Source organism: Enhydra lutris, unplaced genomic scaffold, assembly GCF_002288905.1.
Source record: "Enhydra lutris kenyoni isolate GAN:26980312 unplaced genomic scaffold, ASM228890v2 scaffoldscaffold90, whole genome shotgun sequence".
In the NCBI taxonomy this organism is placed as follows: domain Eukaryota; kingdom Metazoa; phylum Chordata; class Mammalia; order Carnivora; family Mustelidae; genus Enhydra; species Enhydra lutris.
In genome coordinates, this window is record NW_019154174.1 from 377,529 (window position 1) to 521,707 (window position 144,179).

Below are 144,179 nucleotides of genomic sequence, written 5' to 3' on the forward strand. Positions count from 1 at the left end.
TGGGTGGGGGGGGGAGAGTCAGAAATGCAGAACCTCAGTGAGAGGTGATCAGAAATGATAAGAATTTAACCTTACCCAACCGGGACCACCTGGGTGGGGGCGGGGTACTAAAAGTCCACAAAGAGGGTGGAGGGAGGGGCGCCTGGGTGGCTCAGTCCTTAAGTGTCTGCCTTCAGCTCCGGTCATGATCCTAGAGTCCTGGGATCAAGGACCATGCTGGTCTCCCTTCTCGGCAGGAAGCTGGGCTCCCCTTCTCCCTCCCCCACTCCCCATTTGTGCTCCCTCTCTCACTGTCTCTCTCTGTCAATAAATAAAATCTTAAAAAAAAAAAAAAAACAGGAGGGTGTAGGGAGATCTGAGAGAAGGTGCTCACTTGAAGCACAAACACAGGTGCATGAGTCAGAGCTTGTCGGGAAGCCTGGAAGCCGGTCCTGCAGGTCCAGGAGTGAGACCCCTGAGGGGCTGGTGCAGAAGCCGGTGAAAGGCTGTAGGCGCATTGGGGCTGCTACCTCTGTGAGTTCACACTGAAGCATCCCATGGTGAATCAGGTCCCTGTGGGTCAACGGCCGGAGTTCAGGAAGAAGGACGAGACGTGGCATGGGAAGTGCAGAGCTGGGGTGAGCTGGAACCTGGTAACACCCCTGCGTCTGTCTCTCACTTTCTGGAATCTTCGATGGCACCGCTTCACGGATACCTCCCACACCCTCCATAGCTTCGCTGTGGCAGTTCTCACCTGGAGCCATCCAGGGAAGGCAATTCTGGGAAGCCTGGCCCCCAATCTAAGCAGCTAACGGTGGAACAAGCAAGCAAAGTGGAAAATGTTTGTGCCCACCAGCTGTGGCTCATGGGGTCGTGTCCTCCAGCCACAAGACATAGGGTCCCTGTGTGTTCTAGATGTACGACACCCAGAAGGGCCCCTTTCTCAGAGCTGGCATGGGGAAGGAGGTCTCCGGCTGTGATGTGGGAAACCAAGGCAGAAGAAAAATTACTGTTTCCTTATGACTTGCAGCCCGTTGACAAGTCCTTGAGGTGGACAGAGTGACGTTTCTCTATGGACTCAAGTGCCTGTATGTTGACACTTTCCGAGGGGCAAAAGGCAATCTTCGCCAGACCCCCAGTATCCTGTAAGTCTACTTTAACATAGAAAATTTTTTTTGGAAACTTCCTTTATCTCTATCCACCTCCATACATATGGGCAATCATCCCCCAAGTATATGACCCAGTGATACACATCTGAAGGGTCTCACCGAGTGAGGGGTGGGGGTGTTAAGTAGGGAGGGATTGGTAGAGGGCTACAGGACCAGGCTCACAGAAATCCCAGAAATGCTGAGGTGTAAGGAAATCAGAGAGAAGGGAACAAACCAGACCACCCTGCCCCGGGTGTCAGAGGTGGGTCTTTTTATGGCCATCACATTGTGACCCACGAAGAATAACCAGATCTCAAAGAAGCAGTAAGCCATTAAAGACGTTATCACTAGTCCTTACTCAAACCAAGACATCACAAGAGTGATAAGGCCACAAGCTCTCGGGTCAGTTCTAAGTAAGAGACTGTTGGTGGAGGCCCACATTGGCAACCCCGCTAGGACCCTTCTCACTCCTGAGAGCTTTTTTTCTGTATCCTTGCTTCATAAAACTCTGTCTGGGTCAGATTCTCAGATGGTGGCCAAGGTCACTATGCTCTAGCATCGTGTTCACTGGGGGTCGGGGGTGGGGGCATGGGCAGGGAAGGGGGTACGGGGGTGTGGTTCTCAACCTTGGCTGCAAAACAGAATCATCTGAGGGCTGATGCCCGCCCCCACCCCCAAGCTGAGATCTTGATATGAAGCCTGGGCATCATCGGGGATTTTTAAAAAATCTCCCTAGATGATTTGAATGGGCAGCCAAGGTTGTGGGGCAGGACCTGCTGCTTGGCAGGCTGGCTCGTCTCCCAGGGGCTTTCTGCCTTCCCATGCAGCAGAAAGGTGAAGTGGAATGGAGGCTGACCTCCTTGGGGTAGGTCCCCTGTGTACTTACTGCTCTTTTTCCTTCTGCACTCATTGCTTCTGGCTCACAGATCAGCGGGCGGTAAGATCTGGAACGCAGGGCAGCCAGCAACTCTGAAGCCACAAGGCCAAATGGCCTCCTTCCTTCCAGTTGACAGAGATTCCGGCAGGTGCCCAAACTCTCCCCTCTTCTCCCCACGATTGCGGGGTGGGGGGTGGTCTGCAGGGTTAGAGAGATGCTCTCTGAGCATAGGTCCATTCATCGGGGGCAGAATTCTCAAGCTAAACTCCCCTGCTGTGATCTGTACCACAGTGGCCACCGTTAACAAGAGCGTTTGTATATTTGAAAGTTGCTAAGGGAGCAGATCTGAAAAGTGCTCATCACACAAACACACAGAAATGGTGACTACGCGAGGTGTGGATGTGTTAGTTAACCCTTTTGTGGAGATCATTTTGCAACATATACATAATAGTAAATCATTACATTGTATGCCTTAAACTTACACAATGTTAATGTCAATGATAGCTCAATAAAGTTGAGGGGGAGAGAAAAGGGAAAAAAATCCTTGGACTCTTAAATTATCCCCCTTCTCTGAGCCCCACCCAAAGTCAAGCAAATCAGACTCTCAGGGACCAGGGTCCTGGCATAAGCGATTTCGTATTTTATATAATTATGCTAATTTTATAAATACTTGTATGGTGTCATATTGTAGTAGAAGACACAAATTTTAAGTGTACAGCTCAATGGATTTTTACAGAAATATATACCCATGTACCACCATCCTGATAAAGCTATAGAACTTTCTGGGGGCACCTGGGTTGTTCAGTCAGTTAAGCGTCTGCCTTCAGCTCAGGTCATGATCCTGAAGAGGGAGAGCTAGGTTCTTGTCTCACAGAGTGAAAGAATGAATATCGCAGACAAAGGAGAGTGAGTAAAGCAATAGAGTTTTATGAAAAAACTCTATTGGTACAGGGTACAGGGAAAAAAAAAAGAAAACTCTTCAGGAGTGAGAGGGGTCCTGACAGTGTTGCCACTGAGGGCTTTTAGGGTTGGTCTTTTATGGAAAGCTAACCAGCAAACTTAAATCTTTTTGACTTCTCTACTGGTGACACCACTGATTAAGGACCAATGATAACATCATTAATGGCTTGTTTCTTTTTAGGGTCTGGTTATTTTCTGTTGACCATAGGACACTGTCACAAATAAGACTTAAACACCTTGGACACCTAGGGCAGGGTGGTCTGGAGTGTTCCCTTACCTCTGGTTTCCTTATACCTCCACATTTTTGGGATTTCTGTGAGCCTGACTACAGAGTACCCCATCTATCTCTCCCTACCTAGCGCCCCCCCCCCGCCCCGCAATCCCAGCGTCCTGGGATTGAGCCTGGGCATCCATCGTGGGCTCCCTGCTCAGTGGGGAGTGTGCTTCTCCCTCTTCCTCTGCCTTTCCCCCTGGTTGTACTCTCCTTATGTCAAACAAACAAACAAATAAATAAAATTAAATCTTAAAAGAAAAAAAAAAAGCTATAGAACGTTCTAGCATCAACTCCCTAAGCTCCTGTATGTCTCTCTCAGGCAGTAACTCCCCACCCCTCCAACCGCAGGGAACCACTATTCTTACTTCAACACCTATGTCTACACTTGAACTTCATTTAATGTCTGTGAGATTCATCTGTGGTGTCTGGGGTAGCTGTAATCCACTCCATCGACTGAGCAAGTCCGAATACATCAATCCATTCTATTTATGATAGAAATTTGATTGTTTTCCACTTTTGGCTACTGTAATAAAAGCTCCTGTGGTCATTTTTATGACATATGTTTGGTGTAACTCATTTTTTGGGCGTGTTTGTTTTTCCTGGGCATATGGTTGGAAGCAGCATTGCCAGAATGTAGGGCAAGTATATGTTTCATATTTACAGACAGGAAATAGGCGTGTCATTTCCTTTTTCTTTTTTTTAAGACTTTATTTCTTTGACAGAGAGAGACATAATGAGAGAGGGAGCACAAGTTGGGGGAGTAGGAGAGGGAGAGACAGGCTTCCCGCGGAACAGGGAGCACGATGTGGGGCTCGATCCCGGGACCCCAGGATCATGACCTGAGCTGAAGGCAGATGCTTAATGACTGAGCTACCAAGACACCCCTTGTTTTCCTTCTTGAAACTCCTAAGGTGGTTCTGATGTGTAGCCCAGGTTGAGAATAACATATCTGGAGGGTAAATAGAGGCATTTTCAGTTAATGTGGGGTTGCACTGTAGTAAAACCCAAGTCAAAAGGGTTGCTGTATCTTTTTTAAGATTTTAGTTATTGGAGTGCATGAGAGAGAGTGAGCGCAGGGGTGAAGGGAGAGGGAGAAGCAGACACCCTTGCCAAGCAGGGAGCCCCCGATGTGGGACTCAATCCTGGGACTCCAGGATCATGACGCGAGCCGAAGGCAGACACTTAACCGACCAAACCACCCAGGCGCCCAGGTTGCTGTTTCTTTAGCATAATAAGGCCAAATTTATTACTTCTCAAGTGTTAAACAAAATTCAACCAAGTAGATCTGAAGATTTAATTGGCTTTATCAAGTGATTCATGACTCAGCCAGCGTTCCGTCCAGCAAGTAGAGTGAGCTCTGAGGAGTCCTACAAGATGAAAAATTTGATAGAGAGAAAGGAGGAATAGGAGGTTATTAGCAAAAGAAAAGAAAGGATTGTTCAGGCAAGGTCACCTTTCCTTAGAGGGAAGGGAAGGGGGGCTCGTTAGGAGGATTACCTCATTTTATGATGCAGGAAGGGGAGCCCAGGTGAGAGATTATTACCTCATTGGTACTGATCAGAAAAATCCTAGGTTGATTGGCTTAAAATTCTGGAGAGAGGGTGAACCTGCAATTAAGTTTTGGTTTGCTGTCGGCAGGGCGGTGCGGTGGGGCGGGGGGTGGGGAAGCAAGTGACTCCGCCTCGGGCCTGTGGCTTTCTTTTTCACACTCTCAAACCTGTCCTTGCTTCCTCCCACTCTGAAGCCTGCCTACGTCCCCAAATGTCCTTTCCTTAAAATCTGCTCTCCCTGTCCAGCAAATAATCAAGTCCCAGCCACCGGAGCTGCCCCAGGCTTGCAGACTCTGGTGGCCGCTGTCCTCTGCTTTCCAGCTGGTGGGGAGGGGTGAGCTCTGATGTCTCTTTCTCCTGGTTTCTCGACATGGAGAGAAGGAAGGATCCTGGTCCCTTAGATGAGAGGTGCGAGGACAAAGGGGAATGCTCTTCCAATTCAGCTGGAGCTTGCTCTCTCCTAAGGGAGCTGAAATCAGACACTTGCTCCTTGCTTCCCTGAGGATTGATTTACTAATCAAAGCACCCCCTTGCTCCCCCCAGCTTTGGTAGACCTCCAAAGGCTACACAGGGAAAATCTCTCAAATAGGGTAGAGGTGTGGGCTCAAGCCAGTTCTGAGTTATTTTGGAGAAACGTTAAGATTTATTACTCTACTGACTCCGGCCCAATGTTGTGAAATATTTAAAGTCTAATACAGTCAAAGCTAACATAATTATTGAGGAATATGAAAGTGTTAATGTTTCAGAGAACTGATGCTACCCGGGCCCGATATTAATCAGTAGGAAGCTTACTATTCAAACAGAATTGGAATGAACTGGGCTGCTTTAACTGTCTTCCTTTGTGTTCAGAGAGGACATTATCTTCTCCAGGGTGGAATGGCTGCCATTTGCATAATGTCATTCCTTTTGTTCCTTCTGTTGTCCCAACTGATTGCTTTAGAATGTTCGACCTCTGCCACTCCTCCTATCTTTCTTGCCAATAATGATTGTTCTCTTCCCTCTTGATATGTAAAGTGTAGGTAAACTGAGCCACTTCAAAGCACGAGGCTTCCTGTGAATCTCCCCTCCGCTGGGTTGGTGATAATTATCACGTTGACCGTGGGGTGCCAGACTGGATCAGGGTAGGGAGAAAACTCAGATCTGAGTTTCAGAAATTCTCCTTTATGAGACAGACTTGGAGCGGGGAGTGCTTGTTTCCTTGTGGTTAATAAACTCCGCTAAGTTTCTGCAACCCAGCTGTTCTGAGTTCTCTAAATTGCCCTGAGACCTTAAGGAGCAAGGATACTGGCAATAGGTTTTCATTTCTCAAGCGTTGGCTATGAGCTGGTCGTGTGTTAAGTGCCACACAAGCATCACCTGTAGTCCTCATCTCGCCCAGTGAGGTGGGTTCTACTGTTATCCCCATTTTGAAGTATAGGGAAGGAAAACCTTTTCCTTCTATCCTCTTATATTCTGTACCTGAGTCATGTAAATTAAACTGACAAACAATAAGTTAACAGGAGACGATGCTCATAATTCTTTTCCATGCGCACTAAGAACTCACATAAAAGGAACAAAAACTAAAAGTGGTTAGGCCCAGAAGCTTATATACCATTCTCAGAAATGGTGATAAATTTATGGAGAAGTGGCACAAAAAGGAAAGAGATTCGGGCTTCAAAGGGCAGTAGATAGGGAGAAATTAAATATAAGGGGAAAACTAAAGGTAAGGGTTATTCCAGTGAGATTTGTCTATAAGGGTTCAAGTTGGTGCCACTTCCAGTGTTAAGACTCATTTCCTTTTCCTGGTGTGGGAATGGGGAGTTGGGGGACAGCTTCACAAAGGGAAATTTAGGCCCTGCCTTTAGGCAGAAAGGGGGAGGGTAGAGAGATTTTTCTTAAATCTACTCTTACTTTTTTTTTTAAATTTATTTTCAGTGTAACAGTATTCATTGTTTTTGCACTACACACAGTGCTCCATGCAATCCGTGCCCTCTTCAATACCCACCACCAGGTTCCCGCAAACTCCCACCCCCCGCCCCTTCAAAACCCTCAGATTGTTTTTCAGAGTCCATAGTCTCTCATGGTTCACCTCCCCTTCCAATTTCCCTCAACTCCCTTCTTTTCTCTAACTCCCCTTGTCCTCCATGCTATTTGTTATGCTCCACAAATAAGTGAAACCATATGATAATTGACTCTCTCTGCTTGATTTATTTCACTCAGCATAATCTCTTCCAGTCCCGTCCATGTTGCTACAGAAGTTGGGTATTCATCCTTTCTGATGGAGGCATAATACTCCATTGTATATATGGACCACATCTTCCTTATCCATTCATCCGTTGAAGGGCATCTTGGTTCTTTCCACAGTTTGGTGACTGTGGCCATTGCTGCTATAAACATTGGGGTACAGATGGCCCTTCTTTTCACTACATCTGTATCTTTGGGGTAAATACCCAGTAGCGCAATTGCAGGGTCATAGGGAAGCTATTTTTAATTTCTTGAGGAATCTCCACACTGTTCTCCAAAGTGGCTGCACCCCTCAGAATAATCCTTCTGTATGCTAGGAGGGTGGGGCATATTTTGAGTTGACGTGTCCTGATCCCCTCTAGTGGCTGAGTAGACTAAAAAGAGCAACTTGCCTAAAGTCAAAGAGCAGGGACTTAAACTTGGTCTTTTTTAAAGACAGGAAAGTGGGGTTGGAGCAGCAGGGCCAGTAGGCCAAGGTCATGTATCTCAAAATGTCTGTTCTTCCAAGCTCTGTTAGCCCTTGGGGACACTCAACACTGAGGAAGTGGCCAGACTTCGAAGAGATGAGCAGTAGCAAGAGAGAGAAAAAGAACGGGTAGGGAAGAGGACCTGTGAGGCAGGCCAGGAAACTTCATCAAGGAGGTTGGGAGTCAGAATAAAAAGGTTAGAAACCAGAGATGATTCAACCCCAGAAATGAGGAATAAAACCCAAGATTTATGTTTTTTTTAAACAAGACAATAGGGAGAGGGGAAGAGGCATGGAGGGAAAAGGATATTAAGGGTTAAAGCCATAAAGAGATTTATTTCGAGGAATTGGCAGATGTGAGTATGGGACTGGCTGGACGAATCTGAAATCTGGAGGGTGGGCCATCGTGAGGGGTAGGCTAGAAACTCTTGGGCAGGGGCTGATGCTGCCTTGCACAGGCAGAATTTCTTCTTTAGTGAAACCTCAGTTCTGGGGCACCTGGGTGGCTTAGTGGGTTAAGTGGCTGGCTCTTGATTTCAGCTCAGGTCATGATCTCGCCGTTCTGGGATCGAGCCCTGCATCGGGCTTCTTACTCAGTGTGGAGTTGGCTTGAGATTCTCTCCCTCACCCCTCCTCCTCCTCAAATAAATAAATAAATAAATTCTTAAAAAAAACAATAATTAAAAAAAGCCTCAGTTGGGAATCTTAAGGCCCTTCAACTGATTGTATCATGCCCACCCAGATTCTCACTAATAAGCCATTTAAAGTCGAGTGATTATACACATTAATCACATTGCAAAACTGCTTCACACAACACTTGCATTGGTGTGGGATGGGATAACCGGGTTGTTCACATTAAAACTGACCATTGCAGTGCTCAATAAACTCTCATTGAATCAAAAAGTAACAAAAAGTTAGTATGTACAGAGCAGTTAGTCAATACCAGGAACTGTCCTAAGAACTTTGTACGTATTAACTATTTTCCCTTCCCAACACGTTTATAAAGTCTGTATTACTATGACTTGTGTCCAACATTAGTGCTACTTTGCAATCTGCATTTGCTCTTCTATCTCAAGGCACGTCGTAGGTTTTCATTTGGTTGTCCGTCTTCAAATCCGGGAGAGCCACGTAACTCATTTAGTCCAACAGATGAGGAGCCGGAATGCTGTGTTTCGTGTCCAGGCAGGCACATTTAAGAGCCAGCGAATCACTTTTCTTTCTTTTCATTGTATCACTTTGACCAGCAACGTCCCGATGGTGGAGCCCCTGGCATCTGAGTCTCCCATAGTGGCCAATGTGAGCAGAGCCCTGGCTGACCACAGTGGACATAGAACCCGAGTTTTACGCTACTGATAACTTAGGGTTGCTTGTGTCTACCACATAAACCAATCTATCCCAAGTATCTTGTTTTGTAGAAGAGGAAACTGAGGCACAGGGCAGTTGAAGTAACTCCATCCAAAGTCCCACAACTAGGAGTCGGGATTCAAACTCCATCGTCTGTGAGTCCTTACTGTCTACAACCCTAGAATGACTCAGATTGCCATTTTTTTCCCCCTAAAACTTGATTCTTCAGCTTTCCCTTTGGGAGAGACTTTTACTTCCCCTTCCCCCACCCCAGACATTTGGCAACGTCTGGAGACATTTTTGGCTGTCACCGCTTGGGGGGCGGGGGAGGGGGATTTGTGCTCCTGACATCTGGTGGGGTAGAAGCCAGGCCTGCTGTTAAACAGCATTTGCACACAACAGTTGTCCCCCCACCCCGCCCCACCCCAAGCAAAGAGCTATCCAGCCCCAGATGTCAACAGCACAGCTGGATCCAAGCCCTGGTTTTCCTCTCGAAATTCGTCTGTTGCGGAAGTTAGCCACAGTTGGCTTCTTTCACTTGCAGCCAGAGACTTGGTTGGGTTGTCATGAGTTAGTTAATTAATTGATGGAAAACAGTGGGGTGTCAGTGTGGGGCTGGTCTTACATGACATTTGCCTAACTGATCCGGAGGAGTGAGGGGTGTGAGCCCCACACGCCGCGGTGACGCTTCGCGGTACCAGGTAGTGAAATGCCAGGCCACGGGTGACAAGTTGCAGGAAGATCGTGCCAGGCTGTGTGAGTGGGCCGAGAAATTGCCAAGGATGAGCTTTAGTGTGGGCAAGTGCAAGGTGCCGCGTTTGGCAAAAAATAATCCGAGCTATACTTAGAGGTTGGAAAGGGATGGAACGGGAGAGAAGAAAACAGATGCAAATGGAAGAGACTTCGGGAAGTGATTCCCAAGCCTGACTCTCAGACTCACCTGAGCTACTGACAGGAATACCGATGCTTAGGCCCTTGGCGCAGGACGTACTTGATCCGGGGTCTGGCCCGTACCACTCGGGCCTGCTTTCTGTCTTCCATGGGCATACAGACCCAGCTTCCCCAGATTTTCTGGTTTCCAAAAGAAGCCAAAGATGCTGGCTTTTTGGTGTAAGTTCCTACTTCCCCCCATCAAGCCTATAGGAAAAAAATGCCAAGAATGGCATCAAGGGCTTCTATAACCTATACCCAGATTCACCAGTTGCTACCGTTTATCCCATCTGCTTTATCATTGTAAGTGCCCAGTTTTTGTTGTTGTTGTTGTTGTTGTTTTTTCAAAACATCCTGTGGATCAAGCTACACAAGAATGTGAATGGACTTTAGTCCTGAAACAATCAGTGTAAGGATCTGTAGGTCAAGCTCACTACATACCCATCCAGTAAGAATCTCTGCTTTTTTTTTTTTTTTTTTTTAAAAAGGACATCTGTATTTTTAAAAAATTTCCTCCAGGTGAAGCTGATGAGCAACTAGGGCTGAGAACCACTGGTCCTGGTCTCTCTGGGTGAGTCCATCATCCCCCCTTATCGATGACGGGCTTAGGCAGACATGTGACCCCATCTGTGTGAGCTGCTGATTGAACTAACCTTGGGGCCCCTTTATCTGGGGATTTCTTTTTATAGGGGATACATGGTTCTTAGGTTGTATGGTAGAGAGGACTAATCACCTGCCAAAGATTCATGCATACCTTATAATATATGAAGTTATTACTTGGAAGGATGGAGGCCACGGTGCAGGTGGGCCCAAGATGGGCCACTTTGGAATGAAGACTATTTTGAATTAAAAAGCAATCCAAAGGGGCACCTGGGTGTCTTGGTGGGTTAAAGCCTCTGCCTTCAGCTCAGGTCATGATCTCAGGGTCCTGGGATCGAGCCCCACATCGGGCTCTCTGCTCAGCAGGGAGCCTGCTTCCTCCTCTCTCTCTCTCTGCCTGCCTCTCTGTCTACATGTGATCTCTGTCTGTCAAATAAATAAAATAAAATCTTAAAAAAAAAAAAAAGCAATCCGAACCCAGAAGATTCAGGAAAAGCTCTGTACCTCCCCCACAACTGCCTAAAAAGAATTTCGGCGGAGAAACTGCTCCAGGAAGAGAGCTATCACCCTAGATAAGCACATAATGATGGAAACTAGGTATGGGGGACAGGGAGGGACCTAGCGAGATCTCTTCAATCAATGTCCTCTGTGTCCCACTGTTCCTGAGTGATCTGGAAACATTTGTTTATTAAACACGTACTCTTCTTCATAACCCTTGCCCCCTTCTCCTTACTTCAGAATGATATGTATATCTTATTTTGCCTGTCTTTGGAATTTCCATGTCTGTGTGGATTCCCCACACATACTCTATTAAATTTGATTTTCTCCTGTTAATCTGTCCTATGTCAGTTTGATTCCTTAGTCTGGGTGGAAGGACCTCAAAGGGGACAGGACATTTCTGAACGCCAACAGAAGAAACTCTCCAACCATGGATGAGATTTTTAGCTGCCCCTTCCCTGGAATCCAGATGGAAGCATGTGAGTCGTTCTCACTAATGGAATGTGACAGGAAGTGGGGCACTTCTGAATCAGGGTGATTGAGTTTCAATGAATGATCCTTCATGTCCTTACCCCACCCCTGACTCCATCTGCTCAGGTGGATAACATCAGGACAGCCCTGGAGCCACAGGGTGGCTTAACCATAAGACAGAAGCAATTTGGTTTCCACAGTTTTTTTTTTTGTTTTTTGTTTTTTTTAAAATATTTTATTTATTTATTTGACAGAGAGAGATCACAAGTAGACAGAGAGACAGGCAGAGAGACAGAGAGAGGGAAGCAGGCTCCCCGCTGAGCAGAGAGCCTGACGCAGGACTCGATCCCAGGACCCCGAGATCATGACCCGAGCCGAAGGCAGAGGCCCAACCCACTGAGCCACCCAGGCGCCCCAGCCAAACTGGTTCTGAGGTTCTGATTTCCCTTGTATAAACATCCTGACTAAATGCCATTCTGCTCCAGCTGTCCTGTTGTCCTAAGAAGGACTCTCAGCCATCTCCAGATGGCTGGCTGTTCTCCAGTTCTGGAAGCTTCCAGAGGCACAGGTTCTAGTCTGTTCTCGTTTGGTTACTAGGAACAGACACGCACTTGGGCTTGCTCAAGGAAAAGGGGAGATTGTTGAAGCAATGCAGAAAAAAGTGTCCCAGAGGAAATGGGACAGGAAGTTCTCAGAAACCAAAGAATCCATGTTCTCCTTGTGATATGATGGCTTTTCTTTAAACATTAAAAAAGAAAGGATTTTATTTATTTATTTGACACAAAGAGAGATAGCAAGAGAGGGAACACAAGCAGGGTAAGTGGGAGGGGGAAAAGCAGGCTTCCCACGAAGCATGGAGCCCGATGTGGGGCTCAGTCCCAGATCTCTGGGACCATGACCTGAGCTGAGGCAGATTCTTAACAACTGAACCATCCAGGCACCGCTCTTTTAAACAGTTCTCAATGCATTCACATCCTTTGCTTGCTTCCTTCACATGGTGGAACGTTCACCAGATGAATAAGCTCCACACTTGACAAGGAGGACAACAGTGAAGAACGAGACAGTTAGGTATGCGCCTCTCGTGAAACTTACCTTCTAGTCAGCAAACAAATATACACCAAATATTACAGACTTTTGAACTATCAAGGGAATAAGTATGGACTATTCCAAAGAAAAATAGCTAATCTCCTGTTGAGAACTGGTGAAGGAAGAGGTGACTTGTCAGCTTAGACCTGAGAGGTGAGAAAGGGCCAGCCATTTAAAAAGCTAGAAGAGATTTCAAGCAATGAGAACAGCAGGTGCAAAGGCCCTGAGGCAGAAATATGTTTGGCTGGATCTAGGAACTGAAAAGAGAGGACACATGACTGTAGGGTAGGCAGCAAGGTGAAAAGTGAAGAATAAAGTTGGACAGATTAGCATGGTCTCAATAATGCAAGACCCTGGAGACCATGGCAAAAGTTTGGATTTTATTTACATACAGTGGGAAGCCTTTACAGGGTTGTCTTCTTTTTACTAGCATTTAGCCCATTGTTTGTTGCTGCCCTGGTCCCAAGGCTTCCTTATACCTTTTCTGTTCTGCTCCCTCTGGTCTACTAGCAGCTGCTTTCTGTGTCTCTCAGAATTCCCAGCAGGGACCACCTGATTGGCTCAGTTTATCTTTTAAAGTCAAGTTGCAAAGCCCAGGCCACTGGGCACCCTATGAATAGATTGGCTAGCTGCATGGAGCACCTGGGTGACTCAGTGGGTTAAGCACCCAACTCTTAGTTTCTGCTCAGGTCATGATTGCAGGGTCGTGAGATTGAGCCCCTGCATTGGGCTCCACACTCAGTGGGGTGTCTGCTTGAGATTCTCTCTCCTCTGCCCCTCCCCTCCTCTAAAGTAAATAAATACATCTTTAAGGAAAAAAAAAAAAGATTGGCTAACCACAAATCAGGTGTAGTCTGTGAACTGGCCAGCTGTGCTCCAGGGTAAGTTCACGTCCAATTCATGGTCACGTCCACATATTAGAGAGTGTGGACAAACCAGGCAATGATGTAAGCTCTTAGAGAAGTATTTCTAAAGGTAAGATTTAGGAAGCTGGTATTTCACTGGACGCCCAACATTAGCCTTCTGAAAGTACATATTAGATTGTATCTTGTGTACTTAGGGTTCAAGTTCAAAATCCCTAACATGCTTGCAATCTACAACCTCTAGGTCCAGCTTTCCCTTAAGATTCACCTGGTATTACTTTCCCTCTCACTCTGAGCTCCAGATTTGCTGGCTTTTGCTGGGGCGGGGGGGCGGGGGTGGTCTCTGCAGCCTCAGGGCCTTTGCATATGCTACTCTTGTCCTCTGCACGTGGCCCTCTTTTTACTTGGCTAACTCTAACTCTTCCTTTAGGTCTGATTATAAATGCTACTGCCTCTTTCTTGAGCCTCCATCAGAATTAGAGTCCCCCGTTTATATTCCTTGGTAAACAGAGCTGTACCTGGGGAAGAAGATGGGGATCTCAGTAATGGGGGCAAGACATTTGAGAAGTGTGACCAGCACAACTTAGGGAGTGGCTCTTTCGTATGCTTTGGAGCAGGGTAGACGGGGAGTACTCAGTACCGGCTTTGCTGTCTCTTGGCAAGTTTCAACATCTATCCAGGGGGTTTAACGATAAACCCTCAAAGGTGAGGATTAAATGAGACAAAATAAGTGAAGTTCACAGCATGCAGGGTGGGGGCCCAGTGACCAAGCGTACTCTTTACAGGGATTTGAATGACAAGGGTTGGCTGGGATCCTGGCTGCAAACTGTGAGTGGTAATAATATTTATTTGGTGCCAGCCAGCTAGGTCCAGCAGAGCAGTCTTCAAGCAAAAGCTCTCTGAGGCTGCACGTGCCCAAGCATTGCAGGGAGCAGACCTAGATGGTGCGGGACATGGGAGGGGTAGGCAGCAGTCAGGTGCCTACTTCTGTCCTCCTGCTATCTGGCCTTTTGTACTGTACACAGAGCAGACGTCTGCCTACTGAAGTCCCTGGGACCTTTCTCTCCATCCCCATCAGCTTCCCCAGATGCCCCGGTTTTTTCTGTTTGTTTATTTGTTTTTGTTTTTGTTTTAAGATTTTATTTACTTATTTGACAGAGAGAGAGAGCGTGCAAGCACAAGCAGGGGGAGCATCAGGCAGAGGGAGAGGGAAAGGCAGGCTCCCCACTGAGCAGGGAGCCCAAGGTGGGGCTCAATCCCAGGACCCCGGGATCAGGACCTGAGCCAAAGGCAGACACTTAACCAACTGAGCCACCCAGGCGCCCCCAGATGCCCTGTTTTTGACAAAGTCCTGGTTCCCAGGTCTGTAGGTTGCCATTTGTTCCATTTCACAGGATTCGTCCCCTACGTGCTCCATCTCTCAGATCCTTTCCTCTCCAAGGGAGCCCCAGAGCCTCCGAGCCCAAAGGGAGGGGATGAGACAATGGGACCTGATCCCACAGTGAGAAAGCCACCGCCTTTCCCAGTGCTCCTTGGAGGCTTCTGATTAGCCGAGGGAAGCGTTTTCTCTGGTATGAGAATATCTTGAAGATCTTCCTAACACTCTGGTTATATCCTTTTTGGAAAGATGAGGCAGTGGCTAGAAGACGGCGTGATTGTTTTGTTTGTATTGTATTTATTTTCCCGGTTACCACTTGCTTACGGCACGCGACTCCCCCTTTCCTTTTCAGGGAGTGACAGAATGTTCAGGACCAGATACATTTATTGAAGTAAAAGGCGAGTTAGTTTAAAGAAAAACGAGGAACTTCTCAGGGGTCGGCGTAGTACCCCGATGACAGGTCTGGAAAATGCTGGAAGATGAAGATGTCACTCAAGTTCGGGAGCCAAGGGGGGCATCCATTACAGTTCTGCTCATTAGCACCTAAGACACTTTCTTTGCTCGCTTTTCCTCGCTTGCCAAAATGCGGAGAGTAATTCCTACTACACACAGGGCTGTTTTAAGGATTCAAGGAGATCATTAGAGGTATGTGAGTGTGAGTTGCATGCAAGGACTCTTAAGTGTTAAAAGAAAAGAGTCGGTGGGAGTCTATGCTGGGCAAAGTGACCTCGTGGGTGCAGGCAGGTGCCTTGCTCCCTGGGGCTCCCGGCCCCTAGTGTGGGTGAAGTCTGGGCAGGTCATGTAACCTCTCTTCCTTGGCAACTGGACTGGGGACTGTCACTGGGAGGGTGTGTACCATGCTAGAACTCAGCCCCACACCTGGTAGCACGCGGTAAGCCTGAGCTTTGGGAACCCTGCCCGTGCCCTCTGGGGGAACCGGAGCCCTAGGTGGGACAGCTAGGTGGGGCGTGGGCCAAAAACGCACTCCAGGAAGTCAGTGTTGGCAGCAGAAGCTCCCCTCCCACCCCCACCTCCCCATATAGAACTGTTCCCATTTGGCTTCTGTCTTCTTGCAATAATTGCTTGCTGTGGACTGTGTATTCTACCCCCTGAATTCATACGTGGAAGCCCTGACCCTCATTGTGATGGTATTTGCAGATGGGGCCTTTGGGAGGTAATGAGGGGTCCATGAGGCCATGAAGGTGGGGCCCCCGTGCTGAGATGAGTGGCTTCCTAAGAAGGAGAGACAGAGACAGAGACAGAGACAGATCAAGAGCGCCACGCTCTGCTGGCCGTGTGAGAAGGCGGCCCTCTGCAAACCAGGATGGAGAGGTTGCTTTTAAGCAAGTGGCTCGAGCCATGGAAAGTCGAACCAGGGAAAAGAGCCCACCACGACCAGCCCGCTGAACGCAAACAGGCTCATTAAGCCACAGGCCCTCACCGACCAACGGACGACTTACAATCAACCTAAGCTTTCCAAGGAAGAGAAAGCTCCATCTGCTCCCATACTCCTTCCCTCTGCCCTATAACTATGGCCCCTCCCCACCACCACGTGGCAGGCAGTCTCTCTGCTGCCCTGCCTGCGGCTCCCTTGCAGTGTATTTGATAACCTTTTTTCTCTTTTGTTCCACCTCGGGGAGAATTCTTCCCTGGACAGAGCCCCCAGACCCCAGCCAGTCTGGACCCTCACCCACACTCACCAAGAACCAAATCTGTGGACGCCCTCCCCGAGCTTGGACTTCCCAGCCTCCAGGACGGTGCGAAGGAAGCGTCTGTGGCATCCGCCCCCCTGTCTGTGGTGTTTTTGGTTACAGCAGCCCAATAATGCTCAGGCTGCTGAGAACGCATCCAAACACTAAAACTGCATATATCAATTCTTTATCATGTGCTACTCATTTCACACGGGGCACTCGATGGGAGCCTCACAGCTGTGTGGAGGAGGGAGCTATACCGTGTTCCATTTTACAGGTGAGAGGACCGAGGCCTGAAGGCGAGGTGGACACGTCCCAGCTCCTGGGAGCCAGGGCCAGATTTTTTTGGAACACACGCTTGCCGCCAGCTGGCCTGCAGGGATTCAGGTGAGGGACAGGCCCACTGTGCACTGGCGGGGGCACCTTGCTGGTCTCAAGGAGGGGGATAGGGTGGCGGGGAATCTTCCCAGCGGTTAGATGAGCAAAGCTCCGCTTCCAACACAGAGGTGGGCCAGTCCCATGGGTAGGCAGCCAGTCTGCGCAGGAAGGGGCCGGAAGAAACAGAACACCCCCAGCTTGGTTGGTTACAACAAGGCAAAACCTTTAATAACATGGGTGCTTATTACATTAGCTGCTTTGGGGGCTCTGACATCTTGATTTCTGGTCATGTTTTTCTAACACGTAAAGGTGAATGCCTCCCTCGGGGCCACCTGAGCAGTTGGTGTCCCAAGGATTTGTGTGAGTGGGCAGTGGGGACAGTTGCACGCGCCTGGGGACTTGGGGATCCACCCCCAACTCCCCCAGCCACCACCAGTGACTTTGAGTAAAGTCCTCTTCCAAGGAGGGAAGAATGTGCAGGTCCTTCCAGTAAAGAAGGAAGAGAGGAAAACATCTGGCACAGATACACAGAGAGAGAAATGACATCATGGGATGGGCTTGAAAAGTTGGGGAAGATGGGGGGGGCGCTGGGAAGGTTGGGGAGGTGGGTTAGAACCTGGAGGGTCAGGGGCCGAGTGTGGGAGAGGGCTGAGTCCATTTGGTTTCATTCTTTGCAAAAAGTAATACCATCACGAGGACCATGCCATGCAACCTCAAAGCTGCCTCTGTACGTTGCCCCCAGGCTGTGCTGGGGCTGGAGGCCAGAGGGCAGAGGTCAAGTTCAGACGGGCGTGGTGCGCCTGTTGGCCGGATTGTTATGCAGCGACTCTTTGAACTCTTTGGGCGTGGAGTTGTGGAACTGTAGAAAAGCGTGGTCCCGGTCGGAATTGAGGAGGGTCCCCATGGTGATCTTTGAGGGGTCCCGGGAGAGCGTGAACATGGAGATGTCAGTGGAAGGGATGGTGTGGAAGCCTTTGCTGATGGGGGACAGGTCTCGGGATCTGGGTTCCGTGGAGCGGGAACTTGACCGCCTCCGGAATCTATACCTGTAGGGTGGAAGGCGGGCAAAGGTAGATTTCTTCAGGAGCTCCGAGTGGGATTTGGCACGTAACTGCTGATGTTTTTCGATATAGATGTGCACAGCCACGACTCCCACAATTTCTGCGATGATGAAAGAAAAGGCCCCGAAATAAAAGGACCAGCCATAGGAGTAGCTCTTTTTGGAGTCACGCTGCCCGGGGTCTCCAGCATTGGCTGATATATAAACTATGATGCCGATGATGTTGCTTAACCCTAAGAGAGGGGGAAGAGAAAAAGACATCTTTTGTACACGGCGGAGGTAACTGTCGTTTGAGCCTTGAAGGATTTGTAGAAAATGTGGAGGGAACAGGGAGACACGGAGAATGGGTTTATGGCTGGGAAATGCAAACCCTGGGCCTTTCTTGCACAGTGTGTCCCTTGGGAAATGAGGATGCTGCTGCCCGGTCCCAGGTGGTGTGCGTTTAGCTACAGAATACACCCTATTCGGATAGCAAGTGTGGGCGGGCTCAGGATGCTGGTGTTTTCCCTTACAAGCCATTCATTCCATCAAAACCTAATCTTGGGGCGCCTGAGTGTCTCAGTGGGTTAAAGCCTCTGCCTTCGGCTCAGGTCATGATCCCAGGGTCCTGGGATTGAGCCCCACATGGGGCTCTCTGCTCAGTGGGAAGCCTGCTTCTTCCTCTCCCACTCCCCAGGCTTATGTTCCCTCTCTCACTGTCTCTCTGTCAAATAAATAAGTAAAATCTTAAAAAACAACAACAACAAAACCCCCCCCAAAACAAAAAAACCTTCTTTGGCACTAAATCATGAGGACGCTAAAAGGAGGGAGATACAGGTCCCTGCTCCTGAGTTCCTCCATGTTAGTAGGAGAGACGGACACATAAAGGCAATTAGAGCAAAATACAGGAAGGGCTCGGCCAGAGACACGTATAAAACAGTTCAGAAGCAAAGGGAGGCGGACCAGGTAAGCCCCTGGGGTTTGAAGACAAGGGGACCTTGCATAGGGTTGCACAGGGTGAGAGAAGGAGATGGAGAATGGCCCACTAGGGTTTTCACCGGGCTGACAAGGAGGTTGGTGGCATCTTGAGCTAAAATAAGAGGCAGCAGAGAGAACAGGTTTTGAGAAGAGGGGACATGTGAACATGTTGGTCGGACGTGCTTAAGGAGGGTCCAAATGCAGCTGTCTGGTGGACATAGATGGGTCTGCCCCTGCAGTGTGGGGAGCTAGTGAACCCAAGGAGCAGGGAGAATAGCTTCCTAAGTCTTTTCATCTGCACAGGATAAGATAGTGCTTTAGATTAGCTGTCGTTTGAGCATCGGGAATTGGGGACCATGCAGCTGCTGTCCCCAGCAGGCAAGGTGTGCAGACAGCGTCCCCCAGGTGCCAATGGAGAGGCGCTGGATATGGTCACCTGAAGGTAAACTGATTTTCTAGGGAGTGGTAAGAAACAATAGAACCTGAGGGCCCAGGGGTGGGATCATCTCTGACCACCTTTCTCACGTTATTTTTTTTTTTAAAGATTTTATTTATTTATTTATTTAGAGAGCGCCAATGAGGGGGTGGGGAGCAGATGGAGAGAGAGAATCTCAAGCAGAGTCCTCTCTGAGCACCGAGTCTGACGTGGGGCTCAATCCCACGTCCCTGCGATCATGACCTGAGCCCCAAAACCAAGAGTTGGACACCCCACCTTTCTCACATTATTGTTCCAAAGGTGGAATGTCTCTTTTTGTCTCTTTGCTTCAAGGGCCTCATCTAGGCCTTGATGCCAACAATGACTCAGGGAGGTTGGTGTATCAGCTGGTACCTCCTTGTCTCCAAATTTAGGTGATGCTAAATGGGGACCGGCCCTCGTTACAGTTCCTAGCACCAGCTGGTAAATAACCATATCCAGTGGCCGTCTGTGCTCCATCTCTGGTCCTCATGGCCCCAGACTCTTCCTGGGGGGTCCTCACGATCTCCCTACAGTCCAGCAACTAAAGAGTTAAAGCTGGGCCATTCTGACTCATTGGGGCACAAGTATTAAGGGGGAGTTAGTATTTGACTATGATCTCTGGCCTGCTCCATCTAGGACTTGCTTCTAGAAGGTGGTGGGGGCAGGGTGGGGTGGTCTGCTTCTGCCCTGTGTCCTCTTGGCATTACCCTATGCAGGCATCCAGCAGGCCGGCTGTGAGTTCTAATCACTGAGCTATTTCTAAATATGGGGGTTGACACAGATAGCCGTATGTCAGGCTGCAGGAAACCACAGGATGAAAAACTGCTCCTCTGTCTGGAGTGTCAACTCGGCTTGAAGATTAGTAGGGAAGACACATTCTTTTATATTAAAATGAACACGGATATAATAAGGAGGAGAGAGCAGAATTCACATGAATTTTTAAGTGTAAATGGGAGACAGACTTCAAAGACATTTCAGCTCACTGAAGGCTGCTTCTAGCGATGCCCTGCTACCCTACTCTCCACTCCCCAGAGCCATTTTTTTTTCTTCTCTGCTAGCAGGGAAATTTTGGTGGCAAAGTTTGGGAAGCCCCCAAAGGAAGTCTTGATGGGGTGAGAGGAGGGGGAGCAATTTAAAGAGAGACTTAGATGTGAGACCAGGTTAAAGGAGGCGGGGGCGAAGGGGTTGCCATTTACTTATAGGGGACTTCCCATGCGTGAGGCACTGGGCAAAGTCTTAATATGCACCATCTCAAGTATTGCAACAGACCTGCTGTAAAAAAAAAATTAACCCTCTTTTAAAGTTTATTTATTTGTTAGTGATCTCTGCACCCAACGTGGGACTCGAACTCACGACCCCGACATCAAGAGTCGCACGCTCTTCCATCTGAGCTAGCCAGGCACCCCTGACCCCCTTTCCTAGATGGGGAAATTGAGCCTAGAGAAGGTACATCACTTCCCACATTGACGGTGCTAGGAAATGGTAGAGGTGGGATTTGAACCCAGCACTGTCTCTTGGCCGTGGTGGATTTAGATTTCAGGAACAAATTTTAGGACAGACGAGAGGTGTGTGGGCAATCCCCCTGACACTCAGCTCTTTGAGGGCAGATCCACCTTGGTCTCCTTCATTGTGATGGCCTCATGTCCTTGCTGAGAGTCTGACTGGAGCGAGTGTGCAGTGCGGATGTACAAAACGAGAAAGTGAATGGTGTTGGCGTGAGAATTCAACAGCGCAACGTCTCGTGCCTCAGCTACTACGTAGTAAGCAGTGAGCTTGTGTTAGGTGCTGTTCTAGGCAGTTTACGGATACCAGCTCATGTCAGTCTCTTAACAGCTTCAAGAGGTCGGGCATTATTACCGCCACTTTTCAGATAGGGAAACGGAGTCATAGAGACGTTAAGAGACTTGTGCAAGGTTATGCAGCTTGGAGGTAGCAGAGCCAAGATTGGCAGCACACAGCCTGGCTTCAGAGCCCTCACTCTTCAGCATTATGCATGGTGCCTGCCCCGGTACTAGGTGTTCAGTAAAAGTTCTTGATTGCTTGCCCCTAGCCACAAATCCTTAGAAAAGCCGAGCAAGAAAGAGCCTTAGAGAGTGTGGGCTCTTCTGAAACTTCCATTTTATAGGTAGAAAAGCTGAGGCTTTTCAGGTTCCTTGGGGAGATGGGGGCTATCCAGGAATAGATCCCAAGCTTCTTGCCTCCCCTCAGGGCTTTCACCACTGCCCTGCGTGTTTCGCGGTTCCCAAGTGTCCCATCCACCTGCCATCTCTCACAGTACCCATCGTGAGAAAAAATGTTGCTGGTGACACACTCTTTCCTGACAATCCCCTTGGGGGACAAAATAATGATCTTCTGTACGGGAAACCCAAATGTCAGCACAATCCATTTCCCGGGGCGACTGGGTGGCTCAGCGGGTTAAAGCCTCTGCCTTCAGCTCAGGTCATGATCTCAGGGTCCTGGGATCGAGCCCCGCATCAGGCTCTCTGCTCTGCGGGGAGTCTGCTTCCTCCTCTCTCTGCCTGCCTCTCTGCCTACTTGTGATTTCTATCTGTCAAATAAATAAATAAAATTAAAAAAAAAAAAGAGACAATCCATTTCCCTCCAGGTGGGTCAGAGCCCAGGGGGTCTGGATGGGCCACCAGTGACTAGAAAGTGTCTCAAAACCACACAAAGCCCTGGGTTTGCCCGTTGTTACCATCAGTCTGCACACAGCGTGGTCAGGGGCCACGGCCACCTTTGGGCTGACCACACCCCCATGGCAAGATGGCGGCTCCCTCCCTGGTCTGTTGCTGGAGTTGGTGTCCAGAGACTCGGAGCTGGATGCAGTCCAGCTTCCTCATTTCCCAGAAGGGGACACAGTGGGGGAAGAAATGGGAGCAAGGTCTTAGAGGGGAGCAGGACGCTGGGCCTCAGACTTTGGAACTATATTCTTGCTGCTTTTCCAGGACTAGAAAATGATATTGAGGTGCCCCACCTGGCTCAGTTGAAAGACCACACAACTCTTGATCTTGGGGTTGTGAGTTTGAGTCCCATGCTGGTTGTGGAGATTACTAAAAAAATAAATAAGTAAACTAAAACTAAAACTAAAAATATTGTGCTTCTTATGCTCAGCCTCCTTCCAACAACACCATGAAGTAGATACTATTATTAGTTAGGGAGAGGAGGTAAATCTAGGGGGAAGAGAACACGGGGTGGGTGGAAGAGGGAGGAGAGAGAAGGCAGTGCAGGGGGCCCCTTCCTGAACTGACTGTCTCTCATCCCTCTTGCCACCTTCTGGTCAGGCGAGATACTGATTGTGAAGTTTTCCTGGAGAGTATTTTGGGCTGCTGGCTTTCTACCTTGCTCCCAGAGACGTCTTGAACAATATGAGAATCTGAGCCCTTGGAATGTTGACATGTCTCAAACAGCCAGAGCCATATATGAGTATGTCCCAGCGAACAGAAAGGTGGACCCTGTTAAAATAAGCTGAGCCAAGCTGAGCCAGTCACATTACATACACATGCCCTCTATGTGTGAACATAGACGGTTGACTCTTGAACAATACGGAGTTAGGGGTGCTGATCCCCCCCCATCAGAAATCTGTGTTTAACTTTTGACTTTTCAAAAACTTAACTGCTAATTGCCTACTGTTGACTGGAAGCCTTACCAGACACAGTCCATTAACACATACTTTGTATGTCCTGTGTCTTCTATACTGTATTCTTACAAGAAAGTAAACTAGAGAAATGAAAATGTCATTAAGGAAATCCTAAGGAAGGGAAAATACATTTATACTAATGTACGGATCTGTCAAAAAATCTGGGTATCAGTGGACCCCTGTGGTTCAAACCTGAGTCTTTCCAGGGTCACACATGCTCTCTTACTAAGCAGCCTCTCTCTCCCTCTGCTGACCCTTCTCCCCTACCTCCTCTTGCCTTTCCATCATGCCCCTGCTAGCGTGTCAGCACCTTTGGTTCTCATGAAAGTCTCTGGCTCCTCACGCTTAACACAAGTCGAATATTTTCTCTCCCTTTCCTTGCACGGAACCCCGAATAGCACTGCTTTGTCCTCATGGGCCCGGCTTGGGTTGGGTGTCTGGGAGGATGTCCGGGCTGGGGCCAGCTGCTCACCTGCAGAGACGAAAAAGATGCCCGCGCTGAGGATGACATTGTGTCTGCTTCGGTGGAACTCGCTGGCTGCCACGCAGAGCCCGCCAAAGAACAGCAGTGTGACGCTGAGGATGGGGAAGACACTGGAGGCCCTCACAGCCCCTGTGGAGAGAAGGCGGGATGGTTCCAGCTGCGTCCCTGCCGGCCCCAGGCTCCACCCAACCTGGGGCACACAGTGCCCAGGGGGAAAATAGCACATGAGCAGGACAGGACATGCTTCCAACATGGGCGTCAGACTAGCACGGTTGCTCAGGGCCCTGTGCTTGCTGGTAAGGCTCTGCAGTCACCGTCCTGAAGTTCTTCATCATTTTATCTTTGAATGGAGTGTGTGTGATTGAGTAGGCTTCACACTCAGCATGGAGCCCAACACAGGGCTTGAACTCACGACCCTGAGATTAAGACCTGAGCTGAGATCAGGAGTTGGACGGTCAACCACACAGGTGCCCCTCGCGTTATGTTTTAGAAGTGAAGTCTGATGTGGAAATGGGGCGTGCGGTGGGGGGCTTGGAGCCTTGACTCACAGGGGATCCCACCACCCGTCAGGTCTATACCTCCCCATTCCCCTGAGACGGGACCTTAGCTGCCCATTCTCCTGCCCCAGCCAGGGATCACTGATAGCTTTCATTCCTGGTGGGGGCTGGGCATGGGCAAAGGAAGAACCAGGGTTAGGTGTAAACCCCAGGCATGCAAAGCTACGCATTCCCCCCATTGAGTGTCTCTGTGCCCCCCACCCTGGGGGTAGTTTGACATGAAATAGCAAATAAAAGACACCATGACCGATCAAGAGAGAGAGAACAGAAGAAAAGAAAAAGCATTTTTGCCTGTGTTTTGAATGAGGAACCTGGGGTTTTCATTTGCACTGGACCCTGCCAATTATGGTGCCAGCCCCATATCCAAAGATTCCCAACAGATCACATGCTGTTCACCAAAATGCAGAACCTTTCCCCGCACGCACCTACATCTGCATAGCACTGGCTCTGGCAATCCTCCCTTAATACCCACTCAGTCACTGAAGGAACAAATGAGTTCATTTATTCATTCGACGATGTCACTGTGCACCTATTAAATGCACTTGTGCTGTGCTGGGTCCTGGGGTGCCTAAGGTTCTGAGGGAGGGATTCTATGGGAGGGGGGCCTCAGAATGCCCCCAACCAGTATAAAGGTGGGTGTCCCAGTATTCACCCAACTGGTATAAGGTTATTTCCTGCTATGTCCCGACCGGAATATACCAGTTGAACAAATTCCGTGTTCATTCGTGTACAAAAGAACAGGGGTTCCTAGCCTCGTGGGATCCCAAGTCAGTTGAGTTGATGGGTAGGAACAACTGCCTAATTTGCAGGACCCAGTGCAAAATGAAAAGGCAAGGCCTTTCTCCAAAATCATGAAAAATGTCAAGATAGTAAAAGGAGAGCGCCGAACACTGTGGGGCTCTTGGAAGGGTGAGCTCTTGGGGCCACAAGGGCTGTGGAAGCCAGACGTGAGCTGGCTGGGGCCAGGGTGGTAGGCTGGAGGTGGTGAGGAGCTGTGGGACTGAAGATATATTTCTAAGGTAGAGCCACCAGTGGCAGTGGGCAGTGGGAGACAGAACAGCTGAGGACCATGCTTGTGTCTGGTGCTCGGCCGCTGAGCGCCTGGTGCCACCCAGAATGCCACGGGGCACGAGCAGGTGCAGCAGGGGGGATGGTGCAGCAGGAAGGGTCACGAGGTCATTTTTGACCTTGGGGATTTCAAAGATGAAAGTTGAAGGCTTTCAAGCCCCGTATTTGTGGCAACCCACCTCCCGCTGTTTCTGTTCCCCACTGTACAGAGGGGCTTAAGTGCCAACCGCCAGGCAGTTTTTACAACGTGATGACTGGTGTTTTATTCGGTCTCATGGAAAAAGTTTTCTGGAAGTTTGCTAGCTGAGTTAGCCAAGAGGGTGGCCTGGGAGGAGTGATGGAGAAATGGCAGGAGAGTCTGAGGGCACACAGGGTTGATGTTCTCTTAAGGACAAGAAAATGGAAAGTTCTTGCTTTTGTTTAAAGACAGCCACCCCAAATCACCCAGTGTTGGGATCTGGGCAGACCCGGGGCCTGATAGCAGCATCCTTCCCATTCTTCTGCTTCCATGGTCAAGTTTTGGGAAAGGCTGGACCCCCTGCTTCCTTTAGTACCCAGGTCAGGGGATAACCCCGGGGAGGGGGCTCTGGGGTCCTAAGTGGGCACACGAGCCCGACTGTGGGCATAGCTTCTTTATAACTTCTCAGTATTTATGCATATGACCTATGGGTTTCCATTTGGACCCTCAGCCCAGGGCCCTACAAATAGGGGTTGATCTGCCTCAGTGGTTTCAAACAAACTTGAATGTGAACAAACCTTTAAAGTGTTCATTTGCATTGTGTATTGACAGGAATTGCTTGAATATTCAATGGGATAAGTTCAATCGATTAAAAGGGTAGTTTAAAAAAATTTTTTTTTGGTAAACATGATTATGTCCAAAGGAAATAATTATGGACGTTTGACGCTATTGAACTGCATTGGTTATTAAAGCACAGATTTGAAATGGGTGGCTGTGAGATTTGTGACTGTGGCTGAAGTAGCCCTGTGGCAACCAACTGGTGGCCAGACCCCACTGTTTAGCCCACAGATGAGATACGTGGTTGCAGGTGTCTGCCTCAGGACATTTGATTCTGCCATTTTCTCCGAGTCAGGGTTATCTACTCTACTTTCATTTAAACCCATGGGCACATGGTGGGTTCAAAACAAAAAGGTTTTACTGTCTTCCCCCCTTCCTCCCCGCCTTCCTTCCTTTACCGTTTCTTTACCCCCAACTACCTGGGGGTATGTTGTGGTCTTGAGGATGGGGAGGGCCGTTTGTTGCAGTGTAATTCTACTACGGGCATCGGAGTAGGACCTGGCCACGTCAGGGGTATATTATGGGGAGTCTCTTGTCCGTAGGTCTTGTGGGCTAGTGAGCCTTATGCTCTATGGTGAAGCTGTAACCTGTCCCAACAGCACTTGAGAACAAGGAAACAGCAGAAAAATCAGTACACGAGTCCCAGTCCCACAACGGGGCGGTCACAGCAGGAATGGCCCCTCACACATTGGAGGGGTCTGGAGAGCCCCGCGGGAACGTGCCCTGGTTCTGTGTGCTGGGGTCAGGGATTCCAAAATTCCTCACAGGACATCTGTGTGCTTGTACAGGCTTCTCGTAGAGGCTTCCCCTGAACCTTAGCCTGGTTCTGTGGCTAATGGTGAAGCAGGGGTGGACTGGGGGAGGGGCGAGGACCTCACCTTCGCCAAAGGAAGCAAAGTATGTTGTTGGAAAAGCAATCCACCTTAGGGAAGCTGAAAATCTGAAGCTGAAAAACTGAAAATCCGTTCTGGGAGTTGTGAAATAGAAGTTACAGCTCTGTTTCACCTCCAGCGGGGCAAACATCACAATGTTTCATTAAAGCAGGAAGGAAAAACAAAGAGAAATGATGGGCACTCAGTAAAACCCCACCGGAGATGACTTTAAATCTATTCTTCGGAGGAGGTCCAAGCACAGAGCTCCATCTCTAAGCGGGCCCTGTGTTCCTCATACCAAGTTTTTCTGAGCTGCTGGCACAAATCCTAGTAGGCATTTGGGTAAATCCTAGTAGCTGCATAGGGACTGGAAAAAGAAATGGTGTGTTTAGGTTTCAAAAATTAGCTGAAAACTGACTTTCTTAATTGACCCTGCTATAATAACTACATAACTAACATTGTTACACGATTCAGGGCTCATTCATCTGCAGACTAACAGGTGTGAGCACGGCCACAAATTGTTCTAATTTTAAAACCACTCTTCTTGAGCTACAAGTTACAAACATAATCTTGTGTAGGACAATTTCTTAAAGTTTTTATTTATAATAACAGTTAAAAAGGGGGCAAACTTTACACTTAACATTCCTTAGTAATAGATTAGCCAACGCCTTTGAAATTCCTCTTTGAGTGAACTTGACACGCATTCTTGTTGAAGAAGTTACATTTAGATTACATGAAATGTCCACGTTTCTTTGGGCCTGGATCAATGGCAGGTGCATATCTGCCCCTGGACTGTGTTAGTGCTTGTCCCCTGCAACAGAAAGGCGCTGGCCCTATATTGCTTCACTGACGTCACGCTGGGCCCCGGGCTGAGCGTAATGCATGTGCTCATTTAATTTTCACGAGCCTGTCACATCGATGATGCTATCATCTCCATTTCTGACTGGAGAAGGATAGTTGGGAGATGGAAAGGTAAAGAAAGCAGTGCACTCAGGTTTAACCCAGCCAGTAGAGAGTTAGACAGGGCATACAAGCCCAGGTCAACCAGGACCCAGAGCCCTCACGCTAAGCCACCTTGCACTCTGCTGCCTCCCAAGCTCTGCCTTGTCCCATGTCGTATTCAGCTTACCAGCCTGGGGACAATCCCAGGAAGATGCTGACCCTGCCCCAATAGGACTGCAGAGACATGAATTTGGGTTTGCATTTAACCTCCCAGGGCTTGCCCCTTAGGACTGTGCTTTACCCATTAGCTCATCACCCATTAGCACCTCGACTCAGCTCTCTCGGGAAGGTGAAAACTGGTATTCCGGTTGAAGAAAATCCCTTAGATTTTCTCCTCAGCAGACTAAAAAGAGCCTTTTAGTTTTGACTCACCTACTTCTCCCCCTTGTATTTCTAGTTCATGGACATTAAAGAGACTCAGATATCAGAATCACTTGAAAGTCTCTGTCTAGTAGCCAAGGTCCCCGGAAGCTCCTTTGGAAGGATCCATTTCCAGGGATGGGTACCGAGGAGCCTCGGAGGCAGCCGGGCGACTGCAGGGCTGCCCGCACCCCCTCCAGGGGAGACCCCAGAAGTGGGAACTCACGCAGGAGATACTCCGCTGTGTCTTGTTCATAGTCGGCGTCTTCAGGGAAGTGATCGATTTTCTTGCACACTCCTCGGAAAGCCCCTGTGGAAACAAATGTGGGCCTGAGCTGGGGGGAGGAGCCAGAGCCCCTGGTCCTCACCCTCCGCGGTAGAGAACCTTCCCTGGTTGTTGTGGGCTGTGCATACGGTGGTTCATCTGCACCTGTCCTAGGGCACACACGAGAGACCGGCAGTGGAGGAAAATTAATTAAAAAAAAAAAAAGCAGCAGAAGACTTCATTTCCTAGAAAATCTGCTTCCTAGATTTTGCATGATGTTGGGATCTATGGAGAAGAGCAAATAGCCATGGAACACAATCATTCATTACGAGGACTGTCTTGCCTTATCCATCCCCCACCTTCCATTGGGTGAGAGAGAAAAGGAGAAGGAAATGGAATTTGTGTGTTAATTTCCCATTACAGATGAGGAAACTGAGCACGAGGATTTTGCATGCGCTCACACAGTCTGCAGCAGAGCCTGCGTTCCAACCAAGGTCGGGGGACTCCCGGGTGTCAGTTGTGGGCAGGGGTTCAGGAGAAGCCCCCTGTCCCTGATCCTGCTCTTAGCTGACACAGGACTGTCCCCTCACCATCCCCTCACCCCCCGCCCCCGGCCCCTGGTCACAGCCAGCTGTGTTCTGCTGTGTGGCCCACGCCTTCCAGGAGGCACAGACCGCACAGGTTTGTCTTGGGGGAAACTGCCAGCATTTGCTTCCTTTTCTTCCTTCAATATCAGTTTGACTTAAATCATTCTGGGTGTTTGAGAATCCTTGTGGGTGTTTGTTAACCAACCAATTAACCGATCTCTGGGGCAGCTAATGGCTCTGCCAGTTCTTATAAATGACAACAATTTCCGAACTCCTCACTGTAACACAGCACGGAATCACGCATCGCTGTTCTTGTCGCCGCCTGAGAACCGGGTATGGAGGGGGAGGGGCAGGGTGGCGCCGTGGACAGCAGAGCAGGCAGATCTGCCCTCCTATTTCAGCCAAGCTACTGTAAGGATTAAACAAGGCCATGTATGAAGATGAGATCATTGTTGCATTTTTTGCAAAACTCTAGGCGTGCCGTGATAGCAACCAGCGCTTATTAATGCTTCCCGTGGGCCAAGCGCAGAGCTGAAACCTTACCTCCCTTCTCTCATTTACTCTTGTCCACTGCCCTGGGAGGTAGGGTCTATTGATCCTGACATTTGATGATGAGGTAACCCAGATCACAGAAGAGACTGAGGTGTCACAGCTGGAGAGGAGAAGAATCGATATCTGAATCCAAGCTTCAAAGCCTGTGGTTTTCACTGTTGCACTGTGGATGGTAGCCATTATTATTATGTCAATAATAATCTTATAATAAAGAGTGCCATGCATTTAACCCCTGCTATAAGTAGGCTCCAAGCCAGAGGCATTTCCCAATAAATGCGATGCCATATGTGAAGCACCCTCTTGCTTCTGATTCTCCGCTCACCAGGCAAAGAATGGACTCAGCACCAACAAGTGGGGGGAGGGGGGCGGTCCTGGAGAGAAGACTTGCAAGCCTCCAGGATATTCTTGGAAGAAAACACAAAGTTATAACTTCTTCCCTGATATGAAAAACAAACAAACGAACAAACAAAAAAACTTTGTTTTTCTCTTGTTTAGATTTTAGCCTTCCATTCACATACTCCTCTTAGTTTATAATCCCCGTTCCCTTCCAGCGAGCTGGATAAGAAACCAGAATAAGTCACACACGCAGAGCCCGTACCATGTACCACGTACCGGGTGCCATCCTAAGCCCTGTACGTGTTTTATCCTCTTCAGCTCTCAAAACAGCCTTATGGGGGCACCTGGGTGGCTCAGTGGGTTAAAAGCCTCTGCCTTCAGCTCAGGTCATGATCCCAGGGTCCTGGGATCGAGCCCTGCATCGGGCTTTCTGCTCGACAGGGAGCCTGCTTCCTCCTCTCTCTCTGCCTGCCTCTCTGCCTACTCGTGATCTCTGTCTGTCAAATAAATAAATAAAATCTTTAAACAAACAAACAAACAAACAAAAAAACAGCCTTATGAGGTATCTGGTATTATGATTCCTTTTGACAGGTGAGGAAAGAGGTTCAGTGAAGGGACACAGCTACAAGGGGCAGGTTCGATGGAAGTCTGCCCTACTCCAAAGCCAAAGTTCTTAAACACTATTGTGAGTTATACTCTCTTCCAGCAACGTCTGTCACCAGGCGGCTATATGATAATTTTGTGGTCCATCCACAGCTCTTGACTGTGGCAATGAACGGGACCACTGGTTTTTCCATCAACCGTGGTTTTTCCATGACTTTCATTGGGGGCTACCGAGCAGGGCAAAGGCGGTGGTTGGGGGACCAACGATTGTTAGTTGTTTGACATACAGTGCAGAGGTTTTCTTTTTCTTTCTTTCTTTTTAAGATTTTATTTACTTATTTGAGAGAGAGGGCGTGTCCGTGAGCACACAAGATGGGGCAGAGGGAGAAGGAGAAGCAGACTACCCTGCTGAGCAGGGAGCCCGATGTGGGGCTCGATCCCAGAACCCTGAGATCATGACCTGAGCCGAAGGCAGACACTAACCAACTGAGCCACCTGGGCACCCCCACAAAGGCGTTCACGGGAAGAAAAGGTTCAGGTGAAGATGGAATGTGGACACCACCACGACAGACCAGTCAGAACCACGTGGGAACGAGGAGCCACACACATGCCCACTCTGCTTGCGCCAAGGGCCTTCCCCAAGGCAGCAGAGGGCATCTGGGTCCTAGAGCTTAGAGCTGCAAACACCGGAAGCTCCTGGAGAAACAGTCACCAGTATTCAGGGTCTAAAGCAGCGTACCACCTGTTCCTGCACAGCCCCTGGGCTAAGAATGGTTTCTGCATATTTAGATGGCTGGGGAAAAAAAAGCAAAAGAAGAATATTGTTTCACGACAAACACACAATGATATGAAATTAAAATTTCTGCGTCGGTAAACAAGATTGTATTGAAACACAACCGTGCCCCCTTGCTGACGGCTTCCACCCAAAATGGCAGAGCTGAGTCGCTGTGGCAGAAACAGCAAAGCCAAAAATATTTGCTATCTGTCTGAGGAAGATTGTGCTGATCCAGGGTCTAAGGAGCCCTGTCCTGTGTGGTAGGACACAGAGAGGTGTCTGGGCCTTACAGGGTGTCAGAGGACATCGTCCAGACTGGTTCTTCTAAAGGACATGATGTTTAGGGCAAATCTGGGTCACAGAATATTTTGTTTGGCATTTTGGCTTGTTCTGTTTTATTTACTTATTTATCTATTTATTTTACCTGCAGTATGTTAGTGCCTATTTTGTTGTATTTTTTTTTTAAATTCAATATGCTGCTGCAATTTAAAATTCAGGATCTGTCAGATGAAAGCCTCATTGGCAGCTTCTCTTTAAAAAAAATGGGGCGCCCTGTCCCACATTTGCACACGTAAACAGTCCCCTGAAGCTGGGCATCTGCAGACCCCTGTAGACCCCGGGGATGAACTTTCCAGCTGGTCGAATTCCCCTCCTGGCCTCACGGCACTTGACGTACCTACAGCGAATGACCCCCATCAAACCTCAGTTTCTTCTTCTATAGAATGATGATAGTAATAATAACAACGTCGTGGAGTTGTCACGAGGATTAACTGAGGCTATAAGAGTAGACGGAGCATCGGTTGGCATTCTCAGCACGTACGCTTTTAATCAGGCAATGACATAAACCACTTAGGACAGCTCTTAGCACATAGTAAGAACTCAATAAATTCTAGCTATTACTACCATTGGTTTGAGTAGGTATTTTAGGACCAGACGAGACACATTGGTGCCATGATGAGATTTAAAAAAGCAATATAAAACGAAAGGGAATCAAGAATTTCCCTGAGGAAGACTCCATGCGGAAGACAAAACTGCTGGCACCACAAGTCATACACTCATCAAAAAGTGATTTGGCCATTCATACAAGGAGCATATTGCCAGCTTCCAGAAATAACTACTATTTAGCATTTCTGTATATTTCCTTCTAGACCCCCCCCATGCTTTCACACACAAATGGTTTTATAAAATTGAGATCATGCTGTTCTCACATTTTCTCAGGAGTATTTCCCCATCTCAGTAAATCTAAGAAAGATAGGATGGGGTTGGACTTGCCCATGAGCTGCAGAGGATGGAACCGAGAGAGATGTTGAAAACATAGACCCTGCAAAGATGAAGTGGGGACACAGGGACAAGCACTATCCCAGCCCGGGTTAAGCCAAGGCCCTGGGGCAGAGAGAAGCAGAACCTGAGAATGTGGTCAACCAGGAGGCAGATCAGTGGGGGGTGGTCTGGGAGCAGATTCAGAGGTTATAGGGGGGAGGTGATGAGAAGGCAGGGTGGGGCAGATGTGAGAATTAGGCTTTGAGAATGCACAGACCCCAGGGCCATGAGACCCCAGGACCCCAGGAAGAAGTCTGGAGTGGAAAATAGAGCCAAGGTACAGTTCCTGACGTGCTGAAGTGAATACATCACAGAGACCGGTTTTTACCAGAGAAGATTATGCCGATGGTTTATCTCTGGCTCAGACAATGGAAGAACACATCTTTCCTAAGAAGAAGGGGACTTTCTTTCAACCAAAAATCCTTCTAAAAGGCCAGACCATAGCGGGGCACCTGGGTGGCTCAGTTGGTTAAGCATTCAGCTTATGTGGTGGGATCAAGCCCTGTATTGGGCTCCACACTCAGCACGGAGTCTGCTTGAGACTTTCTTTCTCCCTCTGCCCCTCCTGCATTCTTTTTCGCTCTCTTCACTCAGTAAATAAATCTTTAAATAAAAATAAAATAAAAGGTCAGACCTTAGAAATATTCCCATTAAAATCAAGAAGACAGAATGCTCACCATTGCATCTCTTATTCACTGCAGCTCTGTAAGTTCTAGTGCAAGAAGAATAAAATGGAATTAAGAGTAACAACCCATAGGAAAAAATAGGACAAAGTTATCATTTTTTTTCCAGGTGAGAGAATAGTCTTACTCGGAAAGCTCAAGGCAATTTGCTGGACAAAATATTAGAATGAATGAAAGAGCTCAGTCAGGTGACTTCTTTCAAGATACTAAACCACACAAGAAGTGATGATAATTAAATCATTGTGGTACTGACATTTAAAAATAACATTGATTAGAATATTTTTCAATGCAGAGAAATATCACAGGGAAAACAAGAAGCAGTCCGTTATCCCATGTTCCGATAATCCCAGTTAAATTAAAAGAATAGAGGTGTTCATAATTGGAAAATTCCAACAGTATGTAGAGAAAGGTATAAGACTGGAAGTGAAAGCCTTTCCCTCATCCCCGAAAATTCACTCACCTGGTAACTCGGTTAGGTGATTTCTGTTAACTGAATGTCGAGTGAATCGTGTCTACGCTGAGATCTGAAGGGTAGTTAAAAGTTCATCAGAGTAAGGGAGGTGTGTTGCTTTAGGCAAAGTGCAGTAGCAGGAGCATGGTTGAGTGGGAACGGAAAAGCCATTTGGGAGCTCAGAGTAACTTGGGGTGTTTAGTGGTTGGTCTGGGAGGCAGATCCTGTGCTTCCAGGGGAAAGGTGGTAAGGTGGTGGGAACTGGGGTTCGATGGCTATGAGATCTGAGCTGTGAAGATTGGTTGGTTCAACCTTTGCCCTTCCCTTCTCGCTCACTCCCTCCCTAGGAATTCACTAGTGGCCAAGGCAGAAGATTCTGGGCTTCAGAACCTAACATTCTCGTTGGGGAAGAGTCTACAGACCCGTAAAGAGATGAACAAGATCCCTGTGCTTCGAAGGAAATGGAGCAGATGAGGTGATGGTGATCGTGCATGGGGTGGGGGCCAACAGTGAGCCCTTTGGGGCAGGGTTGGGTGGAGGGGGGTTGTTCGAGCTCTGACCTGCACAAAGAGAAGGAGCTGGTTGTGCGAAGAGCCAGGGAAAGGGCTTTCCAGGCAGAGGTTGCTGCAGATGCACAGGCTCTGAGACAGGAAGGAGCTTGGTTCATTTGAGGAACAGAAGGGAGGCCAGCAGGGCAAAAGAGGGCCTATGGTGGCTGATTTACTGGGTCACACTGTAGCGAGAACAAGCCTAGACCACCTGCTATGCCAAGTTTGGGCAAGGGCCAGAGAGAGCTTTTCTGGGTCATCTAAAGACAGCTCTGCTTAAGTGCTTTTGGCCTTAAGTCCGGAAATCCTGGATCCAGGGCAGACAGATGTGGGGTGGGGGAGGGGGGATGGGAGTTGAGGCATTACTTCACTTCCCCCGACCTTCTCAAGATTGCAGTCCTGAAGGGAAACCCTTCAGAGGGGTTGCTGTCCCTTGCCTGTCCTTCCTCCAACATCAGCAGAACCTCCAGAAGGTCTTCCTGGAGGGACCCTCCATACCTGCCCCTGTGGACTGTGAGTGCCCCACAATGGTGGTCCTGGGGCAGGTTTTGGTGGGGTGATACCCTCCCCCCACCCCCAAACCTAATACAGGGATGTCACTTCTGAGTAGTCTCTGGACAGTTCAATGGGCTCAGAGTGAGGGCAGATACGCCTCCCCAGCCCACCCAGCCCAGCGGCAGAGCCCAGCACTGGTGCAGCCCAGAGACCCTGCCAACCCAGTGCTTGGAACTTGGCACACATCTCAGCCACCAGCCCAGCAGGGGTAACCAAATTTCAAGCTCCCAAAGTCCAGCTCAGAGCTCAAAACCAAGGCCAGCTGGAGACCAGAGCTCTCCATTCAAAGACATAGATCATTTATTAGGTCTCTGTCGTGATGACTTGACCTCAAGGAAACAGGAAAGAGTATCAGGTTTGTTTATGCACCGGGAATACTTAAGAAAGCAAAAGTGACTGCCTGACTGTAAGCATGTTTAGGTTCTTGGTGTAACAGCAGATCCCTATTACAGAGGAGAAGACCTTAAAGCAGTGGTTTTCAACATGGGCTGCACACCGGAATTACTGGTGTGGATGCAGGAAAACAGAAATTCCTACTTAATCCGTCTGGGCACCTGGAGTCTTCCAAGCTCCCCAGATGAGTCTAACTGTTCCGTGGAGGCTGAGAACCACTGCCTGCCAGGTGAGTCCCCTCGAAAGCAGGGACGTTTCTTTCATAGTAAATAATGAGGTTCGAAGACATGCGTTCCACCTGTGTCTTGAACTTGAAATGATCGCTCATGAGAACATGTTTATTTTGTCTTATCTTTTCTAACTACGCATCGGGACGAACAAAAAAGTAAGCTGTGTTGATTTTCGCTGGGAAGGGAACATCATTTTTTCTGATAAAAATCACACGAGAGTCATATGAAATCCTTCACTCTCCCAGCTGGATTGTAAAGTTTGACTTTCACAGCAGGATCATAAAGTAGGTCCTTTTTTGCAAAAAATATCTGAGCACGTCCTCATTCTCTCAAGAGCTTTCTTAATCCTTTGATATTCAAATCACTGGATGTGCCTAGCTCATCACACTTCTTGTTGGTTTTTTTTCTTCTTGCGTTGCTGACGGGTGTCCCTCTCCCACCCCCTCACGGGGGCCCACGGCTGGCATGGCACGTCACTCCTCACCTCCATTACCATGAAGCTCTGTGTATTTTGCTAGATCTGCAATCTCACTTTGCAATCGTTTTGCCTCTATTTGCATTGGATTGTCCCATGTTGACAAGAGCTAGCAATCAGAGAGAGGCTGCCAACAAAGACCGGGGATTGCGGGGTACGGAATGGGGTGGGGAGGGGCGTGGGATGGGGTTGCGAGGGTGTTTTCATTGAGCCTGGTTTTATAAGTCATCAGGCCATTCATGCAAATATTTATATTAAGATGGAGTTTGCTTGCTCGTCCATGCAACCTAGCATGTGTGGGGATTTGGGGGATGAATTCCTGGATAGTGGGGACCCTGAACTAATCGGTCTGAAGAAGCATGTGGGGTATAGGAATTACGGCTTGCTGCTCCTAGTAAGAGAAGCACAGGAGTGAGTTCAGCAGAAAGAAACATCCTCTTTTGATGTTACTGAGCCGTGGCTGGTGCATATCCCTATTCACTCTTTTATTCAGCGATGTCTATGGGGTTGCCTGCCTTGCATTAAGCTCTCTTGTGGGCACTTGGGGTTTATCAGTGAACTAGATAGGCTAGGTCCTTGATCTCAAGGCTGTTGTATCTATAGTTATTTATTTATTTTTAAAAGATTTTATTTATTTATTTGAAAGAGAGAGAATGAGAGAGAGAGCATGAGAGGGAAGAGGGTCAGAGGGAGAAGTAGACTCCCTGCTCAGCAGGGACCCCGATGAGAGACTCAATCCTGAGACTCCAGGATCATGACCAGAGCCAAAGGCGGTCTCTTAACCAACTGAGGCACCCAGGAACCCCAATCTATCAGTTTTTAAAGATTTTATTTATTTGTTTATTTGAGAGAGAGAGTGTGTGAGTAGAGGGGGGCAGAGGGAGGGGGAGAGAATCTCAAGCAGATTCCCTGCTGAATGTGGAGCCTGATATGGGGCTCCATCTCATGACCTTGAGATCATGACCTGAGCCAAAATCAAGAGTCATATGCTTACCTGACTGAGTCACCCAGGGGCCCCAAGGCTGTTATATTCTAATGGGAGAGACCTACGGTGAATGAAGAAAAAAATGCGACAAAGTTTTCTGCAAAAAGGAAAAGGTCATTTCAGATAGCATTGAGTGCCATGAAAATACTATTCCCTGGAGGGAGTCACTCGGGGAGGGACACTCATGAGGTTGGATGGACAGGCAAAGCTTCTCTGACAAGGTGGTCTGAGTGACAAGGTGAAGCCAACCACGGGGAGATTTGAGAGAACTTTCTAGTTATCTCATATGCAAAGGCCCTGGGGAAGGATAATGCTCAGTGTGTTTCTGGAACCAAGAGAGGTGAGTAGGGGGACAGCAAGTCTCTGAAGGAGCCAGACGATGCTTTAAGCAGCTGAGAAACACAATCTGATTTATAGTTTTAAAAGATCTCTTTGGGCGCCAGGGGCTTGCTGAGGAGTGGGAACGGAATACACCTTCAGATGAATCATTGAAAGTCACCATGAACCCTTTGAAGAAGTAGCTGGCGACTGGGGGTGGAAAGGCAAGCCAGCCAGAATCTTCCCACATCCGTCCAGAGAGAGATGCCTGATGGAGAGAGTGTCCTGCCTTGGAACCAAGTACAGAAAATTTAGCCAGGAGAAAGGGACTGTGGGTACCACCGGTCCTTCTCGGAGCCCAGCTGATAGCTCTGCTTTATTTCTGAAGAGCCTGGTGTTGGGCACCTTGCTTGATCAGCCCACTGGGTGGGTTTAGGGTAAAATGCTTTCCCTGCCTCTTAATTATTTGCCTACATGCAGGTCCAACTGGAACACCAGGCTCGCCCAGAGCTCAGGTCCTAGCCAGTCCCATGGCCCAGAGCCTGGAGCCCAGAGCCCTGCCCATCCTGGCCAAGATGGTTCTGGTCTGCACCTGTCCCCTGGCTCCCTGCCCATCTTGGCACCCAACACAGCACTGGAACCGTATAGGCTCTGGAACCGGATTAGCCAATTAGGGATGTACTTGGGGTACCAGCAAAACAGGGGTACAGAGAGAGAATGACAGCTGGAAATTATTTGATATTTGACATTTACAAAAGACCATGGAAAAAATCAGAAGTGTGTTGATCTCCTTTATTGAATAGCTCAGTATTTTTATTTTGATGGTGGATTATCTATGAGGCTGGGGTGGTCACCATGATCACTTACACGCTTCTGCAAGACTCTTAATCCTGTCTTAGAGTCAAATGCACATTGGAGTCTGAGAGCCACCATCTGTAGCCAGGTGGACACACAGTCATTTTCCCACACACGAAGGACTCAGCCTTGATTAGAGACCTTGGCAGGAGGACAAGCAAGGGGGCTTGGGAGCTTGGGGACTTCATGAATGGCAATTCCCTCTCACCAGATCTGAGGTTGGAACATATGGGATTTGTCTGAGGTTTTCCAGCAGGTGAGAACTGCACAGCCTGAGTCTCTGATACCCTCTGCGAACTCAGAGTGGGTCTGTCCTTTGGACAGAGTCACATTCACTGGTGTCAGTGGACTTGGGCATCGTTCCCAAATGCAGCTCCACACACGATCATGGAGACACACTGATGCTTGAGGGATGTTCATTGTGCAAGTTCCACCCCATCCCTCATGACCACACCCCTCCGTTTGCTCTCCGACTTCTGCCTTTTTCCAGAACATCAGAGTTGGAATCATCCAGCATGTGGTTTTCTTAGATGGGCTTCTTTCCCTTAGCAATATGCACTGAAGGTTCCTCCGTGTCTTCTTATAGCTTGATAGCTCACATTTCTTTCTAGCGCTGAACCATACTCCATTGTCCGGAGGCACCCCCAGTGTATTCATCCCTTCACCTACTGAAGGGCATCTGGGTGGTTTCCAGGTTTTGGCCACTATGAATTAAAGCTGCTGTAAATATACGTGTGCAGGTTGTTGTGTGGACATAAATGCTAAGGAGTTTCTGGGTAAACACCTGGGTGTGTAATTGCCAGATCACACGGCAACAGTCAGTGTGATTTGGAAGGAATTGCCAACCTGTTTTCCAAAGTGGTTGTTCTGTTGATGCTTTCCCACCAGCGATGAATGAGTTTCTGTTCCTCCACAACCTCACCAGCATCTGGTGCCTCCACTGTCCTGGATTTTGACCATCTAATAGGTGTGTCGAGGTACCTTGTTGTTTTAATTTGCATTACCTGTTGATGTATGGTGTGGAGCTACCTTTCATACACTTATCTGACATCTGGGTATCCTCTTTGCTAAGGTACCTGTTATGGTCTTTGTTCTATTTTAATCGGGTCCTTTTCTTATTGCTGAGTTTAAAACTTCTTTGCATATTTTGGCTAACAGTCCTTTATCAGGGGCGCCTGGGTCAAGCGTCTGCCTTGGACTTAGGTCATGATCTCGGGGTCCTGGAATCGAGCCCTGATCTGGGCCCCCTGCTCAGCAGGAAGTCTGCTACTCCCTTTGCCCACATCCCCCTCACCCCAAGGTCTCTCCTCTCTCTCAAATAAATAAAAAAAAAAAAATAAAAACCAGTCCTTTATCAGATGTGTCTTTGGCAAACATTTTCTCCTAGCCTGTGGCTTGTCTTCTCCTCTTCTTGACATTGTCTTTCTGAAAGTTTATTATTTTTTCTTAAAACACTGATTTGGCACTCCCTTCATTAAAAAAACAATAATTCGGGAGACTTTTTTTTTTTTTTTTTTAAGAAGTGGCATTTCTGAACTCTTGAGAGAGCTGGGCTCAGACTTCTGTCCTTGCAAACTCTGTACACATGTTGCAATATCAAACCCACCACAGTGGAGCCTATGTGTAAACTGTCTCTCCAGAAAGTCATGCTTTTGGATGTTTTGTGCCATTGGAGAAAAGGGATAGGGAGCCTGCTGGATCTGTTTTCTGCTACCCTGGACTGCTCATTTCAACCTTCGCTGGTCAGGTCTGCCCAGCGCTAACAGATTTGCTCCCAAGGAAATCCATCCCAGGCCCTGACATTTATCCAGCATCTTTTACTCTCTTCTATTCATTAAGCATGGGTGGTTGCCATGGCAACCATTAACGGCACCTGACATCCAGGAATAGTTCTGGCATTTTGAGCAAACACCACACTGGGATTTAGTTCTGCAAGGTAACCTTGCAACCTGTGTGGACATTGTGGTTTCTCCCCTGCGTCTGCGCTTTGCTCAAGGCTCCTTGCCTACCTCAGGGCCTAGGGCAGGAGAAAGAAGGCAGGTCTCCCTTTCAAGATTCCCTGTTCCCCTGCCCACTCACCCACTAGAGACTTTTTGAGCTGCAGTATGTTGGAGGTGTGGGGAGGGTGTCTCTGGGTGGGATACGTAAGGGCAGCAGCATGTGTGGTGGGGTAGGGGTGTGGGTGGAGGGGGCCACCTGGGGCTCTCAGAGGTGGATGCAAATGCACCCCAGAAAGGCAGAGACTGGATGTGTGTGGTGCCCGGGTGTGGATGTGACTATAGATGCACGTGCTGGCGAGGGTGTGTGCGGTGTGCGTGAGCACACTGACGTTGTACTTGGAACAAAGCCGTGCACTTAGAGTAGAACCCGCTGTTCGCACCTTTCCCTCTTGCTGTCCTCTAGATCAGCCATGCTCAAACTGTACTATGTGTGTGACCAGACTGGGCATGCCGTGGGAAGGCCGGTTTGGAGCCTGTCGGTCTTGGGGACGACCTGAGCCTCTGCCCCGTCTGGGATTTCTAACTGGCTCCTGGGAGCTGCCCATGCTGCTGGTCCTGGGACCAAGCCCGGCTCTCCGTCTTGGATTCGAACATGCAGGGGGTTGAGAACCGCGGCTCTTGCTCTGCTGGTCTTCCTGTTCCTCTAACATGTGTTTTATGTCTGTGAGGCATTTGCATTTGCTGCCCTGTCTTCCTGACTACTCTCTGCTGGCCCTTCATGGAGCCAGCTCATTGTGAGCCTTTAGATCTCTGTCTGCCTTGAATACTTCCAGTTGCTTCCTCCATGGAGCTTATGGCTACATGTGAATGTGCTAATTATCTCATTTATATTTATTGCCTTGTTTATTTTCAGACCCCTTCACTGGCATATAAGCACCACTGTATCTCAAACATCGTACACGAGACCGCGTACAAAGTAGGTAATTCATACTTATTGATTGATTGTCTGTCTGCTGTGTGTGCCATCCGAGGGAATCTCAGACAAGGTGGTGTCCAGTGGGATAATGGCAAAAGTCACGCTTATGTGTGATCTGGCCCTTGTCCTGCTGCAGCTCCTTCTACCCACAGTCCTCTTGCACAGCCTTTGTTTTTCATACCTGCCTCAGGACCTTTGCCCCTCTTCTCTGCTCCTTGCATCCTTCTTCTATCCATTCTCCATTTGATTAATTCCTACTTGTCTTTAAGAGCTTACCATGAGCATGTCCTCAGGCTGAGGTGGTAATTAGATACCATCTAATTACCTACTTCCACTGCACTCCATGCTTTTCTGGGGGGGGCATATTATAAACAAATAACTATGGGTTTAATTACAGGTCTGTTTATTCTCTGCTACTATAAATTCCAAGAGGGCATCACCATCTTGTTTCCAGCTGTCTTCACAGTGTGTGGCACACAGTAGGTCATCAAATAAACAAATAGGTAACTGAAGGGCTGAGTCTTGAGCATTTCCTCCAAATCTAGATTCTTCTCAAAGCTTCTTGTGCTGGCATCTCTTCACTGGCTGAGACCCTTGTTTTATTCCAGAGCCTTTGAGAGCCTGGGCCATCTGCTTACCCCTTTCCCTCTTCTCTCTCCCAGGACTGTGGATTTTTTTTTTTTTTTTTAAGAGACACACATCGTTCCTTATGAGGAGGATGCTTGAGCTCACAGTACATTCACCATGTCCCCTTCCTGTCCCTTGGGTGTCCCAGCCAGCCTCAGACCCGGAGCCTACTACCAGGTGTCATGGACCAGGGGTCCGTGGGGAGGAAGCACAGAGTATCCCTACCTGATGGTCATGGACGCTGATGTCACTAGTCAGTACGGGGACTCTGGAGGGGATGTCTTTTCCCACAGTCTGAGATGTATGAGTTCTCCTGTCTTCTGCCAAAGGGCACCCTGATTCCACTGTAGGGAACCACTTCTCTTTCAATGCAGCCTGCATGTGTGGTGGGCTGGAAGCCCGCAGTCAGCTCAGCGGTGGGCATGCGATTCAGTCATTACCAGAGTTCCAGATTTGCTTGGCTGCTGTGGTTGGCTGAAAGGAGAGCACGTGACCTATATTTGGCCAATCAAGAAATTCCCCCTCCCCGACCAGAGTGAGTCAGGGATGGGCATGGGACCTGGTTGGCCCGGAGAGGGTAGTTCTGAAGGCTTGGCTAGGGCTCTTGAGAAAGAAACATGTTCTCTCCCATTGGCTTGCTAAGACAGTAGGCTGGAGTTGGAGCTGCTAAGGTCTTCCTCTTGGAGAGGGCAAGCTTGATGGTGAATCCAAAGCAGGAACATAGAGCTCTGTTCCTGGGGGACGATGCTGGGGACCGCTCCTGTGCCAGGACCAGTGACCCACAGTCTGCAAATCACCTGCTTTCCTCACTTCCTTTGATTCCCAGAGCAAACCTGTGAGGTAGGAAGGGTAAGGCAAAGAATCTGCATTTCACAAACACAGACACCAAGACCAGGAAGGGTCATTTGAGTTGTTGGGTTTGCGGTGCAGGTTTGGGGCAAAGCCAGTAGGACTGGGAGACAGATCTGTTTTGCACTGGAGTCCCCTGGTTCTTTTCAACAGGTAGCTTTTCAGACAGTTGCTGGAAGTTGAAACCACAGAGGAATGATGAGAGATCGAATCCTGATGAACTTCTTTGAGACTCTGGATCCAGCCATGCCTGAATCAGCTTCACCTCTTGGATGTACCAGTAACTGCTGAAATTCGGTAATGGCTGATGGCCAGCCTGGTCCTTGCAGCAGGAAACACACTCATTCATTTACGCAAGAAATATTTGAGAAGGATGTAGATAAGAAAAACTTAGAGAGTAAAAGAAAGAGGAGCTCTGGAATCCTAAGGATGAGACCCCTACTTAATGAAAAGGAAGGGTCCATGCTGGGCACAGGCCAAGGCTGCAGGACGGCTGAGAACCCACATGCCTGGAGAAGACCTTATGGAGGAATTAGGGTCTGGGAGAGCCTGCTTAGCTGGTCACGAGGGAGCACACTCAGATGCTGGAGTCAGAAGAACCTGCATTTAAGCAGCGCTCAGTATCGTCCCCCAGGAACAGAGCTGTACACTGCACTGCGTCTCCGGCGTGCGGAGGAACGAAGAGGGTGAAGGATGTGGTGGGTGGCTATACCACCGGATGCTCTCCAACCCTTACTGGTATCATCCTTTGCTTTGCCCCAGTGATAGAGAATAGCTCAGCAGATGATGATGGCTACAAGATGACCCAGACCAGATGTACCCACACACCTCCTGGCCCTCAGGGCTTAGGTGCCTTTCACAGAAAGAGATTGGCTGTGATGAAACTCCTGTCTCCTCCAGTGGAACAAGGCTTGTAACAGAAATTCATTCACTCACATCACCCAGTAAATAGCTATTAGGCCCCTACCTACTGGGTGCCAGGTGCTGTTCTAGGCACGGTGACCGCTGTGCCATGACCCGGAGAGCCCCTGGGGCCCTCCTGGGAGGGTCGCAGGAGGACAGTTAAACACATGGTTTCAGACAGTGGTCAGAGCTATGAAGGATTTAAAGCAGGATGAGGGATTTAGGGTGCCAATCTGGGAAGGTGTCTCTCAGGGGGACATGTCGCCCAAGGGCTGAATGGGGAAGGAGACAGCTCCATTCCAAACCAGGGTCAAGTGCATTCCGGCAGAGGAAGAGGACGTGCTAGGGCCCATGGTGGGAATGAGTTGGGGCACAAGAGACAGGGGCCATGAGAGACAGAGAGGACCCAATAGGGAGCAGGAAGGAGGAGGAAGAGGAGAGCAAGGGCTTGTGAAACATGGAATGGCACCACCATCTTATCCCAAATGCATTGGGGGCTCAGGAAGGAAGGATAGGCAGGAGAGTGATACCACGAGATGCAGACTCTTCCAATGACCTTCAGGCTGCCTGCTGAGTGGAGAATGGTCCCAACGGGAGAAGAGAAGGGAATGTGAGGGGGCAGCTGGGGCCACCCAGTCCTTGGTGACAGCAGTGGCTGGTGGTGGCTTGGTAGGAACAGGCAGCCCAGGAGGTGGAAGAAGCTAATTGGCTAATTGGCTAATCCCATATTTTGAAGGCAGAGCTGGCATGCTCTGGGGTGGAGGATGTGGAGGGAGAGAAGAAGCATCAGGGCTGTCTCAGTTTCCTGCCTTTGGGACTGGACTGGTACCAGGAAAGGAGATAGGGCAAAGGGCAGGCTGAGGAAGGAAATTAAGACTCTAAGTTCACTGCCAGAAGAATGAAGTTGCATTCATGCACACTTGAGTTTGTGAGCTGCTGTCGTATGCAGTAGAAATAGAGGCAAAGATGTGGGTTCGAATCCCAGCTCTACCACTTCCCCCTGGAGCGGTTTACTTTGCTTGAACTTGAGTTTTCCATAAACAAGGACACTAGTAGCTTTCTAAACGGCTTTACTGTTATTGTTTGTCTCTCAGAATTCAATAAAATACTGTATACAAAGCACCTACTAAGGTGCCTGATGCATTGGGTGCTAAATAAAGGTTAGTTGTCCTCCCTTTGCCCTTCCCGGCCAAGATCAGATCTCTCTCTGGGGTACGGGGTTGATATTTATCGATATTAATCCGGGAAGACGATGACCTTGACTTAGTGAGAGTTGCTGTGATCCATGCTGAGTATCAAGTGCTTCACATAAACATAGAGTCACCGCAGCCTGGGATTGCCTGCTGGCTCTACCACTTACTGGCTGTTCATCCTCAGGCAAGTTATCCTACTTCTCTGAGCTTTAGTTTCTTTACCTTAAAGTGGGTATATGGACGCCATCCTCCGAGGGCTGCTGTAAGTGTTCAAGGGGCAGAGTAAGAGCCAGAAAGCTTGGAAGCATCTTAGGCAATTTATTTTTTAAAGATTTACTTATTTAAGTATTTGAGAGAGAGAGCATGAGCAGGAGGGGCAGAGGGAGCAGGAGAGAGAGTGTCAAGTAGACTCTGTGCTGAACGCAGAGCCTGATGTGGGGCTCAATGTCACGATCCTGAGATCATGACCCAAGCCGAAATCAAGAGTTTGACCTTTAAATGACTCTGCCACCCAGGCACCCTAGTCTTAGACAAATGTTATGGTGGGAAGGGTTGGATTCACTGAGGTAAATCGTGTTATGACCTATTAGGCACCCATCACTCCCACTATATGGGTGACCAGCAAAGATATCCATAATGGGTGTATTTTCTAAAAGTTGCAGTTCAATATGGAAGGACTCATCTCGTCTGTGTAAGTAAAAAATATGTGCAAATTGGTTTATAAAGCAGTTAATGTAAACGGTGGTGCTAGGAGTTGAGTAGTGCACCACCTGAGCAACTGTACATAGCTTATTTTGTGGATTGACAGCTAGATAGGTAGATATTGATTTAGATAGAGAATCTCCATGGATACAGACCTGGATATAGATATGTCTCAGCAGGCATAGGAAAGGATTGAGAAGGTTACTTTCAACAGTGGTTACTTCTGTGGGGCGGGGAGGGGATAGAATTTGAGTGGCAGAATTGGGAGGACAACTTTTGCCTCTTATTCTCTATTTGTAAAAGTGGATCATGAGTGACTTTTTTGCTTTTTTGGCTCCATTTCCCCCTATTTTTCAAATTCAAAATTATTCTAAAAGCAGAGGTAATGTGTGAAGAAAATGTCTACCTGATCACTGTCTGGTGTGGGGTTTGTGTTCAGTAAACATGGTAGCTAAAGGGAAAAATGAGGTAATCAAGCGTATGTTTAAGGGGGAAGGGGCAGGTTAGAGGCTGGAAGAAACCATGACCATGAAGCTTACAGCTCATCCTGGCAGTTTCTGGCGGATGCCCAGGGGTGCCCCAGGGTTCCGTGGAAGTGTTAATGAGATCACAAAGCTGTTCTCAGGTGCTGGCTGGGCTGTGCTTCTCTGGGGCACCTGGAGGTGGTCTCCTATTTCTCACCAAACTAAGGAACGATGCTGATGTGAGAATTTCAAACCAAGTAGGAGAGTGGGAGTCATCATAGGGCACGAGGGTGGTTCGATGTGAATTCTGGACCATTTTGCTCCATCCCTAATTGTCTGACTTCTAGTTCAGGTTCCACCATTGTGTTAGCTGTGTAGGTGAGTTAATCCTTTGAGACCTCAGTTTCTTCATCTGAAAAATGGGTATAATCACAACAATGAAGCAGATAGAATGGCGAAATACTCATTAACTCCCAGCTAGGATTAGTTTGAGTATCATTTCTGAGGGCTACCATTTCTTTTTGAAAGATTGTATTTATTTATTTGAGAGAGAGGGAGAGAGTGAGAACGCATGAGTGGGTGGTGTGGGGCGGGGGCAGTAAGGCAGAGGGAGAGGGAGAGGGAGATGCAGACGCCCTGCTGAGCAGGGAGCCTGATATGGGGCTTGACCCCAGGACACTGGGATCAAGACCCGAGCCCAAGTCAGACACTTAACCGACGGAGCCACCCAAGTGCCCTCGAGGGCTACCATTCCTAATTCAAAATTCTGAATCCCAAATAGCCCTGAACAAATAAAAACGCCTTATCATTTATTTAGGAGCAAGATTGTGAGGCTGTTGCACAGACTTGTCTGATCGGGAAGTCTGACCTGAGCTGACGTGTGCAAGCACTTGTGGTCTTTATTGGTCTCACTTGTTGGAACTCTTTCAAGGTTTGCTGCCGAGTGATGATGACTGCACCTATCTGACCACAGGGTGCCCTTCCAGAGGTGTTCCCAGCCACCTCCGGGAGACGTCCCCTACCTAGCACCTTTCTGGAATCCTACCATTCTGATTCCTGAAATGCATGAGGAAGAGATCAGAGGTGCAGCTACAACAAACCACACATTCCTCCATTCTTCTGCTTTTCTCCGTGTATTTATATCCTATGTTTGGGTATTTGTCTTATATTGCTCTTTAAATCAACTCACTTTTTTTTTAAAATGGAGATTTATTTTCAAAGGACACTTTATAACCCGACTGTAAATGGAAAGCAAGTACAAGTACCGCTAGCCATAAATAGAAGTCCATTGCAAAAATAAATACAATGGAAACAAAGTGATGTTATTAAATTCTAGCTGGATACTGTGAATTGAAAAGCAAATAGCTTTCTCACCATGTGGTGGGATGTTACTTAGTGTCTGGTCCGGATACCAGGCATCGGGTGAGGCAAGTGCTCCTGAAGCCTGGGAGCCTCCTGCTGGTGGGCTGTCTGGGAGCTCCCTGGTAGAAGGAAGTGGCTAGAGACCCCCTTCCATCTGGGCTGGGCAGCACAGAAGTTCCATGCCGAGAGACAGGGAACATCAACGGTCCTACTTCATGGGATGAGAGCAGCCCCAATTTGCCAGTGCCCCCCTGTCCCCACCTGTAACAGGAAATTTCCTTTTGATCTGCCAGGCCCTTGGGCCTGCGTTGCTGAGACTTTGTCTGGAGGGAGGCACCCGTTCGTAACCAGGGGGCTGGTGAGCCTAGAAGCTGGTTTGGGCAGAGGCTGGAGGAGCTGGGCTTAGGTGATGTGATGAATGAATGATAAACGGAATCCCTGCTTTGTGGAGGTGGGGGGAGAAGGAGCTAGGAGCAAGCTCCTCAGTGCGTGGGGGACATACTATGAAGGTAATAAATAGGGGCCATGATCGCTAGTCACATTGGGATGAGTGGGAAGCCCCTTAAGGGGTGTCTGAACTGAGGCAGGATGCTGGACATGAGCTAGCCATGCTAAGAACAAAGAGGGAGCGTATTCTGGTGGCGTGGCCCACGGGTGAGAAGGCCCAGAGGCTAGAATCCTCAAGGGCAGTGCTTTTCAGAAGTCAGGGGGTGCAGAATCGCCTGCAGCACTTGCTAAAAGGTCAGCCTCCCATAGAGATTCTGAGCCGGCTGGTCTGGAGCGGGACCTGTAGCTCAGCATTCGAGCAAGCTCCAGGAGACGCTGCGGCTGGAGGTCTTGGATCTCTCTATGCTGCACGCCCCACCCCCACTGCATTGGCAGTGCTCCTTGGGAGGGGCTCCTCACCCCCTTACAGCCACGGGTGCTGTCTACAGACAGGGGTTCCCCAGCCCAGATGGGGCTGGGCCGCCTCTTGGGGCTTCCAAACCTTGCCAACGTTCCACATGCCAACACCAGGCTCTGGGCTCTCCAGACTTCCCATTGCCAGAGTCGCTCCTTGGCCTGAGCAGAAAGAGGAGACTCATTCCCTCCATCACTGTGGCTCTGGGGCCTCAGCCCTCCTGGTGAGCAGAGATTTCTGCATGTTCTTCTCTGGTCCCGGAGCAGACTGGGGGCACACCCATCCCCTCTATTCCACTTGCCTCTCCTCCCGTTGTCTGATTCCTGTACGAGGTACATCGGTGCTGTCCAGCGGCCTCAGAGAGAAGCAGCCTGGCAGGAGAACTTGTAGTCAAGAGCTCGGGCTGAGGAATAGCCAACCCCAACTTCGCACCCGCCTGCCCCCTTCTTGCCTGTGCAACCTTGTTCTCAAGGTTCTCAACATCTCTAAGCACAGTGTTCTCAACTGGAAAGTTGAGGTGGCCAAATCAATGAGATGATATAAATAGGGCACTTAGCATAGGGCTGGGACACAGGCTATGTGGACAATAATAATGATGATGGCCACTCTGCAGCCTGGTGGGTCACGCGGGGGAGCCTCTCATTCATAGGAGTTGTCTCATTCCAGTCTGGGGAGCTGGTCCTACTTGTGGTGTCCTTGTCCCAGGACTGTAAGAGGCATTTCTCCTGCCATGGTTTTCCCTGTGCATTTTGACCCACATCTCAAGGGTGAGGGAAGTGATCTGAGGACGACCTAGCCAAGTCACTGAGCTGGAATTTGAACCCGGGTCTGTTTGTTTCCACTCCTCAAGGGGCCACCATAATAGGACCTTGGGGGATGCCGGACAAACTGGGAAGAACTGTCACTCACTCCCAGGAGCCAAGGGCAGACAAGGCACAGCTCGAGTCAAGTTGGGGAGCTGGGGGTGTCTGGGGGTGGGGTGGGGTGAAATCTTGGGGTGTCTCAGCTGGGCTGCTGGGAGGCCATCTGGAAAGGCGCCCAGAGCAGAATGAAGCCACAGATGATCAATCAGTTGTCGCCCCAGTGAGCAACATGGCTGCCCGCACCATGCTGGCTCTGTGGGGGACGTCAGGAAGCAGGCCAGGACCTTCCCGCGGGAGCTTTGTCTCATTGGGGAGAGAGAGCACAGACTCACAAAGAGGGAATCCATTTGGAGCGGGCAGTGAGCGTTCAAGGTTCGGAGGAGCTCCTGGAGCGCTGGGCATCGGGCTGGGCTGCAGGAAAGTCTGAACCTGATCCCTAGCCAAGGCACTGATGTGAAAGGCGTGGGGCGATTGTGTTTTAGGAGCTGGCACAAGCCAGAGTGGCATCCCCAGGCAGGGTGGGGGAGGGGGGGAGGGTTCCTGCCCGGGATTGGACAGGATGGCTGTGCCTGCTCTTGACGCCCTCGGGGCAGATAAGGTGCAAAGCGTTCCCGAGCTCCTCCAAGTGGGGAAGACCTCAAGGTTACTGCTGTAGCCTGGCCCCCTGTGTGACCTTGGATCCCTCAGACTCTCTGAAACTCCATTTCCTCCTCTGTAAGAGAGGCAGCATCAGAGCATGGGCCCCCCAGATGTGTTGCAGGATGAGCTGAGACGACTCCCGTAGAGCCCGGAACCTGAATGACTACGCGTTCAAGAGCGTTCTCAGTGAGCATTGGATGCCCGGGATGTTGAGGGTGGTGATAAGAGTAGGTGGAGATACAGTGACAGATGTGTTCTGACAGCCGAAGAAATACTCCCGAGAAATCCAAATGTCCCTTCTTTGGATTTGGAAAAGACCTTTGTCCTGGAATGTCTGGGTGAGCCCAGAAATGGCTAAGTCTTGGCCAGAGAAACCAGACAAAGCGGCCGGATGACAATGTGGCCGGCCCCGGGGAAGTGCTCAGTGAAGACTTGTTGAATTAATAGAGTTCCAGAAATAATTCTGTGGGCCGTGGGGATGAGGCTGGGGATGCTGAGTGAGGGAGGCGCTGGTGCGGGCCCGCCTGGAGCTCGGAAGCGGCCCGCTAGAGCCATCAGCTCCTTGGGGTGCAGGTGGGCCGGGCCACTCCCTAGTTTCTAGTTTCTGGAGCTTGCCTGTGATCCCCACAGAGAATCAGAGTCAGTGCCTGGATCTGCGGCTCCCTTGTGTGGGGGCGGGGAGCAGGGGCTCACAGCCTTGCACGCTTGGGGCCTGTGGCTTCTCAAACACCGTTGTGCCCAGAGCCCACTGGCTCCCGTTTTCTATCCGCTAACACCACCTGCATTTCCTGACTGTGGGGGGCCTGGCTGGCATGAAAATGGGCAGGGGTGGTGGCGGAAGGGGGAGGAGGAGGAAGGGGAGGAGGAGGAGGAAACAGAGGAGGGGAAGGAGGAGCGGGCAGCTGTGAGAGTCCTTGGAGAATTTGCAGGCTTTCAGAATAAAGCTACCACATGGCTGCTGGGGAGTCGGTGGGAACACCGGGACACATCTATCTATGTGTGAGAGCTGTGGCACCCACACACGCGGAACATTCTGATGGCTAATAAATCCTGGGGAAAAGCACTGGGTTCAGCCCGAGGAAGAGCCTTTCTCTAGATTCCTCCATGAGGGCAGGGCTTGTGGGGAAGGGGAGGGGCAGAAGGGCAAGGCCACTCACTTAGGCAGGAGGCCCAGGGTCAGCAGCAGCTGCTGGGCTGCCCTGGGGGCAGAGGGGATCTGTACCCTGTGTGGGACCAGCTCTGTGGGCCTGGGCCCTGAGCCCCCCACTGCAGGGTCCTATGCTTAGGACAGTCCTATGCTTGGTTTAATGCTCTGTTCTCGCTGTCCTGAAATTCCTCATGTTTTTTGACCAAGGAGCTCCCTGTTTCCATTGACCTCTAGACCCTGTAACTTATGCTTCCAGTTCTGCAACCCACCCAAAGCAACCAGAGAGAAGCTCCATTTGGAGCCACTGAACACATGCTAGATCTCTTTTTGGCTAGTTTCATCTTTCCACCGAACCTGGAAAGAGTAGAAAAATAGAGGTTTAAACACATAAGAGTACTAAGAAAAGGAACCTCTCTTACCACAGGGGCCTTGACTCTGGAGCCAGAGTATCTGGGTTCAAACTCTGACCCTGTCACCCAGGCTGTGTGACCTTGAGCAAGTTGCTCTCCCTCTCTGAGGCTCATTTTCCTCATCTTTACATTGGAGGTACAGATTCATCTCAGAGGGTCTTTGTAAGAAATCAATGAGTTTATATCTGCAAAGTCCTTAGAATTGTGACAGTTTTAGCTACTACTATTTTTTTTTAAAGGCAAATCGTTATATACACTGATTGCTGTTTATTCACCGCCTCCTGGGTGCTAGAAATACACTTCCATGTACTTCGAAGAGCATTGTAAATACTTATTGTTGTTTTCACCCGAGTTTTTTATAGCTGAGAAAACTGAAGCTCAGAGAGGGCATGTGACTCATTCAAGGAAGCCCAGCACACAAGTGGCAGAGCTGGGCCTCGAACCTAGGTGGGCATAGCTCTGGACTGGGACACCCTATTCCTCTCTGCTATGCAACTTAGCAAAGTCGGGGAGGGACGAAGATTGTGTAGATGGGGAGGGATTTGGGGCTGAATTATGGACAGGTCAATTAGAAAGGATCACGGACCAGCCAAGTGCAGACACCCAGGGGCTGGGTTCACACTCTGATCTGTTCCCCAACTGCAGCCTCAGAACAGGAGGCCATGGTTTATAGTCCAACCTATGTGTCCCCCACGGCCCCATACAGTCCAGCCAACAGCCGATGTTCAGCTCTGTATGACTTCTTTTTGATTCTGGTTTCCTATTTAGGGCAGGTTGATGAAGGCTGACTCTAACATTTTTCCAAGTCAACCCCCAAATATTTCAGGTCCAGGAACAGACAGGATGACTGATTATGCTGGAAGCATCCTGGTCTTGGACAACAAGCCTATCCTAGAGAAGCCCCTGTCTCTTCCCTTTGCCCACCGCCCCCCACCACACCATCACTGTATTTCCTTTGTTGTTTGTTTGTTGTTGTTTTTTAAATCACATACTTAAAAAGCTGTTAAAATTGCCTGGGTATTTTTTAAAAAGCACTGTACAGACATTAACTCATAATAACCCCATGGGATACTAACGTTGTTGTCATTTTACAGATGGGAAAATCCCTGCAGCACCTCCTACTAGCTGTGTGACCTTGGGAAGGTCGCTTAACCTCTCTGTACCTCAGGTCTCCCCATCTGTAAAATGGGGATAACAGCCTTACCTATCCCATAAGTAGCCTTACCTATCCCATGAGGCATGTGGTATCCGTGGTAAGTGATTACAATAGGGCCACACGCAGAGTAAACACTGTGTAAGTGATAGCTATTTTCACGATTGGGTCTTCCCAGTCTCAGAAACGTTGATCACCTGTTAGCTTTCCCTTGTCTTCAAACGTCCAATTTGTCAGCAGATTCTGTCACTCTCCAAAGCAAGTCACTGCTGGGAACCCTTCTTCCTCACCCTGGTCCAAGCCCCCAGCACCTCCAAGGTCTCCCTGCTTCTACTTTTCCTCTTTTCTTGCCCACAGTGAGGTTTTGCAAAGAAAACCCACTTCACATGACTCCCCTGCTTCTATCACGTTTAGAACCACATCTGAAGTCCCCACCAGGCCCAAGGGTCCCTCCATCATGATCCCTTCTGACTTCCAGGGCTCATCTCCCATCATGCCACCCCCTTGGTCGCTGTGCCCCAGTCATACCAGCTGCAAACACACCGGGCTCTTCACTGCCCTGGGGCCTTAGCACATGCCATTCCTTTTGCCTGCAGCACACCTCTGCATGCTCACACGCCTGGCTTCATCTTCCCACTCAGGTCTCAGCTCCCATGTCACCTCCCCAGAGATGCCTTCCCCACCATCCATGGTGGGACATGATCTGATTTATTCCAGGAGAAGAGCATTCTCCCTGCTTCGTGGAGAAATCATTACTCACACAGCATGTTCTTGCACTGTTTCTATGAAGAACCACCAGGCTCCAGGCTCCCCTGCATGAAAGTACGTGAACTGTAATTCATCTGCTCACTCAAACGGCATTGTGCTAGAACATGTGTGCAAAACCAAGACAAAAAGTGATAGCTGGCTCACCAGGAGGTCAGAGCCCGAGCGAGAAGCGGATCCGGTGGTGTTCTCCTACTGAACACGTTTCATGGCCCAGAACTTTCTGTAAAGAGTGAAACTGCTCTGACAGGTTTCAGGAGGCCTAGGTTTGAATTCCAGCTCTGATGCTTACTGTGATGACCTGGAGCAAGTTACCTAACCTCTCTGAGCCTTCCCCTACCTGATGGTGCCGCTGTTGGGCGAAAAAGACATAAAGCACGGGAGAGTAGCTAGCACATGAGGCAGGAAATACCCATTTGTTGCCTTCTTTTTCTACCCTACATGCTCGTTAGTCCTTTTTCCTTTGTTCAAACGTCTGAACTCTGTGTACATTGGAGAGATACAGAGCACTGGTGAAACGTTTGCCCTCAGAGCCGGGCTCCACTGCTTTCTTAGCTGTGTGACCACAGGCCGGTTTCTTGACATCTCTGTGCCTTAGTTTCCATTGCTGCAAAATGAGAGTAATGATGCATAGAGTTGTTATGAAGGTTAAATGAGCTAATTTGGCAGAGGTAGGTCGGCTGGTGGCACATCGTCAATGCTTAAAAACAACTAGCTTTTACCACTGATAATATTAGCCAATTAAGTGCTGACAATGGTCTTGGGCCTGAACAAGAAGATTCAGGAATAACGACTCAGGACAGCTTGTAGGGAGGATGGTCGGGATGGAAAAATACGAGGCCACAGCCTCCAAGTTGCCCAGTGGTACGGACTCCCCAGCACAGAAGAGGGCGATGAATGTTTGGTGCCTGCTCTAGCTAGCCACAGGCACTAGAAGAGATGGTTTCAGGAACAGCCACATCCAGGCACCTAACAACAAGGATAATCTGCATTTCTCCCTAGGGGCTTGAGCTGCTACTGTGGATAAAATGGGGCATGCTTTGGGGTGACCCGGCATCCAGCCCCCAACACGTGTGGTCGTTACACCTTTACTGGCCTTCCTTGTGGGTCCCAGCTCATCTGTCATTCAAGCAACGTCTCCTGCGTGTCCACAAAGACAAAGATTCTGTCCCATGCCCAGGAGTTTCAGATACAAAGAAGAGTCCACCAACAAGTCAAGGGTTCAGGGCAGAGAGGAGGCAGATGCACTGGCAAGCTCACTGCCCGCTCAGGGGCAGATGAGGCCACAACACAGGGAGACCCTTCTGTTGCAGGCCCAGGACTGTTGGAGGCATCTGCAGCCCACTCCCTGTTTCAGGAGATGCCACCAACCCCAAGAAGTAGAGCCCTGAATCAGAAATGCAAAGGATGCAAGAAATTGCCCCGGGGGACGAGGCCCTGGCCTGTCACACACCAGCGTGTGTTCCCTGCATGCATTTTGTTCTATGGGGGGGCCCTCCGGGTCTTCCAGGTAGTGCATGGAACGGAGAAGTGGAGGGCTTGGGCTGCTCTGTCCCTTCTCTGTCTGCTGGGTACTGTGACAGGGAGGGCATGGGTACAGCTTATGACAGAGCCGAGGAGCACAGTGACTTGGGAGCTGTCTTAGTTTGTGTTCTGAGTACACAGTCTCCAGGACATTTATGTGTCAGAGGCTCATAAGGGTGAGCTCTTGGGACCGGCCCCCGAGGAGTGAGAGGGAGAGTGGAATGGCCATCGGGTTGTGATGTGGACTCAGCTGTTCCACGGGCACTCTGGAATGAGAAGGCATTTTAGAGCGTCCTGAATGAGAGCAAGGAGGCAGAGCCCGTACCTCCAGACATTGATCTCAGCTGGATGCCTCTGGGAAAGGTGTGTGACCTTGGCTCAGAGCCGCTCCCTTAGGCTGAGGGCAATTCTGGGCTAGGGGCTCTGCTGTGAACCAGTTGGGCCAGCAGGTGCCATCCTGGCATGGAGAGGAGGAGGGCCGAAGGGGAGCTCGTGCTGGTGCACCCCAGCATCTGTCTCAAAGATCAAACAGAGTGGAGTGCTGCTTGCTAGCCAAGAGACCTTGGGTAAGTCACCCTCTGGAGCCTCATTTTCCCCATCTATAAAAGGGGGGCGAGGCCAGGAGGGCTTCCTAGTGGCAGGGTGAGAGCTGGTGGAAGGCGGCAGGTGGAGCGCAGGGTCTGGCAGTGTTAGGAGAGTCCTTACTATGCTGGAGTTAGCACAGAGTGCCAAAGGGAAAGCAAACCGGGGGATTTGTGTGTGGTTGGGGGGTGGGGTGGGGAGGATGGTGTTCAGGAAAGCATCTCACAGTTGGGGATGACTGGATTTTGAAGAAACTGGCCATATAGGGAAAGGTGTGAGGTGGGGAACATGGACAGAGGAAGAGTTAATACCCCTCGGACAGCCGGGTGGTCCCTGTCCTTTGGGGTCAGCACACCCCCCCCCACTCCTGCTACACAGGAAACCCGGGGTTTAGGACCTTTCTGCTTCTGAAACTGCCATTCAGACTTTCTACTTTGCTCATCATGGCGGCTTCATCAGCCAGAAGGGAGAAAGCGAAAAACCCAGAAGGAAGAATAGGAACCCTGAGCTTCAATGGGGCCAAACCGAAGCCCATCCAATGCAAAGAAACCAAAGGGCAGTGACCACAGGGACTCCAAGAAAAGCTCACGGGAGTGATAATCCCCACAACAGCAGTGGCACAGCTGGGTGAACGACATCAGGGCAGGCACCAAAGAAATTCGCCCGGGGTGGGGGGCTTCCATCAAAAGGCTCATACCCGTTGGACCTGTTGCCATTATAGCCTGGCATCCAAAAGGAGACTGAGGTGGGCCCCAAGCCTCCCACTTCTTTGGGTTCAAATTAGTTCAGGGGCACCTGGGTGGCTCAGTCGGTTAAGCGTCTGCGTTCGGCCCAGGTCATGATCCCAGGGTCCTGGGATCGAGTCCTACATCGGGCTCCCTGCTCCGTGGAGAGTCTTCTTCTCCTTCTCTCTCTGACCCTCCCCCTGCTCGTGCTCTCTCTCTGGCTTTCTCTCTCTCTCAAATAAATAAATAAAATCTTTTAAAAAAAATTCAAATTAGTTCATCCTCTGAGAGCCACACTCTCCGGATTCCTCAGAAGGGGTGTGCATGAGCTGATCAGAGGAAAGTAACCAATTAGTCCATTAGTTTACTCAACGGACACTGATTGGTCATCTAGTATTTTCGGGCACTGCTTTATCCCTGGGCCTCTGAGGTGATGACGTTGGATTAAAACTTTCAAAGCACCCAGTTTCCACTGTTAAGAGTTCCGAGCCGGTGGTGACCAGAAGGTGGGGGAGAGAGGCTGAGCAGGTGCCCTCTCTGGAGGTGGGTGCTGGTGACCAGGTGTGCTTAGTTTATGAAATTCATTAAGCTGTATGCGTGGGATGTGTTCTCTGTACGTGTGTTACACTTTGATTTTTTTTTTTTAAAAAGCTTAACAACTTAAAAAGATCTAAGTCCTAAAAAGATGATGGTACCCTTTTCCATGTGCAATTAGAAAAACCACTCTCCTTAACATATGTACGAGAAAGTACAACACATTCTAATTTTTTCCATGATGACTACTCTGGTCAGTTTTTGAAATATCAAATCTCATTTTTAAAAAGCTTTTCTCTCTCTCTACTCCCCCATGTGTTCTGGCCCAAAGCACATGCTTCGTTTGTTCTGAATCCAGCCCTGGGGGTGACTGAAATGCACCAGGTTTCTGTCTTCCCGAAACTGAAATTCTCATGAAGGAAAGCAGCCAGTCCATAGGCAAATGACTACAGGAACGAGGCAACTGCAGATAGCAATGAATGCTATGGAGAGGATCAAACAGGGTCATGGGGTACGGATCCTGGGGTGGGGGAGTCAGGGGGTGGTGAAGAGTCAGGGAAGGTTCCCTGAGAAGGTGACATTTAAGTAGATTCCTAGATGATAAGATGATCTCCCTAAGAAGAGGTTTCTAGGCAGTAGGAATGCAGGGGTGAGGGACCATAGAGTTTTCTGGAGTATGAAAAAGGGTTGATTGTGGCTGGAGGGGAGAAGGGGGAAGCAATGGGACAGAAGCTGGAGAGGTGAGCAAGGGACAGAAGGGGCGGGGTGGTACTTCACTACCCCCTGGGCAGCTTTTAAAAAACCGGTGTCTGGGAGTGCCAGGGTGGCTCAGTTGGTGAAGCGTTGGACTCTAGATTTCAGTTCAAGTCATGATCTCAGGGTTGTGGGACCGAGCCCTATGTCAGGCTCTTGGAGAGTCTGCTTCTCTCCCTCTCCCTCTGCTCCTTTCCTTGCTTGCTCTCTCTCTAAAAATAAATAAAAAATCTTTAAACAGAAAAAAAAAAAACAGACAGTGCCTGGACCCCCTGCACTCCCCCAACCACCATCACCACGATCACAGTGGGCTACAGCCCAGGCACGAATGTGTTTTAAAACTGCCCAGGTGATGAAATGTGCAACCATGGGCAACAGCCCCTTGTCTGGAGCCTGGAAGCCCACACGTAAGTTTCTTAAACTTTTATATGCATCCCACTCAGCAGAGGATCTTGTTAAAATGCAGACTCTGATTCAGTAGGTTGGGTTCAGGAGCTGCGTTGCTAACCAGCTGCCAGGTGACGCTGATGCTCCCGGTCCAAGGACCACGCTTTGAGAAGCAAGGTTTGGGGCTGTGATAAGGAAGCTTATTTTTAAAGGGGCGGGGGACGCCATTGGAGAATAGCAAGCAGGAGGATAGCACGACCTTCTGGATGTTTTCAAAAGATTCCCCAGGCGACAACACGGTAAATGGATTGGAGGGAGAAGAGAACGGGCACGGGAAGATAAGGGATAAAGGAATCAAGGCGGAAGGTGGAATGTCTTCTTCGCTTTTCCCATCGCCCCAGGCCCTAGGGGCTGTGGGCGTTGGGATAGCATAAGAGAGATTACAAATTTACAGTTTCCAAGGCTTTAATCTCGAATCCTATCTCTGTCATCTCACTAGATAGATACTCAGAACTATCCCATGGGGAATAACTCTCCTAAGTAATGATTTTCTTTTTTTGTTTTTAAGATTTTATTTATTTGAGAGAGAGAGAGAGAGACAGAGTGAGAGAGCATGAGAGGGAAGGTCAGAGGGAGAAGCAGACTCCCCATGGAGCTGGGAGCCAGATGTGGGACTCAATCCCAGGACTCCAGGATCATGACCTGAGCCGAAGGCAGTTGCTTAACCAACTGAGCCACCCAGGCGCCCCCTAAGTAATGATTTTCAAACCCAGATCAACATCCCAAGCAGAGCAGAAAGGAGGTACAGGTCTGGGAAAGCTCAGAGAACCAGCAAAGGATACGGTTGTTTTAAAGCATAAGAAAATGATCATTGATGTCTCATTTCTTTTGTGGACAACTGATAGTGCTCTCTTGGGTGAAAGAGAGGCCAAGGTGAGCGAAGGAGGTATGGTTTTGGTTTGGAGAGCTGATCTTGCTGGATGAAGAATAATTCTCCAAGCCCCACTCCCTACCTTGGGCAATGCCTTCAGACCAATCCCCATGGTTCTGGAAGAGTCATGAGCCAGAGAAGGAAAGGATGCCGTGAAGAAGGTGGGGGATTAAAGATATCCCTCCGCAGAGTGGGCAGAGGTCCTTCCCTGCACATACACACTCTCTGTGACTGTGTTGGGCTATGGGACACCGCACTCCTCCCAACACTGCCAGAGAGGTGACTGCCACCTCCAATGGTTGGCTAACGTTCCAGGCTTAATCTCTCAGCCTCCAGAGAAAAGATCCTGACTTGTCTGGAAATTCATTGACTGACCCAGGAGAGAAAGGAAATCGTATGTTTTTGCAAGACAAAATGACCCCATGTTACCCAAATTTTGTCTTGTGGGGGACCCCTTTTTACTATAAAAGGATGGTCATGGATCCCCAGATAATTGAGTTATGATGCATTTTTTTCCCCCTAGCAACCAGGGAGTACAAATACCAAGGTCCCAGACTGGGGTTCTGAAGGTCATATCCTGCCAGAGACATCTTTTGGTCGACTCTTACAGCATTTTGGAAAGACTGACCATCATAGCCAACTTTTTAAAAATGATTTTATTTATTTATTTGACAGAGATCACAAGTAGGCAGAGAGGCAGGCAGAGAGAGAGAGAGAGAGGAGGAAGCAGGCTCCCCACCGAGCAGAGAACCCGATGTGGGGCTCGATCCCAAGACCCTGGGATCATGACCTGAGCCGAAAGCAGAGGCTTTAATCCACTGAGCCACCCAGGCACCCTGCCAACTTTTTTTTTTTTTTTAAACTGCAGGGGCTCACACAAAAATCTAGAATTCTGGCTTTCTTCCAAAAAGTCAGAGGACCTGGCAACAAGGACCCACATTCCTGCATCCGGGCATGTGATTTCTGGTTTGCCCTCCTCCTCTTAACCCCTTCCCCTGTGATAACCCCTCCAGCTCTATAAGCACCTGAGCTTGTGGCCTTTGTCTCCAGATTCCAGAGTCCATTGCTTGCCCCATGGGGTCCCAGGTCCACAGGTTGGGAACAAAAGACTGACTCTTTATCTGGACTTAAAAGCAGTTTGGAAGCCACTTGGATCAAAGATCTTAGTCATAGCTCAAAAAAGGGAGTCTACAAAGCGAGAAATAAATGTAGAAATAACCACAGCTTTCCACCCGGAGTTCTTTGATGTCAGTGGTCTCTGGTTCTCAAAGTGGGTGAGTCGTGCACACAAGTACTTTCAGATTTTGATCTCTTCAAGCAAAAGGGACTGTAAGTCCCTCAAATAGCATGAGCAATGTTATCCTAGGAGGCATAATTCCATCCTCTCTGTGCGTGTGTGCAACAGACTTCATTAAATCCTGATGGGCAGCAAATAGGTTCAGGGCATACTTCCCTCGCTCCTGTCCTCCCCCCAGAATAAGTTCATGGAAGGTCACGTGGCCATAGCAATCAAAAGACTTTAGGATATGGTTATCTTCAAGGAGAGAGAAGGCTGGAATGAACCGTGGGATACTGGATCTGAACTCGAGACAGGATGATAAATTCATGCTTAGGTTAGTATCAGTATAGATGGGGAAATAGAGGACTAACTACAGATATGTCTATACACATAGGCTTGTATACACACGTGCATTTCCAAGCTCATGTCTACCATATGCTGGTGCAGTGAGCATAACCGGTACCTGGGTCTTGGTTTCCAATCTGGGAACCAGGGCTCCTTGGAGAAATGACCTCTTCCAGGGCTGGGGCAGGGAACACACAAGATGAGCCTGGGGCATCTTGTAGGCCAGGAAACAAGGAAGTGTTCAAGATATCAACCAATGGGGATCTATCAAAAGGACACGGGAGCCAACGGAAAGAGGTCCCAGTGGCCAGAGCTGGGACCACCTGAGCAACAAGATAAAGAGTAGAGTCATGGATTATAATCCAAAGTAGGAAATAAATATCTGCGAATCCATAGTGATATGAATAAAGGAATAGACGAATAAGCAAGTCACGGGGAGAAGAGACAAATCTCCTGTACGGAAGGATTACAAATTATTTACGTACTTACTGCCGCCTCCAAGGGCGGAGCTGGCCTCCCCATTCCTTAGGTGTGGACTGTGCAGAGTAACTTCCTTCCAAATAGCACAGTATGGAAAGGGAGGGATATGCAACTCCACAGGGCAGAAACCTGACAAACATAACCTTGACCAGGCCATGAAGGTCAACATCAACAGTGACAAGTCATGTGGATAGCTCACGTCCTTGATTCCATGTTATGAGAACACCACTTTTTGTGGTCTTCCTTTCAAAATCCCATACCCCCTGATGTGATCATGAGAAAAACACAGATGGAGGCGAACTGAGGAACATTCTACAGAACACCTGGTCAGAACCTCTAAAAACCATCACGGTCATCAAACACGAGGGAAGTCTGAGAAATGGCCACAGTCTAAAGGAGCCTAAGGGGATGTGATGACTAGCTGTATTAGGGTGTCCTGGATGGGATCCTGGAACAGGAAAAGGACATTAGGTAAAAACGAAGGAAATCAGAATAAAATACAGTTTTAGTTAATAAGGTGTCAATATATTAGGGATGACTGGGTGGCTCAGTCGGTTAAGTGTCTGCCTTTGGTCATGATCTAGGTCATGATCGCAGGATCCTGGGATGGAGCCCTGGGTGGGGTAGCAGGGAACCTGCTTCTCCCTCTGCCTGCCGCTCCCCCTCCTTATGCTTGCGCTCTCTCTCTGTCTCTGACAAATAAATGATAAGTAAAATCTTTTAAAAATGTATATTGGTTTATTATTTGGAACAAATGAATCCTTTAAAAAAAAGATTTTATTTATTTATTTGAGAGGGATGGGGAGGGGCAGAGGGAGAGGGAGAGAATCCTGAGCTGATTCCCTGCAGAGCAGGGAGCCTTACACAGGGCTAGATCTCATGACCCTGAGATCATGACCTGAGCTGAAACCAAGAGCTAGGCGTTTAACTGACTGAGCCACCCAGGTGTCCCCCAAGTGTTTCCTTCTAATGCAAGCTCTTAACACCAGGGGGAACTGAATGTGCATATACAGGAACTCTCTGTACTATCTTGGCAGCTTTTCTATACACCAAAAACTATGCTAAGTCAAAAGTTTATGTAAACATATGCTCATCTCTTGACTCTGCTCTCTCGGTTCTAAAAATGTTATCACAAAGAAGTAATCCTGAACATGTGCAAGAATATATTTACAATGATATATGTGTGTGTCTATTGTTTTTAACTGGAACCACACTAAATGGACAATAACAGGGGATAAACTGAATAAATTATGGTTCATCATAAAATGAAATACTATCCGGTCACTAAATGATGCAGCAAAACATCTGTCAATGTAAAAAAGATGATGGTGACAATTTAGTAAATAAAAAAGCACATTGCCAAAAAAATGTATGGTATAATCTCATTCTGGCTAGAAATAATGGACAGGTATGGAGAAGAGATAAGGTAATATATATACTGGGTGGGGGGGTTGTATCTGTGCTAAGAGAATATGAGGATAATTATTACTTGTTACTTTCAAACTAATTTTTATTTCCTAAGTTTTCTATAGTGAATAATATACACTTTCTACAGTAAAAAAGAAGATATAAACATACGTTTATATACATATGCATATGTTTATATATAATATGTATATTGGTATAGTTATAGATACATATGTATTAAATATAGGCATATTTTATATGTATTTATATATTTAATTAGTTATCTTTTTTTTTTAAGATTTTATTTATTTATATGACAGAGATTACAAGTAGGCAGAGAGGCAGGCAGAGAGAGAAGAGGGGGAAGCAGGCCCCCTGAGCAGAGAGCCCGACGCGGGGCTCCATCCCAGGACCCTGAGATCATGACCTGAGCTGAAGGCAGAGGCTTAACCCACTGAGCCACCCAGGCGCCCCCCCCCCTTTTTTTATTTTAAAGAAAAGAAAACATAGCCTTCCAGGCCCAGGCTATGAACCCCCACTTGACCACGGTGACAAGCACCTTTGGGGTAAAATCCAGCTTTTCCCTTTTCTCAAGGCCACTAGAAAAGACACAAGATCCTTCTCAGAGAGTGGTTGGGTTTTGTTGCAGAACACGTCTGGGAAACAGAACAAAATGGCTCACATGGGGGAGAGGGTCTAGACCCTCGCAGTGGTGTGTCCACAGTCTCTCCCTGACCGTCTTTAGGCTCCTTCCCTGGACGATTCTCTGAGAGGCTCCCCTTCGTTCAGGTTGCCGAGTCTGGGGGACTCTCCCAGCTGCCTGGCGTGCAGTAGGTTCTCAATCAACACTTGCTATGTGAGCCGGTGAATGAACGGATGGAAGGGAGGGAAACAGAGCTCTCTGCTCGCTCTGTGCCCTCTCTTGTTTCCAGTTCTAAGCTGAGAGGATTTCTATTTTAGTTTTTGAGGCCTTGCTTTCTGTAGCACAGCCGTCCTCCTTCCGGCTGCCCATCATACTCTCCGGAGCTGCTTCAAACCAAGCTATTGCCTAGGACTCAGGGTCAAGGGGTTCTGGAGGAGGGGGCAGGCATCAGTACTTGTGAGCACTCCCCAGACGGAGGACCGCCCTGCCAGCTGCACTCGAAGCTCCTGTCCCTGGGTGAGGGGCAGCTGGAGGTAAGGACCATTTGCAGACCCAAATGACTAGCAGGCTTTGAATGAATGACGGAGCCCTTTCTGGTCCAGGACATTCACTGCCTTGGGACGTTTGTGACTCACAGAGGCACCAGACAGCCCTTCCCTCCTCCCTTCCATGCATTCTGATAATCCTGGTTTTATAACAGAAAGCTAATTTCATTCTTCAGACACAGTTGTAGTTGTCATGCACACCAAGGAGTGAGAAGGGTTAATGCTTTAATATCATCACTTAAGGGAATGTGTGTGCATGCATATGTGTGTGTGTGTGTGTGAGAGAGAGAGAGAGAGAGAGAGGCATTCCAGGGGAGCCTGTAGGTCTCGAAACACCCACTGGGATGAGCACACACTCCCAGGAAAGCCCAAACTCCCTTTCCAGAGACCAGTTGAGGAGTGTTTTCAGAGATAACAGGAGTATTGCCACTGCCCCCCTGAGCTTCTCCTTTGCAGCTCTTATCTCAAAAGTAATTGATTAATTTTTTGGCACAGCTGGGTGTCTGGTGAGGAAGAGGTTTAATTTTGTTTTCTGCAAGAGGCACAGTTGAAGTTGATCTCTGGTTCCGGGAAAGCAGCATATTCAGAGGACAGATTCATAGAAGGAGACAAAGATGTAAAGTTGTGGAACCCTGTCAAGGCAAACTGGCCCAGCTGCTGGTGTGGGAAGGCAGGGTGGACACCCCACCCCAAACCCCAGATGGAAGCCAGCCCAAGGGTGGAGGGAGACAAGACCAGAAGTGAGGTCACTGAAAAGGGAAGACACACACACACATACACGCGCGCACACACACACACACACATACAGGAAAGATGGTCATGGATTGGTAGAGGATGGGAATACTCCTGACTTGGCCATCCAGAGGGCAGGCTTGAACTTGAACTTGTTTTGGTGTGCTTACACCTCCTGCAAAATTCTCCTTCTCAGCTCCTCCATGGAGCTTGGTATTGGAGGTGATGGCTCTGGTTGAAATCCTGGCACTGTCCCTTCTAGGGGTGACCTAGGAGGTTACTTAACCTCTCCAAACCTCAATTTCCTTATCTCTAAAATGGGTTTAATCCTAATACTTACCTCTTAGAGTTGTTTGAAGGATTAAATGAGCTATTGCATGAAACACGCTCAGGATAATACCCAGCCCAGAAATCACTAAATCACTCAATAAATGTCAGCTTTTTAAAACATTCACACCTCAAAGGATCACAGCAGCCTGGGTAGAAATCCCACTGTCTCTGGAGACCGGAATCTAGCTGCTATCAGTGCCAAGAGTAGCAAGTTGAGAATTTATTGGGGATTTTCCTGTCCCAGGAGACAGGCTGGGTGGCTTGGCAGTGGGGATCCCTGCAAAAGCGAGAATCGATGGTGGCAATTGTGACACATGGTAGCCTCCTGGGAGACATCTCCCTGGGCTCCAGTTCAGGCAGCGACTCTGGAGGAAGATGGACTGACATCTGGACCCCAGGAAGCCACCTGGAGACTTAGAAGGAAGGACCCAAGGAAAGAAAATGGACTTCCAGCTGGATGGGCAGATGGACTTCTAGAACCTGGCCTCTGGAGGGCGCTCCTGAGAAACCATCCCTGGGCTGGGGCAGTGGCACAGCTGTCCTTCACCCCAAGCAACTTGTGAGGGCTGCTGCCACCTAGCACAGATCCCCAAAGCCTGGCACCCAGTGCACACTCCTATCCATTTGAATGAATGAATGAATGAATGAACGAACCAAAAAAGGAGCGAACGAATCACAATACAGTTTTCAAAGTCCTTTTACACCCAGTGTCTCACTCAATTGTCATAAAAGCCCTATGAAATATGTAGGGCAAGAGTCATTTTTCTCATGTTACCAGATACACTGGCACAGGACTCGTCACTGGCAAGATTCCAGGTCTCAGACCCCTCTCGCTCTTTCTACTGTAGCGTGCTGCTTCTAAAATATCTTTCATTTGTTTGTTTAGCCAGGAGTTAAGGACGATATGGTTTTATCACCATGATCTGCCTGGACTTTTTTTGGAGTGTTAAAGTCACTTGACCTCCCTGCCAAGCATCTCCTGGCTATGAAGACAATGATCTCCTCCAGTGCCCTGGAACCCGGACCTTCTGCCTGGCGGAGCAGACAGACTTCTCCCTTGGCCTGTGGGCAGCATTAATGAACGGAGGCTGGGAACCCCGCGGCTTTGGCACAGGCAGCTCTGCTGCTAGCAGGGATGGTGTTGTGTCCCTTCACACTGGATAATTCAGGGGATTTCTCATTCCTAAGCCAAGGGGATTGCTGGCCCAGCCGCCCACAGGGAAGATGTTCTGGTGTCTTCTTCCAATGCCCTCTCTAAGCAAAGAGTTTGCAGATAAGCCAAAGGAGGCAATTTCACTACCTAGATTTGCCTTCCTGCTCCTGGGCCTACGACGGGTGCACAACACTGTTTGTGGGAAGAATATATCTTTTCAGAAGCAACACATTTTCTCCGAAGGGAGATGAGGCGAGTGCAGTTTTCTATGAAAACACATTGCTACAGCTGAAGAAGAAGCTGGGGCTCAGACGGTTGGGATAAGAGGCGAGAGGAATGGAAGGCTCTTGATTCAAGGTTTTTGGTTTTGTTTGTTTTGTTTTGTTTTCCCCATCCATAATGTTTCTAGTATGGATCCCGGAACCAGATGCAAGGTCATGGGAAGAGAGAATTTCTCCTCCTTAAATCCCCCTTGGTGCATTCCACCAGCGCTCAGAGAACCTGCTGACTGACGCAGGCCCGGCCGACTTGCCTCTCTGGCCATCGGCTTTCTGGGGCTCAAAATGAAACGGAACCAGATCAGAGTTGGAGAATATCTCTCAATCAGTTATAGAGGGTATCACAAGAATCTTATTACTGAGAATTGTGTAAGTTCTGAAATGTGCAAGGGAGGTACTTTTTATCTTTATAAACGAGGGCAGGCTCTGTTCTCAGTTGCGTTCTGATATACTCATTTCGGTGGGGTGGGAAAAGAAAGTGGAGCGAATAACCTTACTGTTATACCCATTTTGCAGATGAGGAAATGGACAACCCCCAAGGGTTCCGGAGTCTCTTGTTCAAAGACACACAGCTGCCAGATATAGAGGAAGATTCAGATTTTGGCAGGACAGCAGCAGGACCTCTGCTCCTAGCTGGCTCTGTGGAGTGATCAGAGAACCAGAGACAGAAAGAGAGAGTTGGGAGAACCGAAGGTCATCTAACACTCTCATTCTATAAAGAAAGAAACAGGGGCCCCCAGAGGGCATGATTTATTCCAGAGCACAGAGTAAGCTGGAGCAGAGCTGAGCCCAGAGCTCTGACTCTGGCTCTTCTAGTGGTGGGGACTTCAGATACTTTCCCGACAGCTCCAGGATCTTTAAATCCAAGGGACAGGGGCACCTGGGAGGCTTAGTCGGTTGAGTGTCTGACTCTTGGTTTCAGCTCAGGTCATGATCTCAGGGTCCTGGGATGGAGCCCCGAGGTGGGCTCTGTGCTCAGTGAGTAGTCTGCTTGAAATTCTCTCTCTCTCCCTCTGTCCCTGCCCCCGCTCACACGTGCTTGCTCTCTCTCTCTCTCTCTCTCTCTCTCTCAAATAAATACATCTTAAAAAAAAATAAAGAAGTCAAAGGGACAAGGACTTCTTGGGTGAGAACCCATGGTCAGAATGGCCAACGTCTGGAAAACCAGGTCTACACAATTATCCATACGTTTTCAAGAGCCAGATGTTGGGCATGGAATAGACATGACATCCAAACGGAAATAATGTTTCACTTCCGGCCTGCCAGCTTTCCTATCTTCTAGTCAAACACCTTGGTTTGGTTTCCTTTTCCACCCACAAGAGTCAGGGAGTCACTTCCTCTCTGTCCCTCTTCGTTCCCCATCCTGTCCATGGAGTATGGGCTCTTTTCCCAAATCCATTTCATTTTTTAGGGTTATTGTTTGGTTCATTCTGGCTTAGACTATACCCAAATGTCTTAGGACTGACTCAAAGGAAAAAGCATTTTGTTAAAATAGCTGCATTGCTGTTAAACAATTTGTCCTCCTACTCACTTTTTCTTTTTGGAAGACAGAAACTGAATATAGATTTGTGGGAGAGAGATACAGAGGGAACCAGAGAAGAGGGGCAGAGAAGAGAGAGGCCGGGGAGAGGGGATGGGAGAGGAAGCGGGGAAGGCAGGACGCGGAGGAATACCAGCTCCGGGCTGACACCAGGAAACCAGCCAGGGCTTTTCCACTTCTGGTTGTGTACAAGCTACGACCCCAAACCAGGTGTTGTTTACGTCAGAAAGGAATCAATGCCCGGCTCCCTGCTGATCCACTGCCCCTAAGCAGGTGGTTTCATTAACACAGGGAAGGGAGGTGTCTCTCTGGTCCCCTAGAGGGGTTTGGGGAACCTGGTAGCCGGAACACAGCAAACAGACACAGGCTGTACTCCTCAGGGGGGTTCCTGTTGACTCTGTTTCCCCCATTCATGACTCCCCGTGATTGAAAAATCGAGCTGCTTGGCACAGCGGGAGGACAGTTCATGCATATTCAAATCCCTCCCTTCCAGCGCTAAACTTAGCTGCCATCTTGCTCATGCCCATTGCCTTCCACCTCCGCGTACCCGGTTATCCGCTCCACCTGTGCCCAGGAGACCGTCTCGTCCGTCGTCCCCAGGTCCTTACATCGTCAATAACTGTGATAATAACAGCTAAACACTTAGGTTGGCTTTTCGGCCTGCCCCTGTTCAATGCGTATCACATGTGCCAATCTGCTTCGTCCTTATTGCAACCATACAAGGTTGGCGATATTATTGTCTATTCCCTTTTGTTGAACAGAGGATGAAACGGAGGCACAGAGAGGTTAAGTAACTTGTCTCAGTCCACACAGCCAGTAAGTAGAGGAAGCAGGTCTTGAACCCAGAACCATCTGACAAACCACCGCCCCCCCCCCCCCATGCCCCATGGCTTTTTAACCATTAAGCCATAATAACTCAACCCTGAGCACTCGGCTTTCACCAACGCCATTTTTCTTTTTTCTTTCTTTTCTTTTCTTTTCTTTTTTAAATTCTTTTTATTTATTTATTTGACAGACAGAGATCACAAGTAGGCAGAGAGGCAGGCAGAGAGAGAGAGGGAAGCAGGCTCCCTACTGAGCAGAGAGCCCGATGCAGGACTCCATCCCAGGACCCTGAGATCATGACCTGAGCCGAAGGCAGAGGCTTTAACCCACTGAGCCACCCAGGCGCCCCACCAACGCCATTTTTCTAAGGAGAATACTGAAATGGCCTTTCATCCAGGCCCAGGTTCTTATAGGACCCCTTGTCCCCTTCTCCTACAGGATACTGCCTCTGCCCCTCACTTGATTATTTAAGCCTGAACGGTTTGTACTCAGTTAACAAGATAAAATATCTGCTCTTGAACATTTGCCTGAGAGCGCAGTCTTCAAGTGCATTGTCACAAGGTGGCTACTGGAAGTACAGAAGAGCCATTGAGAGGAGAGTATTTGGCAAAGATTTCAGGATATGCAGACCACCCACCTCCCAGGTGTTCTGAGTATCCCTCTGGATCAAGCTGGGCTAACGTTGGATGACTCACAGCATTAACATCAACAACAACGGCAACAACACAGTCATTGAGTGGTAAATGCTTACCAGAACTTTTCTGAATGCCTTAGCTATTATTATCTCATTTAATTCCCATCACAACCCTATAAGGGAGGTACTGTTATTTTGCCCATTTACAAAGGGCCCATGTACCAGGAAAGTGAAGTGATGTGCCCAAGATCACACAGCTAGTTAATGGCAGAGCCGGGACTCAAATCCATGCTTCCGTCCTGCTCCTGAGCACGGTGCATTGTGGCTTTGGGGATTCTGCCCTCAGTCCATGTTGAGGTTTTGCCATGAGCCCTAGTTTGTTACGTGAAACATGATCTTCTTGGGAAGGAAGAGATTCTTATCTGATCTTGGTACCAAGGAGAGTGGTACGTGTCTATAAATTCTTCAAGTTATTTATTCTAGCAACTATTTAATGAATACTTAACTAAGTGGCCAGTGCTGTGATAAACACTTTACAAAGAATATTTCATTTTGCTCTCAAAATAATGTCATGACTACAATTATTATCCCTGTTCCAGTGGAGGAACTCAAACACCAAGAGATTCAGCAATTTGCCCAGGGATGAATCGGGGAGTCTGTGAGCCCAGTGGGTTTGACAGCAGGTTGGCTTAACCACCAGACTTCCCATATTCTGAGCACCGTGGGCATGCAACGGACCAGGCTTCCCCTAGTCAAGGGGCTGAGAGGAAGCTTGGTTCACGGGCAGCTTTATGAACTGCCCTGAACAAGAATGTAGTTCCTCATGAGGTACATTCTACTCTCACTCTTGGCTCTGTCTTATTCCCCCCCCTTTTTTTTTCTTTCTTAGTCCACTTTTTAACAATTGGACCCATTTTTTTCTTATTTATAGAAACCCCCTTAAATCCTTTCTGGAGAAAGATGGGTATCAATCAACACATATATTAAATATTACTCTTGAATCTCAGTAAAGCTTCTGACACATAGTAGGTCTACATTCTATCTACAGTGATTTTTGTCCTAACCTCACTCCTGACATGCTAGGTTCTAAGCCCCTCTGACCTCCCCAGGACTACACTTCCCATCATTCTTAGCCACTTTCCCAAATCTTTCTTTGCAGTTGAGCTTTCTCTGCTAACAAATAATAGCCAACATGACAATGGGTCTCATGTACTTGATACTGTTCTAAGGTATTTTCAGTATTCAACTCACTTAGCTCCTACAGCAGGTCCATTAGGGAGCTATTAGCCCCATTTTACAGATGAGGAAACTGAAGCACAGAATAATTAAGTAACTTGAATAAGGTCCTCCAGTTCATGAGTAGTGGAATCAGGACTACAGGTGGTCTGGCTCCATGGGCTGAATCCTTACCCAGTTTGCTAAGCTACCAGCAGCTACCAGAGCAATGGGGCTCCCTTCTTGGACAGAGCGGGGAGTGTCTCTGAGAGTGAGTGCTGCAGGTAGCTAGAAGGGAGATGGGGACCCAGGCATGAAGGGCTCCCTGTGAGTGGGTGGCCACCCATTGCGTTGATGGCTCAGGCCCACAGGCTCATCAAAACCCTCTGAAATGCAAGGCTCCCACTCTTGTCAAATTGAACCGGCTTTGCAGATTTCAGTTTCAATCCTGCCAACTTGAAAGTTTTAGCATTTCAGCTGTTTCAGAATTATAAAAGCCTACAAATGCTAAGGTGCTTTTTTTAGAGTTTTAAAAAAATGTGTCTTTTCCCCACCATCATATAACAATCTGAAGGGATTTTTTTTTTGCACATTCTTGCCAAATGTGTATTTTTAAATATTGCATTTGGCCAAAGACCAGAAGTGGAAAATCTGGGAGGAGCGTTAAGGAAGTTCTAAGGCATATGCATCGGGGAGGAGAGGGGGAAGCTCTTTCCTCTCTGTAGACCCCTGGGTCTGCTGGGGTGGATGTTGTTTATTTCAGCTTTCTTGCTACCTTGGGTGAGCAGTGAGAGTGTTTCTTTAAAATACTGACACCACAGCTGGCTGGGTGGCCCAGAGGACATTTGGAGTGCAGCTCTGGCTAGGGAGGATGACCATCACTGAATGAAAAGCTCCCAGCTCAGCAACTGTCACTGGGAGCCAGATGGCCCCTCCGTGGACAACGTTAGTGTACCTACTGGATCAGGTGCGAGCTCAACCCTCACTAATTAGGTGTCTCCTGTGTGTGTGTGTGTATGTGTCACAGACTCTTCCCCAGTGTGAATCAGCTCAATCATCATTTTGCAGTGTTTCAGACTCAGATTGCAAACATCCACCAACAAATAGGAGCCTTGCTTTCTAACGAGCTGGAGATGTGTGGAAAATAGAATCACTCACAGTAGTAGTGAGCCACAGATGTTCCATGGAGACAGCCGGCTGTGCCAAGCACAGACGGTACGTATGACCACGAGACAGGATGCAGAATCTTGCCATGTAAGTGTTGCCCACAGAGCCCAAAAGATGAAGGGATGAAGACAAGCGGAGATGGAATCTGGTTTCTTCTTCCAAAGGCCTGGCCTTCTGTAGAGCTGCCCGACACTCCATTTGGGAGTGGTCCAAAATGCTGAATGTTTACCTGGAATAACTACCACTGAGGCCTTCACTACCCAAGTAAGGTAAAGAGATGCTTCTAAGGAATCTTAATGGCCTGGGTCCACTTCTCAGCCCCAACACTCGACTAACTGAATGCCTTTAACAAGTCACTTAGTCTTTTAGGATCTTGGTTTTCTTATCTGTAGAAGGGGATAATAATAGGACTTACCTGCTGGATTTTGTGAGGATTAAATGAGAGAATGTAAACAAGGCTCTTAGCCTTATGCCTACTCATAGCAAACGTTCAATAAACAATAGCTATCACCACCACCATCACCACCATCACCATCATCACAATCATCACCACCACCATCATCATCATCAACACAGCATCTGAATCATCAGCACCATCACCATCATCACATCCACCACCACCACCATCATCATCACAATCACCACCACCATCATCATCATCACAATCACCACCACCACCATCATCATCATCACAATCAACACCACCACCATCATCATCACTACCACCACCACTATCATTTTTAGTTCTACAAACTTAGCAGGTCTGACTGACCCATCAAGTTTCATTTTTCTCCTCTGTACAATAAGAATAATTATGTCTACCTCACAGGGTTGAGTTAATGGCTATTAACTCCCAGCTCAGTGTCCAGCACATAGACTCTTAGTAAATGTGAATTCATTTTTCTTCTCCATATTACCCTCAACTTTACTTTAAAACATCACTGAACTTAGTTATTGAGAATCAATATTTGCAGTTTAATACAGGTTCCCTCAGGACCTGTGAGCCAAGAAGCATGGGCATTGACCTAGACCCAAGGAGATGATCCTCTAATAGATAAGGCAAAGCCCTGAGTAGGATGGTTATGCTTCCAGGGAGACCAGAAGATTAGAGAGTCTCAGGATATCTGCCCCAAAGTGGTTTGCAACCAGGTCATTCTGAGTCCAGAGTCTATACTTTTAACCATGACTATCTGTTGGCTGTCAGGAGAGAATGGGGAGAGGTGAAACAAAGGGTTTCCATTCCTCTTAATTGCTGCAGAAAAAGAAATGAAGAGGGAGAGAGAGAGAAGATAGGTGGCTTCTACGTTATGAGTAGGGGCAAGCAAGCATGTCAACCCAGTGCCCTGGGAGCTCACTTGGTTTCCTCTGAATAAGGAAGGCCCTATCTGGAGGTCAAGATCACTTCAAATACTTTATAGAGCAGTATTCCTCCTTCACAGCAGGAGGGATCCAGATGAACATTGATGTTTGTATCACTTTGGGGCTCAGATGAAAGAGTCCCAGCAATGAGATCCTTGGAGGAAATCCCACACAGTGAGTAAGAGTCCAGGTTTGGAGCCAGGCAGGACAGCAATCACATTCCAGCTCTCCTACCTACTGGATGTGTGGTCTTGAATAAGTGACATAAATTTTCTAGGTCTCAGTTTCCATTTCTGTAAAGTGAGGGTGGTAGTTAATAAGCTCTATCTCTTACATGGCGAGAAGGGTAAAATGGAAAACATGCACTTAAGGCACTAGTGTATGACTTGGGAATCCCTCAATAAATTGGCGTGGCTGTTTTTGTTGTTTTCAGAGCAGTGCCCTCTGGGGGCTGGCATGGAGGTGGCAACAGGGGGTTGCTAAGGACAATGGAAACCCGAGAGCTTGCATCTATTCTTTTTTTTTAAATTTATTTATTTGACAGAGAGAGAGAGAGATGACAAGTAGGCAGAGAGAGGGGGGGAAGCAGGCTCCCCGCGGAGCGGACAGCCCGATGCGGGGCTCGATCCCAGGACCCTGGTATCATGACCTGACCCGAAGGCAGAGGCTTAACCCACTGAGCCACCCAGGTGCCCCTTGAGTTTATTCTTCAACCCATTCTAGGGGGTCTCCTTTCAAAGCAAAATCTTTGAATTTGTGCATGTGGGTATTTTATTTTGATAATTAAGACATCTCGCTGATAACTACCCCCTTGCTACAATCTTTCAGGATAATACCTGTCCCTATCTATTAAGATCATACCCCCATACCTCTGTTAATTTAGCAGTCTTGCTTTGAGTAATCCAGTCCATACAAACAAAAGCACCAGTTACACAAGGATGCATGTGTAAGAATGACTGAAGACAAAACAAAACTGGAAACAAGGTGGATACTCATTAATAGGGAAATGGTTGAATACACCGAAGTCATTCCCTTCTGTAGAATATTATACAACCATCAACAAGATGGAGTTAGATCAGTGCGTATCAACCTGGAAGGCTATTCAGGATGCATTGCCAGAAAAAAAACAAGTGGCAGACTATTTCCAGGGCGGTTCAATTTTAAACATCACATAATGTCCCTCTCCCCACCCTGTGCATGTATGTATGCATTCTGAGGGTAAAGATGTAGGGACACATATGGCTGTTAACACTGGTTCCTTCGGAGTGCGGTAGAGAACAGGCAGGGTGGGGATTGAACAGGGCATATTATTACTTATTTTTCTATTTTTAGATCGTTTCACTGCTCAGAGTAAACACGGTTGTTTGTTTTTAAAATTTAATTTATTCACTTGAGAGAGAGAGCATTAGTGTGGGGGGGGGCGCGGGGAACTAGCAGATGTAGAGGGAGAAGCAGATTCCCTACTGAGCATGGAGCCTGACATGGGGCTTGATTCCAAGACCCTGAGATCATGACCTGAGCCAAAATCAGACACTTAACCAACGGAGCCACCCAGGCACCCTAAACACACATTTTTTAAAAAGCTTATTTATTTAAGTAATCTCTGCAGCCCAATGTGGGGCTCAAACTCACAACCTGAGATCAAGAGCCACCTGCCCTATTGACTGAGCCAGCCAGGAGCCCCACTCTTATAATTTCTGAAGAGAGAATTTAATCTCTATTTGCAGATGTAAGAAAATAATAACAGTCTGAGAAGTCCTCAGTGGGTGTGAAGTACATGAGTGAACAGTGACTCAGTCCGTGTCGTGGAGTCTGGCTTTCCAGGGAGCTCGCCGAACTTGAAGTGAGTTTCCACTCAGACAAAGCTTCTGATGGCAATCATGCTTAGCTAATTCTTTACCACAGAGCTCTGTTCTTCAACTTTTCTTTTTCAGAAAAGTTGTATCAGTTGTATCAATGACTGTATCAATGTATCATCAATGTATCATTGTATCATTGTATCAATGACTGTGCCAACTGAAGTGGCGAGCCAGTCAGTCACCCTGGCAGATGACATGTGGCTGGGAGGTCTAGTGACTTTGCTGAATGACAGTAGGATCCCCAAAGGGACCTCTTTATCTTAAGACATGGCAACCTGAACAAGAAGCAAATTTAAATCTGGGTGAAAAAGTCCCAAGAGTATAAAGGTAGTTGGCTAGCTACCTTCACCATTCAACTCTGTACTAAAACACTTATATATTTCTATGAAGTGAAATGATGTTCTAGGTAACAAAAAAGCCTCCAGAAAAAGGTTATAGGCATATAGACATGAGAGATGTTGTCAAAGAACTACTTTTGAGAAAGCCCCAGGCCCAGAAGGTTTTATATGAAAAATTTCATGCCGTGGAATCTAGTTCACAGCGTAGAAAATCATTTTGTCAAGCTACTACCATTCTGATTCCCAAACTTGATGCAAATGGCATACAAAAAGGCAACTGTCACGGACAAAGACAGAGGAAAACCCCTAAATTACATATTAGCAAACCTGTTTCAGCATTATCAAAGATAAAATGTGTCTCAAAAAGATTTAGTACAAGAGTGACTGGTAGTTTGCTAATAGGAACGGCATTAACTTCACCTAGTAGCCAGCCAAAGGACAGAAAGCTCACAATGTCAACGGATATCCAAACGTGGAAACCTCCACACCCAATTAAAATTCCTCCTTAGCTACACGTTGATGGAAAAATCCATAGCATGATGACGAGACGTTAACATTTTAAACCAATAGCAAATACTGGGCTTCTTGGTGAAACCCTGGAGCAGCGGTTCCCTATGGGGGACCAGGAATCACCCCTGGGAGTTTGCTAAAATGCAGATCACTAGGTTTGCACAAATTCTGGGATTTGTATCCAAATCTGCAACCTCACTTTGAGAGACACTGCCTGCAAGACATTACAGTTACAGTCAGGAGCAAGGCAAGGTGGTCCTCGAGCATCATGGCTTCTTAACACTATTCTCTAAGACCCAAAGGAAAAAGAGCGGGGGTGGGGTGGATTTCTGTTATTTGCAGAGGATATCATTGTTTACCTGGAAAACCAAATTAAGTTAATTAGAGTGCATCTGGCACCACTAAGAAAGTTCAAGCAGCTCACAAATAGATCATTACAGATCAATAAATCGCTCACATACCAGTAGTACTAACCAGTCAGAAGATATCTTGGGAAACACCACGCATTAACATTAGTAACCTGAAATAAAAACCTACCTACAAACAATGTACCCAATCAATGCACAGGTTGAACGAAGAAAATGAAAGTCTCTAAAAAACATAAAGGTAAATATTAATAAATGGGAGGTATATTGTGTTTTTAAATGGCGGATGACTTAATGTTCGAAAGAGGTCAATTGTGCCCAAATAAATCTATTAATTAAAATTTTAATAATATTCCAGTTTTTCTGGCAACTTGATAGAATGGACAGAAAATTCACGGAAAATCAAAACATAAGAACTGAGAAGATGGGACGCCTGGGTGGCTCAGTCAGTTAAGCCACTGCCTTCGGCTCGGGTCATGATCTCGGGGTCCTGGGATCAAGTCCCGCATTGGGCTCCTGGCTTGGCAAGGAGCCTGCTTCTCTCTCTGCCTCTGCCTGCCACTCTGCCTGCATTTGCTCTCTCTCTCTGATAAATAAATAAATAAATAAAATCTTAAAAAAAAATACCACAGACTGTGTGGTTTGAACAACAGAAATTAAAAAGAAAAAAAAGAAGAAGAAGAAGAGGAAGAACTGAGAAGATGTTGATAAAGAAGCATGGGGGGTGGGGGCGCCTGGGTGGCTCAGTGGGTTAAGCCTCTGCCTTGGCTCAGGTCATGGTTACGTGGTCCTGGGATCCAGCCCTGCATCGGGCTCTCTGCTCAGCGGGGAGCCTGCTTCCCCCTCTCTCTCTGCCTGCCTCTCTGTTTGCTTGTGATGTCTCTCTGTCAAATAAATAAATAAAATCTTTAAAAAGAAAAAAGAAGCATGGGAAAGGAAAACATGTCCTTCTCATATGAAGTGTCTTATAAAGCTATGTTAATTCAAACTACAATATGATAGAGCCTCAGAAATAGAAATATAGATTAAAAGAAAAGAATAGAAAATCCAGAAACAGATACAGAATTATTACGTGGGTGTGTGTGAATTTAATAAAAGATAAAGGTCCTAATTCAACTCTGTGTGGCTTGACTCCTTTGTAATTCATAAATAGTTTAATTTGGTGTTTAAATATGTAGGGCAACTTTGCGTCCACGTTCTTGGGATTCTCCTATCTGCTTACAACAAACACAGAAGGAAAGTAACATGTAAGCACCAAGGAGTAAAGCCTTCAGGATCAGCTTGCTAGAAGCCCAATACATGTTTCTAAGCCTTTGTGGTTTCCCCAGCATTTATTAAATTCTTAGGCTACCTTACTGCAGAATCAGAAAGGATGAGCATGGGGTGTTAGCTCTTGTTCCACTGATGTTTGAGTTAGAGCAAACCACGCAACCTGAACTTCAATCTCCTCATCAGAAAATGAAGATAACGTTCCCAAGTCCTATATCACTCCTAAAGTTGGGAGGAAAAATGAAGTCACGTATGAAAGTCCTCTGTAACTATAAAGTGTTGAGTGACAGCAGACATCTGGTAACTGGATCCTAATTTAGGGTTAAAGCCCGCGCCGTGGGAGGCTGCCTTAATTTGTACTGGGGCTCCATCATTTTCCATCTGTGCGTCTTTGGAAAGGTTACCTCGCCTCTCTGTACCTTGGTTTTGTCATTTACCAGCTGTGGGTCCTTGGGCAAGTTATTTAACCTCATTGTATTTTGGCTTTCCTCATCATTAGAAGGGTGATAACAAGGGTAGGTACGTCCAAGGGTTGTTACAAGGAGCATACGACTTAGAACAATGCCTGAGATGTAGTAATTAATCAGTAATGCTTGTTGTTTATCCTCATAATTATCTCTGGGGTCTATGCCTCTCCTACCAAGGTTAAACCACAAGACTCAACCCTCAGTCAATCAACTCTTCAGGACCCCTGGTCTACAATGATTGGGTCAATAGCGGACATGTGACTGAATCAGAGCCAATGAAACGCAAGGAGACTTTCACTTGCTGCAAAAGAAATTTATGCCCTAAGCCTGGATTCAAAGAAGAATATAGCCCTGAGAATTGCATAATGTTATCTGTATTGTATCCCTGAGTCTCTCAATTTTGGAGGAGGTCATTGAGAGGATGTGGCTGCAGGCTGACCTATGAGCTGGACCCAGGCAATTGGAGACTCCTCATGCTCCCACCCCCATCCTTGGAATGTATTATGTTCTGCCCACTGTCCCCACAGTGGGAGCCCTTTGCAAGGAGGTAGCCTTGAGACAGTAAGGTGGTATTGAGACCATCCCGACTGGCTATGTGACTGAACCCAGTTAAGGCCTCTATGTACGTTTTAAGATTCTGGCGGGAGATGCAGAGAATGCCTCGTCTTGCTGCTGCTCAAGACAACCCTCGTGGGGCTCCTGGGTGGCTCAGTGGGTTAAAGCCTCTGCCTTCGGCTCAGGTCATGATCTCAGGGTCCTGGGATCGAGCCCCGCATTGGGCTCTCTGCTCTGCGGGGAGCCTGCTTCCTCCCCTCTCTCTCTCTGCCTACTTGTGATTTCTCTCTCTCTGTCAAATAGATAAAATCTTTAAAAAAGAAAAAAAAAAAAGACAACCCTCGTATGTGAGTTCCCTTGCTTGTTAAAACTGCCACCTTTTCCAGTCTGGAGTGGTTTGACTCTTTCTTGGATCTCACTTTGCCCTCCGGGTGTGGGGGCCAGTTTACGAACCAGCTCTCATTCATTACTATGAAATGAAGTCAACATAGAGGAAAGAGAGAAATCATGATAAGAGAAATAGTGTGCGTGTGAGCTTGATCCCTGTGTGAGCTATACCTTTACCATACGGACTATGTGAGCCAACAGAGATCTCTCTGTCTCTCTGTCTCTCTTAAGTCAATCAGAATTGGGTTTTCTGTCACTTGCAACAGAATGAACTCTACATGACACAGCAGTATTGTTGTACTATTACGACCTCAGACAATATACTCCCCAAGGCACCAGAATAGACTGGGTCTTGCTGTTAACACAAACTCTGCACTCAGTACATTTTTCATTCTCAGTGTGTGGTCCCAGAATGATGAATGATGATCCTTCATCCAAAGGATGGGCATTTTAAGGATAAAGATAACACTGGCCTTTTCCAAATATTGGTGGAGAGCACGGACTAGAGACAAGTCAGGAGCTTCAAGCTCATGACCTTCAAGCAGCAGCCCCAGGGCTGGAATAGAAATTAGCCGAAACCATCATTTCAAATTTCAAAAGGTCACCCTTTATGAATAGATTCTTTAATGTTCACCCCAAATCAGACAACAAGTCAGAAATGGAAGGAGAGGGGCTGAGACAATGGGTATACACAGCTTGCTTTCCACGACCAGTAAACTCTATCAGTGCCCGGTTAGACTGGCCATGACCTCCCAGTGTTGCATTCAGACTTTTAACATCAGTTCCCCTGTCACACAGAGCCTCATCTAATAACCTTTCCCTAGTCGTCTGTAATAGAATTAGCGGCAGTTGGAACATACATGTTTGACTGTTTCCTCATCAAAAAATACAGCGATGAATATGGGGAAGTAATTAGATAAAACGTCCCTTATAAGTTCAAGATTAGTGAATCCAGTTGCCTTCATTTAACACCCCACTTGAATGTGAGATGGCAAGCTGCAAATTCAACATGTTTGAAACCTAATTACCAGCTCCCCCTATAAACTCTCCATCAGTAGAAGGCGTCACCATCCACTCAAAGGTTAAAGCGAGAAACATGGGAGTCCCCTGACCTCATTTCCTCTTGCACTTGGCCTATAACAAACAGGGAATTCTGTTGTTTCCAGTTTTTAAGCATCTCCCAAAGTCACAGCCAGTGTCTCTGTCACCACTCACTTCCCCAGTAGGGAAATCCACCATCGCCCCTGCATTATTGCATGAAGGACTTCGAGCTGGCCTTCAAATATTCTTCTCCCATCCCCCCATCGACTGTCCACTTGGCAACAAGAATGAGCCTCAAAAATGAAAACCTTATCATGTCAGATTTTTAAACTTCCATCCTAAATGTTCCAAAGGATTCCTGTTGCTCTCAGGATAAACTTAACCTACCTTCTATAGATCGGCATGACATGGCCCCTGCTATCCTTGTCACTCATCCTGCCTATGAATGTACACCCTCCTCCAGCCATTACGGAATGCTTGGCTTTCCCTGCGACGCCATGCTCTTTCTAGCCCCAAGACCGCCGTGCATGCTCTTCCTGGAACACCGCCTCATTTGTCCATCTCTCTAGCTCCCCTTCATCCTTCAGTTCTTATGTGAGAAATAATTTTTCTTTTGGAAAATACTTCTCAGCCCAGGGAGGCAGCAGTTTAGTGGTTAAAGAAAAAGGCCAGGGAGTTGTGCTGTTGTGAGTTCATTTTGTCTCAGGTGATAACTAGGTGTGTGACTTTGTGCGGGTTACTTCAATCTCTGTTTCTGAGTTTTCTTACCTGTAAACTGGGAACAATATGCCTTGTCAAAAGGGACAAATGTGATCATGTAAATGATAGCATAGTAGCTGACGCATAAGTCATTAATTAACTTGCTATACATGGTTGTGCAAAAAACATGGTTGTCTTTGGGTCTTATTTTTTGCAGCCTTAGTGGAGGCTCTTGTTCACACCCAAGGTCCCACATTTGCCACTGACAATTTCCAAATATGTATTTCCAGATCAAACTTCTAGAATCTTCTATTACTGGAGTCATTGCAATAGTCCTGTGGCTTATGTCTCTACTTTATCTATCATCTATCTATCTATCTATCTATCTATCTATCTATCTATGTGTCTCTCTAAGTAGTCTCCACCGCCAGCATGGAGCCCAACATGGGGCTTGAACTCAGGACTGTGACATGGAGACCTGAGCTGAGTTCAAGAGTTGGATGTTTAACCAACTGAGCCACTCAGACACCCCTCTCTTAAGCTTCACTTTGAAATCTCTAAAATCTGTTTCCTGACTATACTTTAAAAAATGTTGGTTCAGAGCACATCACTCCTCTGCTTAAAAGCCTCCCATGTCTTCCCACGATCTTCCAATGAGGTCTCTCCACCCCAACTAGCACTGTTGATATTGGAGCCTGGATAGCTATTTGTCATGAGGGGCTGTCTTGTGCATTGCTGCACGTTTATCTATCATCCCTGGCCTCCCCCTCTATGTGCCACTAGCACTCCTCTACACCCCAACCTGGTGACAACCAAAAGTGTCACCAGCCATTGGTAAATGTCCCTGGAAGGGCAAAATCATCCTCTGTTGAGAACCACTGCCTTAGCATATACTCTTGATACCTTCTGATAATCTTCAAGGTCATTCTTGGGTCATGTGCTCATACTGAGAGACAGGCTGGAGTCATTTCCATTCAAGCCACATGGACAGAGGATGGAGAGATAGTGTGACACGGTAGCCCAAAAAGCATATCAGAATACTCTTACCAGAAGAGGGGGTGGCAAACCAACAGACCAACAAGAGCAGACATTCCTGGCAGCATCCACAAACCTTCCTTCTATTTCTCATTTCTCTCTGCTTCCCAATGCCTAGCACTGGGACTGGCCAGAAGATATGCCTCATCAATGGCAGCCCCACAGTCCCCTCCCTTCCCTAAACTCTCCATCTCCATGCACAGGGTTCTTTGATTATAGGTAGAGAGGAGACAGTTTATAAATGCAAACCCCCATTCACTAAAACCCTGAGGAATCAGCTCAGTGTTCCTGCACTTTGCTTTGTCTCACATGTAAGGAATCTCTCCACAGATCCCGAGCCTCCAGCTCTTTGTGGAGTCATGGCTGAGCTTTGTTGGTGTTCACGAACAAAGACACAAGGTGCGATGAATCCTTCAGGCCCTGTCAGACTTTATATCAGCAGGGTTGCATTTTAATCAAAGACATTGCTTTCAGCATTTGCTGGAACCTCACATTGCCTCTTACATCCTAGTGATGGCAGAACAATGGCGGAGCTTAGTTGCCGCTAAAGAGATCTCAGAGCAGAGGGACTGGAGCACACCAAGGGACTGTTTCATCTCCCAGCGGGGAAGATAAGGCAGAACTAGAAGGAAATCTTCCCGGAAAAGTACAAAAATGGCTCCTTGGTTTCCCTCCTCAACCACCTGAAGGTTGTCAACAGAATTAAAATAGGCTGTAGCAGAGATTCTCAAAGGTTTTGGTCTCAGGACTCCATTATATCTGTGCAAAGTATTGAGCCATTGTTAACGTGGGTTATATTTGCTCATATTTCCTGTTTTGGAAAATATAACTCAGAACATGTAAAAATATTTATTTTAAAATTCGTTTGCAAATAATGTTAAATGCAACTGCATGTTAACAGAAATAACGTATTTCTATGAAAAATAATGATATTTTCCACACCCACTCCCCCGCAAAAAATAGAAGAGGGTTATTTGTTTTTACATTTTTCAAATCTCTTTAATGTCTGGCTTAATAGAAGACAGATTCTCATATCCGCTTCTGTCTTGATCTGCTGCCAAATGTTTTGGTTGAAGCACAGGAAGAAAACCCAGCCTCACACAGATACTATGGTTGTGGTTGTGGTTGGCAAAGACGGGAGTATCTGAATAGCCTTTGAAGATAATTGTGGATCTTCTTCTTTGATACTACACCAAAACTCAACAAGCTTAGAGGCTGATTGCAGTGTGGAATCTGAAGCCATACTAATTAACTTTTCATGCTCTTGGGCATGAAAATCCTTGTTCTAATGCCATATTTTGACCGAATCTTTTACCCAGGGATAATTCTTTAACACCACGCATTGGTCATTTGACAAATATTGGTTCCTTGAGTTATACAGGTCTTCCAAATTCGGCACATGTCATGACACAATATAAAAAAAAAAAAGTCACATTCACTCAAGGGGGCAGACACCACATAATTGTAATTTTCATTTGAAATCTTGAATTCCATCCTTGGCAACAGATGCCATCATTGGCTTTCCTTGAAGTGACAGGCTCACTTAGCTCATTTTCAAGAAAATGTCTGCCAAATATCCAAGCCTGAATAACCATAATTTGCCTGTCAGTCATTCTTTCAAGTAAATATGGTGTTTCATGGAAAAACTGCAGCCAGTTCAGCACACAACTCAGTTGCACAAGTGGTTTTGCTGGAGACTAACAGTGGGTTTTGGCTCGTCACTGAAGCGCTTTCTGGGTCCTTCCCATTTTGTTGTATGTGAGGTTGGAGATGTCATAAAATTTAATAAGATGAATACTTCTTTACTGTTTCACTGAGGATGTTTAAAGGGAAACTAGCACTTTCTTTCACTGGGAGGGAGTGGTGGTGATGAATTCAGTGACAACTAGGATCGGTTGGCACTGCAGCCTTGGTGGGAGCTTGGGCTCTGGCTGCCTCACCCACTGCTGCTTTGGCATCATCCATGCAAATGTCAACACCATGAAAAAGACAAATCACACCTTATAACTACTCGGAAGTAGTTCCGACCTTGCAGACCCCCATGAAATGGTCTCGGGGGGGCCTCCTTTACTGCCAGGGATTAACAGAATGCCCTGTGAGAACACTGCGCTCTTCCATCAGCATTAAGGACCTCGATTCTCAGACTTGAAAGACGCAGGGTTGAGTCCCACCTCGATTGCTCACTAGCTGGGAGAATTTGGAAGTTACTTTGCTGTGTTCCATTTGCTCATCAGTAAAATGGGTATAACACCCCATGGAGCTCTTGAGAGAACTGAGATCATGCATGTAAAGCACTTGATATGCACTTGCCATTGTTATTCATCAAGGGTTAATCGGGTCCTCAATGTGGCTCCTCTGGGGGATATTCTCCAATACAGATTCTTCAAGGTTTTGGCCACCTCAGCAACCAGAATGAGAAGAGTCAGGCTTACGATGTCACTAGAGACCGTGAATCTGATTCCCCCGTAGGGTATCCATCAGCTGTTATCACTGGCTTTGCCCCCAGAAGGCAAAGATGTGAAGCTTTCGGGGGACTAAGCAGAATGGTGGTGACCATGTTCTGGAGAGTTCCTTGCTGTGGGCAGAACGATGCAGATGGGCAGATTCTGCCCAGTCTGTTTACCACAGGAAGATGGTAACAACCAACTCCAAGTTAGTACTTGGATGTGCCAGACGCTGTTCTATGTGCCGTACAAGTATGGACTCATCAAATACCTATAGCAACCTTATGAGGATGGGCAATCATACCCCAATTTTACAGATGAAAACAGAGACACAGGGAGGTTAGGTAGCATTAGCACACTGCTGATGCATTGTTGACTTGGGATCTGAGCCCAAGCAATCTGGCCGTAGAGGTGAGCTCTTAAGTACTACACTGTCCTGAGAAAGCAGAAAAAAAAAAAAAAAAAAAAAAAGAAGGGGGAGGTATGATTTTTCGAGAAGGTTCTTTCCCCCACCTTAGGACTTATATTTAAAAAGCCCAATTTTGCTCGGAAATGACCTGTTTAAAAACAACAACAACAAACCTTTGAGTCTTCACGAAACTCTGGGAAAAATGAAAACTGTACCAAAAAGCCCAAGTGTGACACAGAAAAATATGTGGCATGATTTTGAACAACTGGATAAGTGTTACCAAAAAAGGACTCCATTTGGACCTTTTTTTGTTTTGTTTTTTTGAATGGCCACGAGATGGTGACATTGAAACCAGAAAGAGAAAATGAAGTCCTAGAAAACAGCTTTGCACTGAACATTGTCTGCCTAATCATAATAATTTCATTGGCTTTCAAACTTCAGAACTGACCCATAGCCCCAGCATGGGGGGCATTAGCATAGTTACAGAGTCAAATGCAAACAGAATGAAATCTTGACAAAGAGAAAACGATGGGTAAGTGGAAAGGGGGAATGTGGACACCACCGTTCTAGAAAGCTGGAAGCTGACCCATTCTATCCAAGGTGGATGGGAAAGGAAATAAGGATTTATGCCACTTTTAGAAATTGGAAAGGATATCAATACAGAGGGTGGAATGTCTTAACTAAATCCTCACCTATTATGGCAGGAAGTCACTAGCTTATAAATCGAGAAACAGAGGATAAACATGTTACCTAGAGATAGAAATGTAACCATAGCAAGAGCTGAATCAGAAATGGTTAAAGAGGGGAAAAACTGGCTCTGAGCAGTAGAACTTGGGGCGAGGGGGAGGAAACACCCCGAGATGGGTGCTTGTCATTAAGAACCCTTCTGCGTGATTTAATTTTTAAAAATACTGTGCATATTAAATGCCTTAGTAAATTATAAGATAATTTTTAAAAGCTTTTGAGTAAATTGTGAAGGATTTGAACTGGAAGAGAAAAACACACCCTTTCTAATCTCTTTGACGTGGTAGAGCAGACAGATAAGGAAATGATATTTATTAGAGGTTCATGGAAGTAGCAGTCATCTGGGGGCAAGGAGGGGCGGTGATACAGATAGAGTACAGAGGAACCCTTGTCTATTTTGCTTTAAAAGTTTATACTGAGAATGTGTTTTTGTGTTACTTGGGTGTTAAGAGTGTTTTAAGAAAATACAATAAGAAAAATATGCCACTCAAAAAGCATGACAAAAATAAAATATCCAGGCTTTCTTTTTTTTTTTTTAAAGAGAGTTTAAAAATGTAAACCAAGAGGAATGTGTAGTCATTCAGTTTGTCTCCATGGATTTCTAGAAGCAGGCTATTGTCCTGCTTTCTTTTCTGTCTGCTTGAGGATAGGAAACCAAGAGTTCCGAATTCATTTCCATTCCAGCCCTCAGTACTCAGGAGAAGTCCTTTCTTCTCTGTGTAACTTATGCAGCCTTGCAGGGCATTTGGAAAATGTGTTTTGGGCATTTGTTGTAGGCCAGACCCCTTGTAAAGATGCACACCCCTAAGAGAACATTCTGTGGCAAGCCGCTCCTCCCCATGACTAACCCAGGATTCCTACTCCCTCTTCCAGGAGTACCCTGCTCTGTTCGCTTAGAGGAGTTTCTCAGCATCTTCCCTCTACAGTTCTGAACTTCCCAAAGATGGGAACTTGTCTATTTTGTTCTCTGCCAAATCCTTAGCACCTAGCATAAAGTCTAGCACCTAGTAGGTGCTCAATAAGGACGTAGAGAGCCAGGAGACAGGCTGGAGTTCTCCCACATGCAAATCACTCACTTCACACCCCCATTGGATCTCCAGGCTGAGAAGGGGTATCAGAGTGGGAGAAGATGTTGTCCTGAGCTGGAGGAGGGTGAGAATCTGAGTTAGGAGGGGCTGCCCATTGGGAAGGATGAGTCAAAGAACTGTGCAAGATTCGATAAACATGAGAAACTTCCACAACACTGTTATCCCACCATTTCCCCACGGTAAGAAACACAATACTGAAAACAATAAGAGACCAGGGGCTTGCTTTCAGGGGAAGAAGGAAGGTGATAGCGAATGGATGTTGTTCCACTGTGCCCAGTCTTCGAGAAGCAACAGGGCAAGATGAGGCAAAAACTTTAAAGACTAGAGCTGAAGTTCTTGCCTGCGAAAAACAAGGGAGGTCACAGGACAAAGCGTTCCTTCCATCAAGCAGCAAAGAACTCCATTGAAATTGGACACGTTCTTGAGTTGGCAAACTCAAGAACGTGTCAGTCTTCAGCTCAAAACCTCCAAAGCCTTCTAGTTCATTCAAAGTCAAAGTTCTTACAACATCCTTCAAGGTCTTCCACAATCTGGGGTCTAGACCCCTCAACTGATATACCCCCTCCTCTGAGCTCATCATCCTCTTCAGCTGCAGTGACTCCCTTGGTCCTTGAACACCCCATCCATGTCCTACACCTGGGCCTTTGCACTTGCTGCTTTTTCCCATCTGGAATGCTCTTTCCTTCTGAAAGCCACCTGGCTTGGTTCCTCATCTCCTTTATACCCAGGATTAAATGTCACCATCTCAAGGAAGCCTACCTTGATCACCCTATTTACAATCTCATTCCCCTTCCCAGTCCAGTGAACCTTCGAGCTTTCAGACAGTTTGGCTGGGACCATCCATTACCTAAGCCAAAGGGATGCACTGCAGCCCAGACCCAGGAACTATAACTGAAAAATCATCTTTGGGGGTGGTCCAGACTGAATTTTCCTTGGTTCAGACCTTATTATCTCTTGGAACCTAACCCTGTCATTTCCCCCGTGCTCAGGAGCTAAGCCATCACTCAGCACAGAGTGAAAAAGCAGAGGAGGGCAATTACTATGCTGTGCAGTAGACCTCTGACTCAGATTAACATCATTGCCTCTTGATTTGATCTTTTTATTTTTGTCTAAACACTTAGAGCATTTTGATCACAAGCCAGATTTGTCTTTGGTGAAAAGTAATATTTTGAAAAACCAGGACTTACTCGGTAGGGTATATTTTCAGGCATCTTAAGCTGATAAACAGCTAATTGGTTCTGTCGTCCTGCAATTTGCAAAGGGTCACAGCGATTTGTTGTAAATAATGCGTCTGTACGAACTGCTGCATGCCAAAACGAATTTCCACAGGTGACAGTAGGATTTTGTAATAGTTGAGATGGTAGAAGATGCTTCAACAGTTAACCGTGATTTTTGGAAGCATTTTCACAGGTAGGCATTATTGTGTTCCAAAGCAGCTTTGCGTGACGCTGAATAGCATATGCTACAGAAGGCAGAGTGGTGGAGATTCTATTTCCCGAACACGCAGGTAACCAAGTATAGATAGACTCTGAAGAACGAGGAATGGAAACAGTGTCTTCTGGATTTGCCCACAATATGTCCACACAACATGTATTTACTTTTGTCTTTCCTCAGCTTTGTACCCAGATTATTGGACGACTCTGCGTAATCGTTGAGGACAAAAATGGAAAAGAAGGGATGGACAGACGATGTAGAGATTTTCAAGACCGTGAAGCCAGACTTCCTCCAAATACAGGCTACGGAATTACCAATAATTAAGATGCAATTATAGGACACATTATTTTAAAAGTGGTTTATAAGTACTGAAGACCAGAAGAGTGATTGGTAATGATTAGCATGGGTTCACTAGGAGAAGCTCAAGGTAATTGGATTGCCTACCCTCAAGGAACAAATTCACTGCATACTTATTGAGCCTCTACTATGTGCCAGTTCAGCAAAATAAGGTTGGTAGTGTATTTGGGCAGCAAAAAGATCGTGGATAATATTTCTTAAAACATGCAGGTTGAAAGGTAGGTATATGGTGTCAGGCTTTCCTTGCCTCATCTCAACCTCATCTCAGTTGCCCACTTCTGGCCTCTCCAAGCCCAAGGTCATCAAGAACTAGGCCTGGTGCATTGGTCTATGGCATGTCTAGTGGGTGTCTGTGTTCTTCCAAGATGATTTTCGCTCTTTGAGTGCCGCACGGGAATCAGGCTGCAGATCCCTAAACAAGAACTTGATTCCTGCCTGACACAGAGTCAAAAGCTTGAAGAAGTAAAACAAATGACGGTTCCAAGTTTACCGCGTGGGAAGTGGGACAGCCATGAACCTAATGGCATCCCCAAGTTTGCAGACACCCAATTCCAGTGTAGAAGATGCAAAAATCTCCAATGCTTTGCTCACATGCATCTAATCAGAAACTCTTTAAGAAACTCGGCTCTTCTCACTTCCAAATGATTGGTATTGCCATTTAAAGAAAATTTACATTTGATCTCCAGAGGGGGCGTTTCTCAGCAGCCCATTGCTACAATATCTAAATCTTGTTAGCTTTACCATTTCTTTTCCCTGGCCTTGCTGGATTTGTAATAACAATTGGGAAAGGCTAGGGTAATTATTTTACACAAATGTTCTGGTTGTTGAATGGCTCAGAGCCAGTGACTGACACCTAACCCTTCTTGACATAGGAGTGAGCAGGCTGGAGGGGTGCCTGGGTGGCTCAGTCGGTGTCTGCCTTCTGCTCAGGTCATGATCTTGGAGTTCTGGGATCAAGCGCCATCAGGCTCCCCGCTCAGCAGGGAGTCTGCTTCTCCCTTTCTCTCTCCTCCTCTTCAGCTCATGCTTGCTCTCTCTCTCTTACTCACTCGCTCAGATAAATAAAATCTTTTTTTAAAAAAACCCAAAAAACAAAAAGGAGTGAGCAGGTTGGAGGAGACCCGCCCACCAGCCCGGTCCTTCAGCGAAGGCAGAGCAGTGTGGTGTTGAGGGTGAAGCTTTTGAGGAGCACACTAGCGGGCGATCTAGCACAAGCTACATCGCTTCTATGAGCCTCAAGTCTCCTTGTGGGTGGAGCAGGTCTATACTGAGCAGTACGCGGGGCTATTATGGGCTGCATCTGTTTACACCAGGTGCTTATCCAAAAGCCTGGAGTACAGTCACGAAAAGGCAGCACCGGGGAGGGTTGGAATCCCAGCTCTGCCTCTTACCAACCGTGTGCTCTCTGGGTCTCAGTTCTCCTATTTGTAAAGCGGGGATTATGGCAGTATCTACCTCTTGAAGACATAATTTAAATATCAAATGATATTTGCCAAGTGCTCACTTAGAACAGGGGCAGGTATAGTACGTGTCTGTTAAATCAATCAGTCAATCAGTCAATCAATCAACCAATCAATCAATGCTCAGGGGTTAGTCCAGAAATAAAGGCTTGGTCTGCCCTAGTAATCACAGCCTCGCACACAGAAGGTGTTCATTAAGTGTTAGCTATTTATTACATCCTTGGCACTTCTTTCTGGGGTTCTCAGGGCCCAGCCTCTCCTTCTGCAGCTTCCTTGGATGTAGCCCCCAGGATCTCTATGGATGCCCCACCTGTTTACTGATTCCAGGAGGAAGGCCAGGTATGCCCTGGACATGGGTCCTCTCATGCAAACCTCGTGGGCTGGAGAGCTGCTAGTCTCGCCTTAACCGTTCTCCATCCTTTTAGAGCAAGCCTCTGCAGACCCTTAAAATGTGAGTCAAATCCTGATCACTTCTTCTTCATATCTGCTTTTCTTTCCAATTTTCACCAGCTCCTCTGCTTCCTGCCCCTGAAGTGTTAATGCTCCTTAGGGTTTTGTCACTTTCCCTCTTCATACCCACTGGGTCCCCTCTGGCACACCTTGTGTACTTCTACATCTTCAATTCCCACCTTGGTTTGGGAGATCCTCACATCATGCCAGCTTTCACCTCTGCCCTAGGCTCTACTTTAGTGTTTCTTAACATTTTTGGAGGATGAGTCTATCTCCATAAAAGCACCCATTTCCAGAATATTTGTCTTATGTTTTCATGAGCTTGCTGAACCTTATCCACAGAGCAAATAGAGGGGGGATTTCTATCTGACTTCCAATAGCAATTGCCTCTTTTTTGGTGGACGTCAATTTCTTCACCCTCGCTCGGTGACCACGTCTGATCGAGTCTACCTTCACCCTCTCTCTGATGTCCTGTTCTTTTCATTACCATCAGAACACTGGCTCCCAAAGTTTCCCCCTCTGGTCGGCAGGGACAGACGTCGGTCCCTGTGTACCGGGACGGGGCTGCATTTTCCTGGAGCCCTTTACAAGGGAGGGATCTCACGGACTTTCTTTCAACCTCTCCATGTCTCAGGAAGAATTAAAATAGTACTAATTGGGCAAAGAGCTAAGTGCAAGTTCCACAGGAAAGAGAAGAGGACTCACAGAACACCTGGTCAGATGAAGAGTCTGGGATAAAGGCAAATAGTACCAAAAAACCCCACCACCGCCGCCCCAACAACCAATATTCTCAGGAAAACAAAGGGTACTTCTAGAAATAAAACGTTATTATAGATTTCTCCATGCCTCTCCACTGAGATATAACAGGAGTTGGCAAACTTTACTTCTTCTGTAAAGGGCCAGACAGTAAATATTTTAGGCTTTGCAGGCCAAGCAGCAAAAACTGAGGATACTACATGTTATACATATATAACAAGAGAGAAAACAAATTTCCATAGAATTTTTATTGGCAACAGGCAGAAGTATAGATGCTAAAATGTGGATTTCTCATCATTTTATGTGTCACAAAATACTATTGGATATTATTTAATTTTTTCCAACTACTTAAAAATGCAAAATATTCTTAGCCTGTGGGTTGTACAAAAATTGTCCATGGGCTGAATTTGGCCCATGGGTTATAGTTTGCCAACCCCCGAGATATGATTATGGATCACAGTAGATACACACCACTGGGTTTCCAACTTTAGAATTTTAGAGACAAAACACGATGACATATACCCTGTTTATTGAAGAATCTCCAATTAGTGGAATATGAACGCTTAACTGTTTTATTTTTAGCTTTAACTGTGTTATAGCCAATCCCTCATTTCCTTAATGACATTTTGGGCGGAGGTCATAACTTTCCACTCACTTTTGCCTGTTAAAACTTCCAGATTGCAATGCGTTCTCTCTACCCATCCCTCTTTGCGGTTCTAGCGCCTTTGGTGTGTTGTGGCAGGGAGCAGGAAGGAAAAAGAAATGGCCAAAATGTCACTTCACTTAGCTCGGTGAGTCTGCAAACCTTTACTGTCTGTTGTTACCACTTCCCCAGCCAACACTGATTGTCAGGGTTCTCTTCGTGACAGGGGTCGACATGTTGACTGACTTTTGGAGGCACCTGCATTGGTGATTGGAGAACCCTAGGGGGCCTTCCCACGGCAACTTCCCTCCCCCATGTGGGATATTGGAGTCTGGGCCAGTCTCTTCCATCCCCCTTTGGTACCCCCATCACTGGTAACTCATGGCGCCATGCTGGGGGACCTGCGGTTGAATGATACAGTGCCCTGTGAACATTTTTTAAAGGTCCTCTTTCCTTTGGATGGACTCAGCTCTGGGCCAAGGTGCATGGTTTGGGGAATGGGGTGGGGGCTCACTCTCAGTCCCTGCTTCACCCCTAGATCCAGCAGCCCTATGCAGGGCAACATCATCATGACGTTGTATAGCTTTGACTGGGGTCTTCTTGCCTAATGGGCTTCTCTCTTGGGTGGGATACTGCCCAAATGATTCAAACTTAGCCCTTCACTACCAGATCCACACAACCTGTAGAACCTCCCCATTCCACAAAGGCAGCCCCATTGCTATTCCGTCTCTCAGCCTCCTTATTGAAGTAGCCAGAGGAGCAGGCTCCAACCCAGGAATGTGATGCCAGTCTCTCTTTTTTAGCAGGTGCCCTCAATCATTGTGAATGATTCTTCTTGGAGCCACAGGCAACTCACTGAGGAACCACAAGTTTTGGGAGAAATGGTGGTGGCATAAGAAAGCTAGCTTATCATTTGTCTTTGCAAATGGTTGTTGTCTAAAAAGGATGTCAGTGGACTACTGGTTTATTTAGAAGTATGAAGGAATGAAGGGACCACAAGAAGCACAGGAATAGAAACAGTTGATAGAGCTTGCTACTGTGTGTCTTCATCTTACAGGCAAGGAAACTCATGCTCAGAGGTGAAGCAACTTCCCATGGCATTGCAACCAATAAACACCAGGACCCAGGTAAGAACCCAGTCCACCTGACCTCAAGACCCCTGCTGTTCTCCCATAGTCTCTGTGGTCAGAGAACAGTTCCCAAATTATTAAAGGCCCATTTGCTCTTACAATGAAAAAGTGGGCTCTGGCAGGGTCATGTGGATGGAGGAAAACACAAAACAACTTTGGAGTCTTGTGGGAGTCTCTTTAACCTCAGAAACATTGGTTTCGCTGGGGGTACTTCCACATGTCAGAGTATAATTTTTAAATAGTTAGAAACATCATTTTCCTAAAATATACAAAGAGCTCATGTCAAGTTTAATTCAACTCATCAATGAGAGAACTAGCAGAATGACAAAGCTAGTTCAAAGGAGGATGTTATATATATTTTTCAGGGAAAAAAATTCTGAAGTAAGATTGTCAAGTTAGATGTAAAACTGATTCATGTCCTCGAGGGAGGGCAATAAATCTACATTTGAGCTTATCTCTTCTGATGAGCAGAAATCATTTGCACCTCTAATGAGCAAATTCACATGCATCTTTCCAAATTTTCTACAAGTAAGCATCTAACTACACCACTGGCCCTTTATCTATAATAAAACTAAGTAAAACAAAATTACATTTCTCTAAAGAATCAGATGACCCCTCTGATAAGATTGTTAGACACTGTTCCAAGAGAACATTCAAAGGACACAGTCATCTTTTTTGTGGGTTTCTCTTCTTCTCTTAGTTTTTCTTGATGCACACTAGTAACCCACACTGGTCACCATGTTAATAACCCACACTACCAAGGTTGCATTACCCAACCTTAGAATGCAGATCCCTTGCCTTTCTTCCAATTCAGAAAATAAAATTTCAAGTGATGAAGTGAACAGAATTATTTTCAAATCATCTACTTCTTAAGATGGGTAGAATCTTTGAGTCTGAAGGTAGACGGCTGGGTTTGAGATAGAAAGAAGAGGAGTAGGTCTTTTCAACCAATGACAGAAGTAGGAATAAGATTCAGAATTTTTAATCACAGGTAGGATGTGAGACCAGCCAGTCAGAACGGATGTTTCCATAGCACTGGGTCGGGATCACGATGGCCTCTGTTGGGCCGGGTCTTAACCCTTTACTGGACAGATCTCATAGATGTCTGGGAGGTTCCAGAATAAGCTAGGGTAGCTATAGTGGTGGTGGTGGTGGGGGGAGGGTTGATGGGGGACTTGGGCCAGATGCTGTTTACCAAGAAGTAGGCAAGTATTTCAACATTTTAGCAAGCAATATGGCTATACAGACATGTTCTGGTTGAATGTTATCATGCTCACACCTCAACCTCTGCCACCTCCCCAATCCTGACTGGTCCCACAAACACAGGCATAGTCACTCACCCACATTCTGCCTTAAGACTCCAGTCCACTTCTCTCCTCTATTTACCTCTTGGGCTTTAGAAGCAAAGAGGAACCATGCAGGGAAAGGAACAGGGACAAGGTCAAGAGTAGGGAAGAGAGTCAGAGCATTCTGCACCCCCATCTAAGGGAAGGTGCAGCATCAGATGTAAGAGGAGAGGAGCGGAAGTGACTACTCAGTACTGTTGCTAAGCTGTAGAGGTAGAGCAGTGCTCCCAACAGACAAGGATCCCTGTCCTTCTCTTCTACTGGAGGGAGAGAGGAAATATGAAAAGTGTATGAGTTACTATATGTGAGAGCACTCAGCACGGGGCTCGGCACGTAGGAAATACTCAACCACAGTTATGTCCTTCTCTTATCCCTGTCCTTAATCACATCTTTGCAGCTTCCCCGAAGGCTTCTGAACACATAAATAAAGCTGCAACCCCATCTGGCTGAAAAAGTCAACCATCTGGAGATTTGGAAATATGGGGGAACTTCTAATGACTGTCTAATTTTTTTTTTTCAGGTTTTCAGCCAGATGTTTGATGTCGTCCAGGCCCATCTGTAGAAGAAATAGCAGCTTATGGAAACTCTTTTCCATAATTTTAAGTTCCTTGTCCTAAAAGCTAAGTGGGCTTTATTTTCTTAGTCACCATTTTTAAAAAATGAACTGAAAAAGTGATCATTGACTAATGGACAACAATTCAGGAATAAAGTAGGGAAATAACAGAAATTTGGATTAAAAGGGCCTTTAAACTGGCAGCCCATGGGTTAAATTCAATGACGAGAAAAGTTTGGGCTGGCAGACAGTGCAATTTAAAAAAGTTAATTTAGTTGGCCACATTTTAAAACTTAAGAGATTTTACACGTGGCTTTTAAATATTTGGAATATTGGGATGAATTTGGCACTCATTTCCCCAGGGTAAAAATCAACTCAAGATATATAGTAATTGTCCCTTGGATCGGGGCTTGTGTTCTCCGGTTTGCCTCAGTCCCCACCATTCTCTGTTGCCCCCCACACAGAGACCATGTTTCAGTTACCATATATCTTCTCAAGTGCAGTGACTTTCCCCCCATAGAACCTAGTTAAGAGGAGAGTGAGATGCTTGTTTCAACTGTTACGTTACCTGCCTCGTCCACCTGGACACTGGGATTTGTTCACTCCCTAACCTTATCTGAAACTTTCATTTCAGAACTGGATAAACTGAGGCCCAAAGGAGGAAAAGAACATGCACAATTCCTGTAACCGGTAGTGACAGAAAGGCGACGAGAGCTCAGGGTCCCTTGCTACCAGGCCAGTGGGGTCTTTGCACTCTGTAAATACATCACTTTGCTTGAGTCTAGGGCTCCAAGGGGTCTTATCCATGGGGGAAATCGTACACCAAACAATGTTCTCATTCAAATCCACATGCTGTCATTGAAAACACGCAGCAAGTTGGGGCTCTACTTTGTGAATGCCTCGCGTGCTTTCCAGATACAGATAATGAGTCAGGCTTTCTGAATGTGGGTGTCTCTACATAGGTCGATTGTTTCTTCATTCAAAATGTGTCCTTTGCCATCTCCAAGTCTGTGCCTGTCTGATGTCTCCTGCACCCCTGCAGATGAGGCACAGGCATGCTGAGTGTTCTGGGACCTGAGGCTTCTGAATGGAAAAACCCTGTGCCTGGGCATTCTCACAAGCTAATGTTTGTACCAGTAGCAACCTATCCACTGGAGCGTGAATTAATGTGCTCTAGCAAATGCTCTGAGAAGCAACATGGTTTATGTGAAGGAGTGCCTGCTGGGTTTGGGTATGTGACCTCAGGCAGGAATGGTATTCTCTCCAGGCCTCAGTTTCCTCACCTATAAAACCAGGACAATAATAATAATACCTCCATCAATGAGCTCCTCTGAAGAGGAAAAAGTTAATTTTTCAAAATTGTCAGAACAGAGCTAGCACAGAGTAAGTACTAAATATAAATGACATTCTGGTGAGTTATAGAAATGAAAACTGGAAACATCCCTTCTCTCCTTTGAGCGATGTGATCCTTCTTAGCACATGCAATGTTGCCAGGCCCATTGTAAATACTCAATACGTGTTGGCTTTAACATCAGAATTGCTTGGATGAGTTTCAGAAAATTCAGGTTCACCACAGACCTATGGAAGCAGAGAATCTAGTTGTGAGGCCTAATAATCTTTTTTTTTTTTTAATGCTCCCTATGTGATTCTGATGACTACCCAAGTTTGGAAACACTGATGTAGTTTCCTTATTCTTGAATATCGTTGGTGGTAGAGAACCCATACCTCTTAAAGCTCTCTACTCCACATTGCATGGTTATTCATATTGAGGTAAAACCTATTTTCTTCTAGATCTTACTTCTACCCCCTGGAGGCCACACAGAACATTTCAAATCTCTTTCCCACATGACAACTCTTCAGATATTTGCAGACAGCTGTCATGTCCCTCCTGAGCATTCTCTTTTGGACAAAAGAGCCACATTCTCTCATGGCTCTTAAAAAAGTGTGGATGAACTGATTCTTCTAATTTGATATCAGGGAACACTGAGCTGCAAGACCTCCAGTTACTCTTTGACACTAAAGGACCAGAAGAGTGAGGATGTTGAGACTCTAGGAGATACTGAATGAGAGACGGGGATACACCTTTACTCCAGAGGATGGATTCTGCTTACTGCATGCAAGAAATCAGAGGTTCCTGAAATTCCTTGCACACTTGATATATTCAGTACCTGAAGAAAAACCTTGGCTCAGATGCCAGCCAAGGCCCAGCTAAGTGTTGGTTCCATGGGTGTACACATAGCTAAAAATTCGCTGTGACTCATTAAAGTTACTGTATTTAATACTTCAAAAAATGTAAAAAAAAATATGGCTGAGCCAAACTGCATGAAGACTGCAACAAATTTTCTCAAAAGAATTCACCTGACCAAGAGCATATCTTGGATGCATCCAGTTCCATCTTGATTCAAATTCTCACTTCTCCCACTAAGCCCACAGAATGCCTGGGTGGGGTTCCAATTCTTTGTACAAACTGTGGGTGTAGGACATGATGTTGGAGAAAAGAGAAACCATCAGTTGAAAGATTCTGAGAAAGGATTTAGGGATTTTAGGCCCTAATAGGGGAAGCCAAAATTAGTGTTTAATTGTACATTCCCAGGTTTTGTTCCAAGAGTCAGAAGAACCGGGGATAACTGAAACATGGTTTACATATATACCTTGTTTGGCTCAGATTTTTTATGTCATTCTTAGAACCATGTAGGTATCAAGACATCCACCAAATCACAGCTTTACAAAAGGTAATTCAAATCTTTGTTGTCAATAGAGGAAAGAGAATTATGGAATTTCCCCAAGGTAAATGACTTCACCACATCTGATCACCAGTGATCACAAATATTAGATTTCTGTCAATGTTTGGGAAAGAATTGTTCTAAAATTTCCATTGGTACACTGGATACACTAAGAGCTTTGGATAGTGCTAATTCGTGATGACCTATTCCAAAGTAATCTTTTCCCAGATTGATAAGCGTGGGTTGGAGGAGGTAAATGTCTTAGCCAAGGTCACACAGATAGTTTGCAACACTACTCAGGTCTTCTGACTTCAAGCACAGTGATCCTTGTTGCATTTAAAGTAGTCTTTTCCTACCTGGGATTTCCACCAGTTGCAGATTTGTGTTGGAAACAGAATCGATTATAGTAGTGCTAGTCAGGAGAGCAGTTGTTCAGACTGTCAGGACATGGGAAGAAGGCCAGGGAATGATGCAATATTACACTAGCAAGTGATGTCATAGCATGATTTCCTAAGTGATTTACATAAATGCAAGTTCTCAAAAAGCCCTGACAAATGCCAGCCAGTGGGAATGCAGGCATGGAGAACCAATGACAAACAGGGAAGGGCAACATACAGGAAACCCAGATTTCCTTGCTCATCACTGTGACAAGCTTCACAGATTGCTCAGAAGCCTGAGAAAACTCCCTTCTGCCCCTCTAATCCAGTGCCTTCCCTCAGGCACATAAGCTCGAAAGAGCGTTGATTTTCTTCTCTATCTTTTTATTTACTACCACTGACATTCAGGCATTGCCCAGCGCTGCTGAGAGTGACTTCTGGTGTAGTGAAAGCAAGTTGAATAGTGAGACAGGCTACCCAAGAGCTTGGCATTCTAAAAATTGGTCTGTCCTCTTCATTATAATTTAGAGCAAATTCTCAATTTTTAAAATTAGAAACTGTGATTTTTGGAGAATCGATCTTATGCAAATGTCATGAAAATATATTTGTTGAGTTTGGAGATGATTTAAGTAAGAAGACAGGTGGATATCAAATACTAACACTCCAGTTTTGTTTTGATCCCAAACAGTAAATGAAACATGTATTAATAAGGAAGTTTTGCTAAAACGTGTGTGTGTGTGTGTGTGTGTGTGTGTGTGTGTGTGTGTAGGGGTTCACATATGTTAGTCTGGTTGGCAATGCAAGTTCATGAAAATATCTACTTAGACAGAACTCAGAAGAAACTGTTAAGACTATGTTAGAAATAAGGAAACAGCTCAGAGTGTGCCAGCCTAGCTCACAGTCTCTCTCTCCATCTCTCCCTCCCTCTCTCTCTCTTCCTTCCTCTCTCTTCCTCGCTCCCTCTCCCCCCATCCCCCACTGAAATGCAATTTAAGCAGAGCCAAAGACCCCATCACAAGCCACAGATCAAAGCAGTTCACAATATGCTTAGGAATTTTGGATCTGGAGACTTTGCTCAACTGCAGAAGCTGCTTAAGAGTACCACAAAATTTCATCTCCTGAAGCTTAAACCAAAAACAATCAACAAGACCCAACCTCTTCATCCCCCACAGCATTAGTCTCGCCGGAACAATCTGGACATCTGCACATTCTCAGCAATAATGCAAACTATTCCTCTCTCCCCATCACTGCCTCCATCTCCCCAAACACCCACTGGAATATCAGAATATCAGAAACTGCATTATTTAGGGCCATTGAGAGGAATTTGTAAATACCTTCCAGGCAGCAGGTCCTCCACAGCCCCGAATGGGTCATTACTTCTTCATTCTTCCTGCTGGTTTCATTATCACTTGTAGATTTAGTCCTGCACACACCTCTGGAATATAACCAGTAGTCCGTGCCCACTGCAATGGTCATTAAACTAAAAGCTGCGAAGGCTCCCACAGTGGTGATCAACATCTGGATACCTCTGTCACACATCCTCATAATTCTTCATGGTACTCTGGATGGCTGGGGGTTGGAGCGGTAGGTTCAATGCCAGAGGGGAAAATCACTCTGCAGCTGGGTAACCTAGGGCAGGCTCTTCCAAAAATTCAGGTCTCCTTTTGTCAGCATCCACAGAGACTTTGGGAAAGCTGGGATTTCCTGTCTGGAGCTCTCTCCGGTTCCCTGGGTCGCCTATGGCCCTTGGAAGGGTGCAGGTTCCAGGGGGTTGGTCCACATCACTGCTGCCTTCTGAGGATCCCTGGGTTCCTTTCATTCCTCAGGAGCTTGGTAAAGATGAGGGTCCGTGCAGGGCATGGCTCCGGAGCCTGGAGCTGCCAGCTTGGTTTGAGATGCGCCTGGCTCCTCACAGCCCCGGGAGACTCTAGGCAAAGAAATCCAGAGAGGTTTATGTGTGTGTGTGTGCGTGCGTGCGTGTGTGTGCGAGCGCGTGTGCTGGGGGTGAGGGCGGATGGCAAAAAATAGCACTGCTGGGAGGCGAGTCGCTGAGAAGAGTGTTCATTGCTTCCCCAGCCTCCCAGGAAAGCTCTCCGCCTGCTCCTGACACCCCCGCTCAAACTGGAGAAAAGACAGAGTCCTGGGGCGGAGGCCGGGCGGTTTCATCTGAGGGCAAAGGTCCGCGGGGCTGAAGGGACAGCTCCCGCCTGTTGCCCCGCCTCCGCCTCCCTAACGCCCAGGCTTTAGGTCCATGGTGCTGAAGGGACGGCTCCCCCGCCGCAGCTGCCGTGGCACCCCCGCCTTTCCAGCGCCCCGGGCTAGAGACCCGGGGTGCAGAAGGGTCGGACCTCCCTCCCGCCGCCCTTCCCCCGTCCCTTCCCAGGCCAGCTAGCCGGCTCGGCTCTGCCTAGTCAATCCCACGCTCGGCGCAAAGTTTCCGGAGCCCACGGCAGTCAGCGCCCCGGCTCGTCGGTGCTGCAGCACCGCCCTGTTCCTCCGCTCCCGCAAGGGTTAAGGAAAGGGGAAGGGGAAAGAAGCCCGCAGCGCACTCTGGCGCGCTCTCAGCTCCCACCCAGCGCGGCGTTTTCCCCTCACCAATGAGCCGGGCAAGTTTGCCTTTTGCTGCGGGCGCCGCTGGAGCCCACTGGGGGGAAGACCGGAGTCTTCTTAAAGGGACCGGCGACTCCGGGCGACGGAGCTGTGTCTCCCTTGGGCGGGTAAAAAGTATTGTCACAGGCACATCTGTGTGTAGTCTGTCTCAATTTGATTCCCCAGAAAACAAACCAATATGTCTACCCTCCTTTCTCTGGAGCTCCGGTTTACACCAGAGACAACGTGCTCTGATCAGACCCGGAACTGTTCATATACATATGATCATGTATTCCTAAAAGACAGAGGGGCTGAAATGTGTATGGACTCTGGTGTACACATATCACAGGTTTGGGGCGACGGGGTGTGAAATACTGGTCTCTGAATACACCTCATATATTTTAATATTCTTACACTTTTTGTGTGTGTTGGGGGTGGGGATGGATTCAAGGTGGGAGAGTCAATGAAAATGTCAGATTCTTTCCAAAGGTCCCTAGAATGTTCATTTGTTAGCATCTTTTTCTAAGTTAGACCATGAAGCAGGTGAAACCAGGTCTGCTTTCCTTGTTAGTCCAAAGTGCAAATGCCATTGCACACTTGAAAGCTAATGCGACTCTCCCTTTGGAAATAGTCAGTGTTGCAAAGAATCAGCACTCGGCAGTCTTTCTATTACTATGTACTCTGGCATATACATGAACGCACACTGAGCTAAGGACAGTCCACAGAATGCCTTTATTATTATTTTCCTATGGCATGATGGGAGGGATACCCAGAGGCCAGTTTTTGGAATTGAGGCTGCTTGGGTTGCTTCTGAGATGTGTCCGATGCCAGCTGTCATGTTCGAGTGTTATTTAACTGGACAAAAAAAAAAAAAAAAAAAAAAGGGAGGTCATCACAGACACATAGAGTCTCCCGGTGCCATCTCTGGCTATCTGTCGGGGAGCTTCTATGCAGATGACTGAGTAGTAGCAATATATCGAAGAGTTCTCAAATGTAGATCACAACTTCTAGGTGACTTTGCTACTTTTTCTTCTTTGGTGTTGAGGTCACTTGAAGACTTGATTCTTGGTGGCAGATAAACATATCCATGCATACATAGGTTTGAATATCCAGTTGCAGTGTTTAAATGTTAACCTGTGCTGTGTTCAATGCTGTTATGAGTTCTGAATGCCTGTGAATTTGTTGCAGAAGAAAAGGATGTATGCAAATATATATATATATATATATATATATATATATATCTGTATGCAGTGTTGTGGGCCATTTGAATAGTTTTGCTGCAAATGCATAGCTGTGTGTGGGAGGGTAGGCATGCTCGTGTATAGATATAGTGCATGTTTGTGCACCTGTATTCGTTTAATTGCATATGCATATATCATGGGTCATGAGCACTGCTTTATGGGCAGGAAGTAGAAATATGAAAACCCTGCCACATAACCAAAGTGGAACAGATAAACTCAGGCCTGGCTCACCTTACCCCCCAAAGAACAAGAGGAAACAATGGGGAAAGGTATCCAAGACCTATAAGTTACTTAATTTTTTTCTTAAAAAAGAAAAACTTGCTTCCTATTAAAATGTTCTGCTTTGGCTTTTTTTTTTTTTTTTTGTAAAAAACTATCTGTATCTTGGAGGTGAACTTGATCTTTCCTGGGAGGTGCTATTAAATTTGTGAAATTTTCTGACCCTCCTCCTAGAAATTTAAATAATATAAAATACTTTAAAAATGGCCAAACAGAGGTGCCTGGGTGGCTCAGTGGGTTAAAGCCTCTGCCTTTGGTTTGGGTCATGATCCTGGGGTCCTGGGATCGAGCCCCACATTGGGCTTTCTACTCGGTGGGGAGCCTGCTTCCCCCCCCCCACCCCCTGCTTCCCTCTCTGTACTTGTGATCTCTGTCTGTCATACAAATAAATAAAATATTTTTTTAAAAAATGGCCAAACAGCCATTCCAGGATCTGTTTCTTTCTTCCCTTACTCTAGTAAGGAAGAGAAAGGTCTTTTTTCGAAGAAGGACCATGTAGATGGAAGGTTAGTGGGCTCTGGGCTTAGGGAGAGTATGCTCCAGCCACTCCTTTCACCAGCCCTGCAGTAAAATGAGAGCAGCTTCAGCTCCACTCCACAGCTCTGTGGTATAAAGCCAGACAGACAAGGTGTTGTACTTGGGAGATTCAGCAGAAGGAACTGGGTAACCAAGTAGGATAGTGTGGGGTAGGGAGAGAAGGGTCAGGAGCTCAGGCAGATGGACGTGATTATTGTAGGTCAGGATGTAGACAGTTTTTCTGGAGGAGAGAAAGAGACATCTGTTATAAGACAGAACTTTACACTGAGCCTTTGGCTTGGAAAGGCAGGATTACCCTTTGCAACTCCTGCTCAGGGCCAAAACTGATCACAGAATGTAGGAAGTCCTGAGCCTGCATTTGGAACAAGTCAGAACACCTGTCTGGAGTGGGAGTGTGGAGGTAGGGAGGCCATTAGTTAGTTCCCCATGATGACTCCCCACTTACTAGGGGGTGACCTCATCCTTTCATTCAATTGACTGTGTAGGCGGATATACTGGGGTGTGTGGAATCAGCCTGTAAGCCTAGATTTAATTGCTCATTTCTACCACTAGAGGGCTCTTTCACCAGATCAATCAGGGACCCAAGAGATTCAAAGCACTAGCTCTTCTTACCAGGACGGGGCCAGGCCGCCTCTCTGAGGGTGATCCTTTCTGATCCTACTTTTGTGATGGGAAATTGGGAGGCACTGAAGTAGTTTAAAACTGATGTTGATTCTCTTATTAAGGCTTCTTCTTCTTCTTCTTCTTCTTCTTCTTCTTCTTCTTCTCCTCCTTTTTTTCTTTTTTATTGGACTCGTTAGCCGAGTAGCTGGCATGGACTACCGGCTTTTTTTCCTGTGTATCCTTTTATATATTAGAGTCACTCTCAACACAGGAGGAGTCAGTGCCCCCGGAGGTGGTTGTGTCATTTGGGAAGGAGCGCTGACACTTGTTTCGATTCAATAAATGCTACTTGAGTGCCCACCATGTGCAAGGCATAGCACTTGGGAGACCATGAAGATATGGTTCCTATCCCCGGAGGAGCCCACTATAGAGTAGGGGGTCTCTTGCTACTACATTTGGCTGTAAACAGTGGAAACTCACTGGAGTTTGTTTAAGAATTTGGGGGGGGTGTATAAGGATATAGTGGTGTTTCAAGGAACCGTAGGGCAAAGACAATCAGGTCTCAGCAAGGACTTGAAGTAAAAGCCATCAGAAGTCTAAGCAATCACTTCATTTTTCATTTCTGACTCTTATTTTTTTGTTGAGAAAAGCTGTTTTGCCTGAGTGCCTGGGTGGCTCCATTGGTTGAGCATCTGACTCTTGATTTTGGCTCAGGTCATGATCTCAGGGTTGTGAGATTGAGCCCCGCCTGGGTCAGACTGCCTGAGACCCTCTCCCTCTGCCTGTCCCCCTGCTCTCTCTCTCTCTGGAATCAATAAATAAATTTACAAGAAAAGAGAAAATCGTTTTACCTTCTCTACTCTTCAATCTTCGAGATAAAACCTATATTTTGAGTGTTTACATCATCTCTCTTGACGTGAGAAGTTTTAGTCCCAATACTAAATTTCCGGGACAGCAAATGATTTGTCTAGCTTGTGTCACATGCCCTTTCTTGGCCCAAACAGCTGTGGTCAAGAGACAGGGTCGTGTGGTACAAACGTGGCTACCAGGACCAGCAGATATAAGCCGAGGAAGGGAGGAAAAGAAAGTTCCCCAAGTAGGAGAAATTTCTGTGCCATCTTAAAAGACTACTAAAAAAGTCTGCACAATTCACATTCGGAGCCCCTGCACGATGCCCAGGGTCTCCGCAGTAAAACAGGATCAAGAATGAGAAAACAACATGGCAGGTTTTGGGGGACTCTGAAGATACTGGAGTCCTCTGACAGGAGTGGAATGGGGCTAAGCATCAGTGGTACCAAACCAGCTTCACCTTTTGTCTGTGCCCTTATTCCAAGGGACGAAGGTGAAAAGAGAAGAACTTTTCTAAACTTGCCTGATGGTGGACCGGGGAGTGGGGTTGGGGGGGCGACGGCAGGGATGCAGCACCCTGATATTACAAACAGAAAAGCCAAGATATACTGCCTGGAGTTGATGGAAGGAGAACCAGAGGCTGGATAGAGCATGTTATTGGCAATGACAAAACTAACCAACAGAGGAACTGAAAATATCCTATGACTGTATTTGAGGTAAAGCAAGTTGAGCTAAGACAGAAACGCCGAACTGTGGTACCTTTTTTTTTTTTTTTAAAGATTTTATTTATTTATTTGACAGAGATCATGAGTAGGCAAAGAGGCAGGCAGAGAGAGAGAGGAGGGAGCAGGCTCCCCACCAAGCAGAGAGCCCAATGCAGGGCTCGATTCCAGGACCCTGGCGGGGCTCAATCTCACAACCCTGAGATCATGACCTGAGCCAAAATCAAGAGTCAGATGCTCAACCAATGGAGCCACCCAGGCACTCAGGCAAAACAGCTTTTCTCAACAAAAAAATAAGAGTCAGAAATGACCTGAGCCGAAGGCAGAGGCTTTAACCCACTGAGCCACCCAGGCGCCCCCTAACTGTGGTACCTTTGGGGTAGAGGGACAGGTTTGAGATCGGTCCCTTGGGACCAGTCAGATACGGCCTTCCATCCTGTTTGGTGTTTTAAAATCTTGCGCATGTATACTTTGATAAATATTTAAAGTCAGTTAAAAAAATAAATGAAAACATTATGCAGTTGCCACCTGTCCATCTCTCTCTCAGACACCTCCTGCTTTATCGGTAGAGAAATGCCAGGTGTATCCTGTGACTCATCTGTCTATTCCTTGTGCCTGGAATGCTCTTCCCTGAGATATCCTTTTTTGTTAAAGGAAAAAAAAAAAACCCCAACCACATTTATTTCGAAATAATTTTGCATCTACATAAAAGTTGCCGCCACCAGATGTTCCCTTGGTTCAATCCCTCCCTTCATTCACATCTCAGCTCAAATGTCACCTTCTCACAGAATCCTTTTTTAACTGCTCTATCCAGAATAACAGCCCGTGCTTCTGTCCTCTCACTCAGTTTTGTTTTTCTCCATAGCATATATTAATATCGGACATTATGCTATGGATATCTGTATGCATATGGACATAGGTACATATGTATGTTTCTGTGTTTGTTGTCATCTCCCCCAACTAGAGCAAAAAGAATTCCAGGAGGACAGGTGCTTTGTCTTGTTCACATTTAAATTAGGAGATCCTGGAATACTGCCCGGAATATAGTAGGCACTCAATTAGCATTTGATGAATCAATTAATTGCATAAAGAGAATCATTACATTTCACACACTGCGACAGACACGGGAAAGCCAGCAATAAGCCAGACAGACACGTTTTGATCATCTGGAAGTCTCAGTCCACTAGAGAGGACTGACATAATCACACAGCTGTAGTAGATGCTGCTGCTACCCCCAGATGCCCGGATCCCCTTCACTGGGTTGGTGCATTTCTACCCCAGTCTTGACCTCTTTAGCCCCTTCTGCCTGCTCTCAGCTGCCCATTCTTGGGAGAATTGCTCTCAGCTGATAGGAGCAGCTGAACCCAAGGAACTTCCAGGCCCTCCCTCGGGGGCAACCTGCAGTCAATGAGGGGCTGAAACAAGGGTGCAAAAGGCTGCCCTCTTGCCAGAGGGACAATGCTGTGGTGCAGCTGATGCTCCAGGGTCTTCCCTAGGCCCCATCAGGGCTAGACTTTGCCTGGGACCACACCCTTGTTTGACTTTGTCCCTTTTCCCTGTGGTTCTCACACTTGTAGTGTGCATCAGAGTCACTTAGAGCACGGGCTGAACAACAGATCACTGAGTTCCATTCCCCAGAGCTTCTAGCGTGGTTCTCAAAAATTTTCATTTCTGGTAAGTTCCTGGGTGATGCTAAGGGTGCTGAGAAATCACAAGTGGAGAACCCTGCCTTCCTCATCACGCTGCTCCCCATACTCCCTTACAGGTTTTCCTTAAAGATCGCTCCTTCTGATAATTGACTCTCTCTGCTTGACTTATTTCACTCAGCATAATCTCTTCCAGTCCCATCCATGTTGCTACAAAAGTTGGGTATTCATCCTTTCTGATGGAGGCATAATACTCTATAGTGTATATGGATCACGTCTTCCTCATCCATTCACCCGTTGAAGGGCATCTTGGTTCTTTCCACAGTTTGGTGACAGAGAAAGTCAATTATCATATGGTTTTACTTATTTGTGGAGCATAAGAAATAACACGGAGGACATGGGGAGATGGAGAGAAGAAGGGAGTTGAGGGAAATTGGAGGGGGAGATGAACAATGAGAGACTATGGACTCTGAAAAACAATCTGAGGGTTTTGAAGGGGCGGGGGGTGGGAGGTTAGGGGAGCCTGGTGGTGGGTATTAAGGAGGGCATGTATTGCATGGAGCACTGGGTGTGGTGCATAAACAATGAATTCTGTTACACTGAAAAGAAATTAAATTAAATTAAAAAATATTAAAAAAAAAAAAAAGATCACTCCTTCCACGTAAGTCACTGGTAGCAGAATCCTGCCTCAGGCTCCGCTCCTAGGAAATTCTGCCGAAGAAAACAAGGAGGGCTGGCAAGTGCTCTGTGAGGGGAAGAGCAAGTCAGGGACAACGAATGTCGTGAAGGGTCATTGAAGAAGGCTTCACAGAGGAAGTTCAATTTACACCAGACCCTTAAGGATGAGTAGCCAAGTGAAGAGCCGGGGAAACTGTGCTCCAGGCAGTTGGACTAGCGTGTTCGAAAGATGGTGCTTGATAACTGTGAAGGAATGAAAGAAGCTTAGTATGGCAGGTGTATACGGTGGGGCTAGTGTGGCTGACTCCTCATGCTTGAATATTATCTACGGATAAGATGTTTGGCCATGAATACTCTTCCAGAAAATATTTGAACCTTATTTGCTTTTGGGGGAAACTATGTTGCCAAATAGTTCCCAAGCTTGATACGTAGTAACCTGTGAATAGTAACCTGTGAATATTAAACCCCAAAACAAGAAAATGCCAAAAAGATCCTTGGGCTCAGTGGAGAGCTTGTCCTCCCCCATTCCACCTCAGTCCAGGGGGAGAGATGGATGGAGGAGTCTCCCAGAGGGCAGATAGAAAGGTGATGGAAAGCAAGAGATAAGGGAGTTTCTCCTTGCTCACTAGGAAACTTCCTCCCTTCTTGGGAAAGAAAATTTTTTTGTCATTCCTGCTCAATTGGATTTGATCATTCCTATGAACCTTGACTGAAGCATGTACCTCAGTCTCTGCTTTTAGAAGGAGCTCTTATTCCAGGCCAGGACTGCTTATCTCCAAAATTCTTATTACATGACAAAAATAGATTCCATTTATTTCATCCCTTTTCAAGTTTAGCAGATGAACATAAATCCCAATTTATACAGATGACAAGAAGTGAAATTAGAGAAGTAGGCTATTGGCCATGAAGCTTCTAGTCCCAGCTGACAGAAACTCAACTCCAAGTGTATGGAAAAAAAAAAAAAAAAGCAATCCATCAGGGCACGTGACTGCAAAGTAGATAAATTCATGGATGACTGGATCTAGGATCTGCATCTTTATCTCAGCCCTGTCTCCCTGTAGACTGGGGCCATTCTTAGACCGGCTTGCTTCTCAAGTATGAAGAATTCTTGGCTTGCATCCTCCCAGCTGAGCAACCCCAGAAGAAAGAGGATGTTCTCCATCAACAGTTACAGTAAAGGTCCTGGGGCAGGTTTCTCATTGATCCATTTTGTTCATAACCACCTGCACCAGTTGTGGTGACCAGGAAATGCCAGTAACGGAATTTCAGGTCTGTCCCTGGACGCACAACAAGGAAGATCAACCTCACCTTAATTCCTGTAGTCTGGGGCAGGTTTCTCATTGACCCATTTTGTTCATAACCACCTGCACCAGTTGTAGTGACCAGGAAATGCCAGTAATGGAATTTCAGGTCTGTCCCTGGACGCACAACAAGGAAGATCAACCTCACCTTAATTCCTGTAGTCTGAGAGTGGGATAAAGGGCTGATGCTTTAGAGGAAATCAAGGTGCTGTTATCAGAAGAAGGATAAAAGAGTTGATGGACTGTTCATGGTGCACTGCAGGTGAGAAGATGTCAGATCACACAGGGTCTTTTAGCCGTGTTAGATCATTCAACATTCCTGAGGCCACTGGTTTACCAGGTCCTGCTGTAGTTACTGGGGATATAGCAGTGAGCAGCTCAGACTCTCTGCCCCTAAAGAACTTCCATTCTAGGTGAGAGAGACAGCCACTGAACATGGAACTGAACAAACCATAAATGCAGGTACTGGTAAATTCTGTGAAGGACATAAAATTGAGTACTCTGATAGGATTTAACCACTGTTGGTGGCGGAGGCAGGTCTGCACCAGGTACCATGGTCAGGGAGGGCGTTCTGAGGAGGTGATGAAGTTGAGTAAAGTCAGGGGTAGAGGAGTCAGCCCTGCAAGGATCTAGGGAAACTGTCCCCGACAAAGGGATTATCAGGTGCAGAAGCCCTGAGGTGAGCACGAATGTGGCTCATTGAAGGACAGAAAGGAGAGCATGGCGTGTTCTTACGAACAAGAGGAAAAATTATAGCAAGTGGGGTCAGGAGGTGGGCTGGGGTCAGATTATGCAGACCAGGGGCCAGGGTGAACAGATATTCTTCAATAGCATAAAACCACTGAATGAATTCAGGCAGGAGAGTAAGATGATCTGATCTATAGTTTGGAAATTTTACTCTGGCCACTGAGTGGGTAGACTCTCCAAGGGCAAGAATGAAGGTCTGGAGACAAATTAGAAGGCTATTGCTTTAATTCAGCCTAAAAGTATTGGCATCAGAGCCTAAGGTTACTAAGGACTATGACTTTTTCCTGAGGGCAGTGGGGAACTAAGATGTTTTAGCAGGAAATAATGTGATCAGTGTGTGTGTGTGTGTGTGTGTGTGTGTGTGTTTTACATCAGAGCCTTGGCTCTGCTCCATGGAATAGAAATTACAGCAGAGACCAGGAAGAAAACAAGTAAATAGCAGAGTCCTTTGGCCCCAAACTTCTCCAGGACACTTGCTCTCCTTCCCACCTTCTAGGTGGAGGGATGTGGAGGGAGAGCACTGTCTTTTCCTCAAGATCTGACTAAGGAAACCAGACACCCCCAAATGGTGTCCTGAACAAACTTTGCCAGGAAAACTAGTAGAAAGAGCCTTTGTTCTTCTCTCATCCTAAACAGGTTTGGGGGCAGAAGCACCAAACACAGAACTTGGTTGATGCCTGGCAGAAAGAATTGGTGGAGAGTATGGGCTTGGAGTCAGCTGAAACCCAGATTCAAATCCTAATTGCATCACTTGCTGTGTGACCTTGAGAGAACTACAGAATCCTTGTGTGCCACTCTTTCATTGTAAATAAATAATAGGACCTATATCTTTGGTCCATATGACCTCCTTATTTTTTTTTTAAAGATTTTATTTATTTATTTGACAGAGAGAGATCACAAGTAGACAGAGAGGCAGGCAGAGAGAGAGAGAGAGAGGGAAGCAGGCTTCCTGCTGAGCAGAGAGCCCGACGCGGGACTCGATCCCAGGACCCTGAGATCATGACCTGAGCCGAAGGCAGCGGCTTAACCCACTGAGCCACCCAGGCGCCCCATATGACCTCCTTATTATATAACGAGGATCGCATATAACGATACCACATGCAGGCTTAACACAGTGCCTGGCATATATGAAGTGCTCAATAAATGTCAGCTGTAACTATAAATAAAACAATGGTACCAAAGAAGCCAGCCCTCTTAACGAGATAAGTTTTAATCTACTGCCTTCGGAATAACATGCGGGTGACCACTACACGGTTAATCACTTTCCATGAGAACTCTATCCTAGGAAAGCAAAATGACCCAAGAGGCAGTTAGAGATTCAGTGTCTTTATTGAGAGGTGAGATAAACACCTCAATAGGTAACTAAGAGGCTTAACATTATTTTGGAAACCTTCCTAAAAATCAGTGGAACAGGATGTGATTTAGGACTATGGCTTGGAACGTTGGCCAAAGTCCTAAGACTGAAAACAAGAAGCATGAAATATTCCCACATCTGGAGCTGCCAAGTAACTCCTCCAGGATCATGAAGAGATGGTCAGAGAGGTCCTACAGCCCTGCCTCTGATGACTCCCATCTAGACTCTATGGACTAAAGAGTAAGATTCAGTGAGGTGCGGGAAATAATGGGAACTGGGTGAGAAAGGTGGTTTGGCTCTTTTTTGTCCCATTGCCATGGTGGAGAAGGGGATGGCGCTCACCCACCAAGCCAGGTGAGAAGAGTTCCAATCAACTCCTTGGAGGGATTATGGAATATGCAAGAGGGGACACTGACATCTCACTTCCCAGTGCTTGCTCAGCTGTGGATGCTCTAGGATGGCACCTGGAACTAATTTTTGCAAGAGCAGAGCATCAGGAGGGAACACTTGAGAGAAACTGACAAATGTTGAATGGTGTTGGAGCACGCATGAGCACATGGACATAGAGGGATGCCTGGTTCCTGCCTGGAGAACCGTGGAGGCAAGATGCTGGCTGGAGCATCTCTCCATTACAGGGCGAGGGGAGAGGACAACCAGGGTGCGGTATTGCAAAGATGCAGTGAGAGCTGTATGGATACTGAGAAAAAAATCCCTGAGCTCAAACTCTCTTTATGGGACAAGAGATCAGCATTTTGGTACGAGCAGCATCAACAACTACCACTCGTGGCACTAAGAAAGATGAGTCTTGCCTCTTGCCCTCTGACCGTTGCCCCTTCCCCATCCTCAGCTCCAAAGAAGCCAGCAACCAGAGAAGAAGGAGGAGCAGAGGACACCCTAGCCTCCACCTCTCCCCCTGCAGAGGCCCAGCACTCATGGCCAGGCTGGGTCTGGAGACAGCAGAAGGCTTTGGATTGAATGGGAGGTTGAAGCTTCGATTTCGACAGAACTGAACTTAGAAACACACTCATTAAGAAAAAATTTCAAACATGCCTGAAAGTGGGGAGGAAAATATAATGAATGAACGCCCCTGTACTACCCCCCACTGGTTGCAGCGGTTACTGACATATGGCCCATCTTGTTTCATTTCTGTGTTCCATTACTGTCTCTCCTCACTGGGTTATTTTGAAGAAAGTCCCAGATATCATATTGTTTCTAGGTTGGGCTATTCAATGCCTACAAGTGAGTCCTAATTACAAAATTCCCAATACTCTTAACATTGAAATTGGCCAGAAAATGCTGGTTTCTGCCTTTTATTTTTACCATCTTGAGGACATAAAGTTACATGGAGGCAGACTTTTTCTATTTCGTTCACTGCTCTATTCCCATACTTATAATAGCACACAACACATAGTAGGTGCTGGATAAGTATTTGTCAAATACATGGATGAATGATTATTTTTTTCAAAATAATCCAGCCTTCCTTTTCCAGAACTGGAGAGCTGTTCAGATTGAGGTAAAACATGAAATCTTATTTTATCTTATGCAACCGGCTTGCCTCATTACTGGTGAAAAGTTATCCACTGAAATGTCCCACCGTGAAGGACAAACTAGAGCAATTATTTCTTCCCCTGAAACAGTTTTCAAAAATGGTTCCAATAGTAGGGGTTCGCCTCTCCCTATAGCCTTCTATATTTTTAGTGTCTCCAGGAGAATCTGTAAATTGGTTGATGCGGGTTCTGCTAATGTCTGGTAGTGCCAGTCTAACAATTAGCATTGCAGAGACTTGAATGTGGGCCTCCATCCTGCCAGCAATTAGCATCTCTTCACTTCAATGAGGCGCACCTGTCTCAGCCGACCCCATTCCCCAGCCTTCCCTATGGTCCTCCACCTGCACCACTACTTTTTTTTCTTTAAATGTGTAATGTATTATTTGTTTCAGGGGTACAGGTCTGTGATTCATCAGTCTTACACAATTCACAGAGCTCACCATAGCACATACCTTCCCCAAAGTCCATCGCCTAGCCACCCTATCCCTCCCATACCCCTCCATTCCAGGAACCCTCACTTTGTTTCCTGAGATTAAGAATTTCTTACGGTTTGTCTCCCTCTCTGGTTACATCCCGTTTCATTTTTTCCTCTCTGCCCCCATGATCCTCTGTCTTCTTTCTCCAATTTCACATATCAGCAAGATCATATGATAATTGTCTTTCTCTGATTGACTTGTTTCGCTTAGCATAATATCCTCTAGTTCCTTCCACTTTGTTGCAAATGGCAAGATTTTGTGTTTTTGATGGCTACATAGTATTCCATTATAGACATATACCACAGCTAATTGATCCATTCATCTACTGATGGACATCTAGGCTCTTTCCATAGCTTGGCTATTGCGGACATTCTGCTATAAACATTGGGGTGCACATGCCCCTTCGGAGCACTACATTTGTATCTTTGGGATAAATACCCAGTAGTGCGATTGCTGGGTCATAGGGCAGCTCTATTTTCAACTTTTTGAGGAACCTCCAGACTGTTCTCCAGAGTGGCTGCACCAGCTTGCATTCCCACCAACAGCGTAGGAGGGTTCCCCTTTCTCCACATCCTCCCAACATCTGTCATTTCCTGACTTGTTAATTTTAGCCATTCTGACTGGTGTGAGGTGGTATCTCACTGTGGTTTTGATTTGTATTTCCCTGATGCCAAATGATGTGGAACACTTTTTCATGTGTCTGTTGGCCATTTGGATGTCTTCTTTACATAAATGTCTGTTCATGTCTTCTGCCCATTTCTTGATTGGATTATTTGTTCTTTAGGTGTTGAGTTTGATAAGTTCTTTATAGATTTTGGATACTAGCCCTTTACCTGATGTGTCATTTGCAAATATCTTCTCCCATTCTGTTGGTTGTCTTTTGGTTTTGTTGACTGTTTCCTTTGCTGTGAAAAAGCTTTTGATCTTGATGAAGTCCCAATAGTTCCTTTTTGCCCTTGCTTCCCTTGCCTTTGGCGATGTGTCTAGGAAGAAGTTGGTGTGACTGAGGTCAGTGAGGTTGCTGCCTGTGTTCTCCTCTAGGGTTTTGGTGGGTTCCTGTCTCACATGGAGGTCTTTCATCCACTTTGAGCCTACTATTGTGTATGGTGTAAGGATATGGTCCAGTTCCATTCTTCTACATGTGGCTGTCCAATCTTCTCAAACACCATTTGTTAAAGAGCCTTTTTTCCACTGGACATTCTTTCTTGCTTTGTCAAAGATTAGCTGATCACAGAGCTGAGGGTCCATTTCTGGGCTCTCTATTCTGTTCCATTGATCTGTGTGTCTGTTTTTGTGCCAGTACCATACTGTCTTGATGATTACAGCTTTGTAATGGAGCTTGAAGTCTGCAATTTTGATGCCACCAGCTTTGTTTTTGTTTTTCAACATTCCTCTCGCTATTTGGGGTCTTTTCTAGTCCCATCCAAATTTTAGGATTATTTGTTGCCCTTCTGTGGAAAAAGTTGGTGGTATTTTGATAGGGATTGCCCTGAATGTGTAGATTGCTCTAGGTAGCAGAGACATTTTCACAATATTTGTTCTTCCAATCCATGAGCATGGAGCTTTTTTTTTTTTTCCATTTCTTTGTGTTTTCCTTAATTTTTTTCATGAGCACGTTATGGTTTTCTGAATACAGATTCTTTGCCTCAAATTGGTTAGATTTATACCTGGGTACCTTACAGTTTTGGGTGTAACTATAAATGGGGTTGACTCCTTAATTTCTTTCTTCTGTCTTGTTGTTGGTGTATAGAAATGCAACTGATTTCTGTGCATTGATTTTATATCCTGCCATTTTACTGATTTCCTGCAGGAGTTGTAGCGGTTTTGGAGTGGAGTCTTTTGGGTTTTCCACATAAAGGATCATATCATCTACAAAGAGTGAGAGTTTGGCTCCTTCTTTGCTGATTCAGATGCCTCGTATTTCTTTTTGCTGTCTGATTGCTGAGGCTAGGACTTCTAGTACCATGTTGAATAGCTGTGGCAATGGTAGACATCCCTGCTGTGTTCCTGACCTTAGAGGAAAAGCTCTCAGTTTTTCCTCATTGAGAATGATATTTGCTGTGGGTTTTTCATAGATGGCTTTGATGATATTGCAAGATGTACCCTCTATCCCTACACTATGAAGAGTTTTGATCAAGAAAGGATGCTGTACTTTGTCAAGTGCTTTTTCAGCATCTATCAAAAGTATCATATGGTTCTTGTTCTTTTTTCTTTTATTAACATATTGTATCACATTGATTGATTTGTGGATTTGTGGATGTTGAACCATCCTTGCAACCCAGAAATAAATCCCACTTGGTCATGGTGAGTCATCCTTTTAATGTACTGTTGGATCATATTGACTAGTATTTTGGTGAGAATTTTTGCATTCATGTTCATCAGGGATATCGGTCTGTAATTCTCCTTTTTCATGGGGTCTTTGTCTAGTTTTGGGATCAAGGTAATGCTGGCCTTATGAGTTTGGAAGTTTTCCTTCCATTTCTATTTCTGGGACAGTTTCAGGAAACTAGGTATTAATTCTTCTTTAAATGTTTGGTGATATTCTCCTGGGAAGCTGTTTGGCCCAGGACTCTTATTTGTTGGGTGATTTTTGATTACTGCTTCAATTTCCTTGCTGGGAATGGCTCAGGTTTTCTATTTCTTCCTGGTTTAGTTTTGGTAGCTTATAAGTCTCTAGGAATGCATTCATTTCTTCCAGATTATCTAATTAATTGGCATGTAGTTGCTCATAATATGTTCTTATAACTGTATTTCTTCAATTTGGTTGTGGTCTCTGCTCTTTCATTCATGATTGGAGTCCTTCCCTTTTCATTTTGTTAAATCTGGCCACGTGTTTATCAATCCTATTAATTCCTTCAAAGAACCAGCTCCTAGCTTCATTGATCTGTTTTACTGTTATTTTGGTTTTTATTTCATTAATTTCTGCTCTAATCTTCATTATTTCTCTTCTCCTGATGGGTTTAGGCTTTATTTGGTGTTGTTTTTCCACTCCTTTAGGTGTAGGATTAGGTTGTGTATTTGAGACCTTTCTTATTTCTTGAGAAAGGCTTGTATTGGTATATACTTTCCTCTCAGGACCACCTTCATTGCATCCCAAAGATTTTGAACAGTTGTGTTTTCACTTTTATTTGTTTCCATGAATATTTATTCATTTATTTATTGGACAGAGAGATCACAAGTAGGCAGATAGGGAAGCAGAGAGAGAGGGGGGAGCAGTCTCCCTGCTGAGCAGAGAGCCTGATGCGGGGCTCTATCCCAGGACCCTGAGACCATGACCTGAGCCAAAGGCAGAGGCTTAACCCACTGAGCCACCCAGGTGCCCTTTTTCCATGAAATTTTAAAATTCTTCTCTAACTTCCTGGGTTGATACATTCATTCTTTAGTAGGATGCTCTTTAGCTTCCATGTATTTGAGTTCTTTCCAACTTTCCTCTTGTGATTGAATTTGAGTTTCAAAGCACTGTGGTCTGAAAATATGCAGGGAATGATCCCAGTCTTTTAGTACCAGTTGAGACCTGATTTGTGACCCAGGATGTGACCTGTTCTGGAGAATGTTCTATGTGCCCTAGTGAAGAGTGTGTATTCTGTTGCTTTGGGATGGCATGTTCTGAATATATCTGTGATGTCCATCTAGTCCAGTGTGTCATTTAAAACCTTATTTCCTTTTTGATCTTTTTCTTGGATGATCTGTCCATTTCAGTGAGGGGGGCTGTTAAAGTCCCCTACTATTATTGTATTATTGTCGATGTGTTTCTTTGGTTTGTTATTCACTGGCTTATATAATTGACTGCTCCCATGTTAGGGGCATAGATATTTAAAGTCTATAAAGATTTTAATCTTTATAGATTAAAAGATTAATCTATATATATAATTATATATAGATTAATCTATATAATCTATATAATTTTAAGATTAAAATCTTAAAAGATTTTAAAATTGTTGGATAGACCCTTTAGGTATGATACTGTATCCTTCCTCATCTCTTATTATAGTGTTTGATTTAAAATCTAATTTATCTGATATAAGGATTGCCACCCCAGCTTTCTTTTGATGTCCATTAGCATGTAAATTGTTTTCCAGCCCCTCATTTTAAATCAGGGTGTCTTTGGGTCTAAAATGAGTCTCTGGCTGACAGCATATCGATGGGTCTTGTTTGTTTGTTTTTTTTTTTAATCCAACCTGATACCCTGTGTCTTTTGATTGGGGCATTTACATTCAGGGTAACTACTGAAAGATATGAATTTGGTGCCATTGTATTGCCTGTATGGTGACTGTTACTGTGTATCATCTCTGTTCCTTTCTGGTTTATGTTACTTTTAGGCTCTCTCTTTGCTTAGAGGACCACTTTCAATATTTCCTGTAGAGCTGCTTTGGTGATTGAAAATTCCTTTAGTTTCTGTTTGTCCTGGAAGGTTTTTTTTTTTTTTTAAAGATTTTATTTATTTATTTGACAGACAGAGATCACAAGTAGGCAGAGAGGCAGGCAGAGCGAGAGATGAAGGGAAGCAGGCTCCCTGCTGAGCAGAGAGCCAGATGCAGGGCTCGATCCCAGGGTCCTGGGATCATGACCGGAGCCAAAGGCAGAGGCTTAAACCCATGAGCCACCCAGGCTCCCCTGTCCTGGAAGCTTTTTATCTCTCCTTCTATTTTCAGTGACAGCCTAGCTGGATATAGTATTCCTGGCTGCATATTTGTCTTGGTTAGTACCCTCAATGTATCATGCCGGTCCTTTCTAGCCTGCAGGTCTCTGTGGATAGGTCTGCAGCCAACCTGATGTTTCCACTATGTTTCTACTATTGTAGGTTACAAACCTTTTGTCGCGAGCTCCTTTCAGGATTTTCTCTTTGTCTCCGAGATTTGTAACTTTTACTATTAGGTATTGGGGTCTTGACCTATTTTTCTTGATTTTGAAGGGGGTTCTCTGTACCTCCTGGTCTTTGATGTCTGTTTCCTTCCTCAAATTAGGGAAGTTTACCACTATAATTTGCTCCAATATACCTTCTGCCCCCACTATTTTTCTTCTTCTTCTTCTGGGATCCCAATTATTTTAATATTGTTTTGCTTTATAGTATCACTTATCTCTCGAACTCTCCCCTCATCATCCAGTATTTGCTTATCTCTCTTTTTCTCAGCTTCTTTATTCTCCATCATTTGGTCTTTTATATCACTAATTCTCTCTTCTGCCTCATTTATCCTAGCAGTAAGAGCCTCCATTTTTTTTATTGCACCTCATTAATAGCCTTTTTTATTTCGACTTGGTTAGATTTTATTTCTCCAGAAAGGGATTCTCTACTATCTTCTATGCTTTTTAATCATCATGCTGAACTCTAATTCTGACATCTTATTAATGTCCGTTTTGGTTAGCTCCTTGGCAGTTGGTACTGCCTCTTGTTCTTTTTTTTTTTTTTTTGTGGTGAGTTTTTCTACATTGTCATTTTGTCCAGAGAAGAACAGATGAATGAAAGAATAAAATGCTAAAAGGGTAACAACAATCCCAGAAAATATACAGTAAACAAATCAGAAGAGACCCAAAACCAGAGGAAAAGAAAAAAAAATATATGATCAGGCTGGTGAGTAGAAGAGAGCCATACACTAGATTTGGGGTGTATTTTGGTGTGTTAGAAGAAACTGCCTTCCAGAATTTTAAAGAAAGGAAAACTTATATATATATACACAAAAATAAGGGTGAATATAATGAAGGGATGGAATAGGAATATAAAAATGAAAATTAAAGAGGATTTTAAAAAAGAAATTGATAAGAAGTTGGTTGAAAAAGGAAAGAAGAAAATTAAAAAAATACCAGCAAAAGAAAAAATAAAAAAAAATTTTTAATTTAACTTTGAAAGACTAAAGAATCATGGGGAAGAAAGCCATGAATTCTATGTGGTGTGTTCCCTGAGCACGGGTGTTCTGTAGTTCTCGTTGATTGGTAAAATCGGTCTTGGCTGGATGTTCTTGCTGGTCTTCTCTGGGAAGGGCCTGTTGCAGTGATTCTCAAATGTCTTTGCCTGAGGCTGAATTGCACCACCCTTGCCAGGGGCTGGGCTAAGCCAATTGCCGTTTGCTTTCAGAAGCTTTGTTCCCTGAACGCTTTCCGTAGAGCTTTGGAGGACAGGAATGAAAATGGCGGCCTCCCAATATCCGGCCTGGAGGAGCTGAGAGCTCAGGGCCGCTCCTCAGTGAGCTCTCAGAGAAAAGCGGTCAACCCCTCCCGTCTCCCTGGTCTCCGGCCATGCTCCAAGCTCATCCAGCCTGTGACCGAGTGTTTCTGTCTCTGGCGCACGGCCCCGTTTGGAGTCTCCAAGCCCAGCAGATTCCTACATCACGCTCCTACACCACTCGTCACAGGAGAGGAAAGTGAGTCTCCCAGATCTGCCGCTTGTTGGGTCGCTGCCCAAAAAGTAGTGGCCCGACTGTGCCACATATCATGGTTTATGGCAACCCTGAGGTGAGAGCCCCCCTTCGGCTTTGTCTTTGTAGCTGGCTTCCCCACTCCTATACCCCCAATCTTTGTGTGACCCCAAGAGTCCTGAGACCGCACTGTCCCAGCAAGGGTTCCACCCCCAGTTTAGCCGCCAGAGCGACCTTCCTCACCAGAGCAAATTTTAAAAGTTCCCATTTTGTGCTTTGCTGCACTGTCACTAGAGAGAGCTAGACACTAGCTGGCTGACGGAGCCCCCCCCCCCCACCGCCACCCGCCATGGTCTCTCTTCCTGTATATCACCTCAGGTTCACGTCTCCACATGTCCTACCTTCCAGAAAGCAGTCGCTTTTCTGCTGGTAGACTTGCTGCTCTTCTTTTCTTCAATCTCCTGTTCAGTTTGTAGGTGTTCCGAATGGTTTGATAACTATCTAGCTGAATCCCTGGGACCTGAGGAAATGTAGGTCCCCTACTTGTCCGCCATCTTGAACCGAATTCCTCCTGCGCCACTCCTAAGTCATTTGCCGGGCTCCAGTGAGACCCCCGGTTTAGAACAAAATAGAGATATGGATGTGATGAAGTTTTAGAATTTAAGTGAGGTCCGGAGCTGACGACCAAGAAGGAATTCTTAAGACGTCTCTGGTGCAAAAAGGTGATTTTATAAAAGTACGGAGACAGGACCTGTGGGCAGAAAGAGTTGCTGTCCTGTGATCCCGAGGAGTGGCTGATTATATACTCAGGAGTTGGGGAGGTGAGGACAAAAGGAGGTGTTCAGCAGGGCTGACATATGGTAAAGAAGACTTTGAGGATACCGGAGGCCTGGTTATTGTGAAGCCAAGTTGTAGTTTGTAGTTTGTTTGTTTTTTCTCTAATGAGGTACCAACATGAAGACAGTGGGGGTCTTCTGGAAGTTAGGCTATTGTCAGTCACTGAGACATTTGTAAATGGAGGGAAACTCCTGTCCTGCAGGACTGTGATCTCTTTAGTTAAACATTTGTTCTTCCTGTAGGGCAGCCAGGAGTGCCTGAGGAGTGTCACATATGTCACAAGGGTGGGAGGGTGTGTAGGGTGCCAGCTTCTGCTTTGTTCTTAGCTAGGCTTTTGCTCCCTCCTCATTTCCCCCCTAAACAATTTTGACCCTTAAATCTTTATAAGGTGTTGAAGGTGGAAGGTCTCATCTTCTGTAATTTCTTCTTGTTGAGTAGGAGTGTACAGCTGTCTCTACCTCTGGGTCATGTTGATCAGCTGGGGAATTACGTGTAGGGGAGAGTTAGGAAAGATGGAGGCAGCTGAATCCAATGCTGACAGTAAAGAATTATCTCTGTGAGTGGTTAGAATCATCTATTGATGTGAAGTCATTGTAGCCATGGAGTCTTGGCACCAAGTAGAGAAACTTTGAAGAAGGCAACACATTAAGATTAGTAAGGCTATAAGAATGAGAAGTCCAACAAAGAAAACTTTAATCATTGACTGTAATCCTCATTTAAGCCAGGAACTTAACCAATTACTGAGAGAGAAAGAGGGATTTTGTAGAGCCCCAGTTTGGGCATTCATATCTTTTATTAGTCCTGTGACATTTTTGTGATAATCTGGAATGTACACACAACATTCTCCTTTGATAATGGCACATGTACCACCTTGTGCTGCTGTTACGATGTCTAAGGCCATTCTATTTTGTAGGACCACCTTGTGCATCTGTGTGACTTCAGTATTAAGTAAGGAGATGCTACTTAGTGAATCAATGAGTGCCTTCATGGTGTGTTTATTAAGGGCTTCTACATGCCAAATGACATTCTCTAGCCTTACGGATGGAACAAAAATGGATGTTAAGTGATCATACCATTTAAAACAGATCATGTCCATCTTTGCTTTAAATTGGGGAGATTAGCTAGAGTAGTGGTGGTTATAGCATGGCATCCATGAATCCAGGCAAAACCTAAGGTGACCTATCCATTCCGGAGGAAGCCAGGGCCACAGGTTAGTTCCACGTACCCAGTGGGTTCCATTTGGAGATAGCCATCTGATGCCAGGTCGTCTTACCCAGTCAGTAGCAGAACAGTCAGTAGCCCAGAGTACTATTATTTGGGAACATGTTCTAATGATAGCCATCCTAGATGTTGTGTGTTATTTGCCCAAGTATCATATGTATGATTTCTTTGTTCCCAGCATAAAACTGCCTTTTGACCAGGTACCTGGGTGGCTCAGTGGGTTAAAGCCTCTACCATCAGCTCAGGTCATGATCCTAGGGTCCCGGGATCTAGTCCCGCATCAAGCTCCCTGCTCAGTGGGGAAACTGCTCCCCCTGCCCTTCCCTGTCTGCCTCCCTGCCTACTTGTGATCTCTGTCAAATAAATAAATAAAATCTTTAAAAAAAAAACTGCTTTTTGACTGAGCTGTCCAATAGTGGGTGTGAGGCACAAATATGTATTCCAAATTTGATATAGTCCATCCTTAGTATAGCGATAAGTGGGGTTTTGTAGCTTAGGCACTGATCGATGGGTACTAATTTGTGGGTTTGTAAGGTCAGTTAAGATTTAATAGTTTGAGGTTATGAAAAAGTTTGCTTATGTCCTGGTGACTCCATGTCTTACTGATCATGGGCCAGGAAGAAACATTTTTATTAGTGATAGTTTTATCCCAATACATACTATCTCTATATATTATTTCTGAAATATAATCATGTATTATATTGATTATATTGGCTCACTGAGAGAGCCAATCAGTGCCCTGCAAAGGGGAAACCCACCAAGGTAACCCAGATGTGCTTGACATAGGCAAAATTCCACACATCCAACAACCCATTTGATTTTGTAGTTCAGCATACTGCTGTGCCAACTGTAGAAAGGAACTGTCAGTTCAGATAGTTGAAAGGAAAATAAAGAGAAGATATACAACCTTCATTTTCATTTGAAGAGGAGTTTGAGATCTTCTATGGGTTCACAGGAAGGCATGTTCATTTGCTCATTGGGTTCCTGTGAAGGAGGTACAGGTTTTATTCCAGCCCATGAAGAGTGCCCTTCTAGCTTTACTGCAGTGGAAGTACATAGTATGACCCGGTATAGACCTTTCCACTTTGGATTTAGGTTCTCTGCTGTATCGGACTTCCAATTTTTTAAATAAACCATGTCTCTGGGATTTACATGGGGTAGGTTTTCAGTTATAGTTAAATCAGGTTTTGGGAGTATATGATTAGTATGTTCATTGAGTAACTTATGACGTAAACCAGCTTCCAGTGAGTAATTTGATAAAGCATTATAATCTTCATCTAATAACAGATCTACAAAAAGAAATGGTTTTCCATACAATAACTCAAAAGGGCTGAGTTCTAGAGGTTGTTTTGAAGCAATTCTTATCCTGAGAAGTCCTATTGGCAAGAGAGTAACCCAATTTTCCTGGGTTTGTAGACTAAGTTTAGCAAGGTGGTGTTTTAAAGTATGATTAGCCTTTTCTACTTTCCTGGAGGATTATGGGTGCCAGGCTGAATGCAAGAAATATTTAATTTTTAAGACTTGGACTATTTGTTGAGTTGTTTGAGCTATAAAATAAGGACCATTGTCACTTTGAAGAGATCACAGAAGGCCAAATCTAGGAATCATCTCTCGTGACAAAATCTCAGTTACTTCTATGGCTCTTTCAGTTTTATGTGGAAAGGCCTCGATCCATCCAGTGATGGTACCAACAAACACTAATAGAAACTTATAGCCTTTGCAAGGTGGCATTTGTGTGAAATCAAGTTGCCAGTCCTCTCCTGGATCGGATCCATGCCTTTGGACTGGTTTTAAAATGGGAGGAGGGCGAGGTGCACCTTCTGGATTTACTTGGGCACAGACAATACAGGATTGACAGAACTGTTTTATTGTGGCTGTTAAATTTATTCCATCAAATATATTTTTATTATTTTTTAAAAAGATTTTACTTATTTATTTGACATCCAGAGATCACAAGTAGGCAGAGCAGCAGGCAGAGAGAGAGGAGGAAGCAGGCTCCCGGCTGAGCAGAGAGCCCGATGCGGGGCTCGATCCCAGGACCCTGGGATCATGACCTGAGCTGAAGGCAGAGACTTTAACCCACTGAGCCACCAGGTGCCACCCAGGCGCCCCCATCAAATATATTTTTAATTAAATGTTTTAAAGTGTCTTTGTCCAAATGAGTAGCCTGGTGTGGGCCCTGTATTACTGTCCATTGACTGGGGTATAAAGATTTTTCCTCCATTGTCAACAAGCCAGTCCTATGTATTTTTAGTCTATCCTCCAGAGCAAGGTGAATCTCTTGGTCTGAATAGACTGGCGTTATGGACTCCATTGAGTTAAGAATGGCATAAGGCTTAATATCTGCTTATTTTTTTCTGCCTTTTTAGCTGCACAGTCTGCTCAAATGTTTCCTTTAGATTCTAAGGCCATATCCTTTTGATGTCCTTTGAGGTGAATCATGGCTACTTCTTTGGGCAGGTGTACAGCCCCATGAAGGGTAACGATTTCAGGGCCATATTAGATTAGGGAGTTAGGGCTTGATAATAATCCCCTTTCCTTCCAAAGAGCTCCATGGGCATCTAGTACCAGAAAGGCATATTTGGAGTCAGTATAAATGTTAATTTTTAGACCTTTTACCAATTGAAGAGCACAGGTGAGTGCCATTACTTCAGCTTTTTGGGCAGAGGTATTTATTGGAAGGGGTTTTGCCTCAGTAGTTTTAATTAGACTAACTATAGCATATCCAGCCTTTTGCCCCCCCTCCCTTATCCATGAAGCTACTGCCATCAGTAAACCAATTATCACCTGCACTTTTAACAGGGGAGTCTTTCAAGGCTGGCCTGCTAGAATAGACAAGATTGATGCTCTCTGAACAGTTACATTCTGTAGAAGTATGATGGTCAGGTCCAGGCATAAGAGTAGGTGGATTTATACCATCTGAAGAGAAACCAGAGTATGGGGCGCCTGGGTGGCTCAGTGGGTTAAGCCTCTGCCTTCGGCTCATGTTATGATCTCAGGGTCCTGGGATCGAGCCCCGCATTGGCCTCTCTGCTCAGCAGGGAGCTTGTTTCTCCCTCTCTCTCTGCCTGCCTCTCTGCCTACTTGTGATCTCTCTCTCTGTCAAATAAATAAATAAAATCATAAAAAAAGTGTAGGTGGGTTTAAAGTCTGACAAGTTTTAAGTATTACTTCAGGTGTATCTAAAAGCATAGCCTGGTATCTAGTAGGGCAGCCTCCCATCATCCATTGGTGGCCCTTGGTCTCTAAGAGACTCTGGACCTGATTCAAAGTCATCACTTTGAGGGACTGTCCCATAGTGAGCTTTGAGGCTTCTTCTACCAGGAGGGCTGTGGCAGCCACTCCTTGCAGACAAGCTGGCCACCCTTGGACTATGTTGTCAAGTGACTTTGAAAAATAGCCCACCAATCTTGCTTCATTTCCTAATTTTTGGGTGAGACCTCCCAAAGCTTGGCTCTGCTTTTCTGCTACGTATAGAGGGAAAGGTTTTTCTAAATTTGGTAATGCCAAGCCTAGAGTTGAAAAAAGTTTAGCTTTTAATATTTGAAAGGCTACCTGCTGAGCTTTAGTCCAGAGCAAGTGTTCCTCATCGGGGCCTTTAATTGAGTCATGCAATGGTTTGGCAAAGGGTCCAAATCTGGGAATCCATAGGCAGCAAAAACCTGCCATACCTAGGAAAGTGCGGAGTTGTTTTTTTGTAGTCGGAGGCTCAAGATCTAGTACAGCCTTTTTTTCTATCAGTAGATAGAATACAGTGACCTAGTGTCAGTTTGTATCCTATTTGTGCCTTTTTAGGGGATACACGATGCCTTCTATCTGCTAAGAAATTAAGTCAAGTTATAGAATTTTTATCGGATGTCTCCTTTGTGGGAATACAGATTAGAATGACATCTACATATTGAATCATTGTCCCCCCAGACAAGCATATATCATAGAGATCTTTGCTGAGTGCAGCTCCAAATAGGAGAGGACTGTTTCTAAATCCCTGTGGCGAGGTAATTGAGCAGCCTGTGGGCTTGGAGGTGAGGTCTATCCAAAAGCAAATAGTGGCTGCGTTTCCTCACTTAGTGGGATGCAAAAACTGGCATCTTTTAACTCAAGTGCTGTAAACTAGTTGGTGTCACCAGGGACCTGGGTGAGAATAGTGTATGGATTTGGCACTATGGGATGAATAGGTGTTACTGCTTCATTTATAGCTCTTAAATCTTGTACCATCCGATATTCCCCATTTGGCTTGTTTACTGGTAAAATTGGGTGTTATAAAGAGATTGGCAAGGCTTTAAAATACCATGCCTGAGGGGAACCTGGGTGACTCAGTGGGTTAAGCCTCTGCCTTTAGCTCAGGTCATGATCTCAGGATCCTGGGATCGAGCCCCACATCTGGCTCTCTGCTTAGCAGGGAGCCTGCTCTCCCCCCCCCCCACAGCCCCCGCCTGCCTCTGCCTACTTGTGATCTCTTGCTCTGTCAAATGAATAAATAAAATCTTAAAAAAAAAATACCATGCCTGAGAAACTTATCAATAAGTGATTGCAACCCAGCTTTGGCCTCAGGTTTTACAGGGTCATTTTAAGGTCACTTTAACTGGTTGGGCTGTAAGAACCCGTCCTGGGACATCACAATCCCAGGCCTATAGATTTATTTCCTTCAGGACATTAGAAAGGATAGTAGGGGATGATTTTAGCTCTCCAGATGTTAAAGATAACAAGCTGTCCCCCTCTATAGGAAGAGCACATGAGCTACCCAGTTTATACATTAAGTCACGTGGGAGTAAAGGAGTGAGACAAGACAGAAGGACTAGAAAAACATGAATGACCAATTGGCTTTTCTATTTACAGGTTAAGGGTCCTCTCTGATGGCATGTTTTTGTTTCCCTACTATGCCAACAATTGTAAGGTTAGAAATACAAGTAGGGCCAGAGTGCTGAATAAGGACAGAGTACGTGGCTCCTGCATCAATAAAAAAATTGATAAACTTACCTCCCACATCCAGGGTAACCCAGGGCTTTGTCATCTTGATGTCAAAGGGAGCCAGACCTGCCTCAGGGCCCGCCGTGCCAGTTCCTCCAGCTTCAACTCTTGGGCGGGGAAGTGAGTTCCTGTCTTCCTCTCTCTCTTCCAATGTCCTGTTTCTTTATGGACAGGACACAGTCCTAGTGGAGGGCGCTTGACATTCTCTGCTCCAGTGTCTCATCTGGCCACACGTATTACATGGGGGCTTACCTACTTCTCTGTCTGATACCAGCCTGTTCTTTTGCCCCTTGTTAGTCTGGTGCCGCAGGGAATCTGCAAGAGTGGCAGCCATTATTTGACCCTGTATCTTACCCTGCAATTTAGCTCTTCGGTCCTCTTTTAGCTTTAAGGTCATATCTCTATTATTAAAGACTCCAGTCACTACTTCTAGTAGGCCCTGGATGAGAGTTTGAGGCCTAAAGCCATTTTAGTTAGTTTTCAGCGGCTATCAGTTGCTGACTGGCTTATAAAATGCATATTTAGTATGGTTACTCCCTCGGGTGAGGCTGGGTCCAAATTTGTATATTTATGAATGGCCCTTTGATTTTCTTCAGTTCCTTTCAGTTCAGGAAGTTCTAAACTTCCTGAAGTTTATCAAAATTTACAGATTTACAGAATCCTTTTTTCATTTAAACAAGCGATCATATGGTCTCATTTTTCTCTCCCTGGACTATCCTCCTGATAATTGCAGTGTGGTTCAGTGCTAGGGACAGCTGTACCCCCAGCCGGGTAACGTTCCTTATCTCTCATTGCCAGTTCATCAACGAACTCTTGTGCTCCCTCCCAGATTCATTTCTTCTCCTCAGGAGTGCAACAAGGAGTTTAAAATGTGTGTGTGTGTGTGTGTGTGTGTGTGTGTGTGTATCTCATATCGTGTGTGTATGTATATGTGTACATGTATATGTGTGTGTATCACGTGTGTGTATCTCCTACCAGATCAAACATAATAGATACTTCTTGAAAGCCCTTAGTAAATTGAGAGAATATCATCCTAATTGTTATTTTACCTGAGCCAGGTCTGCCATGGAGAATGGGACATGGACCCTAATTGTGCCCACTTCTCTATTAGCAACTTTCCTAAGAGGATGCATCCCATACTTAGCTAGAGCTCCTGGAAGATAGGGAGTCCCACTTCTGGTATGTCCAGCTGGGCTGGGGCCAGAGGGGTCTTAGGGTTTATAAGGAGGAGGGATAGAAACAGAACTGATGTTCTCTTTCTTTAGACTGGCTGGCCATTCCTCCAATGTCCCATTTTTATTGAGGATTCAGCTTATTTAGACAGTCCTCACCCAATACATCTGGGGAGGGCAGTTGTTAACCTGGTTGAGGGTTAGACACACTCTACAAGAAGCCCACAAGCCCGGATCCCTTTTTAGGACCATAAAGGCTTGGATGTATGGGACTTCAGTCCATTTGCCCTTCTCCTTGTGAAAGAGGTCTAATTGATAGATTCACTTGAAACTGAATGTCCCATTTATGGGCCACTTCTCCTCATCTCCTAAGGAGTACTGAGACCATGCAGTGTTACAGAGATCATTTTGTTCTTTCTTAAATCCTGCAGTCCAAATTGATCCCAATGAGTTAAGAGGCATCCCAAGGGAGAATCCTTGGGAACAGAAGATGAGGATCCCGTGTTCCTAGAATAATAAAGATGGTCCATTACCAAAATCCTCCCCGACTCCTGGCTGGCTCCCCACACAGGATATGTCAGAGGTTCCCGTGTGTCAAAAGCAACCCAAGGTGTCCCTCAACAAAAATCACCATGTTCACCATCCTGCCTTCCCATGAAGGCATTCCTGCCATAAAAGGCCCTCGAGGGGTGCTGGCATCTCTCCCCTGCTGCATCACATCCTATGCTACAGTTGGGTGCCTGGTGAATAGACTAAGCTACTGTTCCATCCTACACTTTGGAAGTCGTGTTATTGCCCTGCCATTTTTAACCCATGGAAAATACTAGAAAAGCTTTACAAGGGGAAATTACCCAATTTTGTAGCTTTAATAGTTAGTAGAGGACACTGACAGAAACCATAAAGACTGAAATCCATTATGGTCTAAGCAACATTCCAACACAGGTGGTCCTTACAGCCAACTTCCATAGGAAACAGTCACCGGTTGGGTTTTAATTCAATCGGGTACTGGCTTTGGCCGCTCCCAGTGGAGGTCCCATGGCCAGAACTGGCTAGGCCAGGAATTTGGAAGGGATCACATTAGATCAATCAAGAGGAAAACTCACACAGGAGTCTTAAGATTGGCAGCCATCCTGGTGACTTAGGTGGCTGTTCCATGCCCAAGACAGACAACTTTGTATAAGAACAGGAAAAAAGAGAGGCCATCAAGTTTCTGGGTCTTATTACCATCCACGCCAGGGTACTAACTTGTAGCCAAAAGACAGACTTTCTCCTCCCCATTGAGTAGCCATGGGCTAGAGGATTACAGCCTGAGCAATCAACATGAAAGTGTTCCAATAAGACCATACACCTTGAAGGGCCCCTGAAATGAGAGTAAAAGAAGAGGAGAGAAAGTACTCATCAAGTTTGCACTGAAGCTCAGAGTCCAAATGTAAGGAAAGACTGAAAGCCCCATGTTCAGGCACCAGATGATGAAGTTTTAAGATATAAGTGTGGTCCAGGGCCAACGACCAAGAAAGAATTCTTAAGACATCTCTGGTGAAAGAGGTGATCTTATTAAAGCATGGGGACAGGACCCGTGGGCAGAAAGAGTTACTGCCCTGTAATCTTGAGGAGTGGCTGATTACATACTCGGGTTGGGGAGGTGAGGACAAAAGGAGGTGTTCAGCAGGGATGACATATGGTAAAGAAGACTTTGAGGATACTGGAGGCCTGGGTATTGTGAAGCCAAGCTGTAGTTTGTAATTTTTTTGTTTTTTCTCTAATGAGGTACCAACATGAAGACAGTGGGGGTCTTCTGGAAGTTAGGCTATTGTCAGTCACTGAGACATTTGTAAACGGAGGGAGACTCCTGTCCCGCAGGACTGTGATCTCTTTAGTTAACCATTTGTCCTTCTTGTAGGGCAGCCAGGAGTGCCTGAGGAGTGTCACATATGTCACAAGTGTGGGAGGGTGTGTAGGGTGCCAACTTCAGCTTTGTCCTTAGCTAGCCTTTTGCTCCCTCATCAGATGTATGGATGCCACCAGCTCCCATCAGTTTGCCCAAAAGTATGATCTTGTCCGTGAAACCACACAAGCCCACTGGCATTCATTCTTTGGCTAAGTTTCCAGTTTTCCCCACCAAGTTTTGCATTCACTCAGTTCTTTAGATTCTTCTTTTAGTTTTATTTTTATTTTTTTTCAAGATTGTATTTATTTATTTGACAGACAGAGATCACAGGTAGGCAGAGAGGCAGGCAGAGAGAGAGGAAAGGGAAGCAGGCTCCCTGCTGAGCAGAGAGCCTGATGCGGGGCTCTATCCCAGGACCCTGGATCACAACCTGAGCCAAAGGCAGAGGCTTTAACCCACTGAGCCACCCAGGCGCCCCATGGATTCTTCTTTTAGAATAATATTTTTGGCCATCTATATTTTCCTATAATATAACCTATCTCATCAAAATTTTCTAATTTTCTAGGCCATATGAAGCTATGCATAATATTTCCTTGCATTTTTCATTTAATTTCCTTCATGGTAACTCTGCTTTCTCTTAATCTTAATGGTGCCTTGTCTCTCTTCCTCTTGATCAGATTAATTAAAGATTTCTTCCTTTTTTATTGACCCCCAACACCCACCCAAGATCCATGTTTGAATTTTTTCTCATCCAGATCATATTTGGGGTAAAGATTTTAAAGTTTCAAATACATGGATGGAAGCCTTCCATAATTGCTAGCACAGATACAGCTTTACCTCTCTTTAAGAAGTAAGTAAATCCATGGGGCGTTTGGGTGGCTCAGTTGGTTAAGCATTGGACTCTTGGTTTTGGCTCGGGCTGTGGTCTCAGGGTCATGAGATCAAGCCCCATGTGGGCTGTGTACTCATCGTTGCTCTCACGTGGGCTCTCTCTCTCTCCTCCTCTGGCCCTTCCTCTCCCCTCTAAAATAAATCTTTTAAAAATCAATAAATCCATATGTAACTATATGTAGTGGGTGTACATATATGGGTATACACATACATATATATTTACATACATATATTATATACATATTCATTTTTTTAAATGGGAATCTGGGAGCGAAGAGGACCAGATGGATATTAGATGCCTGTGATCAAGTGATCAAGTTGCTTTCATCCCCAGAAGTTTGTCTAGATTGTTTATTAGTTTCAATTAGCTTCTAAGTTACTTCATACTCTTTAATCAATGTGGAATTTACATTGATGTATAGTGAGAGATGAAAATTTAATTTTACTTTATTTATTCCTCCCCCAAGTATTAATCAATTGTCCCACTGTCATTTATTGAAGATTTTTTCTCTCTGGCCTTTGGTGGCTGCTTTTATTATCTAATAAAGTAGGGTACATGAAAGATTGTCTCAGCACTATCTGCTCTATTCCATTGATCTATGTTTCAGGACTTACTTGCACTATACTTTTTTCATCTTGGAAACTTTATTGTCCATGTCAGTATCTGTATTCAGTGGGTCCCCTAATTACTCTTCACTTGCAAGTCATTCTTGACTTTTTTATCCATTTATGTATCTGGTTGAAGAAAGAGTTACTAAAGTAATTCTAAAATCCTTTCCCACCAAAGGAAAACAATGCAGCAAATACAAAAGTGGTTGTATAGGGATAGTTATTAGGATTGCATCAAACCTATGTATTAATTGAGGAAGAACCAGCGTTATGAAATAATCCTTCTTTAATTCCATTTGTCTGATCGTGTTTTAAGTTTCCTGGATGACCTTTCTTCAGATACATTCTATAAGAAGCTTCTGGTTCTATTTATCCTCATCTTAAAAGGGAAGAAATTGAGTGTTGCCTGAGGTCATGCAGCCAGTAAGGAGTGGGAGGCTGGATTTGAACCGCACATCCATCTGATGGGGGAGCCCGCACTCTTCATCAGTACGCTACTTTATTTAAGACTATATTATACTTGGAAAGAATGCTAGTAACTGTTTTCCAGAGAAGTGTCGATTTCATCAAGATTTTCCAGTTCACTAACACTGAATTGCGCATTGTATTCCTCATTTCCTTTTCTGATTTCTTGGATGGGATGCCTACCACATGTAATCTTCTTCTTCTTTTTTAAAAAAGATTTAATTAATTAATTTGTCAGAGAGAGAGAGAGAGAGAGCACACACAAGCAGGCAGAATGGCAGGCAGAGGCAGAGAGAGAAGCAGGCTCCCTGCCGAGCAAGGAGCCTAATGCGGGACTCGATCCCAGGACCCTGGGATCATGACCTGAGCCAAAGTCAGTGGCTTAACTGACTGAACCACCCAGGCATCCCTCTTCTCCTTCCTTCTTCCTTTTTTTTTTTTTTTTTTTTTTTTTTGTCGTCTCTTCTTTCTCCTCCTCCTTCTTTTTAATTAATGGAAACTATCATGGCTACACTCTCCCTCCTAGCCCCTGGCCCACTCTCTCATCCTGAATTCAGAACCTTGTCATTTGGGCTCTCCCAAATATTGTGTTGTCAACCTCCTGTTGAGTCAGTAGAGAGAAATATCACTCAGGGTAGAGTGCTCTAGTCAGATTGAGCCGTTCAAGTCCTGGATCCCTGAGGTCTGATGTTCAGTTCAGATCAGGATTATGTAGTTCAAATGTATACTCTTCAGTCAACACTGAGTAGAGTTTCTCTGCCTACCTGTCACCCCATTGGCTTGGACCATGCAACAGCCAGAAATGCCACTTTTTAAAAGATAACCAGATCATGTCACTTAAAAGACAAAAACTTGCAAATTTCCCATGTTTCTTAGAACAGACCTACATTCTTTTTTTTTTTTAAGATTTTTTCTTTATTGGGAAGAGAGAGCACAAGCAGGGGGAGGGGCAGAGGGATAGGGAGAAGCAGGTTCCCCACTGAGCAGGGAGCCTAATGGGAGGCGCAATCCTGGAACCCTGGGATCATGACCTGAGCCCAAGGCAGATGCTCAACTTACTGAGCCATCCAGCTGCCCCAGACCTCCATGCTTTTTTTTTTTTTTTTTAACATATAATGTATTATTTGTTTCAGGGGTACAGGTCTGTGATTCATCAGTCTTACACAATTCACAGAGCTCACCATAGCACATACTGTCCCCAGTGTCCATAACCCAGCCACCCTATCCCTCTCACCCCCTCCCATCCAGCAACCGTCAGTTTCCTGAGATTGAGTCTCTTATGGTTTGTCTCCCTCCCTGGTCCCATTTTGTTGCATTTCTCCCTCCCTTCCCCCCAGGAGTCCCCCCCCCAACCCTGCCTCTCAAATTCCTTGTATCAGAGAGATTATATGATAATTGTCTTTCTCCAATTGACTTATTTTGCTTAGCATAATACCCTCTAGTTCAATCCATGTCCTTGCAAATGTTTTGATGGCTGCATAGTATTCCATTATAGATATATACCACATCTTCTTTATCCATTCATCTGTTGATGGACATCTAGGTTCTTTCCATAGCTTGGCTATTGTGGACATTCCTGCTATAAACATTGGGGTGCACGTGCCCCTTCCGATCACTACATTTTTTATCTTTGGTGTAAATACCCAGTAGTGCAATTGCTGGGTCATAGGGTAACTCTATTTTCAACTTTTTGAGGAACCTCCAGACTATTTTCCAGAGTGGCTGTACCAGCTTGCCTTCCCACCAACAGTGTAGGAGGGTTCCCCTTTCTCTGCATCCTCGCCAACATCTGTCGTTTCCTGACTTGTTAATTTTAGCCTTTCTGACTGGTATGAGGTGGTGTCTCACTGTGGTTTTGATTTGTATTTCCCTGATGCTGAGTGATGCAGAGCACTTTTTCATGTGTCTGTTGGCCATTTGGATGCCTTCTGCCCATTTCTTGATTGGATTATTTGTTCTTTAGGTGTTGAGTTTGATAAGTTCTTTATAGATTTTGGATACTAGCCCTTTACCTGATGTGTCATTTGCAAATATCTTCTCCCATTCTGTTGGTTGTCTTTTGGTTTTGTTGACTGTTTCCTTTGCTGTGAAAAAGCTTTTGATCTTGATGAAGTCCCAATAGTTCCTTTTTGCCCTTGCTTCCCTTGCCTTTGGCGATGTGTCTAGGAAGAAGTTGGTGTGACTGAGGTCAGTGAGGTTGCTGCCTGTGTTCTCCTCTAGGGTTTTGGTGGGTTCCTGTCTCACATGGAGGTCTTTCATCCACTTTGAGCTTACTTTTGTGTATGGTGTAAGGAAATGGTCCAGATCCATTCTTCTACATGTGGCTGTCCAATTTTCCCAAACACCATTTGTTGAAGAGACTCTTTTTTCCACTGAATATTCTTTCTTGCTTTGTCAAAGACTAGCTGATCATAGAGTTGAAGGTCCATTTCTGGGCTCTCTATTCTGTTCCATTGATCTATGTGTCTGTTTTTGTGCCAGCACCACACTGTCTTGATGATTATAGCTTTGTAATGGAGCTTGAAGTTTGGAATTGTGATGCCACCAGCTTTGTTTTTGTTTTTCAACATTCCTCTCGCTATTTGGGGTCTTTTCTGGTCCCATCCAAATTTTAGGATTATTTGTTGCCCTTCTGTGGAAAAAGTTGGTGGTATTTTGATAGGGATTGCACCGAATGTGCAGATTGCTCTAGGTAGCATAGAGACATTTTCATAATATTTGTTCTTCCAATCCATGAGCATGGAATTTTTTTCCATTTCTTTATGTTTTCCTTAATTTCTTTCATGAGCACATTATGGTTTTCTGAATACAGATTCTTTGCCTCAAATTGGTTAGATTTATACCTGGGTACCTTACAGTTTTGGGTGTAACTATAAATGGGATTGACTCCTTAATTTCTCTTTCTTCTGTCTTGTTGTTGGTGTATAGAAATGCAACTGATTTCTGTGCATTGATTTTATATCCTGCCATTTTACTGATTTCCTGCAGGAGTTGTAGCGGTTTTGGAGTGGAGTCTTTTGGGTTTTCCACATAAAGTATAATATCATCTACAAAGAGTGAGAGTTTGGCTCCTTCTTTGCTGATTCAGATGCCTCATATTTCTTTTTGCTGTCTGATTGCTGAGGCTAGCACTTCTAGTACCATGTTGAATAGCTGTGGCAATAGTGGATATCCCTGCTGTGTTCCTGACCTCAGGGGAAAGCTCTCAGTTTTTCCCCATTGAGAATGATATTTGCTGTGGGTTTTTCATAGATGGCTTTGATGATATTGCAAGATGTACCCTCTATCCCTACACTATGAAGAGTTTTGATCAAGAAAGGATGTTATATTTTGTCAAGTGCTTTTTCAGCATCTATCGAGAGCATCATATGGTTCTTGTTCTTTTTTATTATTATTATTAATGTACTGTATCACATTGATTGATTTGCAGATTTGTGGAAGTTGAACCAACCTTGCAGCCCTGGAATAGATCCCACTTGGTTGTGGTGAATCATCCTTCTAATGTACTGTTGGATTGTATTGACTAGTATTTTGATGAGAATTTTTGCATGCATGTTCATCAGGGATTTTGGCCTGTAATTCTTCTTTTTGATAGGGTCTTTGTCTAGTTTTGGGATCAAGGTAATGCTGGCCTCATAAAATGAGTTTGGAAGTTCTCCTTCCATTTCTATTTTTTGGAACAGTTTCAGGAGAATAGGTATTAACTCTTCTTTAAATGTTTGGTAGAATTACCTTGGGAAGCTGTCTGACTCAGGGCCCTTGTTTGTTGGACGATTTCTTTTTTAAGATTTTATTTATTTATTTGACAGACAGAGATCACAAGTAGGCAGAGAAGCAGGCAGAGGGAGAGGAGGAAGGAGGCTCCCTGCTGAGCAGAGACTCAGATTCGGGGCTCCATCCCAGGACCCTGGGATCATGACCCAAGCCGAAGGCAGAGGCTTTAACCCACTGAGCCACCCAGGTGTCCCTGATGGGTGATTTTTGATGACTGCTTCAATCTCCTTATTGGTTATGGGTTGTTAATGTTTACTATTTCTTCCTGGTTTCATTTTGGTAGTTTATATGTCTCTAGGAATGCATCCATTTCTTCCAGATTGTCAAATTTGCTAGTGTATAGTTGCTCATAATATGTTCTTATAATTGTTTGTATTTCTTTGGTATTGGTTCTGATATCTCGTCTTTCATTCATGATTTTATTAATTTGGGTCCTTTCTCTTTTCTTTTTGATAAGTCTGGCCAGGGGTTTATCAACCCTATTAACTCAAAGAACCAGCTCCTAGTTTCATAGATTTGTTCTACTGGTTTGCATTTCATTGATTTCTGCTCTGATCTTTATTATTTCTCTTCTCCTGCTGTGTTTAGGCTTTATTTGCTGTTCTTTTTCCACACCTCTAGGTGTAGGGTTAGGTTGTGAATTTGAGACCTTTCTTATTTCTTCAGAAAGGCTTGCATTGGTATATACTTTCCTCTCAGGACTGCCTTTGCTGTGTCCCAGAGATTTTGAACAGTGTATTTTCATATTCATATGTTTCCATGAATTTTTTAAGTTATGCTTTAATTTCCTGGTTGACCCATTCATTCTTTAGTAGGATGTTCTTTATCCTCCATGTATTTGAGTTCCTTCCAACTTTCCTCTTGTGGTTGACTTCTAGTTTCAAAGCACTGTGGTCTGAAATTATGCAGGGAACGATCCCAGTGTTTTAGTACCAGTTGAGATCTGATTTGTGACCCAGAATGTTGATCTATTCTGGAGAATATTCTATGTGCCCTAGAGAAGAGTGTTTATTCTTTTGCTTTGGGATGGAATGTTCTGAATATATCTGTGATGTCCATTGGGGCCAGTGTGTCATTTAAAGCCTTTATTTCCTTGTTGATCTTTTGTTTAGATGATTTGCCCATTTCAGTGAATGGGGTGTTAAAGTCCTCTACAATTATTATAGTATTGTCAGTGTGTTTCTTTGATTTATTATTAATTGGTTTATATAATTGGCTGCTCCCATGTTAGAGGCATAGATATTTAAAATTGTTAGATCTTCTTGTTGAACAGACCCTTTAAGTCTGATATAGTGTCTTTCCTCATCTCTCATTATAGTCTTTGGTTTAAAATCTAATTTATCTGATATAAGGATTGCCACCCCAGCTTTCTTTTGATGTTCATTAGCATGGTAAATTGTTTTTCAGCCCCTCATTCTAAATCTGGAGGTGTCTTTGGGTCTAAAATGAGTTTCTTGCAGATAGCATATCAATGGGTCTTGTTTTTTAATCCAGTCTGATACCCCTGTCTTTTGATTAAGGCATTTAGCCCATTTATATTCAGGGTAACTATTCAAAGATATGAATTTAGTGCCATTGTATTGCCTGTATGGTGACTGTTACTGTATATTGTCTCTGTTCCTTTCTGGTTTGTGTTACTTTTAGGCTCTCTCTTTGCTTAGAGAACCCCTTTCAATATTTCCTATAGGGCTGGTTCGGTGTTTGCAAATTCTTTTAGTTTCTGTTTGTCCTGGAAGCTTTTAATCTCTCCTTCTATTTTCAATGACAGTCTAGCTGGATCCAGTACTCTTGGCTGCATATTGTCTCCTTAGAGTTCTGAATATATCATGCCAGTCATTTCTGGCCTGCCAGGTCTCTGTGGAGAGGTCTGCTGCCAGTCTAATATTTCTACCATTGTATGTTACAGTCCTCTTGTCCTGAGCTACTTTCAGGATTTTCTCTTTGTCACTGAGACTTGTAAGTTTTACTATTTGATGATGGGATGTTGACCTATTTTTATTGATTTTGAGGGAGGTTCTCTGTGCCTCCTGGATTTTGACGCTTTTTCCCTTCCCCAAATTAGGGCAGTTCTCTATAATTTGCTCTAATATACCTTCTGCCCCTCTCTTTTTTCTTCTTCTGGAATCCCAATTATTCTAATATTGTTTTGTCTTATGGTATCACTTATCTCTCGAATTCTCCCCTCATGATCAAGTAGTTTATCTCTCTTTTTCTCAGCTTCTTTATTCTCCATCATTTGGTCTTTTATATCCCCAATTCTCTCTTCTCCCTCATTTATCCTAGCAGTAAGAGTCTCCATTTTTGCTTGTACATCATTAATAGCATTTTTTTTACAATTGATTAAATTTTAGTTCTTTATTTCTCTAGAAAGAGATTCTCTAGTATCTTCTGTGCTTTTTTTCAAGCCCAGCTAGCATCTTTATAATCATCATTCTAAACTCTAGTTCAGACGTCTTATTAATGTCTGTATTGATTAGGTCCTTAGCCATCAGTACTGTCTCTTGTTCTTTTTTTTTTTTTTTGAGGTCAGTTTTTCTACCTTATCATTTTATCCAGAGAAGAATAGATGAATGAGAGAGCAAAATACTAAAAGGGTAGCAATGAACCCCAGAAAAATATATACTAACCAAATCAGAAGAGGCCCAAAACAGGGGGAGAAGAAAGGGGGACAAAAGCTCGATCTATCTATATCTATATCTAAATCTATATCTATATATTTAGACTGGTGAATAGAATAGAGCCACACACTTGATTTTCGGTGTGTTTTGGTCTGTTAGACAAAAATGCCTCCCAAAATTAAAAAAAAAGAAAAACATACATATACAAAAATAAGGGTAAACACGATGAAGGGATGGAATATGACTGTAAAGATGAAAATTAAAATAGATTTTAAAAAAAGAATTGATAAGAAGTTGGTTGAAAAAAAGGAAAAAAAAAAGAGAATGTGATCATGCTGGAGACTAGAACAAAGCCATATGCTAGATTTAGGGTATACTTTGATCTGTTAAAAGAAACTGTATTCCAAAATTTTAAAGAAAGAAAAATTTACATGTATACAAAAAATAAGGTTCAATACAATGAAGGGAGAGAATATGATTATAACAATGAAAACTTAAAAAGATTTTTTTAAAAGGTATTGATAAGATAAAATAGTTAAAAATATTAAAATAGGAAAGGTGGAAATTTTTTTAAAAAAATAAAAATTTAAAATTTAACTGTCAAAGACTAAAGAATCATGGCGGGGGGAGCCATGAATTTTATGTGCTGTATTCCCCTAGGTCTGGGGATTTGCAGTTCTCATTGATCTATAAACTTGGTTTTGGCTTGATGTTCTTACTGATTTTCTGGGGGAGGGGCCTCTTGCAGTGATTCCAAATGTCTTTGCCCAAGATAGAATTGCACCACCCTTGCCAGGGGCCTGGCTAAGTAATTGGCTCAGGTTCGCTCTTGGGAGCTTTTGTTCCCTGAACATTTTCTGTACAGCTTTGGAGGACAGGAATGAAGATGGTGGCCTCCCAATCTCCAACCCGGAGGAGCTGAGTGCTCAGCCCCCCTCTTCCCTGAGCCCTCAGAGAAACACGTCAATCACACCTGTCTCCCTGGTCTCCAGATGCACTCTGAGCTCACCCAGCCTATGACTGAGTGTTTCTATCTCTGGCACACAGCCCCATTTTGGATTCTCCAAACCCAGCAGATTCCTGCAGCATGATCCTGCACTGCTCCTTCTGGTGGAGGAAGGGGAGGGGGTCTCCCCTGATCTGCCACTTGTGGGGTCCCTGCTTGAAGAGTAGTGGCCCAGCTGTGCTAGAGACCATGGTTTATGGCAACCTCGAGCTAAAAGCTCCCTCCTCGGCTCTGTCTCTGCAGCCAGCTTCCCTGCTCCAATACTTGGGAGCTCTGCCACACTCCAACACCCCCAGTCTTTCTGTGACCCCAAGGATCTCGAGACCACACTCTCCCAGCGAAGGTTCCACCCCCATTTAGTCTCTGGAGTGATGTCCCTCAGTGGAGCAGCCTTCTAAAAGTTCTGATTTTGTGCTCTGCTGCTCTGCTGCTCTACTGCTCCAGGAGCTGGCCCTCCCACCGTGGTCTATTTTTCTGTATATCACCTTGGATTCACTTCTCTGCACATCCTACCTTCCAGAAAGTGGTTGCTTTTCTGTTCCTAGACTTGCTGCTATTCTTTTCTTTGATCTCCTGTTGAGTTTGTAGGTGTTCAGAATGGTTTGATAACTATCTAGCTGAATTCCTGGGACCTGATGAAATAAGTCTCCTTCTCCTCTGCCATCTTGTTCCTCCCCAGACCTCCATTCTTTACCTTGGCCAATAAGGCCATGTGAGGTCTGACCTCACCTCCCTCTTTGTGCTCATCTGTTTCTAATTCTTCACTTCAAGGCTGGCTTCCATAATTTTTTCCTTGAATTTGCCAGGTCCTTTGCCTAATCCTGGCTCCCTTCTGTGTGTTTCTGCTGTCCAGGATGCCATTTCTCCAGGGTCACATGATGTAGAGGCCACGGTGTGTCACTCAAAATCTTCTTCCTCAGAGGCAATTGGAGGCAACTCTTTGGCTCCTACCAGTCTCCTCACTCTTGCCAGCAAGGGTCACCATTGGCTGTGCTGTTATCTATCGACTAGTTTGCTTGTCTCTCTCCTTATCACATGCCACTGCCATGGGGTCCATGTGCACGCAACTCTCCTGGGCTCCCTGCACAGTGTGTGGCACAAAGTAATGAGCTCAGGGCATCCATGCTGGACCCAAGAATCCATGACAACCTGGTCTTGCTGCATCCCAGCTGTGCACCTCTGGAAACTGAACTCTTGAGACAGTTCCAGATCTGAAAAGATGATGATACCATGGGGGTGTTTTGGGGGGGCGGGAGAAGAAGAAGAAAAAAGTAGGTAAAGCCCTTAGCTCTCTATGGGGTACATAGAGAGCTCTCAAGAAGCACAAATCATCATCTCGCTTCATCTCATCATCATCATCACCATCATCATCTTCATCCCAATTATGTAAATTTAAAAGTGCTGTCAGAGAAGCAGGTGGAGGGTTGCCTAGATGAGATTTTGTAGGATTGGAATCTATTCAGTTTGGAGTCAAATCATACAAGTCAGCTCATTTTGGTTTCATTTTATTTTTTGTCAGGATCCAAAGATTGAGCCCTTTTAAAAAAGATTTATTTATTTATTTACTTATTTATTTAAGAAAGTGAGAGAGAGCATGAGAGGGTAGAAGGTCAGAGGGAGAAGCAGACTCCCCGTGGAGCTGCGAACCCAATGCGGGACTCGATCCTGGGACTCCAGGATCATGACTTGAGCCAAAGGCAGTTGCTTAACCAGCTGAGCCACCCAGGCGCCCAAGATCGATCATTTTTTACAGGAGCTAATCTGCACTAACTGTTCCTAGCATCATTTATTATTCTCTCTCATGGTTCTGGGAACAGACCTGGGACCTGCCGTGTAGTGTCTGTTCAAAGTCCTTCCTTGGTAAGTTGGCACTGGGGCTCCTCGCATCCCAGAGGCTTCCCCACTCACATCAGGATGATGGCTGTGGGCTGGGACTTCAGCAGGAGCTCTCAGTGGGAACATCAGTGTGTGGCCTTGGCATGGCCAGGGCATCCTCACAGCATGGCAGCTGGGTCCCAAGAGTGGCACATCCCAGGACATGCAAGCAGGTGGAAGCTCGGTAGCTTTATCTCACCTAGCCTTGGGAATATCAAGGCATTACTTCTGTCGCATTCTAATTGTCAGAAGCAGCCCATATTCAAAGGGAGGGGGAATCAGTCTCTACCTTTTGGTGGATGACGTTCCAAAGAATTTGTGGACGTGTTTAAGACTGGCAGACTGACTAGTCATCATGAGAGGAAACTGATGTACGGATCAGGTGATTCTCTAATAATTTGCAGAGATAAAAACAGTGCTCAAGTGGCTCCAGACATTTGCATCTGCTCTCTCTCCTGGTAGGCATGATGGTTATCACATTGGAGTGCTAGATGTATACCCACCAAGGTTCAAATTCTGGCTCAGCCACGGTTAGCCTCAAGACTCTAGGCAAGTTTGTTAGCCTCTCTGAAAAGCAGAGAGACACATGGGAGGTTCACTCTCTTTACTGTCACAGATGCTCCAACCAGGCAGAGGCACACTCCTTCCAAAAGAGGGGGTCACCTTGCCCTCAGCCAGGTCCCTTGGGGACTTGAGTTCCTTACCATTCATGTGGCTCTCAAGTGAGCCCCTCTAAAGGCTGAGTTCCAGGTGCTGGGGTGGGTGGGCATGGCAACAGCCCCGTCGCAGCCGGCGCGTGGCCAGGCACTCAGATTTGCCAGTGTGGGCGCAAACACTCTCTCCCCAGAAAAGCTGCTTGAAGGCATAGACTAGGGGAAGGGAAGGTTAAAAATAAAGAGTGGCCATGTTCAGTTTTGAAATTAAGGAAAGCCTGGACTCAAAGGCCCCTTGATTCCCTTGCTTTGGGAGAGGCAGGCTGTTGAGGTGGAGGCACCGTGGACCTTCCTTTCCCTAGAGCCGTAATTTATGGAAACATCTAGAACCGGACGACCACACCTCCTAGCTCACAGTTGGGGTCTCCTCGGAAGCATTCATGTGTCAGTTGCTCTGCAAGGTTTGGGAACTAGCAGCTCTCATCCTCATTTTGTTTGTACCCCAGAGAGATTTTAGATGTTAAAGTCTGAATGTTTTTGAATTGGGCACTGGCTCTCCATTTATCCTCTACCCTCCCTGTTATCTCTGTCCAGCCAGCCTGTTTACATCAAATACTTTCTTGGCTCTGATCATCATCCAAGTGTGGTTTTTGCCCTGCTTCCTTTGGCTTTTCCTTTTCCTGCTTTCCCAAAGCCAATAAAACATACACGTATGACGCCCACGTGGCATTCCTGGAACCGTGCTCAGTACTCATCGGCCGTAACCTCAGTTACCATCCTGGAAACCCTGCAAGGGAGATTATCTCCCCTTCACAGAGAAAGCAACTGAGGATCAGAGGGGTTAACCAATTTACCCAAGATAACATGGTTTGTGAAAGGGGCAAAACTGGTATTTGAACCTAGAGAGCAGCAGTTAGGCATTAATTTGTAGTCGCAAGTGACAAGGAAATCCACTTCAGATTGGCTTAATTTAAGGGGAAAAAAATGATGTGATTGATTAGCTAAAATAGGGTATGTCTGAATCTGGGGGCTCAAACTTCCATCTCTCAGTTCTGGTTTCCTCTGTTTGGCATCATTTTCAGACCAGCCCTATCCTTGCAGTGGTGAGACAGCTTCTAGCATCTCCTAGCCAACAACCCTCTCACCAACCCTAGTCAAAGAAGAGCTTTTATCCCTCTCTGATAGGCTTTTTTTTTTTTTAATGCCCAGGACATAACTCATGTAAGAATCAAATCCCATAAGCATCCCAGAACCAATCATGAGGCCAGAGGGCTACGATGGATATTGATCACAGCTTCATGCTTGAAGCCTTGGGTGGATTGGCCTCTCCTGAGTTGTAGTGACTGAGAATGAGGGGTGCAGTGTATCACAAGGAGTATTGGTGTGCTCTTTCCAGAAGGGAAAAGTATCCAGTACCTATGCTAGCAAAGATGTTTATTGTCTTTCTCATAGGCCTCAGAGGTATTGAGAATCTTCTATTAAGAGTAAATTCATAGGCGCACCTGGGTGGCTTAGTAGGTTGGGTGTCCAACTCTTGATTTCAGCTCAGGTCATGATCTCATGGTTGTGGGATTGAGCCCCACATTGAGGAGTCTGCTTGAGGATTCTCTCTCCTTGTGCCCCTAACTCTGCACTCTGTCTCTCTGTCTCTCTCTCTGTCTCTAAAATAAATAAATAACCAAAACAAAACAAAACAAAAAGTGAATACCTAAACAGTAAAGATTAGATGGGTCTGTGCCTATAATCTTAACATCCAGCGGTGACTCCACAAATATGAGCTTTTAGAGGACACCACCTATCTCCTATGTCATCCAAGGGGACTGTCTCTTATCTCCTTACTATTCTAAGGGTAAGCATGTGACCTAGGCTTGAGAAATCTGATCTTTATCTCCCTGGTGATGATAATTAAATTAGAGATGGATACTCACGGCGAGCCAGTAAAACTCCTAAAACTTTCATGGGGACTATTGGAAAAAAATAAATTCTAGAGGTGCCTGGGTGGCTCAGTCTGTTAAGTGTCCAACTCTTGATTTCAGCTCAGGTCATGATCTCAGGGTCATGAGATCAAGTCCTGGGTTGGGCTCCATGCTGGGCTTGGAGACTGCTTAAGATTTTCTGTCTCCCTCTCCCCTAGCCTGCCCCCTCTCCCCTCTTTAAAAAAAAAAAAAGGAAAATATAAATTCTCCTTTCACTCATATTTCATATTGCAAGCAGCTCTGGGGATATTGACTGGAGGTTCTAGGGCCACCCAAGAAAATGAAGCTATAGATTCTATAGAAATGAAGCTACAATTAGGTGAAGGTAGAAAGGGACAGCTTTCTGATACTGTATGAGTCCCTGGATCCATTAGTACCTGAAGCCAGACAACTCAAGGCTTATTTAATTACCTAAACAAAGAGTTAAAAGTTAACTAAAAAAGTTACCTTTGTAACAAAGGTAACTTAGTTACCTAAACAAAAAGTTGCACTTTTTTTCCTTTTAATTACTCCAGTCTTAGGTGGGTTTTGCCACTTGTAAACCTAAGGGCATCCAACATACAAGTGCAGTATCCAGGCAGGAATTCCCCTCCAGGAGGGAACAAGGCAGATGGACACTCTTCACATTTAGTCAAAGGGAAAGGGAGGACATGAGGTCCCCTTGTTTTAGAGTATGGGGTGTCTGAGAGCTAGGCCTCTTGGGGGTCAGAGAGACACTCCCAGTGAAGCTTTAACCCCTCCGACACTTCCTGGTCATGGAGACTTCTCTTTGGGAATTCCCTGGAAGTTACTGCATGGCTGATTAGAAATACCTACAGTAAAACTGTTTCTATTTATCCCACCTCTCTTAGCAGATGCTGTTCTGGAACAAAGAGGCTCCTTAACATTTTCATGAGGGGTTTAAACACATAGGTTGTAGGGGCTGATAGACCTGCATTCAAGCCCTCACTTAATCTCTTACCAGCTGTGTGACTTTACTCAAATTACTCAGCACCTCTGTGACTCAGCCTTCTCACCCATAATATGGGTTTAATAATAATCCAGGGGCACCTGGGTAGCTCAGTCAGCTAAGTGCCTCCCTTCGGCTCAGGTCATGATCCCAGGCTCCTGGGACCGAGCTCCCCATTGGGCTCCCTGCTCATCGGGGAGCCTGCTTCTCTTTCTCCCTCTGCCTCTCCCCTCTGCTCATGTTCTCTCTCAAATAAATAAATGAAATCTTAAAAAATACATAATAACATCCAGCTCCTGCCTTTTATATGAGGCTCACATGGGCTTAACCCTGGTGAGAGCCTAGGAATAACTCAATAAAAGCAAGCTATTGTCATCATTATAAAGCAAACTGCTTCCCTCCCCACCCCAAGATGTTCAGTTTTGTGTGCAGTGTAATTAGAAATCTCTCCCTTGCTTTTTTTTTTTTTCTTGCTTGTGGGCATTTTGGCGGTGGAGGTAGCCACAGGTAATGGACATTATTGAAGATTTATGAAGAGAGAATGCAATTAAGAGCATAGTCTTGGGAACCAGACCACCAGGATTCAAACCCTATCCTCACTCTTGGCTGTGTGGACTTGGACAAATGGCTCCATCTTTTTGTGACTCCGTTTCCCCATAAAATGAGGATGGTAGAAATAGGATCTGTCTCATTCGGATTCAGTAAACGAATATTTGTAGAGTGTTCAGGAGAGTTACTGGAACATGCTTCGTGCTCTGAAAGGGCTGGTCATCCTCTCTGGATTTAACGCGGTATGGCACTGACCACAAACAGCTCAGTGGCAAAGCCCTGACTTCTGCTGGACACAAGCAACTCTGTGCACACGCTAAAGGCTTTGCTGAGTTCTGACAGCCTGGGTTCTCTTGTGGTCTCTCTAAACCTCAGCATCACTCAGCAATGCACATATTGGTGACAGCTCTGGCCATGCCAACACTGTGTGTGGGCTTTCACAAAATTTTGTGTGATTCATCACAAAATTTTTAAAGGCAGCCTGCATTCAAAATCTGGCTCTTCCACCTGCTGTTCTGCCTCGGGCCAGTTCCTTAACCTCTGAGCCTTGGTCTCCTCCACTGTAAAATGGCAAAACTAATAGTCTCTACTTTATAAGGCTGTTGTGAGGAATATGGGAGTTATTACGGTAAAGCCCTAGGATAGGGCCTGACGCATTATAAATGTTAAATGACTGTATTGTGAATAAGAATATCCAGTTAATAGACTCTGCAAATAGAAGACCCCTCAGATACCCTTAGAATTCTCCCAAAAGGGCTGATAAAGTGTGCTCATTGATCTTACACCTTAGAGGTTTCAAGCTTGTCAGCCTGCTTGAAATACATTTCAAACAGACATATTTTATTGGCATAGCCTAGAGTTTCAAAAAATTAGAATTAGTGGCCCATATTTTAAAATCAGGATGTTTTATGTAAAAATCCAGATTTCCAGCTTTTCTTGAGGAATGGGAAAATATGGTCCTGTTGGACTGCCTTCTTGCAGGTTGTCTCTGGGAGAGGACGCCACAGGGGCTACTCATGTTAGATGGGACAAGAATTCTTGGCTCACAGCACTCAGGTTTTTCCACTCCTGTAATGTTTTAGGCACTAGCCTGGCTCCTGTAATAATGCAAATAATAGCTAATACATACACAAAACATACCATATTCCAGACACTGTCTCATTCGATCTCCATAACAATACTAAGGGAGAAGTATTAGTATTGTCCCTCTC

General features: G+C 46.0%; 1 protein-coding gene across 1 annotated transcript; it reads right to left on the reverse strand.

Annotated features, from left to right (window-relative positions):
- Window positions 1-16,924: 16,924 nt before the first annotated feature.
- Window positions 16,925-98,571, reverse strand: LOC111162323 (calcium voltage-gated channel auxiliary subunit gamma 3). The gene is made up of 4 exons (XM_022526676.1): window positions 97,933-98,571; window positions 28,193-28,276; window positions 23,300-23,440; window positions 16,925-18,009 (listed from the first exon to the last, which is right to left on the reverse strand). The coding sequence occupies exons 1-4, from the start codon at window positions 98,141-98,143 to the stop codon at window positions 17,498-17,500; spliced, it is 948 nt and encodes a 315-aa protein (XP_022382384.1). The 5' UTR covers window positions 98,144-98,571; the 3' UTR covers window positions 16,925-17,497.
- Between the last annotated feature and the right edge of the window lie 45,608 nt (window positions 98,572-144,179).

Coding starts and splice junctions, on each gene's coding strand:
- LOC111162323 (XM_022526676.1), bottom strand. CDS start 98,143: ATGAGGATGTGTGACAGAGGTATCCAGATGTTGATCACCACTGTGGGA. Junction 28,277..97,932: donor GAGGACCTGCTGCCTGGAAG/GTATTTACAAAT, acceptor TTGTTTCCACAG/GGGCTTTCCGAGGAGTGTGC. Junction 23,441..28,192: donor CACAGCGGAGTATCTCCTGC/GTGAGTTCCCAC, acceptor TTCTCTCCACAG/GGGCTGTGAGGGCCTCCAGT.